This window comes from Indicator indicator, chromosome 4, assembly GCF_027791375.1.
Source record: "Indicator indicator isolate 239-I01 chromosome 4, UM_Iind_1.1, whole genome shotgun sequence".
Taxonomy (NCBI): domain Eukaryota; kingdom Metazoa; phylum Chordata; class Aves; order Piciformes; family Indicatoridae; genus Indicator; species Indicator indicator.
Window position 1 is genome coordinate 6,320,865 of NC_072013.1, and position 139,245 is coordinate 6,460,109.

The 139,245-nt window shown below is 41.9% G+C and overlaps 2 protein-coding genes across 2 annotated transcripts; both read right to left on the reverse strand.

Moving 5' to 3' along the window:
- Positions 1-7,624: 7,624 nt before the first annotated feature.
- On the reverse strand, positions 7,625-54,512 carry LOC128981694 (cytochrome c oxidase assembly protein COX16 homolog, mitochondrial). Its single transcript, XM_054400626.1, has 4 exons — positions 54,433-54,512; positions 39,154-39,231; positions 19,632-19,694; positions 7,625-7,992 (listed from the first exon to the last, which is right to left on the reverse strand). Exons 1-4 carry the CDS (start codon positions 54,490-54,492, stop codon positions 7,876-7,878), a joined length of 318 nt encoding a protein of 105 aa, XP_054256601.1. The 5' UTR covers positions 54,493-54,512; the 3' UTR covers positions 7,625-7,875.
- Positions 54,513-58,984: 4,472 nt separating this feature from the next.
- Positions 58,985-111,206, reverse strand: LOC128981429 (deubiquitinase DESI2-like). The gene is made up of 4 exons (XM_054400218.1): positions 111,168-111,206; positions 76,990-77,062; positions 74,366-74,505; positions 58,985-59,227 (listed from the first exon to the last, which is right to left on the reverse strand). Exons 1-4 carry the CDS (start codon positions 111,204-111,206, stop codon positions 58,985-58,987), a joined length of 495 nt encoding a protein of 164 aa, XP_054256193.1.
- Positions 111,207-139,245: the final 28,039 nt, after the last annotated feature.

Below are 139,245 nucleotides of genomic sequence, written 5' to 3' on the forward strand. Positions count from 1 at the left end.
CACATTCTGCGTTCGGCAGTGGGGGCAGTTGCTGGGCTGTCTGGCTGCTGCTTCTTCTTCTCTTCTGGCTGAAGATAACACACTGACCTTGGCGAGCTAAGTTAACAGTCTCTCTGCTTTTAACCAACTCTGCTTTCTGCCAGGAGGGTCTGGGGGAGGAGACCCCTGGGACAGAGGCCCCTTGGGAAAGGCCCCTTTGGGGGAAGCAAAGGGAGCTTGGTTGTGCTTTTCTGTTGATTGTACATATTTGTAAATGTTGTGAATTGTGTATATTTGTACATGTTCATTGCATTTCATCATAGGTTGTAGATTGGCTTGTAAATACAGCTTTCATTGGCTTCCAGACTGAGCTAGCCTGGTTATTGTCAGTGGGGGGATTTCAGCCCTCACACTGATACGACTGTAGTCACTTCAAATGGGCCTGGTTAGAGTCTGCTCAGCGATTTTACTTTCAGCTCAGTCTGTTCTAAGTGATGGCACTTTCTGAAGCCAGCGACACGTTTGTGCAGACATAGGTGGGTCAAACTCTCTTCTTCAATGGCTGGCACTGAAGGAAGTCTCTGTCCATTCTACCTTTGATCCTGAATCCAGTTTCAGAATCCAGCTCCTGAATCCGGTTCCCACCTGTTGCTGAGTCTGGGACTTCCCCAGTGCCTCCCCACAGCATCAGTGGTGACAGTGCCATCAGGAGGGTTGGGCTCAATATTTTGTATATGTTTGTATGTATTTCATTTTATTGTTACCCTTCTCAATAAAGCTGTTTAAGTTTTAATAATCCATCATCTCTCTTCCTTATTCCCCTTCTCTTCCCTTTGGGAAGGGAAAGGTGATAATAGAGAGCATGGGTTAGAATCACAGAATGTTAGGGGTTGGAAGGGACCTCGGAAGATCCACCACCCTCATGGTAAAGAACTTGTTGCTAACATCCAATCTAAACCTATTCTTCTCTAGTTTGAAGCCATTGTCCCTCATCCTATCACTACAGTCCTTTGTGAACTGTCTCCCTCTATCCTTCTTGTAGGTCCCTTTCAAGTACTGGAAGGTCGTTGTTAGGTCTCTCCGGAGCCTCCTCTTCTCCAGGTTGAGCAACCCCAGCTCCCTCAGCCTGTCCTTGTAGCAGAGTTGTTCTAACCCCCTGATCATTTTTGTGGCCCTCCTCTGGACCTGCTCCATCAGGTCCATGTCCTTACCTGCAGGGCTCCAGACCTGGATGCAGAACTCCAGGCAAGGTGTCAGAATCACCTCTCTGGACCTGCTAGCAATGCTTCTTTTGATGCAGCCCAGGATGTGATTTGCCTTCTGGGCTGCAAGCACACACTGTCTGCTTGCATCCAGATTCTCATCCATCATCACCCCCCAGTCTTTTTCCTCAGGGCTGCTTTCTATCACCTCATCTCTCAGTCTGTATCAATAGTGAGGATCATTCCAGCCCAGGTGCAGGACCCTGCACTTGCTCCTGTTGAATCTCATGAGGATCAGCTGGGCCTGGTCATTGCTTCAGATACCAGAATATTGGATGCAGTAAGGGTTAGGTCTTCTCTTAGGGGTTGTTGAGCAGCAAAATCCTGTTAAATTGCAAGTGTGCAACTTTCAGAGTGCAGGTGTGCACACCTGGGGGCAGCATGTTGGTGCACAGAGCCACAGAGCTGTGCAGTCACACACTCACCAGAGAGCAGGATCAGCACTCACCAGTTAATGAAGGAACTGACTGGTACCAATGGCAGAAGATTTTTGACTGTATCTTTTCTTTTCTTTCTTTCCAATCTGATTGATTGACATTTTGCAGCTTGTTCACTGGGAGTGATCTGCTTTGACAGAATGCTTCTTAGGAAGTTTCGGAAACTGTTGAAACACTTTGTGCTGACACTCTTTTAAGTGAAAAAACCCCACGCTTTTAAGATCAATGGTGAGTTTTCATTTCCAAAGTCAAGCTTACCTGAGGAAAAAGAATCAAGAACGGAAAAACTTGAAAATAAAACATTGCAGTTCACTCAAAAAAAAAAAAAAGGTATTTCTAAAACGACTAGCTTGCAAAATATTATACTTGAGTTTTCATTCTGACTTGAGTATTTTATGAGCTCAAAAGTTTTTTTCCTGATACAGAAACAATTTTCTTTCCTACTCTATCCAGAGGGACCAGTCAGAAAGAACACTGTTTTCTATTTTTGTCCCTAAGCTTTTTCCTTTCTACATTTCTTATTTCATTTCCCTTCCCCCCTCCCCCCCACCTTTTATTTTCTTTCCTTTTCTTTCTTAAAACGCCCTATCTACTGTAAAACAGAACAAACTTGAGCCTGGAACCCAAGATTCTTTGCTCTTTTCCTCTGTTTATTCAGAAAGAGTATGAAAAGAGCTGTATTAAGCTGAAATTTTATTCTGCTGTCCTCTGTTCAATAAAAGATAGTCCACTAAAGCCACTAAATCACAGATAACGCTTCTCTGGGCAACATTATTAGGAACTGACAGCTGGTGATGGATGAATATCTCATCTTTTAAAGAAAAAAAGTACATTTAATTTCCTTTGTACATAAAATACAGAGCACAGCATTGTGTATCTAAAGATAAAAAGAGACCCAGTATATGCTGGGTGCCATACCTATGGGAATATAATACTAGGTCTCTGCTTCTGAACTTATATTTTGCAGGACATCTTCAAATTAATTTAGAAACCACTACTTTCCAGTTCTTGGTAGACTTAAAAAGAGGGCAACATTTTTCAGCCAGCTCCATTAGAGAAAAGAAGCTCAGGGACTGAGATGTTACCTTTTTGGAGGAACACTGGAAGGCAGGACAGAAAGCCCAAGGAGAAGGCAGAGGGCTGACAGGTGGGTTGACCTCTGATCCTGCCTGAGATTAAGGCACACTCCTGGGAGCCACTAGACCTCCTTGAGGCTGATCCTGTAATGCATTTAGTACTGAACATGCACAATGGAGTTGGTACTGAACATCAAGCATCTTACCACCCACCTTGAAACAGACATGCTAAAAAAGTATGGTAATTTTCCCACTGACTGAAGCCTATCAAGCTAGACTCCAAGTAAGCCTGGTGAAAGTGCATCAATGTCTTCTACAGAGGCACTGGCAATACACAGAACCCCCTTACATCTGGATTTCAGCTTTTCTCTCGCTACTGGCCGGTAACTACAGCACAGAGACTATTTTCTTTTCACATTTGCAATGTATAACCATATTTTACACCTGCTTTCGGGGCACTACCAGCTGCTGCTTTGGTTGGATTTAATTTCAACACACCTCCCAAGCAGCACAGAGATGGTGAGGGCGAAACGTTAATTGCCTCTGTGTGTTGAGCAAGATGGTTGAACATGGGATTAGAGCACCTGCTCAACAACAAAAGATGGTTGGTTTGATTCGAGTGGTGTGAAAGTCTGATTTGGGCTCATGGGGTGAGGACAGGTTCAAGAAAAACTTCTCCATGGGGTTTTTGTTTCTAAGCATAGAGGCTGCTTGTGTATTGGCTGGGTCTGGCTGCAAGTCCCTGTAGTAAAAGAAGGCTGAACCGTGAGCAATTACTTTCCTTTGATGAAAGCCTTCTAGTTTGCTCATCTAAAATAGATTGGAAATTTTTTGGTGAGCCTTACTCCACTGAAGGATGAAAAAAGGTTTTCCACTGAAAACACCGACAGAAAGCAGCCCTTTTAACCATAAAAAGGGGTTATGGAAAACTTTTGGCCATCTTCACGTACAAATAGTTATTCTGCATTCCCTGAAGACTGTAGATCATTCTCTTCTTTTCCCCGTTTATGTATTCTTACTTTTTTTCTAGTGGACATAAAGCAGTTAGTAGCAAAGCATAACACTAGGCTTTCCCACTTCTTGCAAAAAGAAAAGCCTCTGGAAAGTACAAGATATAAAAATGAGATTTGCCCCGACTTGTGCTGGAAACTCAAACATAGCAACTCAGAGCTAATGGAAGATCATCCAGAAGTACAAGGGTCTGTGTAGTTACTTCAGAAGGTAAACCCTGCTGTTTTATGTTTCACCTATACACATGCACATACAGCTAAACAAAAATCTTAAAACATCCAGTGAACAGTGACCTTTAAAGCAATTGAAGTTGCTGCTGCTCTAAGAAGAAATGGATTTCTCCCTCTGCTTTTTGGGACTGGTCCCCAGCTGATGATGAGGTATGTTTAAGTTGTTTTTCAGAGTTTCTGCATTCTATATTCTGGTCTAAATTTCCCATCATCACTCATTTCCTATTACACCATAGCCTACCTTTATCTGGGTAGCTGGAGTAATTTTCAAGACCTTGGAGGATCACTATTGGCAGGACTGTTTCCTGCACCTTCATTCTAACAGTTTGTAACATCCAGCTGCTCATCCAGATGTATTTAGGAGCATTGAAATTCAACTGCTATGCTATTCAGCAAGTTTTGAAACCTTTTTTTGGAACACAGTAACTACAGCTTTTGCCATGCCTCTCCATCTGTGTTACAGTTCAATTAAGATATTGAGCATTTTCTCTTTTGGGTCATCCATGACTCTGCAAATTCAAAGTGCTATAGGAGAAACACACTCAGTAAGCAGGCTCCACAGGGCTGATCTCATACAAATATCTGGTTAGCATTTTGAGTTGCAGATAGCTGCTGGTGGGAACCATCCAGCTAGATATCCCTTACATTGAGCTCTCCCTGTTCCTGGAGACAGGTGTCCCAGATGCCCTCCACTTCTATGCCCTTCTGCTTTTTTTCTTTTTTTTTTTTGTTGGGGAAGATCCCAGAGACCAACCTTGCCACAGTTTCTTTGAGAGAGAAACACTTTCTCCTTTATTGTCAGAACAGGGGTTTTGAACCTGTTTTCTCAGTCCACACACAGGCAGACACCTAGCCAGACTTCCTTCTTTTATGTCTAATTTCCACAAGGCTGATTAGAAAAACTGGCTTCTTCAGTCCTCTCTGTTATCCCTTTCATACTTCACACCTCTAACTAAAGCCTTGCCTTCGTTTCCTTCAGACAGCTATTTGCCAGTTACTGAAGAGGATGCATAAACATCAAACAATGTCTCAGACTGACAATTGCATGTAATTACCTCTGACCACCCCCCTCAGCACCCACAGATGTTTAGAATAACAATTCAGGAATTCAGCAAAGCTGTCCCCAGGTGCCACAGAGATAACCAGAAGTACTGTAACATGGATTTCAAAAGGGTAGTTCAAATAGGCAGCCAAACTGAGTCCTGAACTAATTAAGTTTGTCTCTCTTGCTAGTTTTGTGAACCGTAATTTTCCACATTTCTGGAGTGCCTTCTACTTTGGGATGCATGACAACTTAAGAGACTTTAATTGACTCTATCTATACCTTCCCTAAGTACTATTTCCGATTCAATGGCTAAGAAAACCACAGCATAAAACTGAAAGCACATGGCAACAAAAAATTGCTGAAATAACATTTTATGAAAGGTACACAGCTTCTGTACCTCCCAAAAAGTTATTGTTCTGTTTGGGTTTTGTATTTTTTTTGGGGGGGGGGGGTGTTTGTTTGCTTTTTGGTGTTTGGGGTTTTTTGTTTGTTTGGGGGTTTTAATTCATAAGTGGGTCAACAGCATTCAAAAACAATCTTACTTTTGTTTTCATAGTGCACTGTCAACAGATATGGGCTGTCTCTTAAAAGGGAAGTTGAAGAGAGGGGCAAGATGAGAAGTTTTCCAACACCATGTCAGTATTTCTCAGAGATAAATCCATCACTTTCCAGAGATCCACTTCAAAGTTAGTTCCAATTACACCCTCAGAAGCTACAGGAAATTTAGTGTCTATGAAGCAGGGAAGGGTGGGGAGACCCCCACAACCAGCAAGCAACCAACTAAAACTGGGTCCTAAGCTACAACATAAAAAGTCTTCTGCGTGGAAGCAATGATTTACAACTACATGCCAGACCTGCTGAAATAAGATGATCGTTTCCAAAATAACTTTTGTGAATTACTAAAATTACAAAATTACAAATTACTAAAACCATACAGTGAGTGAAAATTGATAAGCCTAAGGTGTCCATGGAAGAGAAATGTCTTTGCTTCTTCCCAAGGGCAAAGGGTAGCTTTTCCTACACATGGTGTTCCTAAAACACCATGTGTGTATTTCAGGGGTAGCATTAGTCCATGTCATAAGCGCCATAACCTGAATTTAAGAGTTGAAAAAACGCTTAGCAATGTACACAGATTTACTTACACCTTATTTTGTCCTATTTTTTATCTTTTCTGCCTAAGAATATTGCTTTATTTTTTAAGTAAAACTAATGACAAAACAATTAAATCGATTTTTTTTTCTTGTCTAGGTCTAGCACAGCTTAATGCTACCACATTCTACTTTTTCAGTTGTGTGTACCTCACTCTTGTATTGCTCCTCTTGTGCCTCTTCTGGTTGGTTAAGTTGTTAGTACATTGATTTAGAACCCAAGATATCTATGATATTGAACAGGGAAACACACAAACACATGGCTCCAACCTTGCTCCAAGTAACATGCAACGCTTTCTGATGGTCTTTGCCACCCTACCAGAAGAACACATGCACAAATCATGGCTAAGACACTTCACGTAATGCTTTATGAATTGCCTTGCAACCTTCTCAAAATCAATGTTAATTCTTCTTTCTGAAAGAAAAACTGGACCTTATCACTGAGAGACTGAAGAAAATTAAGTGCTGAGGAAAGGTTTTCTTGAGGACAAGGAGGCTACCCTAAATCAAGCGTCCCAAAGGACATTTAGATTGTATTTGGCACTCTTGCAAAGAGGAATAAGACCATATATCTTCCACAGACATTTCCAAAAGGATTTACTCATAGGCATCACTGAATGCTTTGAAACTAGCATCTACTGTTAATCCGTGCCCTACTACTCAGTTCCTCTGAAGAGGAGTTTGACTAGTCTTTTGCAAACCTTATCAAAAGCTTCATTTCATTTGAAAAATTGACATGATGCTTCTTCACTGATTTGTCTCAGCAGACGGGTCCTGAATGCTTGCGTGGTGTGCTCTAACAGCAAGCACTTAACACACAAAAACAAACACAAAAAGATGAGGATTTCAGAAGAATTCATCAAAAGATAAAAAAATATCTCTGCACATGCACAAATATACATGCAATAATACATGTAAGAGGAGCTTGGCCACTATATAGTGGTTTGGGAGGATTCTGCTACAACACCTGCTCACAGAAAAAACAGCATAGCTCCGAGTGAGGAAAAATCCTCCCCATTTAAACCGTGCAAAGGACCTACCTGCACAAAGGTATCAATCAACTGATCACAAAAATAACCCCACAGCTACACAAATGTTATTTGACCAACTACCAGCTGACACTCTGTACAGTCAAGTTCCTGGAAATGAAACACATGAATATTATTTGGCCAAAAATGGACTCGCTGTTCCAAACAGCTCATATGCCTGTGGAGTCCCTTCCAAGCTTAAGAGCCTGAAGTCATGCAGAGGCTCCCTGAAGCAGCATTTACTGGGCCACGCACATCTAGATGACAGCACTGTTGCTCTCATTAGGGTGACAAATTCTGGCACCAACAAGTGACTCCTGAAATGTTATTCTTTGCTGTAGCATCTCAGTTTTGAATGATAGGGACTGAAAACCACTGGAATACTCTCGGTAGAATAATCAGCTATTCTTTAATTGAGAGCTCATATCTACAGCCTGTAGAGCTCTGTGCAAATGGACGCAAAAAACAAAGAGCTTCACATAACACAGTGCTTTTTGGGCAGATCTCGCAGTTACACACTGCTCAGTGCAGCCCCCCCCCCCCCATGACAAGTCTGTTCCTGACACCGGATTGAAAATTAGAAGTTCATCCTGAGGTTTTGTTGCTGTTGTTGTTGGGTTTTTCTGCAGGATGGGGGGCACCAAAGTAGTCTTGGTCAATCATTCTGCCTTGAGACGGAGAGCCTCTCGCTGCTGCTTCTGAACAGTCCTGGAGTCTTCCCCCAGACGGGGTCCTCTGATGTTCTGCCAGTTATCCAAGTCAGACTTTTTCAGCTTCTGCAGATAAACAGCAAAGTAACACTGTCAATTTGACAGTCCCATGATTTAAAGTATGTATTATTCTAAATTGTTTTATTTTTGCAGCTGAAACTCAGTGTCACTACTTAATTGATCAACTTTGATCTACCCTGCAGGAGTTCAATAATAAGGAAAAAAATTGAGGAGCTATCCATATAGCTACATAAATGACTAAGGTGGGCATCGTGGCATCTACTCATCAACAGATATAAATAAGATGCAGGACAGGAAGCACCACAGCATCTGAACACAACTGAAGAGATCTTGTATTCACTTTTTCTTTCTTCTCTCACCTTGTTTCCCAAATCTGTTCTACAACTGCCAGTCTGCCAAGCACTGAAGTAGGCATGATAAGCATTGATACAGCTCAAACAGAAGATTAATAATTAGTGACCTGAAGTATCCTGTCAGCACAGGTACAAAGCATACTGGAAAAGACGAATTATCTCGACAAAGAGAGACAGTAACAAGGCAATCCCTCTCAATTCATGTGGTTTTGAGAGAGGTAAGTGATGTTTTCTGTTGCCTAGTTTCTCATGGTACCAAACCACCACAGAGAGATCATTCACTAAGTCATACCTGAGATACACTGGCACAACTGTCAGATACTTTAAAATACCTAGATTGTAATTATCTCCTTGCCTGTTCCTATCATCCCTATTCAGAAATATCAATGACTGCAGTATTTATCCAGCTTTAAAGGCAGGCAAACATGAAGAACAGGTACCCTCCTGACATCACCTGCCAACCGCTGCAGTTGAAGAAGACAGATGTGCACTGCATCTTCACAGTCCTGCTGGCAGAGACACAGAAGTCCCTTCCCAGCAGACAGAGACCTCTAGTCCCACATACCAGCCTGCAGCATGGAACAGTACATCAGACATAGTGGGGCTCTGCCAACAGAAGACTGAGGAGGGGTCTGCACCACTGCCCAACACAGGGCTATCCTACATGCCCCAAAAAAGGGCCATGCTGCATAGCATTAATGATAGGTACTGCACTGGGATTTAAACCTCTGATCTGTGATCAGGGCCTCATCCCAGCAAATGCTGTAAAAATACACCAGAAAAGTGTTAGCCCTGCTCTGAGCCTGGTCTAATTTGCCTGCCATCAATCATCCAAAAAACAGGCAAATACTGAGGGACTTGAATAATAGTCACAGAATAATTCAGCAGCTATAACGGAACAGACCTGCTGCTATTAGTTCATGTTATGTAAAACTTTTCTGCCACTTCTACAGTTGAGGAAATTGCAATGAGTTTAGTCAGATATCAAAAGAAATTAGGCAACACACAACGGAAGATCTGTGAGAATGCATGCACAAACAGAGCAGGCTTTCACAACGTAGGAGCAACTGAATTTTTTATACAGTGGAGTTGGCAAAGGTCCTTCTAAAGAATTGTCTTCACTACTTTACCCATCTTATGATTAACTGGTACCTCATCTCATCTGGAAGGGATCTGAGCTGACACGGAAGCAGGGAGAAAGAGGGAAGGTACCCATGGTCCCATGACAGTAGTGACTATCCACTCTGATTGCAAATTCAGAATTTAACATCTGAATCCAATGGAAGCTTCAAGGAAAACTAGACTGCAAAGAGCCTTGTGCTTTAACAGAAGGGAAGCATGCTGATTTTATTAAACACAAAGGTACAGCCCAGTTGTGAGAATCTAAACTATTCCCAAAGGTGCTCCACTCCTAAAGTCTAAATAAGAATCAACATTTAAAATATGTACAACAAAACTCACGGTATCTAAAGAAAGGATACATGAAGAAGTCTATAAAAAGAGATATGCATACTTTTTATCTTTATTTTTTGATTTTTTTTTCATCTTTACTTTCTATCTTGTGCTGGGAGTGCACAAGAAGTTGGGAGGGTAGAGCTGGGACACCTGACCAAAGGGATATCCCATATGATATGATGCTGTGTTTGGGATATAAATTTGGGAGGCAGAAGAAGGAAAGGGGGGACGTTTGGAGTGATGGTCTTCCCAAGTAACCATTACATGTGACGGAGCCCTGCTTTCCTGGAGATGGCTGAACACCTGCCTGCCAATGGGAAACAGTGAATGAATTCCTTGTTTTGCTTTGCCTGCATGCACAGCTTTTGCTTTACCTATTAAGCTGTCTCTATCTCAAGCCATGAGTTTTTCTCCCTTTTACCTTTCTGATTTTGTTCCCGGCCTACTGGTGGGGAGTGAGAGAGTGGCTGCATGGGGCTCGGTTGCCAGCTGGGGTTAAACCATGACACTACTTCACATACAACTAACCAAAACCCAATCTTTTTTGTTTGGTCACTGACATGAAAATTCTTACAAAGTATCACCACCAAAAAAAAAAAAAAAAAAAAAAAAAGGCTGCACTAGATGTAGGCCAAAGATACAACTGTAGCTACATTTTCAATTTTCTTAGCGCTGAGAGGTAAGACCAAACTGAGAGTCCTTCTATCAATGACATACAGCATGAGCTGCAAAGTCACATAGTTCCTGCATATTGTCTGAGCTGGACAGTGAGAATTCAGGCAAGCAGCTAGTTCTGCTCTCAGATGAAACCCAGCTCTTTCACTCTAACTGGCTCCTTATTTTTTTATTTTTTTTTTAATTATTTTTAGCCACCTAGACTCTGCCCACCTAACTTAACGAAGATATCCCATAAATCACTTCCAGGTTTTAGTAAAATGAAATACATATGAACTGGCAGTCTGAAAACCAAAAAGCTTTTTCTCCTGATTCAAATGTACTAAATAAGTCAATCACTGGAGACTGCAATGAAATGTAATTAGATCAGACCAACACCACTTCTCCTGCTTGTCTAGAATAGCTAAAAGGATACTGAAAATTAGCTGTTTAAAGTAAGATCAGTGTAGTCCATTAAATCTACTGATTCACTTCCTAAATCAGCTAAACTATCTCTTAAAAAATACAGGATTGACAGAAGCTGCAAATGCTACAACAATAGAACGAACAAACAAACAAACAAAAAACAGCCATGCAGATAGGCAAAGCTAACAACCACCCCAAAAATGTTTAACTATATTTCACACATTTGACTTTTAAGACTCCTGTCAAACAGCTTGCCTGATGCAAAGGTACTGATAAGGATGCAAAGAGACCTTAGCTTCTTAATCACTGGTTCATGTGTCTGGCTGATAGTAAGGAAAAGCCACAGTTCTCTGTCAGCCTTAAAATAAACTATTTAAAACCAGTTTGAATCCTACTCTTGCTACTCCTCATGCCATAATAAACAAACTGAAATCTGCAGAAATTCATATAGAGCTATTGGTGCTCAGGCTCAGTCATTTCAAGGTGGTCACTTCTGAAAAATGTTTGACTTTAGTCTTTGTTTCCCACATGTGAAAAGCAGGATAAGAAAATCCTGTTTGCTTTACAGCTTGATATAATAAATTCTGTGATGAGCACCACAGAAAGAAATTGCTCCAAGTCAGAGAGACAAATATTTCCCATCATTATAGTAAGCAAACCCATCCACAGATAGAAGATGAGCCAGGAAGAATAGCCTCATGGCTGAAACATGCTGTGAAAGAAATGCATTAAACCAGTCAGTTTTTGCAAGCATGTCAGACCACAAATGGTACATTGAGGAACTCTATGATGATGCATAGCTGAAGAGATACAGAATTAACACTAATACTGAATCTGCTGTCTTGTGCCTGACTGAAAATCTTAACTTTATCATCACACTGATATGGCCTTACTGGTTTATTTACATCTCCCTCCTAGAGACAACTTTTGGACACCTTATTTTCTTATTACATGTTTGATGTTACTTAATTTGTTTAGGATGTGACGTAATTTAATACCTGAGATTAAGGATTTGATAATGTGAGTAGCAATTTAATTGTCAGATTAAAAAGAATATTTTTTCCAAGTAAAGAATGTTTGGTTATTAGTGTATAAGCAAGTCAGCAAGCAGCATGCTATGTCCACAATAAGGTACCTTTTGTTAATTAAGGGAAGAAATGGGGATATTTTTGCATGTAAGCATCCAGAGAGCTGCTTCTCTTTTTAGCTTTGCTGAAGACTGGCAAAAACCACGATGATGAAACTTTTGGAGGTTTTGTAGCTAACTTCAGTGGGATCCAAGACCTTTCATCTTTGGATCAATTAACTAACCAATGGTGAACTGGTTTAAGAGACTCTTTCCCCATAGGTAATCTTCCCTTTAGCTATGCCAAATCAAAACTGTGCCCCAGTCAGAAAAATGAAATAGGTGAAGAAAACAAATACATGCTGTTTATGAATTAATCCTATTTAAGAGTATGCAATGCTTGAACTGGCACAGACAAAGGAACCTCTGGGTGGAAAGAGACCAGAAACATTTCTAAGTGGCTACACTGTAAAAGAAGTGTATCAAGGAACTGCGCCAGCAGCCTGCTTGTGCATCGTTTTCCCAATCTGAAGAACAAGAACAGGATTTACTTCCACCTCAGAGGTGTCAGAGATTGTAATTAATGTTCACAGAATGCTCTCAGAGTTTTGAATGAAGATGCTATAGTGATACAAATTACTCAGTAAATCAAACACTTGTAGCACTCAGTTAAAACTACACAATTACACAGCCTGGAATTTTGAAAATAACAGAAAATAACATTGGGCAGATATACTTGCATCTAGGAGTTAGGGTTCACCATAATTTCCCTCTAATCAACATGCAGCTTCACTTCTAAAATGAAGTGGGTTCTTAAAACCCATATTAAACCTCAGAGGATAACCTGGTGCCATTTACACATTATACCTGCAGAAAACCCAAGATGGACTTCTTGGTTTTGAACTTGGTTCAAAAGTTCCATGGGGAAAAGTCAAGAGAATTTAATGAGTGGGTCATTTACTTTCAGCTTATCTTCTTTGCTTGAGTTAAAATGAAACTCTGAAACACCCAACATAACGAACAGCATGAGTGCAATACTACACTTTCAAGATCAAATCTCAAGAATTCAGCAAATTCCACTTTTAATTAAGTACTAAAGTGCACATAGGATAGTTTTCATTTCTCTTGTATATGGGAAGTTTTATCAAGCCATGATTAATGTGTCCTAGAAGGAGAAGTGCTCTTTATTAAAGTTTATCTCTGGAATTAGAGCTTGGGAGACCTAGCCAAGTTAACAGGACCAGGGAATTTCCCAACTTTGAGCACTTAATCTTGTCAGCTTTGTGTAATCTTTAACTTTGTACATGTATGTCCTAGTTACAGCAGCACAACCCTCTAAAAGAGAGCAGCCAAGGACAGACTGTGGGCATGCATGCAGAATTTTTGTTAACTATATAAAGGTGACCTTGGCTGAAGGGGTGACTTTTTACAGTGTGGGAGTGCAGTGAGAGAGGGGAAAAAAAAAAAAAAAAAAACAAAAAACCCTAAAAGTGATAGTTCTGTAGCTGGTAGGAAGAGCACATGGATTTCCACAGCATCTGGAGGACGCCTCCAAAAGTGTCCTGACACCACAGAGAAGGTTTATTTCAAACATCTTGCTAGAATTATGCATACTTGGAAGCATGGACAATTTTTTTACTTGGTGTATATAAAACTTGGCACAGTATGTCCTTCTAATAATGATTTAAAAATGCAGTCCTAATCAAAAAAGAAAGAGATGTACAAGGATCAAAATATACCAGACCCATGAGTCATACACAGTGGTTTTTTTTACTTCTGAAGAGGTCTGAAAAACAAGCTTGTACAGGTTGCTTATGTAAGAGGAAAAAGCTGTGATGAGTATCACAGTGAAGGGCTAAGAGATTACCACAAGAAATGACCAGTTGCCACTATGCAACTACTAACAGAAGTGTGTGGGCATAAAAGATACAACTGGAGAAGGTTTACAGCAATAATTTTCAATTAATCTTAAATCCAGGAAATTAAATAACTATTTTAAAGTAACTACATGCATACAAATCAGCCATTTTGAATTGGTGAGTTAAATCATGTGTCTCACACACTACTCCTCTACCCTGGCCTCACTTAGTTCAGCGAACATTCACTAACATTGGTTAGTGCAGTTTAGGACTTTTGTTTTTTATCTACACCTTCCTGCTGATTTTCCACTCAGCTCTCTTCCAGAAGTTGCTTGTCAATTTATATGCTGGAACAGAATGCATTTCTCTGTGTAGAAACTATGGTTTTGTCTAAATATTAAAAGAGCCATTTCAATCCTTTCAGCCATAAATAGCTTTCTTTTTCAGTGACATCAATGGCTACTGCTCGATTTGCGCTGTCGGGAAAATTTCCCATAGGAAAAAAGATAATCCTCCTCTTTCTTCTCTGTGGCATCCCCTGTCTGCTTGATGAGGATAGTAACGTGAGTGTTAGTCCCCTACTATATTGCCCATAACAGTATAGCTATTTCTCAGCAATACTGCTGAATGTACAGTACACAAAAACTGGATGAATCTTTCATTCTGTCAGAACCCATCAGGACTTCAAAATTAAATCAGAATGACTTCTATCTGAGAGGAATCAAGACATCCATCTAAATTCTTACAAGAATGAAGAGGAAATTTCAGAAGGTAAGGTCTGGGCTCTTTCTATGGTTGGAGAGTATTTTAGTTTTGAACTCCATCATGCTTAGACTATTTTCACATTGGAACTGTAAGATGGCACAGTGGGACAGTAGCTTTCCAGTGACTCGCTGGGAAGACACCATGAACAAGATGGAGTATTACATACTGAATCGCCAACAGTATTCTCCTCAGCCTCTGTATTTCTCAGTGATGTCTCCCAGTGGTACCTGGGCAAAACTCAAGTTTTACCAGATGTATGATGAAGTCTGGTATTGAAATAGGGACCTTTTCCGTTCCATTTTTTTTAAAAGTTTGATTATTTGGTTAAAAAGCACACAAACTCCATGGCCAGTCTGCAGTGTGTTCAATCAGTAAGCCTCTTAGGACAGACAGCGATCAACTCTCTGACTGTAACTTGCTAGTGCAGACTACAATTGTACAGTGTAAGCTTGAGCACTAAATACAGATGTGTAAAAATAAGGAAAGACCATGCAAGAACTGTATAACAATTTTTTAAAGTATTTAAAATTTAGAGTGAGTGTCCACGTGGGAAGCACCTGGAAGTATGCTGGCAATCAGAGAATATTCTGGATAGTGTTTATGAAATTGGTTCATCTCCATGAGACTTTGGCTGTGTCCCCAGCATACTTTAGAGCCACAGGCTGAAGGCCCTTACTAGTTCCCCATCCCACCAGCTCTGGTGTGTCATCCCACAGATTATCACATAAAAGCCTGATGCTATTATCGCCCTCCCCCTCTCACCTAATTTAAAGCCTTGTCAATCAGCCCTGCAATTTCCTGGGTGAAGATCCTCTTCAAATGGTGTTCCCATCTATCAATAACAGACCTTACTTCTAATTTTAGTACCTTTGCCAGAATTAAAATGAAAACCTCCAGTAACTAGCGTTTCTTCTTATGAAGGTATCCGTACATAACTAACATTCTTTTTGGTATCTTTTAAAAGATTTAATTTAAGCATTTTCTCGAGCCCCAAGTTGATATATTCGGCCTGTTCAGCAACCTGTTCCATTTTTAAAGCCTTGTTCAAAATGTGGACATGAGAAGTAGATCCATTATTTCAGTACTGGTCTCATCAGTATTACACTCAGAAGCAGAATCACCTCTTCTACCGTCTAGTATTCCTGTCTATATTCATAAAGACTGAATTAGCTCTTTGCACCACAGCAGATCAATCTGAATTACTTATACACCGACTCCTAAATCTTCCCCAGCATTACTGGAGTGCACTCTGGCCTGCATTTACAGTTTTTTAAACCAATAACTTTGGCTATTTTAAAAGGTTCTTTGCTCATTTAATGGAACCAGCTTCCCAAGTAGTACGACCAGCTCCCTGTCCCTGCCTTGCCATACTTTTACTGTTTCAATACTTTTGTGTCACTTGCACATCAGAAATCATTTTACAATTACTTCTATATCACTGAAAAAAAAGTATTCAATATAGCCCAGGTATGTCCCAAATTTCACTGAGCACTTCAAAATACCATTTTCCTGCCCAGTGATGATTCCCAGAGAATCATCATCCCCAGACTGATATTCTGAGCAGTTATTGAAGTCTTCCCAGCATTTCCTTGGAACTCGGCTATAAGCCATCAGAACCTGACAGATACTAAATAACATCTTGTCTGATTATTAAGAGTTTTGGAAGTATATCCCTTGTCTCTTCTCATGTGAATACATGGATTTTTTTTTTTCTCTAAAAGAAATATAAACATTTTTTGAAATGTTGCTACTCTGCCAGCGTGGTTACTCTTGATTTTACATTCTCATTATTGTATTTAGTTCGCTGCAACACCATCCTCTTACCTATATCCTTGTCAGCTTAACTTACCAGACAATTCTCTGATGTCTTTAGTGCCTTTTATCAATCTTCAGTGCTTTATAATCTCTCATGCACTGTTTCCATAGCAATCCTTCGCATTTTTTTCTCTATTGTGATATTTTTTCTTCTGCTTTCAATTGTCATTGATTCCCACTGGATATCATATATTTGATTCAAACTTAGCTGATGTTTTCATTGTAAAATGTTAATAAATTCCACTTAAAGATGTTTTCATTTGTTTGAAAACCCTAAGCAATGGTTCCTTATTTTAGGGCCTGATGCAACTAACTGAGGACAGATTTTTTAGTATGTACTAGACCATTAATTTGACAGATGTACAGAAACCAAGTGTTAGAAAAAGGAATGCTATCCTGAGATTGCATTTAGAGCACTGAAAAGGATTGTACTGTGGTGGTTAAGCATCTACAAGAATGTTTTTCACAGATCACATTAATCAGTTTTTTATCCCCCTCTTTCAAACAACACTTTTATGCTTTCAAGAAAAATACTCTAGGCTTTTGTCACAGGTCAAACACTTGACATTTTTTACAGTGTGTTCTACAAGGCCCAGCTCAGCAGCAGAACTACATTCACATCAGTACCAGTGTCACTAGTGGACAGAGCTGTGATTTATTAGGCAAAGGGGAGCAGCAAGGACTAATGAGGACATACGAGGACAGCAAAGTGTGTGTGAGGAATGCATAAATGGAAAAGGCATGCAAAGGTAGCTTGCTCCTCTGGCATGTCCCAAGGCAGAAGATAAATAGCATTATTAACAGATCTCAGATACAAGAAGTGCAGTACGTATTACACAAGCCAATTCCCCCTTCCTCAAAATAGTATCCTGGCCAGAAACACTCCCATGTGAAATAAAGCAATCTCTGTATAGTTTGAGAAGTTGTAAGTTAGTAAATTAGAAGGTGAGAAAATGTCTTTATGTTAATTTCCTCACAGTAAGTTGATTCAATCTGTGATTACAACCTTTTTCATCACCAGCACACTGGTGACAAAACACAGACTTCAACATGTTTTAAATAAAACAAAAAGTCTTTATCTTTTGCAATATGCCCATAAAGATGTATGCTTACTGAATAAATTGTGACATTCTAAAAGAACTCAGTAGGTAGTCAATATATGTAAGGACATTTCTGTAAGGACAAAAAGATATTTTTAAAAGTCGTTGAGAGGGCCGATGGACATTTACATGGATCAGGCAACCATGCTTCAAAAGAGCTGGCTTGGTATCCTCAGTAACAGCTGCAGATATAATGCTAATAATATTGGAAAATAAGGCTTTACATATGAAAAGAGCAACTTTTTTTTTTTTTTTAACTGCCCTTGATCTCTTCTCATACCATATTTAGTAACAGCCACCAGTGTAATCCTCCACTGTGACCTATATATAGAATTAGAAGATATTCTCAAGAGCTATATTTTGGACAAGCACAAAAATGAAGACGGGGGCTTTTAAAAAAACCCCTGGCCTAGAACACATGGGGTCTACAAAAAACTGCTCTCCTAAACATCAGCTGTAACTCAGTGACCAGTTAGATTTTGTCCAACAGGATATAGAGCTTACATTGACTACATTTGTCATACGCTCAGTGTTGAGCCTATGAAGTACATGACTGCTGGTAGTTCCATGAGTTTCAGTGAAGCAAGGAATGAATTTGCCTGGTCCTTGCAAGCTGGTACCCAGAGTAAAGTGTATATTGAGATTAGAGTTCAAAACATTAATCTGTTTTCATTATGTGGAAATGCAAATCCATTTGTTTTGTTGAACTGGTCTACCCCCTCTAACACCCAAATACTAATTTGGGAGAATTTCAGTCTGGGAACTCTGTAGTTTAGATGAAGAAAATAATAAGATTGCTCCTGTCATTTCTGTCCATCAGGAAGAAGCCTCATTACCCAGTAGGCTTGCAATATGTTGTTATGCCAGTTGTATTTTATTATCATTGATTTATCCATAAAGCTAATGCATTTATGGCCATTTAAATATTATCCTTCGACTATTTACTTCTGAAGAGAAAACAAAGCATATCTGAATACAGAGCAGTTGATTTTGAGGTTAGGTAGTGAGTTAGAGAGATGTGGTTTCTTTCATTGCTTAGGGCTCTTCCACATAAATAAATCAAAGCAGCCTTATAGTATATTTGCAAGAAAGTGAGACACAATTATCCCTGAGGCAATCAGAACTTAGTGGATTTGTACGTTTTCAGTTTCCACTGGAGCCTTCCATATGTACTTAGGGATCACATATCTTTATTCCCTACACTATAAAACATGGTTCATAGAAGGAAGATGTCCCAAACCTGTTGGCAATAATAGCAAAAACATTGTCACAAACCTGGCAGGTAGGCAGACATTCTGTGAAATTAAGTATACAGAAATAGAAAAAGTTTTGGTCTTACTTTAGACAAATCACAAAACAATAACATAACAGAAAAGTCTGATTAGCAAGAATGTGTGGTGCAATTTGGACATCTGACAGACATGGGGGCAGGAATGTAACAGGAATGTGGCACAGGAAGAAAAAGAAAACCTGTGTTCAGCATAATGCCACAGAGACAGATAAAATGGAAACTGGACATTCAAGTAATTTTAGAAGATTAGCGATTATCTTACAAAGCTTTATCCTTTGTTTCTGGATACAGGGAAGTTTTTCCCAATCTTCCTAACATTGCTTTTTGCAGGCCTGAAGATTTGTGAAATTGTGGATAGCAACCTGGCCTAAACTGCCATTTTGGACCTTAGTAACGTGTGAAGAAAATGCATGGTTGAGGAAAGAGTGAAACAGTTCTCTGTAAAATTTTCTGAAACAGTGAAAAAGGAGCAGCAGTTACTTGAAAGATACATGTAAGCTTCAGAAGCAAGAAACATCAGAAAGCACATCAAACACATTGTTCCCTAATTTGCTACACAAACCATCAAAACTCATACAGCAGAACTGTTGACATATACACATACACACATTCCATCTAAAGCAAACATCAGCTCTACATTTATAGACTGGTTAGCCACAGAAGTGGTGGAACTTATTTGTGCCACTGTACTTGGCACCTGGACATCAAAGTAAAACTTGTGTACAGAAAGCAGCACTGCATGTTCAGAAACCTTTCATAAAATCTTGGTTTTATTGGACATCAGTGAGTCAAAGGCAGATGGCTGATCTAATTTTAGTTAGGGACAGATACAACCCACCAGCAGCCAGGGTAATCAAGGGGAGCCAAGGTTATGAGCCACAAGCAACAAATTTATTTTACCTCATATTCAGATTCCAGTGTCACTGTGTTCTGTTTTAATTTTTCTTTCAAAGCTGGATCAACCTGCATGACAAAAACAAAACAAGTGTGTTTGCTCTTAAGAATTTCTCCTTAAAAAATCTTAACCTCTAAATGAAAACCCACTCCTAAATGAGTTCATGTGCTGTCTGTTCAGACACCAGGATGATGAACACAGTATAAGACTTGGGCTGAAAAGAGACAAGTCAACAGCCAAACTTTGCAAATCAAAAAAGGAAGCACATTTTTAACTGAAATTGTATTACCTTAGACACTGAAACCTGTAACTCTTTAGTTTAAAACCGTCAAGCAAAGCAATGCCTTTAAACAAATGAAACATGACCACGAAAGAGACAATTGTGATCACATTACATGTTTTACTGCTGAATGTTGTGTTCAGTGGGTTTTCAGTGTCTAAGCATGAGTCAAGCTTCCAATTTTCTGGTGAATACACAGCTGTTTCATAGTTCTGATTCTGTGCCAACAAAGCCAGTGATTCCTGACACCTTTCAGAGGAACCTGTTCAAAGAACAAATCTAAGAACAGACATGTCAGTGAACCATAGCAGATGCATTCCATGTTTTAACTTCTTCTGAGTCCAGAAGAAGCTATGTTCATCCTGCCCTTTGCTAAGCAGCATGTCTCCCACAGGCCTAAGTGTAAAAGCAAAGCAGAAAAAGATAATTAGCATTCTTCATGCTTAGAGAGAGTGTTTTATGTTCTCAAACAGACATCAGCCACATATGCAGTACTCAGACACAGTATTTAGGCTAATCAACTAAAGTGTCAAATAGATCTATGGTAAGAAAACATTCTCATTTTTAAAGCTTCGATACAACCAGCATTAAACAAAACAGATGTGTAAGGAGACTGGTAATGAGTTTAGTACTACATCCTTGGTACACTAGACCAACTATGACCAGTTCAGTGAAGAAAAGTTGCTATTCTTTTAATTTTCTGCTTCTTGATCTGAATGAAAAGGGCTCAGCTGTCCTAGTCACAACCAACTTCAAATGCCTATAAGCAGTCTAGGAGAGAAAAAGAAGGGAACCCGTCACAGAATTTATCTGGTTGATGAGAAGCTCCACTTTCAGATTCTGCCCCAACATAAGCTCCTGATCCTCAGAGGTACTTAAAATACATACCTACTACCTCTATTGATGGGAACTGCTCTAAAGATTTCCCCAGGCTGTAACATTCCCCTTGATTACAGACACTGCCTGCTAGTTAGTATGCAGGCTGTGAGACCTCAGTTCCTAAGGATGCTCAGACAGGCAAGCCTAACACCATCTGTGCATGGCCAGAGGTTTGATTTCCCTATCTGATCAGAGATCTGGCCATAGAAATAAATGCATTTGCAACCTCCAGATGTACTATACTTGGGAACCAAGCCAAGACTTCTACAATGGCTGAAGTTTGTGCAGGATACAGCTCCCACCTTCTTTGTAATATAAAAACAACTTGTAAAACAAGGTACTGTCTCTGCACTGGCCCTCTACATCAAATAAAAAAATGAAATGCTACATCTTTGTCTTGGCATTTGAGGCCTGCATACAACTGCCCCTCATTAAAGATGGATTACCACTCTCCTGTGACCATGACCTCCAACAACAGCCATCCTTCATTAGAACAACAAACTCATCCATCACATGTGCAGAAATGCTAACTCTTTGGAGCTTGCTTTCACTGAGATAAGAGTGATGATGGACCTCACGGTATTCAGAACTAAATGCAAACATTATTTGTTATGCTTGGTATTCTTGCAACACACATATGGACAAGGGGAAATAAATGTTCCAGCAAGTAAAGAAGCAAAAGAGTTTTTCTCCTCCTGTGCTTTCCATCCGTTTAATAAAGCACCAAAGATAACATGGTTGGAGCAGCGTTTTTACTTAATTAACCACAGCCAGAATTTATCTTACAAAGCTCAACAGCCCCGTTATCAAGTTTTGTTTTAGCAATTTTTAGTATGTTTTTTAAGTGTGGTGGTTGCATGGTCACATTTGTGCAAGATAAAGGGAAATAAGCAGTGAACTTACTGCTGCTTCTGCTCCCTTACAGGCCCTTCTGTTCTCAGACTTGTCTTGGCTCCTCTGCCTGCACAAAGGGAGAAGTCTAGCTAAAACTGAGACACAGTATCCAAACACTCATAACTGCTTGATGCTGTAGCTTTAGTATCGACACCAAAAAATGCAGAAATGAAGGAGGCTAGATAAAGTTTCTCAAAAAAAAAAAAAATTATCCTGTAAATGATAACTTAAGAGAAACTAGAAGCAGGAATTTTATCCAGCAAATTAACTTAGCAAAAAAGTAGTTAAACCCAGTATTGAGGATGAAATATACACCATCTTGACATGCTCTCAATACTCAAGTCAGGCACATGAAAGACTGAAGTTCACTCTGAAGAACATGTAATTTTGCTCAAAGATCCACCAGAAAAAAAAAGAAAAAAAAAAAAAAGGAGGGGGGGACAAGTTTGTATTTCCTCTTGTCTTTATTTTCCCTCTATATACTTACCCACATGGAATAATTTAAACATACTTGACTCCCCACAGAATTTGAGTCATCTGCACTTTCTAAAGAGTGATTGCAAAGCCCTGCTTTGCAGCTGCCAAATGGAGACAGATTGGTTACAAATTGTTTTCAGAACCAATATAGCAGTTGAGAAAGAGTCTTATCATAAAGTTCTGTTTCCACAGTGTTTGTATCATGATGAACTATCTTTACAACATCACAAGAACAAAAAACCTCAACAAAAACAGGAGAACAGAACGGTGCCATTTTCATTCTCAAAAGGCAGATAAACATAAATATGAGCCACAAGCACAGATCACAATTAGGGAGCACTTAAAATGTGGGCAGAGCCACGAAAAGTAGCTGTGCCAAAGCAGTAGCTCCTTTACGTTACACATCTGCCACAAGATCCAAATTTAAACACGTACATTCGCTTGCATGACGACTGCTATGCCAACGCAAATACTGCCAAAGGAGCTAAAATTATTCAGCTATGGACTGGCAAATGAATCATCAGCTAAATTATGAATACAAATCCCTATTAGTAAATACGATGCAGGAAGCAGACAAAGCCCAAATGCCCTAACAGCCTGGCAGTGTCCTCTGCACCATTATCTAGGAGGCAGGAAGGAGTAGAAGACAATATCCTTTTCACTAGAGGACTCCTTCTTGACAGGAAAAATCTCAGACTTAAGATCCATTTAACTGCAAGCATGGTCCCTAAATATAGAATTCCAAGATACATGGACTTCTAATTACAGCATAACATCACATTTTTACTTTTTAATTTTTACTGAAAAACTATGGAAACACGATGTGAGTAGTCAGTTTTCATCAGAGGCTGTTCGCAAGGCTTCAAAAGCAATACTGTAAATAAAATTTTTCAAGGCTTTACTAATTTTTTTATTCTGGCACAGTGGTGGCTTTTTCCTACTGCAGCATTTGAAGGGACAATGAATGAAGCATTCTGAGAGTCTTTTGCACTATACATTCTCATTTCATATTACATCAATTCAAAGTGCAAGGACAGAATTATACAGAAAGCTCAAAAAAGGTTTAAGAACAACATTTTCAAATTAGAATTTTGTCCCGTTTCATGCTTGCTGTTCCTTCAGATTTGCCCATACTAAACTTCAACAGGATGCCACAGATAAAGACTTCTAAAAAATATTCTTAGGTGGCTAAAAGTAATAGGGGTTAAGCACAAAATTATTCTTGGAAATCTTCGCAGGTTTGTGGCTGTAAGTACCTAAAATCCCTTTAATATCTGGCTGCCACTACTCATTTAGGGCTGACATTTCAGATTTTCAGTTACAACATGGACTGAATTTCAGTGTTGAAAAAACAGATCCACCTCAGGGTGCAAACAATGGGCATCACTTCAGAGCAAAGGAGGAATACATGGGGCTTGCAGGGACTGCCATTAACAGTTGGCCTCTCTTCAGCAAAGGGAAATCTTTGTGTGTGAACCAAATATTTCTGGTAGAGTTACTAACCTAAATGTTCTGCTACTAAAAAAATTCTCTAGCTAACAATTTTGCATTGATCCTCAGAGACCGCAGTGTATTTCAGTTCAAAAGCAAATAATACAGACAGAGAACAGCTGTGAAATTTGGAAATGCTACTAATTTAACCTGCAGGAAAGGGAAATCATAGCTGTTTCACAAAGGAGCCCAAAGCATGCCATCAGTACCCCCTTCTGATGCTCAGAGGGATAAAGCACCTCTCCTACGAGGACAAGATGAGGAAGTTGAGGTTGATTCAGCCTGGAGAAGAGAAGGCTCTGGGGAGACCTGGAGGCCTTCCAGTACTTAGAGAGGAGCTTACAAGAAAGATGGGGACAGCCTTTTAAGTAGGGCCTGTTGTGATGGGACAAGAGGCAATGGTTTTAAATTAAGAGAGGGTTGATTCAACTAGATATGACTAAGAAATTGTTTACAATGAGGGTGGCAAAACACTGGCACAGGTTGCTCAGAGAGGTGGCAGAAGCCCCATCCCTAGAAACATTCCAAGTCAGGTTCAACAGGGCTCTGTGCAACCTGATCTAGTTGAAGATGCCCCTGCTCACCATAGGGGGGGTTGGACTAGGTGACCTTTAACAGCCCCTCCCAACCCAAAATATTCTGTGATTCTATGAAACACAAGAATGCAAAGCAGATTAGCAGTGACAATTATACCCAGCATTCAGAGAGGAGGAGCATGTTGATTCACACACTAATTTTGAGGGTGGCATCCCAGTCATCAGCAATACACATATGCCTGGATCTGTAATTTAAATAGCCCACTTTTACAAGCAGTGTTTCTCTCAGTTGTAAGTATTATTATTTGCCCACTTACTATTTGTGGCCATGGGTTTTAGTGAAAAAACAAAGTTTGAATATATTACATCTTCTAAAATGAAGGGTTCAAGTACTACACAAGGAAACTGTGAGGAGAAAACCATGTCATGAGAGGAGAACTGTGCTTTTAACAATCTCCTTTCATAAGGCAGTGCAGTAAGCTGTATACTTGTGTCCAGAGACTGGCATGTACTGACCAAATATTTGTATGCCCAAGTCTCCTCACCCATATTTTTAAACAGAGTAAACCAGAACCACCAGTACTGGCTCTCCCAGTAGAATATCTTCTTTGAAATCATTTATCATATGCCTAAATCCCCTACATGGAAAAATCAGTGATCTTGCACAGATCAGTCAATCTTAATCTTCCTTAAGAAGAAAAGACTCCCATAAAACGTTGCAAAGGTCTGTGTCATAAATATTCCAAATTGTGGTATACGAGCAGAGCGAGAAGCTGTAGACAAGGGAGGATAAATTCCAGGACTTAGGAAGTGCACTGTAGACTACAGCCAAGCTGAGTGTCATTCTACTGAAGGAACAAAGCTTGTAAAGGTTGTAAAGTACAACAAAGGTTGTACTTATGCCAAACCATTTGGCATAGTCTTTGGTAACAGAGAAGGGCAGGGCAAAACATACCATTCTGTGCAACTTCATTCACAACATCCTAACATCCTGTAGCTACATTATTTATGCTATTTAATACATGAAAAATGCTTAGGTAAGCCTACTGCAAATGCTTGGACAGGAGCACTTCTGAACACTGGGGAGGCAGGAGAGATTAGATGCAGAACCTGGCTTTGTGTCCTCTGCCTCTTTCCTAAGATCTACATAGAATACAGACAGTTAAACAGAAAAATATTTCATCCAGCCTCTGACAGAAATCAATGCAGACATTTCCAAAAGAGCAATATCAAATCTTATTACAGCAGCAGTTCCCAGAGTTATAGTACGTTGTGTACCAGTGACCTCTCTAAATCCAAATCTTCTACTTGCTTCCAGATGGATCAAAAAACAGGACCTACAATCCCAAACTCTGGACCATACATTTTCACATGACAGTGCCATGGGAAATACAATTAAATTAAAGGCTAGTATAACATCCAAACCATCTCATACTTCAGCAAGCTCTTAGGCATAGATTTCTCATACATAAGGTCATTAAAACTAACATGGGTTCTACAGTTTTCAGTTCCAAGAAGCATGCAAATATTTAATCAATGATTTGTATGCTTTTGCATCCAGCTTGATTTGCAGGTACACAGTTATTTATTTGATTTATAAAGCACAAACCTTGGCTCTGAGTATGCTAGCATAAATTTCATTTCACAGCAAAATTCAGTGCAGTCTAAATTCCAACAGAGAAAATAAACATCCCTAAGTCCAGAACGAATGGCAAGACCCTTGGTGTTTTGGGAAGGTGCCTACAAGGAAAAGCAACCTTTGCTACATAAATAAAGATGAACCAATTCTAAACACAGACTCAATCACCTTAAAGTCAGAATGACAGACCTCTCTAGTACAGATCTCAAAGCTGGCATTCCTGGGCTTTGTTACAACTTGGTTTCCTTGCAACCCCAATATTACAAAGGGAGGAACTTGCAAGCATTCTCTGCAGTTTTTCCTAAATTTCCTTTTTACTTTCTTCCAAACAAGAAAAAAAGTGTAAGACCTCCTAGGTGAAAGGGATAGAGCATGCTGAAGATCCATGATGCAAACTATGCAAGAAAGGCAAGAGTGATTCAGCCTGACTTACTCTCAGAAGATTTAATGCCTTTATTCATCATCACAGAAAGGGGTGAAAGGTGAGATAATAGCACATTAGCACATTCTTCTCTGTGGACTACTAGTCACAAAGAAATTTCTTAACCTGAAACAAGAGTTGGAGAATTTGTTGAGTCAGCCATCACAAAACAGGGCAAACGACAAGAGGGATAAGTTGCCTATTTTAAAAACATTAAAAGACAATTTCTTAAGGTGCCTTTGTAAATTCTCTTTATTATGCTACACCTATCCTATTATAGCCATGTAAACATTGTGAAGTACAGGTCATAAACACCCTTAAGGTATCAGTTCAGAGAAAGGAAATGTTACATAAAGCAGTATTTTTAAAAAATCCTTTTTTTTTTTCTTCTTGATGTGTGGGTACAATTTATGAAAAATTAATGAAATCTACTAAAATATTTTAAGTTCTTAAATGTCACTTTCATTATACAGTAACTTACATGCAACCTCTTTGCAACTGTTTAACAAATCTCTCCAAGTTTCTTACAACACATCTGCTGGTAAATAGAACAGAATCACAGAACTGTCAGGGTTGGAGGGGACCTCAAAGATCATCTAGCTCCAAACCCTCACATTAGATCAGGTTGCTCAGAGCCTCATCCAGTCTGGCCTTAAAAATCTCCAGGGATAGGGCTTCCAACATATCCCTGGGCAACCTGTTCCAGTGTCTCACCACCCTCACGGTGAAGAACTTTTTCCTAACATCCAATCTGACATAATACAGTAAAAAGAATGCAGAAGCACACTTAGAGACTAGCAGTGTTTTCCTTCATGAAATTTCAGTATATATATTATGTACACTTTGTTTTCTAAATGTGTAAGTTAATGTCTAAGCCCTGTCTTGAGCCAAGTGAAAACGTACTTGTCATCCTCATACAAAAAGAGCAAGAAAATACATATTAACATTAACATTTTTGCTGACTCAAAATAATCAAGAATATAAAACAAACCCAGAAGTCTTCTGGGTGTTCCTACTTGAACAGCAATAATTTTCAGGATTCAATGTGAACTTATCAAAATTACTTTCACTGGTCTGAAGCTTCATTTCTACAAATAAATTTGAGGAGACATCCCCCCCGCTATCAAATTCATAATAAATGCCATCCTAAATCTGCATGTGCTAAAGGAATTAACACTTCTCATTGGACAGTTCACATAGCATTTAAGTTTAAAAACACCTTCCACACTGACATCTAGTGAAGTTCTGCAGTAAGGAGAAAAAAAAAACCCACTCCAACGCTTTGCACTTACAGAAAGCTTTTCATCTTCCAAATTACCTGTACTTTAGATCACTAGAATTTGCAACACATTTGTACATCATGCACCACTCTCTTTTGAAAGACATTTTGCCCCTGTTCTTAATAAATAACACGTTTGCCTGCCAAAGGTTCAGACATTCTGATGGGTACATTAGAAAAGTTGTAAGATCTGCTATAATTACATCTGAAACAGAAGCAGCAAAGTTACTGTTTCCCTATTATGCCAGGTGTATTTATAAAGGCTAAACACACAGCATTAACAAGCAATTCCACCTAATTCAGTGGGAATTATAAATACAAAAGATTTTGATTTGTACATTTTAGATATTAGAAAGTCAAGTCATCTCTCTTCTCCATGCAGTATTCAGAAAGAGCAAAGGATTTCCAATGCCCTTTAAATTCTGTAGTGATCTACAAGTCCAGAAGTGCAGAAAACCCTGACCTAGGGTCTGGGATCCCAGTACTTCTGTTTGATCTTCAATCTCCTGACACCATGGTTATTGGCTTCACAAGACAAGTTTGGAAAGCTAGATGTTTTCTGGTGCTTGATGGATGTGAGAGGAAAATCAGCTGGATATTAAATTATGCTTTGGCTATAAGCTGCCTGAAGCTGAATTACACACTTGTAATCACTTCAATTGCAAGGCAAAAATACTAGTAATTAATTGTGGCAATATGACAGGATTTAAAGCAACCATACAGAATTCTTTGTAGTATAGAAAATGGAAAAATCTGAAAGATATCAACATTTTATGTGCTGAAATTAGTTCCACTTGCAATGGCATCAGAATGAATTTCTCCGCTTAATAACCTTCTTTTCAGCTGCATCTAATCTTGACAACAAAAATGCCATCAAGAATTATGAAATTGAAAAATGGCTTCTGTTTAAAACAAGGAAGTCTTAATACTTGCACTCTATTTTGTATTTCATCACAGACAAGCTCAATAATCTGAGATAAAGCTGCCAGATGTCCAGGTTTCTCTGGACACAGCCCTTTTTTTCCAACACAATTTCTGTGCCCTGGAAAGAAAAGATTGAATTAAAAAAAAAAAAAAAAAAAGTAAAAACTTTTGGATATTTGCCTGGAATTTCCAGAACCTGGGGCACCATAATCAGGTAGTAGTTTTAATGTGGCTGCTTGATGCTTGGAAATCATGGACAATCTATACCCACCAGGAGTTTTGTGCATCTGAATAAAGAGATGCTTTGTGTGCAGGACACATCTATTATGCTCCCTTTACTAATAGTTCTGAGTAAGACATGCCAGGTATTTATGTCCAGAAAATTCAGGACATGCCTGTGAAAGTCCCCACATGAAGTACTTGCTCCAAGGCAATCTTCTAAGCGCTTCCTCAACTTGCACATGCATATAAGAAAGTTGGAAGACTGCATAGGGTCACTAAGGTACTTACACAAGATGGGTAAATAGCAATAAGCACAGAGATGTTAGTACACAGATTTGAAGATGCAGAACTAGATTTACAGGGACCTAGCACCTGTTTGTGTAGCAAAATCAACAGACCTCTGGAATCAAGGGCTAAGGGGGTGAAGGCAAGAGAAGATGCTTACAAAGGGGATAAGCTGCACTGGGCAGCGATTAGAGCAGCACTAACTACAGACAGACAAGAGTTTGTAAATACTGAAACAGCTTATCCTGAGATTTGAGAAGATATTTCCTTCCAGTTATGATTCATAGTCTCTAGTCATCTCAGGGTAAGGTGGACCAGTTTTTGTTTTAAAGAAAAAGATCAAATTCCTCATTTCAGAGAAAGAGCAATGCCCTGACAAAAGGTTGTCCAGCTTCAGGCTGTTTAATATTAAATACTCATTTGATAAAAATACAGAAATTCTAAACAGCATGGGAATTAAAAACCAGATTTCCCCTACTTCACATGTCTAACCACCAGGTCACATTTTCTCTCCTTCTTACAATTTTTTACTATTCCATACAGAGATGAGTTTTAAAAAGGAGAGCTGATAATGCCTGTAATCTATGAAGTTATGGTTACCGCACGCTTCCCAGAAAAAGACGTGTCTTGAAACTCTCACCCACATCCTGGGTACCTGCTCTCTGACTGAACCAGCAGGTCACAGGAAACAGCATCCCTACTTCAACAACCGTTTTTGTGAAGACTCACAAGTTGTACTCAATGGCTCACTTAGCAGCACTCACATCTCAGCCAACATGGATTGTGGAACATCCGTTTAACGGAGCATAAAGCATTTTCTGTACATTTAATAGATGCCAAGGTATGCAGCACCATGAAAACTATGGTACCAGAGAGCCTGCCCAGAAGCAGAATTTTAGGTACATAAAGGATCTTCAGTCCAGAGGCAACACCACCCAGGTAGTTGCAGAAAGGAAAATCTAAGAATCAAAATTTCAGATCTGGAGAGATACTAAGCCCATGAAACTTTAAGTCATTTTCCCAGTCTTTATAAAAGGCACAAGATCTCTCTGCCTCTCAAGAGACTTGCCATTTTTGATTCAATGATGTTTATTAATGCATCCTACACAGCATGTAGCACAATATTCCAGGATGGATGGCAGAAGAGGCCTGCAATTTCTACAACAGCAATAACCACTGCATACATGGAAACTGACAGATAAGAACTTTCCTTCATAAAAAAAAAAAAAAATCTTCTTTAAAAAGCTTGATAAAGGTTGTTTCGGTGAAACACTTTACCATGGAAACGGAGAATACTATTATTTAGGGTCTCTGGCCAAACTCAGTACCATTAACAACACAATTTCATATTCATTGCAAAAAAAATATGCTGGCACAATATAACAAGACAAATTAAAGATTCATTTAAAAAACAGGCATTTCAAATTAAAAAAAAATAGCACAGCTTTTGTTCTTCATCCGTGAACACACATATTACCAAAATAATCTCTGTATTACTATTATTAACATCACCACATCCAGATTAAATGGGACTGTCCCAACTTGTGGCAAATACACTGTGATTTTGAGAGCCTAAAGCTGTTTCAAGTTATTAATAGAAGTCTTCTGGTATTTACAAGTTTCCTGGTTTCATCAGAACAAGCTATATAGCCTTGATCTCTTTTTTTGTCAGCTTGCTACAATATGGTATGAAAAGGCAGCAATAGGCAACATCCAGACTGCCCTACAGTGCTTTAAGCTGTTTGTGATGACAACAGGCAGTAGAGGTCTAGGTGGATCCAGTCACTGGAAACCATTCAAAAGCATACACAAAGCGTCAGCCTCAGAATGGGGCAATAAAAATCTTACTGATTCCCAGATTGACTCCACATTTGCCTTTTACAGAAAAACAGTGATTAATATGCTGAACTGAAAGGATGTCTGACAAAGGAAAAAATACACATCTCTGTCTGGTGTAGCAAATTCAGTGAGCAGCTGTTAGAGACAAAGTGGGAAAGTAATCTGAATTCGAGCAAAATGGATAAGTTTTTGCTGGAATCAATGCAAAAACATATACCCAAGACTGGCATCTGAACCTCAAAATCTTCAAGAATAGCATGGGTAAAGAGCTCATTGCCATACAATCCTTTTGGACTGAAGACAAAAAGAAAAGAAAGAAATCTGTTGTCTGAACATCTGGTACCGCCACAACAGAGTATAAAAAGCTCTGCTACCCTTTCATTTCTGTGCCATATTACAGGACTGAAATTACTACCTTGGATGATTCCAAACCATGGTCAAAAGATGTAATAAGTTCCAAATTTTTCCCTGCCAACAGAAATAAAGACACTGTAAGGACACCTGCTTACCCATCAATCAGGAATCAGGCTGTCTCTCTTAACATCCAATTCTAAACCCTCCACTGGAAAGCAAGATCTGCTTCATTTAATAAAATGCACTTCCTCACATAAATGACTGACAACAATCTTTTTTCTTCACCTACAAGCAATCAAAAACTTATGCTTCTCACGTTCCCTAAAGCACCAAACAACATTGCAGTGCATTATTTTTTTAATTTCTGGAGGACCTAGGCCAAAGTTCATTAATAAATTAAGTCTTTGAAAATCAACTAAATCTACTTACACAAGTAAATTAGACAAAGTTTGTCTTCATTAGACTTGAGACTCAGGTCAATCTAACCTGCTTAAGTTAAAAAAAGAAGAGAACAATAATCACCAACATCAATCCCTTGCCACAATGTGCTTGTATAATTAGCTTACTGAAACCAATTAAACACACAAAGATGCATTTATAAATAAATAAATGCTAAAACACTAGATGAGAAGACTTAATTATTCTTCCAAGTTCTGCAACAGATGCTAAAATGATTCCCTTGCTGATGAGTTTAGAAAGGATACCTTTCCACCAGACACCAATTAAAGACATTCTGATTTTGTTCACACTCAAACCAAACAGGATGTTAACACAACCGCCTATGAAATCATGGAGAAAACTCTTTAGAACCATAGAATACCTCAGACAAACAATGGATTAAATAAGAGTTCCTCTACCTTCAAGCCATCTGCTAGTTTGCCAATGAAGCTCCAGAGAAAGAATACTTAGGGCAGGCTTCTTCTCATCTGATTTTATTCATCCAAATTTCTGACTTGAAATTCCTCCTATATTCAGTTGAATAGATGTGAGCATTTCTGGAGAAAATAAAATTCCACCTTCAGATATGTACCCAAAACCCTAACATGTCTGCACCTGAAGGTAGGCAGAGGCTTATCTCACCTACCATTCACAGGTCAAATTGACTTTAAATAGCTTCATATGCCAAGGATGGTGCTCACCTCACCGAAATGTGGTAATAATAAAGCATTGAGTCCAATCTCCCTCGTTTTACATTGCTTGAGGGAACAACATATTTCTCAAGCATTTATTTCATCATCGAATAAAGCATATTATGGGATTATTTTCTCTTCACATCCACACAACCTGCCTGGATAGCTACCTCAAACTGGGCATTCATTTAAGACAACAGAAACACAAGCAAGATGAATCCCTGACAGTGCACTGCACCGCAAACATAGTTTAGATTTAGTTGAGCAGACACTAAGTGTTGAGAGTTCATTTCCTGAACTCTAATAACACAAATAACTCATTTAGAGTATTGTGAGTACTAACATTGTTAATTTAAATTGACCTTAGCATTGGTAGGGGGTGTTGGCACACCAGGATGTAGAGGATGAGTATAAATCCCTTTGGAAAAAAATCAGGCAGAAAGCCTGCAGAAGACAGAAGACAACTGAGCGTACAGAACGACCTGGGCTGGCAGCAATGATGTTAAGTCCATGAGTTGTCATTAGAACAAAAACATCACCATGGGCTTTGCCAGGCCAGTCCAATCACAATGACCTGGCCTATACAGATTACTCCTTGAAATGGTGAAGTCAAGTCAAATTTTGGTCAAACTTATGATCTTTGGGAACACTGAGGTACCATATGATTTCAAGCATGGATGCTTATCCGTTAAGAACTGGAACAAAAACACTTTGCAAAAATACATTACTTAAAGAAAACTATGTGACTTGTTCAGAAATCATACTAACTTCACGATAACCTTTCACACTAAACTCTGTAATGCTTGCTTTTGCAGGGGGGAAAAAAAAACCCCAACAAACACAAACAAACAAACAAAACACACACACAAAAAATACCCCACAAAGCCAACAAAACCAAACAAACAAAACCAAAAACAAACCAATCATCTGCTGGGGCAAGCAAATCCTATCCAGGTGGAGTTCATAGGCAGGTAAAATAGAAGCAATAACCAACAATTCCAGTTGTAGTATTTCAGGGTGTGCCTATATGTGGACCTGCTGCAGACATACCTGAGCTGGTTTACATATGACAGCAACATGGACTTGCAGCCAGCAACACAGCATAGTCTTGTCCAGTCACTTGCAGCTTTATTCCCTGCTTTTGGTGGATGTTGTACCCTCATTTAAACACTGTGCTGCTGCAGTTGTCACCATCTCAACTCAATGGTTTGAAACAAATACCAGTCCGTGAAGCACAGTCATTTCTGACTGCAAGGCAAGAGCACTCTAATGGGCAGATACCATTTAGAATCACAAAGTTGTTTTGGTTGGAAAAGACCTTTAAGATCATGAAGTCCAACTATTATCTAAACTTTCAAGGAGTTATAGAGAGGAAGAAGGTCTCTCCTCAGCCTCAATTACCTCCTAACTATCCATTCACAGTAATAGAAAATGATTTCCTGGACCTTCCTAAGTCAAATGCCAGTTACGTTCTCCCCTGGTAAAAAGGTCTCATGGAAGCTGCTCAGTTCTCTGCTCCTGCTTACTCCTAAACTACTTCACCCTAACCCAAAACACCTGAATTGAGGGAACTCACCTGAGGAAATATTTTTTAAAATACTCACTTGAATTTAAATAACTCCTTCTATTTGGATTAATTAACTTTCCTGCTCCCCGTGTAAAGTAGAGCAGGATTAATTATCTCCCTTTAATTATCTTCCCAGACTAAGAAAGTGAAACACTAAAATTCAATAACTTCGTAGGCAGGGGGAACCTCCATGATAGAGGAAGAAATTGAAGCAAGAACCTGAACAAAATTGAAATAAAACTTCCAATGAGATTAGTGGAAGTTATGTAAATCATACGTTGCTGTGGGTCCCCTGACACCCATTCAAATACAACGTTAAAGGACAACATCAGGGGCCTTACTAACAGTATTTCAAAACTGTAATACTGACTATAAACACACAGTCAACACACTTAAATCACTATCAAGCTCAATTATGAGAACAGCTGTAAATGAGTAAAATGTCAGTATCATAAATGATTACATTAGCCTTCTTTTCTCTTCCACTCCTCATTCTTTTCTTTTTCAAGGGCAGCAAGGCTTCCAGGACAATCCTCTATGCACCATATGTGCTCTTCTTCCCACCTCCAAGGACTAGAATTATAAAATGAAAGCTAAGATCCTCAGAGTTATAATTATTTCATGACTTAGGACTTTAAGACACCAAGTAAATGAAATGAATGAGAACTGATAATGGCAAGACTTCTGTCTTGCAGATGACTTTAAGGATGTAATAACCAAGCAGTCAATGGGTCAAAACGATTAGCAAAGGAGCTCAAAACATTTCCAATCTTTTAACAGAAATTTTAAAGGCATCTACTCAGTCTGCACAGAGAAAGCCTTAAGCTCCTAGCACACTTACTAGTGAGTAAGCTTCATGCCACCACCATCACTTCTTTCATGCTCTTTCTGGGTTTTAGAGCTTTATTGCTCATAGAGGATAGTGTTCTGAAAGAATAGGTCAGGTATTTCCATTTTCACTTGGATTTTACCTCTTGGAGTAGCACACTATGTGCATTTTAATGCACAAGAGCTGATTGAAGGGCGAAACTCCTGTAGGAGAAAAGGTTGAACTTTGGTCATTTGGACTCTTCACTGCTTCCACTTTCTGCCTCAGTAAGACAGAAAACATTATTATCCTCATTTCTTAACATTTTATATTCAGGGTGCACTCACTCTGCATAGAGCAAAGGAAAAATGAACAGCAGCTACATTTTTGCAAGCATTAGAGAGATACGTATAGCAACACCATCATACATAGCAACACTGTCATACATATCCCACAGCAGAACTATTTACAGAGTTCAAAGGCTAACTGATGCTTTGTTTCCTGACAAAGTGACCCATAGATTCTAGTTTTCCTTGAAGTGCTTCTGCTGCATGTTACCCTGGAGGAACTTGTTCAGTCCTATCCCCTCCCCATACTCTGCAAACCTCCCTTGCAATAACACTTCTTCAGCAAAGCAGTTGTGGAGCTTATGAACTCTCTTTTGTTAGTCTAACTGGTTTGCTGATGGGCTGACAGTCTGGCCTTTCCCTGGTAGTTGGTATGTTGCTTCAACCCTCCACAGTAACCAACAGTACAGACCATTCCACATGTCTGACATCAAAGAATGTTAGGAGTTGGAAGGGACCCTGAAAGATCATCTAGTCCAACCCCCCCTGCCAGAGCAGTATCATCAAGAGCAGGTCACACAGGAACACATCCAGGTGGGTTTTGAATGTCTCCAAAGAAGGAGACTCCACAACCTCTTTGGGCAGTCTGTGCCAGTGCTCTATCACTCTCACAGTGAAAAAAAAAATTCCTTATGTTCATATGGAACCTCTTGTGCTCCAGCTTGCACCCATTGCCCCTTGTTCTGTCACTGAACAACACTGGGAAGAGCCTGGCTGCATCCTCCCAACACTCACCCTTCATGTATTTATAAACACTAATGAGGTCACCCCTTTGTCTCCTCTTCTCCAAGCTAGAGACCCAGCTCCCTCAACCTTTCCTCAGAAGGGAGATGTTCCACTCCCTTAATCATCTTTGTCACTCTGCACTGGACTCTTTCAAGCAGTTCCCTGTCCTTCTTGAACTGAGGGACTCAGAACTGGACACAACATTCCAGATGCAGCCTTACCAGGGCAGAGATTCTTACAGCCAAAATTCGATCTGCAGGTCTCTAACACACCTTGAATGACAACGATGGGCACACAGTAAATAAAAACAATTAATTATTACACAGAAGTCACATCTTCTATAAAAAACCTCCTTAAATAAGCATTTCTATTCCATTACATACAGAATGAGAGGTAAGACAGAGAAAGGGCTTAGTTTTCCACTTGAGAATAAAGGTGTTTGGAATGATGCCTACGCAAACCTACTCATTTCTTCTCCATTAATTCCAGTAATTTTCCTGTAAGCACACCTGGTTTTCTATATCCAATTTTGATTTGCATAAATTCTTCCCAGAAAAGAAACAATTACCTCTTACAGAACGATTTCTCCATTAATGGACATTTTGGCAACAATAGATAATGGAGGAATCCTTGATTAGTTGCAGGAGAATTCTGACCAGAATAAACAGCCATTTACGTCAAGAGTCTCAGCATAACTTTGCTTTAAAACCCAGAGCACTCAGTGTGTGTGATGGTTTAAAACCATCGCAGTGTGTTAAGGGAATATGACCAATCTATAGACATCCTGAGTAAATTAAGGTGTGCCTGAAACAGGTTTTTTGCATATACAAAACCCCAATAGCTAAAGATGCTATAATAAATGGATAAAGTATCTGTTCTTGAGCTGCTAATAGGCCCTTTCAACTGCAGCTCTAGGCTCTGTCTCTCCATCCTACCCATTGGCTGAGCATCAGCCCAGAATACCAAGCCATGACCCAAATCAACAAGAGGACAGAATTCTTTCGCAGCCCTTTCCCAGCCCCATTCCAGCTACAGCTCTAGGCTCTGCCCCTCTCCCACCCCTAACCCTAGCCCCATACTTCCTCAAATATCCAAACTACCATTTTCTCTTGAATTTCAATTCCTCTTCAAAAGCCAATTTGACATCAATAACACAGACATTGTCACTAATGCAGCTTCTGCTCATTAAGCCCCTGTGAAAGTGGCAGTTAACCCCTTAGTCACCGAAACACAGTGCTTGCTTTGAAATGTCAGAGTCAACTGAGGAGTTGTTGACTAATATGGTTTCCCTCTCAGCACAATGAGAATGGTTAGACTTGAAAAGTGGAAGAGAAGGCATTATAGTTTAGCATTTGAAATGTTTTAGAGATATACCACAAAAGTTCTGTCTAGCTAGCAGCTGAATTAGCAAGGAAACCAATTTAGGAGTCATGCTTACAAAAGGAGGCATACTGTAGTTTTCACATCCTTGAAATATGATCAGAAAGGACAGGCATGCAGGTATTATGAATCCTAGCCCACTTTTGGATGGGATGCTTAACTATTTTCAACTTCAATTTTTCCACAGGAAAATAGAAACGATAATAATCCTGCCTTTCCTGACAGTAAGGCTGTGAAACTTAATCCATTCAAATTCTATGAAAGCCTTTTGAGCTTCCTATAAGAAAACGGTTATTTAATTAAACATTGTTACTATTCCAAAGGAGCAACTGTAACAATAAAAATCCTATTTATTTTCCTGCCTATTGCAATATGCATAACTGCCCAACCTCCACCCCCAACTGAGTGCTTGTGTCTGCTCTGATAAGGACTTAGGCCAGTCAAAGTCTGTTATATGAGGAAAAGCATATTCTGCTCCAACACAAAAACATTTCAACTAGTGGTAAATTTAACAGCTGTTATGACCACTAGGATTTTTAATAGTGTTTTAAAATTAATTAGATTAATGTTATTTTCCTGTGTTTCATGTACTTTCTAAACTAGGTTTGCTTCTTTTTATCAGTTAAAATACATTCCAAATTCTTTTGCTGCCTTATTTAAAGAATTAGAATAGTTCTTAAGGACCTAGAAAAAGAAATTAATGGAACACACTGCTTTGACATTTCTGTCTACAAATGAGCCCAAGGTTGATGGTGTTATCTCTCAACCAGCACTGCACTGCTCTTTATTTATATTTCATCTATTCCTAAATGAAACTGTAGTGAAAATGGAAACACAAAAGAGATGCTGCAGCCTTAAGTAATACCAGTTAGAGCAGAATCCAGATGTCCTTTTTTTAGCTTTTCAGAGCTTAATAACTCCAGCTTCCCCTCAGAGCTTTCATGTACGACTGTCTAATTCAATGATGCTTCCCTTGATTATAAATGTTGGGACAAGGAGCCTCAGAGTTGAATGTACACAACTGTTACTGGGTTTCTACCCTGGGTTGAGGTCACAGTGCACATCATGGAGGCCAAATGTAATTCACCAAGTATGAATCTGACCAAAAAACTGACAGAAATACAACAGGCAAACTCTTGTCCCTGTTATGATCCCCATCTGATTGGAGAAAAACCTGGAGATTCCAACTGGTTCTAAAAGCTCAGGACTGATAGAAAATACCTAGAAGACAGCACTGGAGAAAAGATTTGTCTATAAGCTATGTGAAATACAGGACTGAGCAGAAGTGGGCTACATCTTGCTTCAAAAGCCACAGCCAGGTAGGCAGCACAAGGAACAGAGAGGAATGATGACAGTAAATTTTAATGGACCACAACAAGGGTCTAAAAGAAAAAAAAAAAAAAAAGAGAGGATCTCTAAGCTCTCAACAACTCAAGATCTCCAAAATTTGACCACAGTAGAAAGCCAGTTTTGAACTGATTTTACACTCAGAGATGTAAGCTGCACTATAAGCAAGCTACTTCCCTCATTCAGAAGGTTTCCAGTTTGTTTAAAGCACATTCAGATGTAACAACTCAAGACTAGCTCCTGTTTCCTTCACAGAATAGGACATAGCACAATCTTAAAGGTATCTGCTTATCTCAGCCAATGCAAAGCCAAGCCCTAAAAAACATCTCACTCAATGCCAAGTATTGATGAAAATCTTTCAAAATATCTGTTTTCTTAGTCCACATCAGGTACAATATCTTGGTAATAACCTCCTTCTAGATGTGCTAGAATTCCTTCTTTGGATTCAGAATTGCCACTTAGAATTAAACAAAGGTACAATTTTTTTTCTATTATTTATGTTGATCCATTTCAAGCAGTAAATGGACTCATCATCATGTCAAACCCTTTATTGGTACCTACACTACTTGCTGCCCAAGTGCCTTAGCTGTTAGCCCAGGGCCCAGTACTGAAAGACAAATTCCCAATACCAACAGTTTGCTTGAAGTCAGTACATGCACAAAATGAAATTAAATGAAAACTAAAGAAAACCATTTTGACTACCTTGCCATGTAGTTTGTGGACATCGTATCTTATTTGAGCAAATTCACGGAGCCCAAAAGATCCTCCAACAAGATACAACTGAAAAACAACAAAATGAAAATGGACATGTTAGAGGATTACTAGGGTCAAAAAACCTACTTTGTACACTGACCCAATTCATTTACCAAGGGACCCTACTATTTTTCCAACAGAAACACCAGGAAATGAAATCAAGGATCACTTGGAAGATATGTATAGGAGGAGTATATGTAAAGTCAAAGGCTTCTTCCACCCTCTAAAGCTTGGATTTAATGAATTTCCTCCTTTATACAAAGGCAACTACTTCATGACTCACATTTTCTATGCACTTCTCCTCTTAGCCCTTCTTTTCCCTCCCCTAACCCCTTCTTTTCCCGCCCCGTATGGCTTCTTGACATAACTGCAGCAAAGGAACCTTTACCTCACTGCCACAGGATTTATTCTTATCATTTGCAAACTCTATGGGGAAGTACCAATGCCACATTGACTTACTCTGATGTCTGTGGATAAGAGATCTAATAACCTTCTTAAAAGATTGAAGCTGTAATTCAATGATATATTATCACATAGGCTAAGAAATCATATCCAGCACACCTGCACTTTTATTACTGCCTCCTTAGATGTCTTGCAATTCCCCCCACATCTGTAAAGCGTATGAATGAGAATAATAAAGGGAGAAATGAGAGAGGGGAAAACCTTCATATTCACATAAAGAAGTTGTTAAATTGTTCTTTCTTATGACAGAGGGCTATCATAAAAGTGTCTACATATTTCTACTATTAAAAAAAATACAGACTAACCAAAAAAGATGAAGTATTGTTAACAAACACCATTAAAGACTTTAACATTAACTTAGAAAAGTAGTTATTTTCTGGAAGAATCAGACCTCTTGCTCCTGCTGTGACCTAACAGACTCTGCCTGCTGTTCATAGGCTCATGTGCATAGGCACAGGAGGCCCAAAGGCTTCACATCTAGAGATGCATATCTATGGAAGGTGGAAGCACAAGGAAGCTCTAAGGATCTGAGTGAAAAGAAAAACACCCAACTACCAAATGGAAAACAACCCCCAACACCACACTGTTTTATCATACCACATTGCTCATACAGTCCTTCATTACAGGCTGTTGCTGCACTGGTAACTGTTTTCTACACAATATTGACTGGTATCTTGCTACATACTCAGTTTGCAGCAATGGCTTGTGTCCAAGAATTGTTATAATTATGCTGCACATGTAGTTAAAATACTTTCCAAAAGGTATGCAATGCAAAGCTCACATCACTAAGGCCACAAAGTCATGTTCATTCAATTTAAATAACAAATAAACAAACAGACAAACAAACAAATCTTCTACATTTTTTTCTTCTAGAAGTTGCAGGACTACATGATTTCCCATCAAGCAGATTAAACCAGTCACAACCATGTGAATGCACCACACACACTTATATGCTGATAAATTACAGACTGGAACCTAGGAACTACTGTGCTCTTCTCAGAACAGAAAACCCTTCAATGACAGCCAGGATTTGAAGGCTCCACAATCTCTTTCTGACCTGGCCCTTTCAATAAGCCTACAAATTTAGCTAACAATTAGAAAGAAACAGACCAACATTTTGTGATATGAACATTCATCTATTAGGCCACAATCAGAAAACCTTGCACTAAGTTAACTTTCAGCGACTAGAAATCTGACCTACTATAAAACTGGATGGCACCATACTTCTATCATAACTGTTCAAAGAATGAATGATGTTATAAATAATGAATCACCAAAATACAAAACAGAAAAAAAACATATGAAACAAACAAAAAAAACCCCAAACACAAAAAAAAAAACCCTCATGTGCCAGTATTTTCTTGAAAAAGAGTAACAGGAAACAGAAAATGAAGTATTCAAAAGGCTTAAAAAGAACCTGAGCATTGTTCAAGCATTATTTGATTAAAGCAGGAAATCTGTCAGCTGAAGATATGGCAACACATAATGCTGAAAGTCTCAAGGATGAAACCATAATTGAATTTCAATACGGTTGACACCTCAGCATAAATCTTCATTAGCAGATCTTCTTTTTAACTCCTAGCAAGCCTTATGTTAATTAACAGCCAGTGAGTTAACAAACTTCAAGTCTTAATGAACAGAAATCAGAGGTGCTACAGACAAGTTTATGGCTGCTACAAAGCACAGGTTATTGCCTTTGTGTATATTAGTATGCTGTCAAAGAGTGGCTATGGCAGGGCAAAAGCAACTGTGTTAGAAATGGTTCAGTACACAGCTGTTAAACTAGGCAGAAAGCAGCAATTACTTGTGACATCAATTAGAAATTAGTTTGCCCAACAACAAACTTGTATGAACTCCATACCATTATGGGATGCAGTATAAACAAGTGGAAGACGTTACGACGAGGTCTGCTCCTCGTAACCCAACTAGGATTTAACAGATAAGCTGTGTCCATGGTCCAGGATAAAAAAAGAAATAAATAATAAAATAACAAAAAATAAAATAAAAAGTTCTGAGTCCCTTAGTTCAAGAAGGACAGGGAACTGCTTGAAAGAATCCAGTGCAGAGCCACAAAGATGATTAAGGGAGTGGAACATCTCCCTTCTGAGGAAAGGCTGAGGTTGCTGAGGCTCTTTAGCTTGGAGAAGAGGAGACTAAGGGGTGACCTCATTAATGTTCATAAATACATGAAGGGCAAGTGTTAGGAAGATGGAGCCAAGCTCTTCTCAGAGATGTCAAATAATAGGACAAGGGGCAATGGGTGCAAGCTGAAGCACAGGAGGTTCCACAAGAACATAAGAAAAAAACATTTTCACTGTGAGGGTGGCAAAGCACTGGCACAGACTGCCCAAAGAGGTTGTGGAGTCTCCTTCTTTGGAGACATTCAAAACCCACCTGGATACGTTCCCGTGTGACCTACTCTAGGTGATCCTTCACTGGCAGGGGGTTTGGACTGGATGATCTTTCAAGGTCCCTTCCAATTCCTAACGTTCTGTGGTTCTGTGATAATACATTCTTTAGCTTTGGTCATTTAAAACTATGTAATATACACTGTAACTAAGGGAAATCAAGTAGAAGGTTGTTGCACGAAATAAGTCATGTACTGCTCATTTCGTCTCATCTCATTTTATCACTTGTTTGACAGCAACCACCTATTTATTATACAATGCATTTTACATTTGCAGCTGTACACATGGTGATAAAGTTGATACACAAACATCTCTCAGTTCCTCTACACAGGTTTTGTCCTGAGACATCACCTTTATACTACTAAAGGGAAAAAAAAACCCTCTTCACACAGCACAAGCAGTGTAAGTGCTGTGGCAAACTGGCATATTTTGTTTATTGGGCTTTACCAGTATAGCTGCCTTTACACTTCCAGTATTGCAATGGTTGATGGAACATCAGTTAGGCTGCGTTAGAATCAGGGCACATTGATGCTGTAAGAAATTACAGTGAAATACTACATCATGTAATGCTGGAAGGTTAGAATTGGGATTACATCATTTTCAACAGCACAGAATACACACACACACACACAAAAAAAAGAGTATAAATAATTTGTTTACAAGTTTACTTGACCAGCATTCTAAAGAACCAAACATAACCATTGTAAAACCAGACTAGAATCAGTGTTATTCAGCACTTATTTAATCAATCAACAGTATGTCAATATATATAGCTGACAGCCCTGAGCATGAATTGCTTTGATCTACACAAGCCAGAGCAGCGATGATTAGTCAATTAGATTTTGGAAAAGTGTGCTAAAAAGCAAGTAAGAGAAGGCATAAATTAATTTATGCAACTGTAATAGCATTAAAGGTTATAAAGGACTTAGTGACTGACAATGCATTGAGTGGAAATGCTAGTCCTGATTTAGGTGTTTCCGTTCTCTTTTTCGCATTATGAGGGAAGATGCCTTCACGATCTTAATTTAACTATATCTAAAAGGAAGAATGCATACATAAAAACAACAATGAAGCAGCAAGAATCACCAGCCAAAATGATTAAAAGTGAGACAAGACTCAAATTAAAAAATTCCAGCATCATTATCAGCTTGTTGGCTTTACATATTCTATAGGTCTCACATACATTTCTAGTTTCCCATCTTTAAAACAGAGATAATCTCCACATTCCTTGCAAAGCTACTCCTCAGTTCAAAAAGTACTACCAGGGACAAATTTTCCTAGTGTAAGCCAAGGGCAACAGTAAAATTCAGTATGTTCCATCCACTAGTCCAGGCATAAATGACACAGTAGAAGTTATTCAGGATGCAATATAAATAAAGCAGTTAGAATGGCAACGTTCTAATGAAGTCAGGCTCAAGTTCACCCTCCAGTTTACTGAAAGGGGAAAAGTAATGCAAAATATAAAGAAAATTAAGGTATACTTTTCTTCATGCCAATTTCAGGGTCATACAGATACATTACTTACAACATAAAACGTTAAGGCACTGGCATCTGAAGAGCTCTGAAGATGAAAAAAATCAAATAGACCTGCATTGTTTGATTGTGAGAGAATTACTTATTTTATATGCTTCAGAATGTGGACCAAACCCCATTGTTATGTAGTGAACATCATCTGTCTAGTTACTTGAATGCATTCAGTGGATTGATGAAATTATAACAATTTCTCACTGTTTCCTTTTCATCTGAAGTTTCCCTTAATTAGGCAAAAATTATACCAGTCAGACAGCACCTAACAGCAAAGCAAAGAGCATAGCAGCACTGCTAGCACAACCTCCCCTAAAGATCTCACATTGGGTTATTCCTTTATGTTTTAGTGACCACACACACAAAAAAACCCCAGCACCCTACTCCCCCCCCCCCAAAAAAAAAAAAAAAAACAACACAAAAAAAAACCAAAAAACCCAACAAACCTGCAATGTTGTAATGCAATTATGCATGCATGGAAGACTTGCATGTTCCAAAACAAAATGAAAGATAGGATGTGACATAAGAGCACCATCTGTCACATACACTCAGCAACCTCAATAAATGTTTTATGTAAAAAAATGACATAAAACTCTCTTTAATAACATTCCTTTAAAAAATTCTATTTGTTCACTTCTCCATTGGGAAGTATGTTATGTAATCAGTTATAGATGGCAGCAGTCTGATCTCTTGAATCACATCTTAGGATGGGAAATGTTTGTATTTGTCACCAACTACAGAGAGGTAGTCACTCTGTTCTCATAACAGCAGAATTTGGGACTTAGAGCCAATCCCTATTTTTTTTCAGTTTCCTGCATAATCTAAAGCAGCCATCTCCAGTTCAATGGGTTAAAGTAACAAAAAAATATTTCTCTGGCAGCACCCAGCAATTTACTGTATTACAGGCATCTCTGTTGTTTGAGAAATCTGTTCCTGCTACAGTACTAATTGTGAAAGCCAGATTACAAAATTACATAAATCCCTAAATTAACCAAATCACAGTATTAAGGGTTGGCAACACAGATTATGCAGTGGTGGAAACTGTTATGATATATATCACTGAGAAGGTATATGATAATTTTCTAACCTCAAGATTGCTGCTGTAAAACCCTCCAGCTATTCATCAGGATATTCAAATTTAGAACAGTCATGTGAATGACTTTATTTTAGCTTGCAGGGATCATGGTAAGAAGGGTTTGGGGTTTCCTTTTTAAAAAACTGTCTTATGTGCAGTGCAAGACTGGTGAAAGATGGCAATCTGACAGCCCAGAAGACTGAAGTCTCTTTTCTGTTCCCTAAATAAAGTAGCAGGGTAAACTGCCAGTCCCAGAAAAGACTCAGGCAAGTCATCTTAACCTGAGGCGCCCCCCTCTGCCAGCTCTAACTCTCAGGAGTTTTCCTACAGCCATTCCAGCACTTGGCTCTTAGGTTGAAACTACTCAGAAGAGAGAATGGTGCAAAGTCTCCTCAGAAACTTATTAAATCCTCTCCCTACCCTCGATGGGCACAGAAGAGAGTCCAACTTTTCTTCTTGTCTACAACAAATGGAAATAATTTTTAGTTTGGATCAGAGGCCTCCTTTGGGGAAAACCAAAATCTAAAACTATCCATATCCCTTAGTAGTCATTTTATTCAAAAGACAGCAGACTGCACTGACTTAATGCATACACCAGAATTCACAAACTGCAGAAAGACTGACTTGCATTACATTCAAAATGGTTTAAATATGCCAGTAGATGACTGCCTGGCTACCATGTTGGCACCCTGGGACAGCAGCTGGTATAAACTGCAGCCAGTTGTAACTGACTGATAAAGCAGAGGAGTATAGTTTTCACAGCATGCCAAAATCTGTATCGAGTTTTAAACTTGACCCAAGGTCTTGGGTTAATTGGTTTCATATAGAGTGTATTCAAAGCAGTGACTGAAGATTGCAAATATGAATTGCTACAGGCCAAAGTAAAACAAACCAAAAACTGTCCATATCCTTCCAATGCTACTGGTCTATGTAGTTTATCAAAATGTCCTTTCTGTAACACGTTGGAAAGCACAGAAAATGCATTTAATAGAAACCAATCTAAGAACAACACAAAACAGACAGAAACTTATATATGTGTTCCTCAGCATGGGAATTGGCACAACAGGTCATTTTCAGACACAGCATTGTCAGTTTGCATTACACACATTGCTTGGGCTGGTCAGGTGGCAAGGGAATTTCACTCTGCAGCTGTTTGAAAACCCAAGTGTGCCCTGGTGGTCAAGCTGCACTTTCTGAGTGCCACCTTCTCTTTCTTCACAAGCTTCTGAATGCCAGCACCTTGATTCCTTATTAACATTATCATTCCCTTTAATCAGAAGTTCAAACCTAGCCAACGTACATTACAATGAGAGATGTTTACATATCATGGCAAGCTGGTGTTCTTCTGGTATGTTAGGCCCAGCTCAAAACATCAATAAACTGAAACCTGCAGTAAAGAACAAAAAACATTACTACTCAGGTAAAACTTCCCTACTAACAACACTGGACAGAGGATGCAGATTAAATGCACTATAGTGTGCATCAATCCTGTACCCTTACCATCATTGTCCCTTGAAGAAGATGGAGACTTGGAGCAGGACTAAACACACAAAGTGAAAACAGAAAAGTCTGTACTTATGTTCCTCTTCTGAGTCTCAATATAGAACCTCAGTTCCCCCGAGTGCCAAGTTAGCCATTTTAACAGCACTCAACAAGGCAAACATGTTCTTTATGCTTTGAAGTGAAACATAGCAGAAATATGGACTACTGAAGAGTATATAACATTTACCTGGAAAATAGTACTCAAACATTAAGAATCAAAACAAAAGGTTAAGGCATTGATTCAAAAGATGAGCTCAGAAATGTTAAGGCCTGATGGTCAACTGAAAGAATGAAGTCAGCTAATTCAGACTGCACAAACCGGAGTCCGCAGAAGCTCACAGAATCACAGAATCAACAAGGTTGGAAAAGACCTCAAGGATCATGACAGTCCAACCTGTCACCCAAGACCTCATGACTACTAAACCATGTCACCAAGTGCCATGTCCAATCCCCTCTTGAACACCTCCAGGGATGGTGACTCCACCACCTCCCTGGGCAGCACATTCCAACGTCTAACAACTCTCTCCATGAAGAACTTTCTCCTCACCTTGAGCCTAAACCTCCCCTGGTGCAGCTTGAGACTCTGTCCTCTCGTTCTGGTGCTGGCTGCCTGGGAGAAGAGACCAAACCCCTCCTGGCTACAACCTTCCTTCAGGTAGCTGTAGACAGCAATGAGGTACCCCTGAGCCTCCTCTTCTCCAGGCTAAACAGTCCCAGCTCCCTCAGCCTCTCCTCATAGGGCCTGTGTTCGAGGCCTCTCACCAGCTTCACTGCCCTTCTCTGGACATTCAGCTTGAACACACTGGCTTCCACTGCAGCACAAACAGTTCCAGGGGTTTTGTCTGAAACAGCTCCACACTCCACTGTGGGTTCAAATCCAAACAGATGAATAGGAGATGCAAAGCAGAAGTGCAGCAGAAGTCAAAGATGTATCTCATCATAAGCTTAGAGACCCAGTATTTATAATACCAGTCACTGAAGCATAAAAGCAACTCTCTGCTTCGATAATTGGGAGTAACCAGTTTAAAATTTCAAGAACAGTTTTGTATTTATTGCTTTCCCAAGCTACAAACGTAACACTTGCGACTTTTGCAGGCAATCACAACTTATCTGCAAATATTATAAGTCAGAATTCTCTTCCTGTGGGTAAATGTTAATTTCTGTTCATCCCTCCAAAGCATATTAGCATTTAAATCAACTGCTATGCATACGTCACACTTTATTGTAAAGTTAGATGAAGTAATAGATACCAATAGAAGTCCTGCAGTTCAACCTTATGATTTGATCAAGGTGATAATGTGACTGATGTTAACAATAACACTGACATATCTAAAAGTGAAAAATGCTGATTGTAGTAATCCTTTTTCAAACAATATCAGAAGATAATGTAATAACAGTTTCTACACATAGACACTGATGGCAGCCATAGATCTCAGAAATGTGATTACTCCTCAGAAGAATTTTCCATGTTTCTGATTGTTTATATCATCTTTTATGGGCAGATCTTCCAGAATCCATGGGAAAAAGTGTGCCTTGTATTCAGCACACCCCAGGACTCAGAATTCAGTGGCTTTTTATGAAATTAATTAGGAATGCTGTATTTAAAGAAGTCTGGGAAATTTAGTTATTTAAATGATAAGAACACAGTTTCCCAATCCATTAGCCCTGTAAAACTTTTACTTTCAGTGACTTGCAGCACAATAAATTAACATTTCACAGTATTTGCAAAACGTTCCTGGGCATCATCATCATAGCTTTCAGATGATCCTGACTTCACTAGTGAACGAAACTAATGCACAGAAAAATAATTTAATGTCCTGATGTCTGGGAAAGGAGGGGGAGATGTGCTTTGCTTTATTTTGTTTGTCAAAAAGGCTGAGAGACAACTGGTTCATTAACAAGGACTTAAGATGCCACTGACCTTCTCTAACAGTGCCTGGAAGCACTGATCTCATTGTCAGGGACTCTCCCTAATCTGATCTTCGTGTCCCATGTGAGATGTGCATTCCTGGCATCTCTAGACAAAGTGTTTCTCCAAGTAAACCTGTACTTCTGAAGGCAGCGAAGTAGATGGCATTGTCGTACAGTCTGTGTGCAGAAACACAGATGGACACAGATTTTAGAAACATGTTGATTAACTGAAAAATCTCACACTCTTCCAAGCTACCTCCATCTTCTCTTTTGGCAACACTTGGCACAGCACATGAAACAAAGACAAGATCCAAAAGGAGAAGCACAGTACTTTTAAAAGTACAGCCACTATAGAGAGAAGAATAAAAGCCAGAAAAATGAAAATATGTCAAAATCTACTCCTACAGATATGAAGAATTTTGCAACATACTGCAAATTTGAAATTTGCAACACTACATCTATAAAGCAATATACTTATTTTAGGTGAGCAATTAAAAAAACACCAAACGAGCCACAGACTATTTAGTATCTGCCAAGACACCAGTTTGGGTCCTCAGAATTTAATTTTTTTCCTGTAACATGTTGACAACAGAACTGGAGCTACATCTATACACTCATCTTTCAACTTAGGGAGTATGAAATATCTTTGTTTCGAATCAGAGAAAGACAGAACCACAAAGGCAAGTTTTGGGAAGTGGTGGGAACCTATGAAATAACGTCCTTTTTTTAAACAGCTTTTAAACTTTTACAAATACTGTTACTGCTTTGTAGTTTTGAAATCTAATCACATTTCCTCAATGACCTAGAATCACCATTTGTACTTGTCTAAAAAAATTAGTTCCAGCAGTAGAGAAGCAACCTTACATGCTCAGTGTCTCATAAGAAAGGTAGGACACTGGATCCTCTAGCTGTAATACTATAGGGCCTTGCTCTCTCAAGATCTTACAGAAGCAACACAGCAGCAATAGGACATTGACAGACACATTCCTTTTGGCCAGGTAGAGTTCATTGTGGAATAAAAAGCAGTAGTGACTGAAGCTCATCTTCTGTAACAGAACCAAGTACCCAGAAGACATGAAAGTTAAGCTTCATGCAATGATGAAAAGACTCCCATGATTTTGATAGGAAATGGAGATATCAATATAGCTGACAAAAATGTTTAAGTTGCCACAGAAGGGCAGAGGCCTTCATCATAACTGCAAATTTTACAGACACATCTGTCAGGTCGCTGGAGTTCATCCCAACATCTACACAGATGTTACCATCTTCACCAGTGCTTTAAGACTACTCACCCTGTAGCACTCAAGCTGTTAAAATATTCCACAGCAGGTTACATCACTCTTTCCTGCATGCTTACTGTTTCATGCCATGCAGAGATATCACATCTGTGAAGTTCACAGAGCTAAAGGAAACAATCACAAATCAGAGTTTCCTGAAGGTTTAATTCCTGCCCCCTACAGTCTTGTCTGTGCTCACAAGGAAACATTCTTATCTTCTGAGAAAGTATGACTGAAAACTGTGATTTACAGTTTACTCTGAAAGCTGTCATCAGTTTGAGGTTTAAAGATCAACCAAGAAAATTCACTGAAATCTAACAGCCCCGAGCCCAAAGGAACAAAGAATCAATATAACTTACACTAAAAAGTAAGAAAAATTTATAATATATATTTATGTGTGCATCTGTATAATGAGACACTCATCTCTTTTTGGATTATGACTTCTTTAACCTTGGAGGATTTAAAAAAAGGGGGACAGGGATTTTTTTAATACAAAAAGCAAATATGACACTGATGAAAGTCTAGTAGTATTGAAGGACAAAGTCCGATACCTGACTAACAAAAAAATTATGTGTGGGATGTAAGAATGTAACAGAAATGTTTGGGTTTAGTATTATCAACAATTTCAGCAGAATGCAAAGGGTTACAAAGGCATGATCCTTCTGATTCTGTGTATGGATTCAGCATCCTTTTTTTGCTGTAATTGATCTTTTAGCACAATTCAGCTTCAAAGATACTTTCAGCGTTCAATAGACAGCTGGGGAACTGACAAGAATTGCATGAATTTTCCATTTTCTTACTCCTTGGGAAGCCTGTGGGCAGCAACACAGAAATATTCTGGAGTATTCATGGGATTTCAGAATTTTAAGGCAGGGAGATGTGAAACCCTGGAAAGAAATATAATAGAGTATTTCTCTGTATAATATTGCCTCTGGAAGAAATAGCTCTGCAGTTAACAGGAATGGAATAAAATTAGGCAGTACAAAGAAACCAGTCTCAAAAATTTCTGCTATGACCTATGGCAAGTCATGCAAAAACACTAGGAGGGCCAAAAGAATAACCACAGGTCTACCTTGCCCTGGGAAGCTGAAGTCTTACTTCCAGCACTGAAGCAGAACTGAGCAAATCTAAGCCACCACTGCCAGGCAGTTGTTTAACCTCCCCTTAAAAACCCTACAGTGTAGACAGCTGCTCTATCCTGACAGCGAGTGGTATTTTCCTCACATCTGATCTAAAGGGCATTTATTTTTGTACCTTTTTCCCAAGCCATGACAAGCAATTATCACTCTTAATATATGATGCATGGAAGTTCTCAGATTTCTCTAAAATAATCCAAATCAGTCCCTTCAAGCACTCCTTGATGGTAGAATATCTGCTCCATCTTTCATGTCACTCTTCTTTAGCCTTCAGAGTTTGTCTTCATCATTTCTACAATGCCACCACAAAGGTAGAAAACTTCTCCAACTGAGGACTTTAAGTAGACTGAAGATCTGTTCCATGCTTTACTTTTGACAAGTTTCTGTATCCTATGATGACATTTCTGGTTTTTCAAATACTATAGCCCACATTACTTCTTCAGGACCCACCCCACCTAAGATACCTTCCAAATAGAAGTAGAAAACTTCTCCAACTGAGGACTTTGAGTAGACTGAAGAGTTCTGTTCCATGCTTTACTTTTGACCAGTTTCTGTATCCTATGATGACATTTCTGGTTTTTCAAATACTACAGCCTACATTACTTCTTCAGGACCCACCCCACCTAAGATACCCTCCAATTAGGAAGGCATCTAACTACACTTTATAATATTTTTTCAATCATCTGAGAACACAAGTGGTAAGTACACCCTTGCCATACTTCCTGTAATCTCCAATTCTCACACAGTAGGTCATGTAGAAAACTTAATCAAAGTCAAGATCTTGTGCATCAGTTTCATCTCCTCACCTACTATACCAGTTAAACCATCTGTTCTGGTTTAACAAGCAGACAGGTTGCTCTATTGCTCCCAAAGGGGCAAAAGAATAACGCTCACACACAATGGATTGGACAGTAATGGAAAGTTTAAATGGAAAGGCTATTCACAAACTACAATGCTACAGTTACAGAGTGGTGAACATAGCAAAGCATATAAAATACAAAGAAATCCACAGTCTAGGCTTAACACGCAAGCTCATTAAGCCAAAACTTAACACAAAACTCCCTTTACACCAGGCTAACCAATTCATACCAAAACCCCAGGGCCCTTCCTTCTTTCACCTGGGGTTTGCCATAAGCCCCAGGGCTCTTTCTTCCCCCCACTGCTAGGCTGGGTCAAGCTCACCATACCTGAACTGCTCCTCCTCATTTCTCCTTCCCAAGGCCCATCAGGCCCTGTGATGGTTTGAAACTCTCTTTTTAATTTTTCCTTGCAAAGTTCAGAACAGAGAAAGTGAAAGAGTGTAAATAAGTCACTATTGGGTGTAAGAAAGCAAAATAACGATTGTTCTAAACACTTCCATTGGATAGATAGAAATGTTTAAGAACTATTACCCAAAACAAAAGTAGGCACTCTGCACATTCTGCATTCTGCAGTGGGGGCAGTTGCTGGGCTGTCTGGCTGCTGTTTTCTTCTTCTCTTCTGGCAGAAGATAACACACTGACCTTGGCAGCTAAATTAACAACTTTCTGCTTTAGCTAACTCTGCTTTCTGTCCAAGGGGAGTCTGGGGGGGAAGCTCCTGGGAGAGAGGCCCCTTTGGGAAAGGTCCCCTTTGGGGGGAAGCAAAGGGAGCTTGGTTGTGCTTCTCTGTTGATTGTATACATTTGTAAATGTTGTAAATTTTGTATATTTGTACATATTCATTGCATTTCATCATAGATTGTAGATTGGCTTGTAAATACAGCTTTCATTGGCTTCCAGACTGAGCTAGCCTGGTTATTGTCAGTGTGGGGGGAATTTCAGCTCACACTGACACAGGCCCCCACTACACTCCCCATGCCCTAATCACAAAGTAAAAATACCAGAAGATAAGAGAGGTGCCTCCTACAGGAGCAGAGAGGGAAGAAATAGGAAAATAACTTCACAGCCAGATTTATAGGGACGCAGGATTTAGGGGAAGAAATAAAGGAAGAAATAAACATATTTCCTGTGTCCATCCACTGGGCTGGACACTCTGGAGACTGGAGGTCTCAATTCTGTGGCCCTCCTGAAGGCAACCAGCCTAAACAGCCACACCATCAAATATGAAACCTGATATACTTATTATTGAAAAGCTATGGCAGCTTTTGTTCTCCAGCAGGTTATCACTTCTAAATATCTGTAATTTAATCATGTAACATCTTCCCCAAACCTTTTATGGGGTTAAAATTGAGCTGAAGAGTACTAGTCTGCCTGGGTTCCCATCACCTTCAAAGAGAAATGGCAAACCTCAAATAATGATATAAACAACATGGCTGTGACCTAAAAATATATCCAACCTTAAACATCTAAGAAAAGTAGTGTTCAGCTAAGGATTAATGTCAGAGGCTCAAAAACTGACATGAAAAAATAGCAAGCAGAATAAATTCAGTCTAGGCATGAAAGCAGCAAAGTTACAGATGGCTTTTTAGATATACATGCAGGCAGCAGTGTATCTAACCAGCTCTAATGCTATGCTTCATCACTCTATGCCAGGTGTTACATGAAGAGGTTGTCTGCAGTATCTGGGAGTGGAGTTACTGATGCGAACGATTTATACAGTTCTGGTACTACCACACTAGTTTGTTGGTTTCGTCAGGGGTTTTCAAACTCTGTTTTCATTCCTTACAAATGTCTTCATCAGTATTTTGAGAAAAGACACTTCAGTGTATTCAACCACAAGGATATTTCCACTTCAAGCCCTTACTCTAGAACCTCTTTACAGTCATTTTAAAATGGATGGCCTTAAACTTAAAATTTTAAGTCTAACAAGTGTCATTCTCCTTCTTTGGACCACTCCATTCTTCTGAGGCATGCTGCTGGAGGCACAAGAATGATGATACCCATATCTCTAGCACTAATATAAAAATGTTGGACTTATACTTTGCCCTACTCTTTATCCACCAAGAAATTTGCTAACTTTTTGTAAACTGATTGTATACATGGAAAATGAGGCAGGAATTGCACAAACTAAACCCACACTGTCCTGGCTTCTGATTTGCTCTCCCTTCCTTCATCTTTATCCATAAATGCATCAGAGTTATTTAATTTTTCCTCTAATGTGCACAGGTAGTTAGGATAGGCAAGAGCAATATACTACGCTATCCATCCTACAATTTTCTTTTACTCCTTTGGCTTTATTGCTATTTTCTAATCTCAACCGTTCTTCACAGCTATGTCTCATCACTTTGAGCTCAATCACTACTAACTTATCAAATCATATAACTCACAATTTGTCCATTTCTTCAGATGTACAAATTATCAGACCAACACATCCACTATGGTTTAAAATTCGCTGAAAAGCTAAAGGAAGCTGGACAAATGCTTAAAACAAACACTAAGCTGCGTTCTCCTCACCTTTTAGTGAGAAACATCTGTACGACTATGCTCTCTAACCCCTTCCCTAACCACCAAATGCCATCACTGAACCTGCGAGCAGAGCGGAGCAAACGGCTCACGCCCTCCCTTCGCCTTCTCTCCGGGCACACACCGGCCCCCTGCAGGTCCCAAGAACTGTGGAAGCCAGAAGCACCGTCCTGCCGCGAGCACAACCCTCACTCTCCATCCTGCCAGCAAAAATCCAATCGCCGGCCTCCCCTAGACCTCAACAGAGAGGTCCCCGCGCTGTGCCCCTCTCTTGCCGCTCCCTGCCCCGCAGCACACGGCAGCCAGACCCCGCGGGCACACACGGCATGGGCCTGGGCCGAGCCCTCAAAGCTCCAGACCCTCCGACCGTAGGGCAGAAGCGGAACAGGAGCACTCCCTTCACCCTCTCGCCCCTCCGGCGTGCCGCCGAGCCGGGACCCGGCGTCGCACCGACCCGCCGCCAGGCCGCTCCTCCCTCCCGGTGCCAGTGCCCCTCCCCGCGGCGCTCACCAACAGGGGGACCCCGAAAGTCATCGTGCGACCTCTCCACAGCTTCTGCAGCCGCTCCATCCCGCGCCCTTCCCATAGGCCCCGGGAGCGCTCTCCCGCCTCTGGCCCGGCCGCGGCGCTTCCGGCGGGGCGTGGGTCCACCTTCCACAGCGGCCCCCTCCGCCGCTGCAACGCGGTGCGAACACTGCGTTCCGCCGTGGTGCCTGCGCCCTGCCGCCTCACCGCTGAGTCCTCTCGGTGCGTTCGGCAGGAGCTGGACTTGGGCACAGCGGACCTCGGCGTCCAAGGGAGATGGATGGAGCAAAGTGGAGCACCTCTCATGTGAGGAGAGGCTCAGAGTGTTGGGCTGTTCAGCCTGGAGAGGAGAAGGCTCCTGGGAGACTTTATTGCAGCCTTCAAGTACTTGAAGGGCGCCTACCGGAAATATGGGGACAGCCTATTGCAGTCAGGCAAGGGTTAAGGTTTTATACCAAAAGAGGGGAGATTTAGACTAGATATCAGGCAGAAATTGCTCACAATGTGGGTGGTGAAACACTGGAACAGGTTGCCTAGAGGAGTAGTAGGTGTCCTGTCCCTGGAATGATTCAAGGCCAGATTGGATGGGGCTATGGAGAACCTGATCTAGTTGATCTCCCTGCTTATTGCAGGGGGGTTGGACTGGATGACCCTTAAAGGCCCCTCCCAATATTCATTTATCTATGATCCAGCCAACCTGTGTGGCACAGCCCGGATCAGCAAGCTCCTGCCCACGTTTCTGCAGGCATGGCTGATCACTTGTGGAAGTTACCCACAGTGGTTCAGTGCGCATGCGGTCCCCACTAGCTTTGGTAGGTGAACACTCATGTTTACTGAAGACTGCCTTCTGTAATTTTGAACTTTGCCTCAAAGCTCATTGATTAAAGCAATGGTGAAGGCCTGGTCACTCACCATGTTTTTCATTCTGGATGGTTTCCTGTGGAAAGAAGTTTGCCGTGGCCATACTGTCTGTTTTCCTGCATTGTTATCCCTAATTGCAGTCTCATTGGACCCAAAAAAAAGTTTTATAGCCTTTTCAAAATAAAGCTGGCTACAGAAACAGTAATGGTCAGTCCTACTCTGAAATTTAGAGCTACTAGTCTTGCATTCCTGCTAGTATTTAAATGTGCTGTGCCACCATCTGCTCAAACACTTTTCAGCTATAGCCACATGCACAACACCTAGAGTGCTGACATGTTAGAGATAAGAGCACATATTAACGAAGCATAGATTGCAGTGTTTTCATATATTACTGTAGCCAAAGGTTCTACCATGTTTTGGTAGCCTGTGGCAATGGCAGAGTGGAGCTGGGAGAAGGAAAGCATTAGTCTAACCTCACCTTCAGTCTTAATGCCCCACCTGTCTCTTTGCTAGAGACAGAACCCACAGCTACTGATGCCTAAATACAGAGTTGGTGCCCTCTCATTCCACCTTTTAAAAAGGCACCAAAAGTCCTGGCAGGAAGAAGGATTAGGAGTTTGTGACAGTGTCATGGGATACTCCTGTTAAGATTCACAAGCTGCTCTTTTGCTTTGATTGATAACTGCTGGTATCTAAAATTTTCCTGTGGTGTTATGCTCTAAACCATCAAGGGAACACAAATATGAAACTAAATACAAATATTATATTATTCTATAACAACAGTAATTTTCTAATCATTGGAAGGATAAGAAGGGTTTCTAGAACAAACACACTGAGCCAGAGATGAATAGTAAATTAGACTTTTAAAATGTCTTCATGTTTAATAACCTAAAATGCTGTTAAATTACAGAGGTAAAGCTATCATCAATACATATTTTATTTCCACAGTGTCCCTTTGTTCTTGTCGTTGTTGGCTGGTCACCTTGAACACAGAGGCATGGGGAGAAATGCTTTTGAAGGTTGGAATCTATTCTGGTTTTGATTTACAACAGAGGTTTTATACCTCCTTGGTGTGACCCCTACTGTCATAAACAGAAAGACAAACATAAAATATATATATAAACATCTGAGTTTTGTGACATTGACAGCTCACTCTAAGTGTTGTTCCCAATACTTCAAGCACATATTCATGTCCCTAGGGAGGCTGAATGTGGCTTTCTTGACCAGGTTGCCATACAGCCAGTTAATAATTTTTTCACTTTGTGAAATACTATGAGAGGGGTTTCTGTGTGGAGTGTTTCTCTGGAGGCCTAGTTATCTCCTAGACATATACATGGTGCTGTATCTGTAGCCCAGATGCAGAGCAGAAACACAACAATGATGACTCACTGGCTTTTGCCACATCAGGAACTAGGTATTTCTGACTACAGTTTCCGTGGCCTAGACAAAAGCTCTAGGAAGGCCTCTTCTCACTTTCCTCCAGAGAAGGACCTAAAAAGAGATTCTAAAATTCCCTGCACATAATGTGCTGCTGGCTGTTGGCAGACACCCTGGGAACTTCAGACAAATGAAGCTAGCACTGCTGGTTTAGGCTGCAGTCACCATGACTGCAGAGGAATAGAGAGTGCAAAGTACATTGTGTAACACGGTTTCTGGACAGCTGGAAGGAGAACAGGATCAAAATCTTACTAGACGTCCCTGGACAAGCCAGGATAATCAGGATGGGTGCTGGACTGGATACCAGGAGCTGCAGAATTGCTCACAATGGAGTATTGGCTGTGGGTACCCAAGATTAATAAGGAACATGACTTTAGTTCAGTACAGAATTTGTAGCAATTTGTTTGGAGGATGAAAATGAGACATGTTGTAAAGGTTGCCCAAACATGCATCACTTCAGGAGGCAGTGGAATGAGGCCATCCTATGAAATGTCTTTCCATTCAATAGATCTCTCCAAAGCCTCTTGCTTCACTAAGAGCATGCACATGTAACAAACCATTAAGCATTGCCTGTGCAGACATGATGTACATTATAGCCAAGACCTTCAGCCCTGAAAAGCACACACTTCTGTATACCTGAGCAAAAGAAACAGCTGTTTGGACCTAGCATGCTGTTGCAACCAATAAAAGGAAACAACCAACCATTTTAGGGGCTTGTAGTTCTGAGTGGAGAGTGTAAGTCCTGACTTGGTAGTAGCTGTTGAGAACAGCATTTCTAAAATGGCAACTCTATCTACAACACTGTGCCTGCTACTTTTTCATCCTCCTTTTTGTAGCCAAGAGGAGTTGCAAGGAGAGAGGGGGCCTGGATTTCCCCTGTAATTCTTTCCTGCACCTTCTGACTAAAAATCCTAGTGAGGTAATTGGAAGAGTTGGGGTACTTGTCCTTTCCTCATCCTCTGCTTTCTCATCAGCTGTCAAAATGAGTACAAATACATCCAAGGACCAGATTCTTGTCAAGAGCCAGCCTGGAAAGGCCAGTGAGCCACCTATGCCCATTTTTCATGCCACTGAAGTAGTGCACACAATGGAAAGTGTTACAGTGGCCCATGCATCGGAAGGGTCATCCGTGATTTACAGATGTGGCCCCCTCCACCTCCAAAAAGCAAGGAGAAGGAAACACATTGATATTCTTTGGGTTCACCACTTATTTTTTAAACAGGCTGGGGAGTGATGTATCTAGAGTCACCTTTAGGTTTGCGAGTACAAGAGGAAAAGCTGAAGGAAGTAACTTCCCAGCAGATTCTCTTTTCTTCTCCTTCTGCTCAGGATGGCCATTCCCCCAAAGACAGCCAGCAAATTTTAGGTAGGAGAGATTCCTCAGGGAACCCATGAGAAAAAAAAAAAAAAGAAAAAGAAAAAAACCAACAACCCAACAACAAACAAACAACAAAAAACCAAACCACAACACAAAATCAAAAAGCACCAATATGATCAACAGTCATCTCTGCATCTACTTAGCTGCCTCTAAGCACTAGCCCCATCCTCTTTTTGACCCCAAAGAAAAGCCACAGTAACACATTCATTTTCTATGTTCTTTGTTATTATTTTCAAGAGCAGGGTGATCATTCTAGCTCTTAAATTTGAGTACTGAAAACTGGTGGTTGTAGAACAGCAGCACCTTTCATTTGTCCTTCACATGAGTTAGAAACCTGGTAATTACAAAAGGGATGGGGCTGTTGCTGGTCTAAGAGATGAGAACGTTGAGTTCTGGCTCTGCTTCCTTCACTGGATGTGGGCAGATTTGTCATAGGGGAAGGGCAAACCCAGCGAAACAGAGAAGAGGCTGCTGGGCTCACATGAGTAGGGGAATAGATAAAAAGATAAAACAGTTCCAGAGAAGGAACATCACAGTATATTACCCCCCTGCCCAAACACATGCTCTCATGCCTGAGAGAGCTAGCAGTTCTCTGTAGATCGAGGAGCATGGGGGCCCTGGGAGGAGAATCCAGTTTAGTTGCCACACTCCTCAGTTCAGTGTTGGGATTCATAGTCATTTTGCCAAGCAACTGTAGTGGTGGCTCATGGAAAGAGGTTGAAGTTTCACCTCAGTAGAATGGCTCTTCCCTCCACTGAGTTGTCTGTTGAAGAAGAGACAAACCATGGCGTGTGAAAGGGTGTGAGAAAGAAATAGTACAAGAGAGAAGGGTTTGTTAGTTGAGGGCATACTGGGCACAGTTTAGACCCGGGTATGTCTACAGGTTCGAGATGAGCCTGAGGCTGAGGGGGTTGCCGACGTGGAGGGGGACTCCTCATCCGTTGTGTCCCCCTGCTCTTCCTTGTGGAGGCCCAGGCTGATGTGGCTTTGCAGGGCTGCTGGGGTCAGCCACTCCTTGGGAAGGCAGCTCTGGAGGAAGGGGATGCACGAGCTGAAGTAGGCCAAGCGGTTCACCCAGCGCGGGATCTCTTTCCCACACAGTATCTGTGGAGCAAACCAACAAGGAGCATGGTTAATATTACCCAAAAATGTGCATGGTGGCAAGGTCATTCCCATCTGCACCACCACCTCAGCAGAGTGAACTCCTTGTAGCTCAGAAGGGAGCTGTCTGAAATGTAGGGAGTGCCTTCGGTGGTCAGCAACAGCTATAAATGCAAGTGACTACATAACTGCTCAACATACACAGAGCCCTGCCAGCCATAGTCCTTGTTAGCATCATAGCAGAGACTGGGGAAAATAATGCATGACCCTCAACAGCTTTGGGCACTCTGTTCTCCAGGCAGTCATGGGTAAAGGGAGAGACCTGCTGCTGCTTCTCAACCACAACAATGACACTCATTTTACAAGAAGCTCAGAAGTTTTGGAAAAATATTTAGGCTGTTGCAGGCCTGTGTTATTGACAATAGAAATGCAGTGTTTAGAGGTTTCAGGAAATTTTCAGGGAGCATAACTGAAGTAGTTTCTGGAGGGTGAGCTATGCCTCAACATAGTTGTTATGGCTGATGACCAGCTGGTCCTTCATGAACTTGGCCTGGGCAGAACAGTTTAAGCCCTGCTCCAGCGGTCACTTTGAGGATAAGGGAATTAGCTTGCTCCTACAGCATGGAGTTTCCAAAGCAGTGTGGAGAAGGTGGCAAACCTCTGACTGATAATTTGACTACTGAATTCACTTTATTTTGACATGCATTGTTTAAAAATCAATGTGTGAAATTGAAGACATTATCACTAGGTATCAGAGAATGAGCAGAGCCGTATTTAGCTGCTAAAATTACTTGTGAGCATAGACTGTTCTTTACCTAATAGGCTGCAAGGACTTCTGTTTCAGTTCCTACCAGTGCCACATTCTACATAACCTCAGATGCAGCTATATGAATCTACTTTTTATTATTATTTTTTTATCTGGGAGCAATTACTTTATTAGCAATTCTTTATCTCCATCCCTGGTTTCAATGGCTAGAGTTAATACCTATGCCTGTAAGCAAATGACCTCTCCACCTGCATTTAAGACTGACTCACAAAAATGTGCTGATCTCTTTGATTTTTCCCTCACAAGATGTATCTGGCCATTTTCACAAGAATACTGCAGGAGTTTTTAAATTACATTTAATATGTTATACTCAAATACTGAACCTGAGCCAAAGCCAAATAATGCAGCACAATTGCTGCTAGATTTTGTAGCATTTCTCTTTCTTCCTCCTTAGGAACTTTGGCAACGTATTGAAAGTGACTCAGTTTAGGCTTCTTGTGATGTTATGTGTGCATTTGAGTTTAGTTCTCTAGCAATCATAAGCCTTAATAAAGATTTACCCCCAGGTAATAATAGTAACAAAACTAGTAATAATAGTAATAATAATAACAAAACCATGGTATGACTGTTTGGAAAATTAGCTGAAACAACAGAACAGCACAATGTAAGTCTGCCTTAAATGGAAAGACTCTTTTTAAGTGTTGTCTTTCTTTCCTAAGCAGATTCACTAGCAAATGAAATAGCACTTCCCATTGTGGAAGCAAAGCTTAGATGCTTGCTTTTTGTTTATGGGAGCTCCTTCAGCCAGAATGAATCAATGAGGCAAGGAAGAGACAGAAGAAGAACGGAGATGTGTGGGCATCAGTCCATCCATCAGCAAAGGGCCATTGGTGGAGCTTAAGGATAATGATGAAGTCAAAGCAGTTTCCCTTTCCTCAGTCATGCTTGTCCTCATCTCTTGTCACTGAAGCCTCTTTACTATTCTGCATAAAACACAACACTCAACAGGAGCAAAAGGGCAACGGCAGGGAGTGCCACTATCACTACAGCCTGCTCCTGTGTTTATCACTCCTTGCCATGAAGCATATTGTGCTGGAACATCCAGCAGTACTCAGCTAGTGGAGGAACATCAAATAAACCTGACTGCAATGGGATTAAGCCAACTGAGTATAAACAAAATAGTGCAAGCAAGATGAACTGGGTCTTTTCCAATTGTGTATGAACCCACAGAAAAATCTACCCACTGCAGCTTTTCAGGGCAATTCTCAGCTGAAAACCACACACTGGAACAATAAACTCACAGAACCATGTTACTCTCCATTGTTTCCATCAGCAGAATTCTCTTCCTCAGATGTTTCTAGAGTTTAGGATGTTACAGTGGGTTGGGTTTTTTTTCTTCATTGCCAAGCAAGTAAGGTTTTCTCTTTTGAAGGGGGTAAAATTAGCTGAGATGGGACATTTGTTCATCATGTCAGTTCATAAATAAATAAAAAGCTGTTATGGATCAGAAATTGTTGCTTCTGACCATCATACCAAATTGTCTTCTACTGTCCCTTCAGGAAACTTCATATACCTGTAGTAGAGTCTGAGTTTGACACTGAACAAGAAAATAGCTGAGGCTTTTGATATGCAGCTGACTGTAGAAGGAACTTCAAAGAGAAGGCTAAGTTTGTGTGAGATACAAGCCTGAAATATCAGCTCAGGGGCTAGTTATAGATTATCTGAGGCACAAAAGCATTTGGGATGGGAAATGCTTCAGGGTACATTAGAGGCTGGACTTCTGGCAGCGAAGCCTGGAACACCACAGCCAACGCAGGCTTTGCAAACCTAGGCTTTGCAAACCTCCTGTGAATGGTGTCTGGCTATCATTGCCATTTGTCTTTTTCTCCCTGTCAGGTCTCTGAAGGTGTGAATTGTTCTCAACCCACAGAGGCAGCCAGTACTTGTCACAGACTGGGACCGCGAGCACAGCTTCTGATAGCCCACCGAGAGACCAGCCCCTGTTTCAGGCAGAAACTTCAACAACGGCTGCAGGTACTTGCAGCTTCCACTGAGCGGCACCTCGTGATAGAAAGCCAAGTCCCACAGCCGCAGCTTCTTCTAGGAACGCTGTGTAAGAACTGCGAATATCCCAGCTGGCATCTGCAGAGTCAAGTGGAAACAGCAGTTCAGACATCCATGGCTGAAGCCAAACGCGTGGGAGAAATGGGACCTGACAGTTTGTGTGCTATTTCTAGGCAACTGTCAAATCCACACCAGGATTTCAACTCATCAAGAAACAACTAATTTAGGATGCAAGAAGTTCCTCTGAGCATCTTAAGTTGCATCGTTTTGCACTAAACAATCACTTGTTAAAATGTACAAAGTGCCTCAGGAGTAAGGACTGCACCCCCGTCACTCTTCCCTCCCCTAACTGTCCTAAGAACTAGACACTACTGCTCAGCTGTAAAGCTTTACTGTGGGCAGGGTAACAGCCTGGCAGCTGGGAAACATGGGTTTAAATGTTGTCCAACAATGGAAGAAGCTGTATCCTGCCTTCTAGAGGACAGTGTTATCAATGTGCTGCATTTTATGGGGACTTGAGCACACGCTGGACACTGAGATAGTCTAACAGGCTGAGCCCCATTCATAATGAACTGAAAAGCTGATTAGTTGCAGATCCTAACAGAAAGCCCTCAAATGCAACAGGTTCTGTGCTCTTCTGGATGGCACAACTGGGGCAACTCAGGCCATGCACAGAACTCAAGGCACTTAGAAATTTTTAAGTGAGTCTTCCCAACAGCACCATGTGGTGCTCCAAGCCATGAAAATTACAATGCACAGAGGCAACATTACACTCCTCAAACAATACAAGATATTTACTGCAGTTCTTGCCTTTAAAATGAGGCTTAGAGAGTTCAGCACTGAACACCTGCTGAGCCACACCCACTGCCACTTCCACTTAGCAGCCTTGCTAAAAATGATGTGGTGTCCACATGGGGCCTGTATCCATTTGAGCTCCTGTACAGTATTCCCCTTGGTGCGTCTTAGCGAATGCAAAGGGCTTTTATCAGCACCTGACACATACCCCAGAGCACTTTAAGAGCAAAGCCTTTAGAACCCAAGGGAAATCTTGCCAGTCTGTGCATGAGTTGGCTCCTACAAGGCCTAGGCAATATAGCATAGAGAATGCTTATCAGCATTTCAGAATAAGGCCATTAGACACGAACCAGCCTTCAGCCCAGGCAAAGCTTGCAGGCTGAGCTAGTGTAGCCAAAAGCCATCTGTAGAAATAGAAGCATGGCAACAGAATGAATTAAGTGCTTAGACACATCTGGAACGAACCATTAACTCAATCCACAGGGATATCTTTTTTATCACCTTACAAAAACTAAACTGGTAGCTTAACTGCCCAGTGCTGGCAGAGATAACGGAGCCTGAATGCATCTCTGAGGAACGTTCCTCTAGGCATCAGCTGATGCACATGGCATATATGCAGGAAATAACATTCCTGAATGAGAACAGACTTGCAGCTTTTGCCACACACCTGAAAGCACAGTCTCAGCTTGGTGGAGTTGGCATGCTAGGATCAATTCCTTGAAGCAGATTTATTGCATGGTTACTGTGTAAAAACAATGGTTTATGCTCTAAGGAATATAACTAGCTTGTGGGGATCACTGAATAGAGGCAGGGGACTGCTTCACTGGGCCATGAAGCCAGGAATGGGCTGCATCTTGCTGGGAAAAGAGTACAGCTGAGAAGCTGTAGATGAGGCTGAATGAGCTCAGTAATGAGGCTGCATTCTGGGAGGTAGCATCTCGAGTAAAAAGCAGGAATGGAAAAATCTTTTAAATACATTTAAGCAACCTCCTAAAATACCCCCCATTCTCCTATGTAATCCCTTTTTTTTTGGACTGCAGCAGGCAGGGCACTGCCACTCCTACAGGTCCTCCCCAAGAGTGCAGCTGTTTCTGCCATGTAAAGCAGAAGCATCTGCACCATTTACACAGATTCATAGAATTTCCCTAAGTCCAGTCAGGAGCGAGGAAAAGGAAAGGAATAGAAAGAAGGAACTAATACCTATGATCTTGCTCCCTTTGCTAGAAGAAACATGTCAGTCACCTCTGCAGTCCTATGGCAGAAGGACGAAACTGCCTCTATGCAGAAGTCTACATAGAGAGTTGCCAGAACAGAGGAGGTGGAGTAAATACTGGGTCAAACAGGACAGCTGGCTTAGACCACCTGAGCACTCAAGAGCACTCTTTCAGCTTCACCAGCCAGGCCACCAGTGCAGAAGCACAGTGGCTGCAAATGTGACATCCCAGTGAACCACATTCAGAGATTAATTCTGAGCTGCATCACTGATTAGTTCTGTACCAGCACTGGATTATGGCAATACCCTCTTTGATCATGAAGTTCCTTGTAACCAGCGCCTCTAGATACAGCCAGCAGCTGCAGGATGACAAGACAGGCAGCAAGTGGCCTCTTAGCAGATGACGATTTGGGGAATACTAAGTAAAATTAAGTCTGGCCTTGTTAGTGACATTTAAAATAATGTCTCTCCCACCAAACAAATGTGCAACTGCAATTCATTCATATTTATCATGAGAGCATCAAGAGGAACAGCCTTCTCCTAGCAGGTGCTGTTTTGAGGCCAGTGGCTAGAACAGCTGTTGCCTAATAGGGTCATGCTTTCCAGTGTTTATGAACATGCTGAATGGGACCAGGCCAGCCCACACGCATAGAGGGAGAGGCATTGAGAGTATCTGTTTTTTCCTGAATAAATACCCAAGAAAAACCTGTGTTTCAGCTCTTGTTTCCTAAGTGAGCAGCAGATTACTGCAGAGAGAGATAAAATGAGAACAAAGAATACAGGAACTCATAGGAACAGGGAGAGAGACCTGCTGTCTAGCAGTGCTGGCAGGACTCCTGAGCAAAAAGGTTCCAGTCTCTAAAGCCTACCAACACACTTGGACAGTTGATTTACACTCCTGACACTTTCCATTTATCAACAGACAGATGGTGAAAAGGACTGAGATTTTGCTTGCCATCTTCATTCATGAGAGGGTGGCATCTGTTCCCAGGCATTTGCACACACAAAAGCTTCATGATGGTGCAACTAGAAATTAATTCCCCACACAGTACAAACTAACTTAGCTCTGAGGTATTATGCTTATTTATAACAGATAAGGACACCTGTTAGGAAGACACACAAAAAACAGATAAAGTACTTAGTTCTGAGGTATTATGCTTATTTATAACAGATAAGGACACCTGTTAGGAAGACACACAAAAAACAGATAAAGTAAAACAGATAGTGCCAAACACCCATATTTACACAAGCTATAAAGAGCTTGAGATGGGTTGTTTGTTGGGGATTTTTTTAATTCACTCTTAAAATATCTTCACATCTAATCTTTTTTTTTTTTTTTTGGCTAGATGGATCACTTTAAAGGGAAAGTCTGAAATAACTGCAGGAGCACATGTGGCCATCCAGGCCATTTTCAAAAATTTGAAATGATATCTTCAAAACTTGCTGGGATTCTCTGTGTGTGTGTGATGCCTGTTTCTTATTACTTACACCTCATACTATTCCCTTGCACAAATTGATAGATAAGGAAAACAGGATGGACTGAGAGTGCCAAAAGATCCCTTAATAAAAGGATATTCCATAAATTGTTCTTACTAGGCTAGAAGACTCATCCAGGACAGCAAGGCTAGAAAAGTTAATGATGGAGAAAGATGTTTATATTTGTATAGCAGCCTTTGCTCAAAGGACTTCACAAATACTTCATAAATTTTAACTAATGCACAAACCACCTAGGGATCTGTTTGCCACAGAAGAGAAGCCACATCTGCAATTCAGTACAGCAGTTTATTAACTCTAGGCAGTCAAGGTTGTGCATGCTTACAGGCCGAAACAAGAGGGAAAATTACATTCATTTGAAACCGTGACAATAATTTATGGGTGCAGGATGTCTTTATTAGTAAGCTTCTAAAGGTAAGCGGCAGATTAAAAAAAACAGAAGACAAACACAGCCTGGCCCCATAGAGCTAAGAGCATTCAAAGGCTGCTGCAGTGAAACAGTCCTTCAGTGAGGACCGTGTAATAAAGCTTTTCTAACATTCTTTAATGCCCTGTGATTGTTTGTTTGTTCGTTTGTTAATTTCTTTCTATCTGCTGAGAGCATCGTGTCCCCTGACATTAACAGAACCGCATGTAGGCTTTTATGCAGAAAAACACCTCTCCTCTCCTTCAATGGAGGCAATTGAAAAGCAGTTGTTGACTAAGGAAAACATGGGGATTACTTGTCTGCTTAGGAGCTGCTGAAGACCGGTTTGTAAAAGCTTCTGCTGCTTTTTGACTGTGACTCAAATGCCACCCGAAGCTCTCTTCTCTGGTGTTTAATCTTGTCTCCCTGATAGATTTCAGGCCAAGGGGAGCTACCTAGTTTTTAACAACACTGACGAGAACTCGTGTGGGGGTGGACCCAAAAAGCTTTCGGCTTAACTTATTCACTGATGATTAAAAAAATGCCTTTGTTTGGCCCTTGATTCAGCAAACTGCCTTTTTCAGAACATTTACTGCAAGTCAAGTTCCTCTAAGACAAGCAGAATTCTGATGCAAGTTTGTTATATGCTATGAGCATTGCCTTGACTGAAAAAAAAGGACAGGTAAATAGCCAAAGAGAAGAGAATATGCATTGGTTACCATCTCCTGTCACTTCAGCACAGCCCCATGCCCTCCACCAGTAAAGTAAGATCCCTTTGTTCTACCAAAGCTCTAACGGTATTGACAAAGGACAAACAAGACAGTCATGCCATCAGGGAAGCATACATCAGATGTAGCTCTAAAGCCAATCACAGAGATCTCACCCCCACTTCAGTTAGAAGTTCCTGCTATCATGCTGATCTACAATGACAAAGCTTCTCTCTGCTACTATCAATAGAACAGATCTTTACCAATAATATAAATAAAAAGGAAAAGAAGCCCTAGCATGCAGCCTAGATGTGATCTGCGTGCAAGTAAGCCTGACTGCACCCTTCCTTCCAAGGAAATTCAGATTGTGTAGCTTCACCAAGCCCCATCTGACATTATAGATATAATAACATCACTGTGCTGTCAGCATCAATAGTGTGTATGCTAGATGCCTGCTTCGGTCCTTTCTAACCATTATTTTGCAGGATCCACTGTTTGGATCCATTCATCTTCAAGGTATTTTCTATTGGAGACCATCCTTTTACACCAATGTGAGAGAGTCCTGCTGACTTTGTCAGACTGGGAGCTGTTAACCTCTGAGGTTGAGCATTTCAGTGCTGCAACTGACTGGCAGACATGCATTTGGCTGTGACAAGGTCCATAGTCTTTGCCCTGTAGGAACCAGCCTCATTTAGGATACTGAAGAATTTTCCAAGGCTGATGTAAGCCACCTCACACACTTAGGAGACTCCTCCTGTGTCAACAACGAATGAGCCAAGCTCACTTCATTAACCCCCAAGCCTATTTTCCAAGGCCCCTTCAGCCCAAGAACAAGAGTTCCAGTTTCCCAAAGTAGCTTCCTCTCTCTGGAAATTTCTGCAAGTCTTGCAACTTCCGAATAAGCTTCCAAACCCACAAGCATATGAATTCTGCTCTTCTCCTGCTGAAATATGTTCTCAGTTGATGTAAATAATTAAAGTAGGACAGTTCCCATGGGGAAGGCTGAGGGAGTCCCTGCTCCAGAATATCTTCTGGCTGATATTCAAGAGAAATTTTGCTAAAATGCAAGATAAAAGGTAAATAAATCTTGAGCCCAACTTGTTCTCCCACACCCTAGCAAGCTTCTCTCTATCCAGGAAGCTCTCAGTTATTTGAGGATGATCACATCTCACCAGCTAGGTCTGTCTGAACACACAAAAAGTCCTAGTAAAAGTTTATTAAAACTGCCAAATACCTCTAAAAGGCTCTGCTTTGGATGACTTGGTTTACTCTGAAAAAAAAACCCTAGTTCAGGTCTAATAATTAGTTCACATTTTAGCTATTTGCCCAGGTGGCATCTCTGAGCACTGTGCCCTGGATCCAATCCTTTGAATCAAGAAACGCTGAACAATAAGGAAGCAGAACCTTTAATATTTGAAGGAATGAAGTGGTGAAAAGGATCAGTGGGTGCAAGAGGAAGCTGAATAATGAGATACCAATCTGTTTTCCTGGAGAGTTTTTTATCCCTCAAATCCACATGACCTTACAAAGCCTTCTGAAGAATGATCACACATGGATGCAAATGATGTGCACTAACTTTCAGCTTAGTTCTAGTCTTTCTTTCTTCTTCTTTTTTTTTTTTTTTAATAGATTTCTCTGGGTATAAGAAAAAGTCATGATAATTTAGGAATCAGTTAAGGATGTTGAACTGTGCTTCACCATCTGAGTCATGTGGCCAAATCATTCTTTCATTAACTCTAGAGGAATTTGTACCAGATCACTCAGGTGTTTCTGAGCCAGAGAGAAAGAGAAAAAAGAAGGGAAGGGAGGGAAGGGCACAGACTTGGAGACAAAAAGCATGTAAAACTGCATGTTTATCCTGGCAAATCCTTGTTCCCAACTGCTACAGTGACGAATGCTCCTGCAAAGCAGTGGCATGGCTGAGACCTCAAAGCTGTGGGTCCTTGCAGGGGAATTTCGAGCCCAGGGCTTACTTCAAGGTTGGCCTTTTCCTGAAAGCATGAATATATTCCTCTCCCTTTATATGTCTGCTTTACAGCAATTTGTAACTTCTGTCCTTTTGCTATCTCACCTCTGGAAAAACAGAAAATTCAACAATTCATGGAATGGAAAAAAAAATTACTTTAGCCTTTTTAGTTTTAAAAAGGTTTTTTTCCTAATGTTCCACAGTTTTTGTTTTTTTTTTTTCCTTTTCTTTTCTAACCTCTGGTAGAGTTTAAATAGCCTTTTTCATCCTCCAGGATGACTCATAAAGAAAATTAGTATTTTGCAACTCCTCAAATGGCCATTTGAGTATATATGTGGAGTTGTTATGAATATAGTGACTTAACAACAGGTGATCAAAGAGAAGGGCTTTACTCAATACTTACATGGTTCTTCCCCAAACATGTATTGCCTGGTTAGAATGCTAGAACCCCTGCTGTGTGCCAGCAGCATTGCCTGTCTGGAGTACTGATACAGAGAAAGACACGTAAACTCAGAACAGGATGGGAAGTTTGGGCTCTGATGCTGGCCTGATTTTTCTTTGCAGAAATTGCAAGTATCCCAAAAGGATTGTCCATCCTCTTGCACAGTTTCTTCAGAGACCATGGTATTGATACTACTTGATCCTAGGGAGTGTCAACATAAGCACCATGAAAGGAGTAAGCTTCTAGTAGGCAAATTGCTAATTCCCGTTTGATGACCTTCTTCATTTGAACCCACTAGCAATTTGCTTAAGTGATTTATAAATATATGTACAATGGGGCTATGTTGCAGGAGTAAAAGTGGCTGAGGCAACCCTAACTAGATTTTCACTGCTTAGATCAAGCTGCCATCACCTTCCCACACCGACATAGAGAGAATCATTTCAATTGGAAAAGACCCTTTAGTAAGTCCACCAAGTCCAACCATTATCTAACTCTGCTGGTGAGGTTAAAGGGAGATTGCAAACAGGGTATTAAGTGGCGTTGGTACCAGTGACCTTAAATTGAAGCTGGGCAAATGCACAGGGAATACATCCAATTTCTTTCTCATGACTGTCCACTAAAAATTCTGTGCTGCTTTGTATCAGAGCTTCCTTCCCTGGAAACTAATTAAGATGATATGTGGCACTTACTAGGCAGACTTTTGCTTTCTCATAGTTCTTCGCTTCTTAAATAACTCTGAGTTCCATGATGAGGAAGAATTTCTCAGGAAATCCACAGGAAGTAACTCCCAATCATGCAGCATGTTCACTGTGTCACTTACTGAGGAGTCTGCCATGAAGTGGCATTGAAGAATACGAAGTCTGAACTGCTGCTGCTGCTGAAACCAGGGCATTCTCTTTTCTTTCTCTGCTTTGTGAGGAGACCCAGCCATGCCTCTTTGATCCAGTAGCTGCTCATTAGAAGTCCATAGGGAACTGGCAAAGTGGGGAGAGATCTAAGCCTTGAGCACGTATGAATATGCTCAACAGTCTGCAGTAGAGAGTAAGGAAAATTCTGAGCTAAATATGCCCACGCAGGAGTAACAAAGCCCCTTGCAGCTTGCACTTGAATGTGGACAGGAAGATCAGAACAGTCGGAAGACGTTCATTGCATCATAGGGAGAGGCTCACAGCAGCATGCAATTATGCTGCAATCACACTGGAAAGTGAGTTTCTCTGGAGTTAAACAGCAGGTCGAAGCCATGCCCAGTGGTTAAGTAAAGCTTATCTGCCTGTGCTGGACTTGCCAACTGACAGAGTCACGAACATAGGTCTAGGCATGCCCCTAACCATTAGCAGTCAGTCTGCATATAACTGCTAAAGAGTACAGTTACCAGTTGTCACACTGGAACCTGAGGCATCATTGTATAAAGCAGAAATTTGACAGAAAAATCATTCATAAACAGGTGTAGGTGGAATATTTCTGAAGGGATGTTCTATTTGCTGAGAAAGCACTGGTAAAAGACAAGAAAACCACGTTTGATAATAAAGCCTGACTTAGCTTCAGCAGTCCTTCTGAGGGTGGGCAACCTGACTTACAGGTCCTGGCAATTGGACATGTGGCCATTGCCTCATGGTGTTATCCTGAGAAAGCTGGTCAGAAGAAGGGAGCCAACCTTATACTTCCTTCTCATTCCCTCTGCAGAAACATGACCTCAGCCAGCAGGACTCACGGCTGCATCTGCCCTCAGTCCATAAGACCAAATGGTGTCCTCCCAGCCTGCGGCCCAGCCACTGGACCAACATCTGTATGGATGACAATTAGCAAGCCCACAGCCAGATGAGGAAATTAAGGCAGCCAAACACAGCTACCTAGCATATGGTCAGCCAGCCAGCCAGGTCTGGGTAAACGCACAGTAACTCATACGTCGCCACAGATAAAGCTCTAGCTCTGGCTTTGTGTGCTGCAGAACAAGACAAGCCATAAACCAGCTAATTAACCTTGGCAGATAAGAAAGCTGTCACTGGAAGTTTTCAGAGCCCTTTTTGTAGGAAGGGGATTACTCAGTATGCAAGGAGGGCTGCTTAATCAGAAAGCAGGAATGTGACTTGCCTGGCATTACTCAGACAAGTTTCCTGAACTCATTACAACTGCTTATGCCCATGAACAGAAGGCCTAAAAGTTTACAGGAAGAAATGCTGGTCACCCTCTCTTTCAAGCTAAAATCTAAGCCTCAACCCCCACCCCTCTCTGTCATGAAAAAGCATTGCAGCATTGATAGCATCAGCTTTCAGCTGCGCCACAGCAACAGAAAGACCAAGAATTTATATCCACTTAAAATCCTTGGCTGCTTTTTGTGTGGCTGGAGTTAAATCTCAGCTCCAGTAAAAAATTCTATTCTGCTGAAAAAAAATTTCTACATCTTTTAATTATTTGGCTATTTTTCCCCAGTTTCCTGCCTTTAAATACCATATAATACAGCCACAGAGGAATATTATTATCATTGGTTTTGTTGTTGTTATTATTATTATTACTGCTTCAAAGGTGAAACCTCTGAAGGAGAGGACAATGCAAACACTAAACAGACTCATCTCAGAATTAATTTTAGAGCACAAATACAAGTTCTGTTTTCTGCCCACTATGGTAAAACATATCTCTGCAGTCCTGACAGCCACTTTTTACAACGCTGACACCCATCACAGTCATCATGTTCTCTGCACTATAAGGCTGTGCCTTATAGCTCAATATGGTAGGACCTGGAGCTTCCTAATGTGCAATTTTCATTTTGTTTAGTTTTAATGGGAACTACAGCAAGAAAAAAACAAAACAAGAAACCAGAAAGAAAACAAAACAAACCCCACCAAAACAAACAAACCAGCTAAGGTTGTAAAGTCAAGCAAGCACTCAGGAAATGAGAATAGAAATTTAATTGCTTTCAGTTCATGCAAGTTCTGTCTCAACAGACACCAAGCAGTCTTTCCTCCAAGAGGTCAGAAGTATCCCCAGATGAGCTGTGCTACTTCTCACCCAGCTACAAAATACAGAGATCACCAGACTGCTGTGTTTACTAGAAAAGGTGGAGACATTTGTCATAAGACAGCCACATAACATTTCTCATGTTGCTGACTGAGGCATGTCGAATGGCTAGGACTTTGGCTTAGTGTCTTAAAAGCAGCTATTTCTTTAAGAATGTCAGCTCCTATTTTTTTTGTCTTGATGCTACAGACCATCCATGGCCTTCTCTTCCTGAGCCCGAAGCGGTCCAGGTACTGCTCTGGTTGTGCATTTTTAGTACCTTAGAGAGGGGCAATAAATGCAGGCTTATGTGAAGAGCAACAGCAACAACAAAAAAATCCTGCTTGCCTGTGGAGGGTTTCTTTAAAACTGACCTAAATCCTGAACAAATTCTGCTCCTGGGAGGAGAAGTGTCAGAACAAGCCATTTACGTTTTTGTTTTATTATCTGGACAGGTTAGAGGGCAGTGAATGAGCGCATAGGATCCATCAAGAAAGCTCCTGCAGGAAAACTTAACCCTAAACTCCACTCCTGTGAAGATGTTCACTGAAGTCATATTGAAAGCACAACTGAAAGCACCCTAGTTGTTTTTTATTAATACCTCTTATCTGACCTGTGTTTGAAAGGTTGGGTAAGGAAGGGGCAGTGAGGGGCTCACTGATGTGTAGTAGCAGAATCGAGGAAGCATAGCTTTGTGCTTATGGCTTGGACATGAGATAGAAATTTTTCATATCAAAATACATAATAAACAATGACCTTATTTCACTGCTGCAGATAAAGAGGGATTTTTAGCTTTCAGTAATAATCACACAGCTCTCTCCCTTCAGAATTTTATAAGTTCCCATTTTCTGTTGTATTAATTTGGTTATTTGACTCCAAAACAGCAGTGTGGCTAACAGTGATTTGATCGCTACAGAGTGAAACTTCGGTCTCTGTACCAAAAGAATATCTTCCTATTTTTATTTGCTAACATTTACAGAGAGGACTCAGTCATTTCGTCTTTCTGTAATTAGCAAGGACGAAACCAGTGGAGAATTGGTTTTCCCAAGAGCCCAAGGAGGTCCCTTGTGAATGAATTGCTGCTTCTTGAATCCACCAGAGATTTTCTTAGAAAACCATAGAGTGGGTGGTTTGGTTTTTTTACAAAAGCTCATCTCACTCTGAATCCCTGATTGGGCCTGTTTGGGGATGAATGACACTTGTGGGTAGAGAAGTTACTAGCAGAGGCCTGTTGCCCCATATGATAAAGAAAGATGAGAGATGTGCAATGAATGAGGATGGGGACCTCAGAATGAGAAATGAAAGTTTCACTGTTAAAGCAATTGAACTCTGTTGTAAGGAATGATATTCTCTCCTTGTGTTTGCCATGAATCACCTATGGAAAGCACAGAAACAGGTTTTATGGAACCTCACTTTCATTTTGTGCATTTCTCATCTTTTTTCTGGCACTGAGCGAAGGTCCTGAATTCAGATTTACACAAGTGCTGAATCCTCACACCTTTAATGAAATGCACTTTAAACATGTCATCCAAGGGGTGAGGAGGAAAGCATCTTCCCCCAAAATAATCAGATCTTCAGGGATTAAAAAAAAAAATAACACCCCCCCCAAAAAAAAAAACCAAACAAAACCAAACAACCAAAAACACCCACAAAACCCCAATATCCTGAATAAGCAGGTATTTGGGATAAATTTGTGCTTCTCTGTGCTTCAATTCTGAGAAGAAATAACAGCTCTGATATAATTCACAGTGTTTGTGTGAACATGAAAATGATTAAGTACCAAAGACGTCTGTAAGACAGATCAATACTTCTTTTTAATGGGTTTTGGATGACACATATTAAATAAGAAAAAGGGACACCCACTTCCTGAATACTGCAAAGCTTTGTTTGCAGAGCAGTGGTAAGTCATTTTTATTCCTTTGCAGATCACATCAGGTTGTTTGTGTTTGCTATAGAAATGATGCACATTTGCATGCTAGCTAGGTCCGCCCTTCCGATTCCTGCTCAGGACCTACCCAGTGAACCAACAACTCAGGCACTCCTCACTCCCCACGCAGTTTAGACCAAATGTGATAAACATGCTTCATCTCCATCTCCTGACCTCATCCCTTTTAACAGCTAAGAGCTTCCAAAATTGTGAAGATTGTGAAGGGCAGAGACAGGAGATGTGGCAATGGACGCTGGTGGGGCAGGCAGTGCTGACCCCAGTTCTCTTTTTGTGGGCACTACTACAGATCTGAAGCAGCAAAACATTTTTAAAGTTAGTAATAATTTAAAAAAACAGCTGTGCTCACCTCAGCCAGAGCAGCAGAGAAGTGATTACAGTTCTTGTGCATCAGGTGGTACGCATTTCCTTTATACTCCTTCCCCAGCTCTTCCATAATTTTATCCACGTCCTCCTCTGTGAAGTCTGTGGTGCCCAAGGCGATGGATTCTCTAGTGAAAAACAAAACACACAACAGGAAACATGGAAAGATACAGTGAAGAGAGTGATACCTACCCAAGGAGAAGGAGATCATTGAGCATTGACAAGAAGGACAGGCTTAAAGCATGGACACACATAGCTGGGGCTATTGGAGGCTCTCACTAAAAAAACAACACAGATAATCTCCACATTATCCACAAAGCAGGGTGCAACACAAACAGCTTCAAGAGCTTCCTGATCACCACCAGGAAAGTCTCAGCTCTGCTCCCACTCTGCCTACCATCCCACAACATAAATTTTGTAGGACAGAGGAGATGCTTTTTCCATGAGGGTAGTGGAACACTGGAACAGGTTGCACAGGGAGGTAGTTGAGGCCCCACCTTGGAGATATTCAAGGGGAGGCTCGACAGGGCTCTGAATAGCCTGATCTAACTGAGGATGCCCCTGCTTACTGCAGAGGGGGTTGGACTAGGTGACCTTTGGAGGTCCCTTCCAACCCAAACCATTCTATGATTCTGTGATTCACAATTGAAAGAGCTTCCATGGGGTAGGCCAAAGAGGAGTAGACTGAACACTTTATGCAAAAAACTATTGCTTCTCCCAGTATTCATTCAATAGTGCTTGTTGTAAATCTTCAGTGACCCTCAACTTAAACTGTCAGTCTGAAAATGTCAAGCCTCACCTGCCAACAGCCCCACAGTCTGAGCACATTGAACAACACATGAATGCAGCACCCTCTCAGCCTCCTCTGTCAGTTTGCCTGTCACTTGTAACAAAGAAGGAATAAAAATGGGAGAGGACTTCTGATACTCATCCACAGATCGGTGATACTCATTAAAAGACAAAGTTTTCTTTTTTCCCCTGTGCAACACACAGTTACTCCCATTCTTGCTGACAGGTGGAACTGGGAGCACAGAAAACAAAGAAAATGGGAAAAAAAAGAACTGCATTGATTTGTAAGTAGGCTTTTAAACCCTGACAAACACAGTTCAGCACTGTTTCCTCTTTGGTGTACATGCCCTTCTATCCACCTGCAGGGCTGGCCTGAAACCAGGATCAAGTAAAGGATGCAGGGAGGGTATTTATGAGGAAAAGGAAGTGGGGACCCAGAGATTAGGGCTTCCTTGCTCCACGTCAACCACACTGATGGCTACTGGGGGCAGAGGAAAAGAGGTAGAAAAGGGCCCTTACTTGAATTTAAAGGTCTCGCCAAGTTCTACTGCACTGCCAGGTGTGATCTCGAAAATCCCACTGAAAGGATAAGGATGCCCTCCATAGGCAAACTCTGACAAGGAAGGAAACAGACTGTGAGTAATTATATGAATGCAATGTCAGGAAAAAGTCTATGGCAGCTGTCTGCAGGGCTTAGCATCAGCACCGGGGGCTGGGCTATTGCCAAAATCCGTTTCATCCAGACTCTGAAAGATATTTTTTCTGTTTGGTTACCTACTGGCCTGAGGATGCTCTCACAGCCTCCCTCCATGATAACACTACTGCTTTGCCACAGTGCCAGGAGAACTCTAATTCTGTCTCTGTGCCCATCCAGGTGGCTTCCTTTCAGTCTCTCTATGAGAGACTGTCAGCGGTGGTACCGAGGTGGTAAGAAATCTTTCCTAGAGTAGGGACAAATCAAATCTTCCAGAGGGACTGACAGGCAGCAAGTGGAGATTCTGTGCAGAACGCCAAGCTGATTGCACTCTGCTGCCTCTGCATGCAGGTCAAGCCAGAAAGTCCCTCCACATCATACAGGCCATCTTGCAGGGGTTATGTTCACTGCATGGTGCTGGCTAAAAATACCATGGGAGTAGCCAGAGTCATTGACATTTAATGCTGAAGGAAGTCTGTGATGCTGGTCTGTCCTTCACTACTCTGCAGCCATTTTCCCAGATCCCTTGACTATGCCTTTTGCAATGGGTGCTTTAATCAGCTTCAACCCAATGCAGACCACTTCCAAAGTCTTACTAGACATTTTCATTTTCCTTATAATTTGGCTGTTTCAAAAGAACAGCTTTGAAGACCTGGAAATCTAGATTCCAAGGTTTCTAGACTGCACACCTTCATAAAGAATTAATGCAAAATGGATTCATCCAAACAGAGAATTAGTACAAACACATATAAGCAGGTCTCAAGACAACCACTGATCCACCTGTCCTCTGTCTTCTCCATCTCTCCCATTCTCTCTCCCTCTTCTTCACTGAAGAACTGTCTTCCAACATTGCTGGGTCCCTCATCTCTGCCATCCTGCCACACACTTCCACATACCATAGAGTCTTCAATTACATGCTAAAAATAAGGAGGACTACACGGTTCATGACAAAACTGCATAAGTTCCTGCTGGACTCCACAAGGGACTCCAAAAAGTGGTTTGGCTGACTTTTTATTCCTCAAAACACTCCTGGCCAAAAGCTGTATGTTTGGAGTGCTTTTCTGTATCAGACTAGCCATACAGTTGTCCCCATGTTCTGCAGGTAGTGAAAAGGAAGTGCTTCATACCTCTGCCGTAGATCTCGATGCCAGAGTGGAAGACACCAATCCCCAAGGTGGAGGTGTATTCATTTATCCAGTACTACAGTAAGAGAAAAGCCACATTTGGAAGCATTAGTGGAAAAGAAACACATGATCCTGGCTTTAGGGTATATCCCCCATCGCTTGTCCTCAGGGCAGCTTCTCTTAAGGACAAGAGTGATTTTGAAATTATTTTGAAATAAACAAATTGCGACTCCTTACAGACCGACAGAAGTAGGCTGTGTTTATACAGCTGGTTGAGACTGGGTTTCCAAAAATCATTCATCTAATCCTTTCCACCTAAAGCATTAACCTGCATTAAGATCTAGCTGGTCCTGAACCTGCATAAAACCAGCTGCTACAGGATATGTGATTATTTATCTCTCTTGCCACTTAAGTAACTGACACTGAGCCAGTTTTACTAATTCACTTGTCTTACCTGATCTGCAAAATCTTGAGCTAGAGAATCCCCAAATATTTTCCACACTTTCTAACATCTACTTTTTATTAAGTTGGATTTAGGCAATGAAATCATAGAAACAGAGGTGTGTTTCCCTTGTAGGTCAGAGGAGCACCTTTTAGTAATTAAATGACATTGGTAACACCTTTATAGAATTTTAAAAAAAAAATTTGCTTGGAGCATGCTAGTCAACATTTTGCTCAGAGGCACCATATACTTATCAAGCACAGTTTTCAGAATGCCAGTTCTGCTTCAGAATGGCAAACAGTCCAGGATGACCACAACTTCATCCAAGTCAAACCCAAATCTTCAAGAGGAGCTGTTAAGTGACTTCATTCCTCCAGAGTCTAGCACTTCCCCAGCACATTAAGAGCAGAGTAACACGGCAGTCTGATGCAGGCACGCGATGCTCCTCCACCAAGCACTGCTCAAGGCCTGTTTCCATCATACCGTGAAGGACAGCGCAGATATCCAAACAAGTCCCAGCTATGTTAATTCTGGAGTGGGAAGCTACACAGCCATGCCAGGGCAGTGCTGCATTGGAGATAATTTGCCCTGCTCAGCACTAGCATTTATTAGGTTAGCTGCAGAGCTGTGCTGCTACAGAAACTATGTTTTCAGGCACTGGGTGGAAACTGTTCATGTCTGGTACACTTCCAGCTTGTTTACAGCTTCTGTGCAGTGAAGATGCATCTCCAGTAACTCAGAGGAACTAAATTCTGATTTTTAATCAAGCACTACAAGGAAAGCGAGTGTTCTTCACTTGTCCCTGTACAAAGACACATTCATTCAGCTAAAATTCTCTTTTGGATCTGGTAGCTGCTTCTGTTGGAGACAGAATAAGCTGCACATTCCCTGGTTTCTGGTGTCACTGGGCTGACATAGTATCACAGAAACATTCAGGTTGGAAAAGACCCTCAGGATCACCAAATCCAATCCATAACCCTACTCTACAAAGGTCACCCCTAAGCCATATCCACAAGGATAACATCCAAACGACCTTTAAATACATCCAGGGTTGGTGACTCAACCACCTCCCTGGGCAGCACATGCCAGTGCCTGACCACTCTTGCTGTGAAAAACTTCTTCCTAATTGCCAGTCTAAACCTACCCAGTCATAGCTTAAGGCCATTCCCTCTTGAGTGAGAACCCCTCTGCTGTCAGGTAACCAGAGGTCTAGCATACTCCATCTGCTTTCCTCACACTGCTTGCTTACATATTTTTGATGACTGCAGTAGGTCTGTAAATTGCCTGGAAATGATTTCTGTGAGACCACTGCTGCTGTGGAAGGCCACAGTAGCTTTGCTATGGAAGTGCAGTCCCAAGTCTGACTTAATGTATGGCCAGTCCTGATACCTCAAACCACATTGCCAGAAACGCTCACCTCTGGCAGTAAAGCAGTTCCCTATGCCTGCAGGAAATGTTGCCATGCTTGTTCTTTCTGAGTTTTGGTGCCATGACTGATTTGTTACTGCAGGAGGGCAGCAAACCATCTGACCCCACCTGGGCCCCTGCCCACTGCTCTCTTCAGACTTTATATAACCTCCATTTACCCCTTCACCTGAATTATGCAAACTCTTGTTTTTTTTTAGAATACATCAGAACGTTGGACTGGAGCTAGGTCAGGTAGCTCTTGACCTTTGCCAGCTAATACAGTGCATCAGCAGTGAACCCTCCATTGAACACCATGTTTGCTATTTAGGGATAAGACACACCCTTGCCTTCTGCTGCCCTTCTCCACAGTTCTGTTGCCCTGTCCTCTGAAACAGGAATATCCCTGCTCTGACTGGGAATGAAAATGCAGAGGTGGAGGCTGCATACAGGAGCCCACATGGCATGGACCACATCTGCTGAAGGAACCAAAGCCTGTGTCCCATGGACCCATAGTTCAGTTCTTTGATCTTCCAGATCTGATGGGTTAACTCATCAGATTGTCTCAGTAAGCTTCAGATAAACACTGATTTCTAGAGTTCCACCGTAACAGCTCCCAGAGGATACGATAAGTAGGTTGTCTTCTTCCTTCAGGCTGAACTGTTGTCTCACAGAAACAATGTCCAGGTCTCACCAGCTGCTTTGCTTAGAGGAATAACTAATAGGAAGAGAAGGGAGACTTTTTAAATTAGAAATGCTTTTGCCAGTTATCAAAATCAGGGCTATCTGCAGAGGCTGCTCTGCACCAGGCTTTGTATTTCAAACAAGAAAGTTAAACTGAAAACCACTTCCAGCTATAGCTTTTCTTTCTTCCATTTTAAAGTTTATGTTGGATTCAAACAACAAATAAGCAAATAAGCACAAAAAAACCCAAAACCACTCCTTGATTAACTTGTTAGAATAATGCACTGAGACATGATCACCTCATATGTGCAGAGCTCTGTCAGATCACAATCCCACCCTGTCCCCCAGCCACTCTTGTTCCCAGCATGGAGTCACAGTCCCTGAAGCCTACCCAGACAAACTCCAGGCTGAGAACAGCCCTGGAAGCACAAGTGGTGAAGAAGCTCCAACAGACATAAAGATTCAAGGAGCAAATATGTTTTTCTATCTGATGCTAGATATTGGGGGTTACAACTATCACACGGACAGTTCTGTATTTAAAGGGTGTTATTTTTCAGTATGAATTCCTTTAATGAGCTGTTATGGACTGAACTGTTATGGACTGAACTGCAACAGCCTCAGCCATACCTGGATTTCAACTGAACAGAAGCTGTACTGATCTAGTACCTTCAGTACTTTCTTTCAAATGATTGCAATAACACAAGGGTGTTATTGAAGCAGGATCTGATCTGTATCTTGGTTCACTGTAAATAAAATTTTTCAGTACAATCTATTAGCAAGACCAAAATGCAAAGCAGCTCTGAATCATGGCTGCTGCTGTCCTCATCTCACCCCTGTCTCCAGGGTGCTGCAGAATCTGCCTCCAGTGTGTGACTGAACAGGCAGCGAACTCCTCATGGCACTTTGGCACAGCCCACAGCTTGTCTTAGGAGGAAGCTCTGCTAAAGTGAACATGTCAGTCACTTGCTGGAAGAAAGAATCCAAGCCAGATTTGAAACCAGGTTTGTACATATATGCACGAGCTGGCTTTGTTTTCCAAGGGGTTTGCAATTCTGAGCGTAAGAACAGCAGCTACAGTCAGCAAATACTCATCTCTGGAGTAAATTGGCTACAGCCTAGATTAAAAACAAAAATCTGCAGCCTGTTCTGAGTCAGATGAAAGACCCAGGGAATCCAATACAGAAGTGTCTTAAAGGGAGTTGTGATTCATGCTTACATTACCATCCTGCCTGCAAAATCATGCTGTAAACCCTCCACGGAGGGACTTGAAGCATGCTGTCTCATTTCCACCTTCAACAGAGAACAGCTCATAAGCTAAGAAAGGCAAGGAGGAAAGCCAACCAGACTGTAGCTGCTTCACAGAAGTAGCAGATACCCAGGACTCAAAATTCAAACCCAAAGAGTAACCTCTCTGCATTTAGTTTGTACTGTATCTGTTAGGAGCTTTTAATGCAGGTCCCTGGTGAAGTAGAATTTGGAATTTTCCAGTTTTTATTCAAGGCCAGGTTGGTTTGGTTCAGAGACCAGAATATCTGGTGAGATAGTTCAGATTCTAGAAGATACTCTGAGTCAGATGTTGTGTTACTCAATTTATCCATCTTTCACACAGAGATGGAAGTGATAGTCTCACTGGAACAGTGAGCCAGGCCCTAACTTTCCAGAAAGAAAAGAAATTTAAAAGCTTCACTATATTGATATGCTTCCAGTAAGTCTAGAATGGAGAAGCAGATGGCCTGATAGTAGCAGGTGATGTCAACCCTGGTGACTTTTCACAGCAGCAGCTCGTGAGAAGTCCTACCAGAAACAGGAGTTCCATCCATCCATCCAACCACTGACTTCTACCTTCAGTTAATATCATACTGTAACATTGAAGTTTCTATCACTAACTTTGTCTTTATCTCCCTACTTCTGACTATTATTTTCCATGGTGTGTCACCAAAATCCTACATCACTGTGCTGAGCAGCTTAACAAACCAGCTCCCTAGAGGCTGGAGATAAGACCACTTCTGTGAGTATCTCAGCACAGACTGGATACTCCACTCCACCAGATCCATCCACTACTGAACAGACACTGAACCATCTTTTCTCATTATAGGGATGAACACAGAAAAGAAATCTGCTGGGAGCTGCTAAATAATTCTGGTTTCAGCAAATAGTTCCAAACTCTGAGTACTCAGTGTCCTAGATCCTTGCCATGTTCTTGTACTCTTCACTAGATACCACATGCAATCACCTGAACCAGGATACCAGGTTAGACAGAACTTTGCTCTGACCTAGTCTGGTTGCTTTCATGTCCATGTACAACCACACACTACTTTGAACAAGATATATGTCCCAAGGATGGATGGGACAGATGATGAACCAGAACCAGTAGCTAACTTAATCATATCTCCCCTCAAAACACTACCTGCATATAATTCAGTAGGATTATTTCCTTTTCCCAAATATTTGCTTCTAGGAGGAAGGAGGAGACAAAATGACAAGAAACATGGAGAATGCTGATAATTGCTAGTAAGCAAGGAGCATGTTAAGGGACTGAAGGAAATGGCCAAATCACCTCACCCTCTGCTAGTCTTCATGGATCCTGTCCTCACATGTCCAACAACAGACTGCTGGTCTTGATCTTAGTGCTTTCCTCTTTGAGGGCCAAGTTACATATCATAACACCAAGCAATTCTTTGCAAAGATATCTCCTCTCTGTAGGATGGAGGAGCTGGCCCACTTCAGAGACTCTTGGCTCAACAAATCCAAGTGGACAAAAACCCAGGGTTCCAGCTGCTAACTAGAGTGCTTCATGAAAAGAGTCAGACTGGCAAAGAACACTTCTTCACACCTCTGCCTTTACACACTATAGAGTCAAGGGAAGTGATTTTGCTCCTCTACTCCGTTCTGGTGAGACCCCACCTGGAATACTGTGTCCAGCTCTAGAACCCTCAGCACAAGAAAGACAGATACACTTTTTAGCAAGGCCTGTGGTAACAGGACAAGGGGTTATGGTTTTAAACTAAAAGAGGGTAGTTCCAGGCTAGGTGAAAGGAACACATTTTTACACTGAGGGTGATGAAACACTGGGCACAGCTTGCCCAGAGAGGGATGGATGGCTCATCCCTGGAAACATTCAAGGTCAGGTTGGACAGGGCTTTAAGCAACCTGATCTGGTTGAAGATGTACCTGCACATTGCAGGGAAGTTGGGCTAGATGACCTTTAAAGGTCCTTTCCAACCCAAAGCATGCTATGATTCTATGAAAGTCTTCCCAAAGGCTTTGTCCTGGGCTTAGCAGTGTTTGGCCCCTGAAGTCAACCTAGGCAGCCTCATGAAAACATGCAGAAAATTGTGTGTACTAAGACGTGCACCAAATAGCCATTCTCAAATGCCAGGAAAATCCTTTGCAGTGTTAAAGCTCAACATAAAAGCCAGCATTAAAAAGGCAGCATCTAACTGATGCAGGAGACAAGCCAGGAAGCATCAAAGTAATATCTCAGCATTATTTTCTGAGCTGAATTGATCTAGGTATGAAATATGAGAGCACCAAAGACAAAACTAGAAGGGAAAGCTAGAAAACATCTCTTCAGGAAACCAGTGAGTAAAATCCCAGTCCTATACAGTCAGCAACTTCAGAAGAGTTTCAGTTTCCTGCAATACGTTTTTCTAACCCACAATCCATAATTCAGCCAATAGAAGTGGGAGAAGAGAGTCCAAAACTAGATCACAGACTGTATTCCCTGAGTAATGCTCGCAGGGGTGAAGGAAGCATTACCTCAGCTACAAACATGCAGGACAGGGGGCTTCCCATAGACCTTTGCCAAGGCACTTCAGTCATATTGCAGTATGTTCCACAGCCCTAGGCACACACACAGTTCTGCCAATATGGCTCAGACCTTCTGCTGATCACTTCTTCTGGCCTGGAGCTCTAGAAATAAAAACTCACTATCATGTGGGATGAGATCAAATTATACAGCATGGCTGCTATTGGTAAGTTTTCTTTAGCAACTAGATGAGGCTCAGGGTCATTTCAGTGTGACCTGTGCCTCTTATGCTCAGTTCTCCAAAGGTCCAAGGCTTGTATATGTACATATTCACCACACTTAAAATGCTATTGCCTTGATATAATGCAAATACAGATTAAGCAGGAAAAGATATTAACGCATGTGGGCAGACCAGCAACTGAAAAAGAAGCTTAACAGAATATTGAGAAGAGGAACAATGACACAGAGTTGCTACTTCAAACCTGGGAAAAGATATCTGGGTGAGTCCTCACACCAGCACATGCAGAATGTGACTCTTCTTGGCTGGAGGATAACTTCCTATATCAGGTCCTCTTTGCTGCTGACAAAAGCTATCAATCTGCAAGTCATAGACCAGGGTGTGCAGCCTGTCAGGTCACTCCAATTTGCCAAAAGCACCTGCTTTAGTCAGGTAGGTTAACTTCCACTCAAAGTACTGGACAGTGTCAAAGAAACAAAATCCTGCATCCTAAGCAGGTCCCTGTGTACAAATATGCTCAGCTTCCAGTGGCGATTGGCAAGAAAAACAGTTCCCAGACTGCGGGCATGGCCTGTTTGCAAACAACCCAACTGGCAGAGCGGAGTGAAGATTTAGGAACTATGGATTTCCTTCCAGGAGAGCATTCAAGTACTGAGAAGGCAGCAGTGTCAGTGCAGCCAGCGAGCTTGAAGTAGCCCTGAAGCAGGGATACAGGGTTATACAAGGACCTCACTCAAGGACTCCACTTCAGACATGGACCAGGACAGGAGAACTGGCTGGAGAATAGACATATGAGAAGCAGAGTCACATTACAGAAAGAAGAAAAAGAAAAGGCATCTCTTGGCATACAGCTGACTCCACTCTGATGAGCGAAAGAAACTTCTGCTGAGGACAGTTGTCCACCCTTCACAGTTTAACACACGCTCCAAAAGACCAGGAAATTCCTAGGAAATGGCAGCCCAAAATTTACAAATTATCCTGATAAACATATTCCCTCCTGCAAACCCAAAATGCTAAGAGACACAGGACGCTCAGCTGCACCCTGGAGAGGGACAACAGGTCACAGGTCCATAGGACTGCGGCAGCCAACTCGATCGCAGCAGCTCTTCTGTTTCAGCCAGGCTCTGCTCTGCTTCCTCTCAGGCTGGGCTAAATACATTTCTTAGCTGTCTGCTGAGGAGGAATTTCTTTGGAGGTTGCCATGACTTTTCAGACATTATAATGTGCTTCTGAATTGCCTGAGCCAACACTGAAGTCTTTGCAATCACAAAGCATAAAGAGCTTATTTCAGTGGCTTCTAAAACACTGTGTGGATTAAAGACTGCTGCTGCTGCTGCTGAGGGAGAGGTGGAAATCTGCTTACGCTTCAGTGTGGTGACGCAATGCGATTTTACTGGAAGAATAGCAGGGCAGAAGGAAATATTAATCATGCTATGGAAAGGAGGCAACATGCATTTAAGAAGTTAACTTTTGGTTCTATTTAAAATATTCTTAATAAAAATTCATTACCAGGATTTAGCTGTGAGAATGGGATACCTTCAGCGTTTCCACTGACAGCCTCATACCTACAAAAGGGCAGGCACAGTCCTGGCTCAATGCACAGGTATTATGTGAAATCTCTTAGAATTTTCTACTTTCTCCATTACTGTTCAACTGCCTACCTCTTGCACTGACAGCAGGCATTGTCCTAAGCAGAGCTTCTTTCCTGCAGCAACAACTGGGAGAGGTTTACCACTGGGTAGCTTTTGCCTCAAGCCATACATGTTTGTAGCCTGATGTTCAGAAAGGAGCTAAATCCAGCGTGATCTGCACTAAATACAGTTGGCTCTTGCAGGGGACAGTGAACACTCCTCCAACCTGTGCTTCAGAGCTTGAGCAGAAACCTGCCTCTCCAATGGAGAGGTAGGGCAACTAGCTGGCTAAATTAAGCAACTATTTTCGGTCACAGCAAAATGAACATCCTTGTTTCTTCTGTTTGCAAGAGCACACAGAAGCTGGCAGAAGTTAAGCCACCAAAGGTTTGTCACACCAGTCATGACACTAAAGGCCCATCTTAGGTGTTTGTGCACACGACAGGCCATTTGTAGTAGATTGGTTGTGCCATATGAGAAGCAATGTACCATTTTCCCAACCTGAGGGGGCTGGGGTGGGACTGAAGGCATCAAACAGAAAACACTGAGCTGCTGGAAATGAGTGCAGCATGTGCCAGTGCCAAGAACTGGTCCCAGACAGTGTTCCCATAAACAGCCCCGTAGAAGGGCTAATGAACACCCCTTCACATGCTATATCTTCTTGGTTTTGACAGCTTTGATGTACCATCTTAATCTCAGTTATACAAAGCTAGGGGGAAAAAAAGCATTCATTTGCAGGATTCCACTGAAGTGCATTTACTCAAGGAATGTGCTTGAGAAATTTGGATGTGTTATAAATTTAGCAAAGTGATAAAGCCTTTGCCTTAGATGCATTCACAGTGACAAGTCGAGAGGTATTCAAAAAGAACAGCAGCAAAATGATCAGGGAAATGGTGAGACTGACTTATAAGAGAATTAATTCAGAGGAGTTAATAGCTTGGCAAAGCACTGCCTGCAGATGACAAATTTGCAAACATTTGAAGGGCTGACATGAATTATGGGAGAAGACTTCTTCAGAACAATATGAAAGGATTCAAGTGGACTAACATACTCAGCTTCAAATGAGAGACTTTAGCTAAGTGTTTAGAAGTTTCCTGGCAGCAAGAAAGCACAAGGAAACGTTTGTACAACTCAAAGCCAGCTATCAAGAAAGCCTTAGTGTGCCTGTGCAGGACAGAATGGGCTGTTTTTCTCTGCTAGTATCTAGGAGGCTGTTAACATCCTTGGTTGATCATGTTTGAGACTCTGTGAAGCATTGTGAACCTTCAGCTTGGTCTTCAGAGCATGTCAGGAAGTAGGCTTCCTGTCAAAGAGGATTCAGGTGACTTGTAAAAACCCACAACAACAAACCTACCAACCAACCAACCACCAACATAAAGAGATAAATACCCTAACACCTTGGTTCACCCAGAGATATCTGCAGCACAATACAGATGCTTTGGCTCCAGAGCTATCTTGGCGCCTGACATGCCTGGTAGGGTCATCGGTATAGCCTAAGGGCTCTCTTTCCATCATCTTGCAGGAAAGATGTAACTTAGAACTGCGACAATAGATAAGGCTGTTAAACAGTTTCTCAGATGTGGAGTAATGCTGTAAGCAAGGCTCTGCTCAGATCAAGAAATATTTAGACTTTCTCCTTGTTGGTAAGGATCTTCACTATCTTCTGTGGACCACTACCAGTCTTTCTCTCTAAAGAAGGGACTACCCCGTCCCAGTGTCCAACATTACAGAGGGCAAACAGACATTTAGTGCACCCTTTGAAAATGCATTCCACTCTACATATCAATCTCACCTAGGCCAAAGCATCTGTCACTGACCAGAGACTTGAGCTGCGGGCAGCATGCACCTCAAGCCCTTCTCAGAATGGCTGATTGCCTAAGAGCTGTACCATGGCCCTGAAGTGCTGAAAAGCACAGCTAACCTCCCTGCTTCAGCAGATTGGTAGCAGGGATTTGAACTTCAGCCTTTCATATTCAAGATGAACACTCTAATCACCAAGTATAGCTTCTCCATCAAAGAGACACATGCCCATGTAAACAGCTCTAACAGAAGAGACTGAGAGATCCATGCCACCAAATAAACTGGAAGTGAAGACTTCTCTATTAAGGGCTTATCTAGGTCCTTGCTTAGGTTCCTGCATTTCTCTCCCATAATAGCAAAATGCTAACATGACACTGGTTCTTCCTCATTGGCTTACTCTTGAAGTGCTCCTGCATGGCTAAACAAGTAACTGCTCTTTGGCTACCTCAGGCACACCAGCAGCCTGTGTCTGACCACATAAGGCAGATTCCTTGGGGCCTTTTTCTTGGGTTTCTAATGAGAACGTCCAAACCACTACAGCATAGCATGAAACATGCTCCACTGTGCTGCCTCCATTCAGGAATGAAGTATTGCTCTGTAGGATCCAATTCATAGGTACAGCCTCCTTTTGGGGAGAAAATTAATACCTATGACAAAAAAAAAAAAAAAAAAAAAAGTCTGTCTGCTCATCCTGTTAACAAGGAGCAGAGCTCCATGACTTGGGGTACTGAAGCATCTGCACTTATTCCTGAATGGCATTTCTTTCAGTTACCCTTTGATAGTTACTCAGACCTGCCAGGTGTCCAAACATGCTCAATCATCATAAGATTTGCTTATCTGCCAAACCATATCTAGTCAGTAGATAGGGGAAGGGAGAATCATCTCCAAAAATGCCAGGCTGTGACCATCCTGAAGAGATGAGATGCAACAGACTAAATAAAGCCCTTATTGCCAGACACATGACTTGAAAACTTTTATTAGCTGCGTGCAGACCACTTACAATTTCATTTTGGCAAGAACATTCCCTTCTGTGCTGCTATCTGAAGACATACTGTGCCAAGGTAGAACAGGAGTGGGGAGAAAAACTCCGAGAGATTACTATTAAGTGGAAGAAATTAGAAATCAAGCTTAACTTAGAACTAGAAGTTTGTTGTGAAGATGAAAGGATTAAAAACCAAAAAAGAAAGAGAGCAAAGCAGAGCAGCATTTGAGAACAAGCGAGCATGCAGGTTCATCATCATCTGGCTCCTGATCTTTCCCTGAAGAAATAGACCTTTCTGATGTCATACTAGAAGGGAAAGTCACTCAGGAACTGCAATTCTGGAAACTGTGAGGCTGAAGATTGCTCCTACGCATGGCAAAGGTGGCAGCTGTGGGGGTATAGGCTTTGCTACACATTTAAAGATGCACTCAAAGATTTCCTTGCCTTTTTATGGTCTCAGGTCAGGTGGCTCAATGACACTCTGCTTCTCTACTTCACAATCCTCCCTAGGCTTTCAATACTTTATAAGCATTAAATCATTAAGCCTCATAACGCTTGTGTGAAGCAGGAAGATAATCTTTGTTTTAGAAGCAGAGGAAGAAAATACAAGCAGGTAGCTTGTGCTATGACTACAAAGGCACAGCAGACTGGGAGCAGAGATAAGCTCAACATCCGGGCTCAAAGGTTAACAATTCAACCACGCTTCCATGCTGGATTGTTAACCACCAAAAAGAAGCAATCTAGAGGATTGTCATACAGTTTGTTGAAGTGGAAAGGACTGATGCTGATCGACCAGAGCTCCTCTTCTGAAATTGGATATCACAGAGGCTTTCTTTGCCAAAGACACTATAATCTATTGAAAAATAAGCATCCTATTTGACAAAACAGGATTAGAGAAAAGTATGGAAGAGTTAGAAGTTTCAGCTGTGATTTTTCAACTTCTACTATCTCCTGAGAACTTACAGCCTTAAAAGTCAAAAGTCTCATTGGCAACACTGTATACCTATATGCACTGCAATCCCATTCATTAATGTTTTGATCAAGGATGGCAGCATCCTAGATACACAAGGCAGGAACATCTCTTTATATGAAGAAAGTGTAAGCAACTAGTTAAAACAACTTCTGACTTCTGCCAAGTTCCTATATGGATAACCACTTGTAGAAGACTGAGCTAACACTGAGGTCTTTGTATCACAGCCGTCACAAAGGGATTAGAAGTCCCTTTATGATGTCACAGAAGGACCAAGGATGCCACAGACAATGAAATAAGTCAATAGCTCCTTTTGTTCCATCCCATTAATGCAGAGCACAGTAACACTGTTTTCAACCTGTTGTGCACAGATCCAAAAGAGACAGTAAAGTACTTCAAAGGAATCTACAGGCTGGCAGGCTTACATTTACTAAACAAAAGCTGACATCTTCAGTAGGAAAAAAAATAAATTGAAAATGAGAGGCACACAGATGTTAAAGGAGAGAAAATTATTGCCCAAAGGAAAGCAGAGAAAACATCCTTGGTTCAAACAGGATGTGGAAGGCATGTTCAAACATCCATAGACAAACTTGTGAAGGATAGTCCCATAACCAGCATGTCAAACAAGGACTTGAGAGCTTCACATTCCCTGCTTTGCTATGGACAGAAAAGGTCAAAAAGGTCAAAACTAAAATTTGATCAACACAATACTGCTTTCAAATTCAAAACTGTAATCCTCCAAACTCCTTGTCAAATTCCCATTTACCCTGAAGTGTTTAACACCATTAGCATCAATAATCTGAATGGAAGACCTTCCCACTCCACTACAGCCAGAACAGGTGGGCTCCACACTCAGATGATAAGAAACCCCAGTAGAGATGGGCTCCCAGCTCTCCTTTTCAACACTGATTCTTTGCTGCTGATAATCCACAGACACAGGCCTCACCCTGGGGTTCTTAATGGTGGCAATAGAACATCATAGCCAGGAGTTAAACCACGAGGGAATCTACATACCTACAGAAAATAACACTCCCAGAGCTGCTCACCAGGCAAGTGCTACATAAATCCAAAATTCAGTCCAGCACTTACATGCCATACAGACATGTAAATTCTTTCTGTCTGTCTCATTCCTGCTCACTTGCCAAAATCAGTGGTGATTGTCCTTCAGCCAACAGCAGTAGCTTCAGAAAAGAGTACAGTGCAGGCTGTTGCCCCTAAGGAAAGTATTCTTCATGCTGGCTTTGGTGGCACCTGTTCAAAATACCTTGTAGTACCCTTGGCAGAAATTGACTGCATGCCATTAATATTAGTTCACTATGGAGGGGGGGGGGAGGAAGAAGAAGAAAGAACAAAAAAAAATTTTAAATCAATATTAATCTCCAAGCTTCTGAGATGGGAATCTCTTATCCAACATAGATGAGGGAAACCCTTTATAAGCTGTGATGTTTTTCCTGGAGATGTTCCAGGGGCCAGGCCTGGCTGGCAGTGTGCCTAACCAGCTTAGCTTAGAAAAATACTGGGAAATACAGATTCCCACAGCTAGTGACTTGTGCTTTTCCCCTACAGTGTTTGGTCCTGTCTTAGATAAAACTCTTCAGGTACAGTGCCAATTTCATGCAGCATCTTATTACTCTGTTTTCTCTTTTCCTCCAAGAGAAAGGATATGGGTGCAGTTGATTGTTATGCTATATTATTATGCATATGGTCATACACACTTTCTCTGCTGTTCCAGCACAATTACTAAAGAATCACATTGCAGTGATGCCTCCAGGTTAGAATTTAAGGCACAAAATAGAAAGCAAGGAACCTGAATGTAGCAATGATAAAATGCTGTTGTTCCATGGAGATTCAAATACACCACTACCCCTAAAACCCAGCGTCTGGTGGTCTGAAAAAAAAAAAAAAAAAGGTAGAGCAAGGAGTATTTCCTTGAGAGGGAAACTGTCTCGGGAAGAGGTAGCTGTACAACCCAGCCCAATGCCAAATTGGGTTGTTGGAAAAAATTGTCAACAACAAAGCACAAAACCACTATAAAAAGAGTGGCTGGGGACTTTCAGAAACTTGTTTCGAAGGCATGACCCAAGGGCTTGCATGTCAAGTGGCTTTAGCACTGTTGAAAAATACTAAGCACTCAGTTTTGAAAATGACTCATCTTTTCTCATTGCTGGCATTTAGCTATTGGATGCTGACAAACTGCTTTAAGGACACTTTTACACACACCACACACACCCCCCATAGAGAGATGCAACAGAGTGATTAATATGTGCAGCGTGCCAGGACAGCTGGGAAAAGATAAAAACCTGTAGGAGTGTCTTAACAACTCTGATGCAATGTGCTCTGCTCCGGTTTGTCTGGGGACTACAAGGGGGGTGGGGTTTTCTGGTTTGTCTTTGCTGTGGTGGGTTTGCTGGTTGGTTGGGTTTTTCTGGAGGTGAGGGGTGGGTGTTTTTCCCTAAGGATTCCCACTCTTCCTTTGGTGAGCAGGACTTGACATGCAACTCTGCAATACCATTTCCTAGCCCTCCCTCGCTGAAAGGCAGAAATGACAGCAGCAGTGCTTGGCAACAATCCACCAGCATTTAGTATTATGAAGATACTGTTTTGGGTGAAAACCATTTCAGAATAAAAAGTAGATGTTTGCCCCTTGAAAGGGAGAGGCCCTGTGCTTACTTTTCACACACACCCTTGCACACAGAGAGAGGCACAAACGTGCCAGTACTGTTGGAAAATACTCTTATCCTTGCTCCCACCTCCTAAACAGTACAGCATGCATGAGACTGGTGCTGGACTAGCATCCAGGCTGCACTAGGTATTGCCCTTCTGCTGAGCACAGTAATCATTTCACAGTTGTGCTAAAGCAAATCTTCTGTTCTAGCTTATTGTGCATTGCATACATCTAGAAACAGACCTGGAATGACCTAGTGATTCAGCCAACTGGTTTCGTCATGGACACGGATCTTAAGGTATCTCCACACCTGAAATGGACCCAGGGATTGAAGAGGATGAGAGAAGATAAGGAAATACTTTGGTGAGATCAAGAATGGGAATTTACCTTATGTAGGAAGTTTCACTGGGACTATTTCCCCACCTTCCTCTCTGTCATTTGTATTTATTTCTATAAAAATCCATAATATACTACACCTCCACCTTGGTTCCTATTTATTTTAGTGAAAAGAGAAATGACTGTGTATTTATACCATGGCATGCAAATGGTATTGTCTGCCAGATCTTTCAGAGACCTGCCAAAAAATTCTCCTGCATGCAGAGCAGACATCTAACCTGAACTGTGGCCAGGCTAATGTAGGGGAAAGAGGTAAGCACAGTAAATGTCTCATCTGGCTCACAATATCCTCTAATACCAAAGACATCTGCTCTCAGATTAAACTGTCTCACTCATTTGGCCCTTTTATGAACCTTCTAGATGCCCAGATATCTAGTGTAGGAAAACAAAGCTTTATTCAGCCCTAACTGACAATGACCCACCACTTTTCTCAAAAGCAGATAGTAACTCATTTCTAGGAGTGAAGAAGCACACTCCAAGCATAACTGCATTTTGATTAGCAACAAGAAGACGAGCCCATGCTTCTAATAAGACATTACACCTGGCCAAAAGGAGACTGAGGGAAGACTTTCTTGCTCTCTACAACTACCTGAAAGGAGGTTGTAGCAATGCGAAGGGAGGTTGTAGCAAGGCATTACTCTCCTCCCTAGTAACAAGTGATAGGACAAGAGGAAATGGCCTCTATGGAGGCTTAGATTGGATATTAGAAGAAAATTCTCCACTGAAAGGGTTCTCAAACACTGGAATACGCTCCCCAGGGAGGTGGTTGAATCTCCATCCCTGGAGGTATTTAACAGAATCAGAGATGTGGTGCTGGGGGACATACTTTAGCCCCAGACTTGGTAGAGTTAGATAATGGTTGGACTCAATGATCTTTAAGATCTTTTTCAACCAAAGCAATTTTATGATTCTGCACACAAGTCATACACCATAGCCACAAAGAAGAAAAAAAAAAAAAAAAGTTCTTCCCAGAGAACCAGAGACTTAAAAAAAATCATCACACTCTTTCCAGAATGATGCATAGGGCAGGAGAACAAGAACACAACTCTCTATCTCAGTTCTCCAGGGTTGCTTTTGTTTAAGTTCACTCACATAAGATAGGGGATACAAATGTTATAAATCTATAAATTAAGGTAATTATCCTGCAGACCAAGAGAAAAAAATAAATATTTCTATTCTTGTATAAGAAAAGGGAATATCTGGACACTCTATCAATGAAAGTCATATAAGTGATGCATCATGCAAGTGACAAATGGATAGGTCTGAGAACATTCAGTTCACACTCCATATATCTGCCTTCTCCTGAGTTAGATGGATACATGCAAGAGGTAAACAGATTTATCAAACAAATGAGATCAGCAGCTCAGCCTCATATATTTCATCTTATGTGAAACTTTTTTGTTTGCTTTATGAAGTATGAGTTGGTAGCATTTACACAATTCATTTCACTTTAACACCCCTAAAATCTTGCTCAGCCTTACGGGAAGAGAGCAAAAAAGGATAAAAATATTAATATAAAACTTGATAGAGGGAACAAAGTTGTATTTACCTGGGCATTACAACCAAAGGAAAGTTTGCATCCATGGGAAATCTGATCTTGGAAGAGGTTAGGTTTATCAGATGAAGTTGTTAAACCAATTGCTGTTTACATGCATCCTATCAGACCTAGACAAAAAGTAGCTCATAATCTCTCTGGAGCCAGAGCTCTCTCTCTGGTTCCCATTTATACAATGTCTTCATGAAATATGGTGGAATCTCAGTTCATGGCTAGGGCTCACAGTTGGTATCACAAATAATTCATTAACAGCAGGACAAGACAAACACCAGCATGTTGTAAGCAGCAGAGCATTGCTCCATCCCACAGGAGAGCACAGACAGGACTTGCACCAGCAAGCAAGATAGATTTGCTCACACATCACATGTGCAAACACAAATACAGTCTGCATGTGTACTACAAAGTCCTAGAGAACAGCCCATTTTAGCTCTCTGGTTCACATGAGGTGTCCTGCAAAACACGGCAGCAAACAAACCTGAGCATGTACATAGCCAACCATGGACAGATTGACAATCCACCTCCCCTCACATACAGCATGGTGGTAATCAAGCCTAGAAGCAAGCCCAGTATTGCACCAAAAGTGCTGCACTACAGATGTGTCCTTGCAAGTCTCCTTATGGGAACTCCCAACCATCCCCTTCTATGGCCACTTGCATAGGAGTGCTGGTGAATCCCTAGAAGTGCCTCTGCTTTCTGTGGCAACAGTTAGCCCTGCTCAGAGGACAGGCTTCTTCAACAAGAAAAGTGCAGAAGATGCAAATTTTTTAACACTCTCCCTGCTTACATTATCCTCCAGGGTGCATTTTACATTGTGAACAGCAAGAATAAATACACAGCTTGGTTTGCTACCTTCAGCAGCAGCAAATTCCAGGTAACCAAGCATGAAAACAATCTGGGTAGATAAATACTACCCACCAATGTACCTTTTTCCCCTCTCTTTGTAAAAAAAGACCATGACACACTGATGTGGGCTGCATTCCTGTTTCATGTACTCATGTAGCCATGGTTTCTACCTCACTTGAACACCAATACCGTTGGGGTCTGTGTACCCATTCTTGCAAACACCTTCTTTGCTTTCCCTTCTAACTCAGCAAGGCACAGGCTCTTTTTCATCTGTTTGACCAGATGACAGTACACAACTGATGTGAGCAAGACCAGCCTGATGTTGAACTGCTGTGTTGCTTGCAGTTTCAAAGAAAAAATACTGTCTGCAAGAGAAAGGTTACCAACTAGGTTCATCAGAAAGCTGGGAGAGAGAACAACCTACTTCTTTGGATGATGTAAACAGGAATCAGTCTTGAGTTTTAAACTCTTAAGAGTACATAAAGCCTTTGCAAGAACCCAGATGCTCTGTTTCTTCACAGCATGGAACTGCTTGGCATTGTAACACTCCAACCTTAGTTCAAGCACAGTCACACAAAAAAATGTAGATAATATGAACCCACAAATTAGGGTGGGAAAACCCCAAGGCATCCAGCAGAGAGCACTGCAGACAGAGAGCACTCTTACTGGTGGTCAATTCCTCTTCCAAATTACTTTTAGCTCCCAGGTAGACCTTAAAAGGAAAACAACAACATAAAAAGACAAGGATAGCCTCTCCAGTAACATGAAGCTATTTCTTCAATCCTTGCCCTATCAGAAAAGTCTGTAGGGTCAATTGATACTCAACATGACACAGACGTTTCAGAGAAAATATATCTTTGCATCACAGCTTTCCTGTTTCCATCAAAATAAAACTGGTGAGATTCCCATGCCCAAACTTCCCACTATTATTTTTTTTAGAAAGAGTAGGAAGAATGAGGAAATCAGGAAAGGCTCTGTTTGAAGCTGACATGGGTAAGTGCAGGATAGAGACAGACAGAATTAGTCCTGGAGAATCCTAGGTGTGGAATGCCACTTACTCAAGAGTAACAAAGGAACCACGGGGACAGAATATCTGAATTACTAATGATCATGGGCAGCCACTCATGTAAAATGCCTGGCACCTAAGCACCAGAAGGTAGCAACTGTAATGCTAATCTTCAAACAAAGGTCTACATGAGATACAGGGAATTACAAGTCTGCAAACCTGGCATCTAGACCAGATTAAATTACAGAAGAGATAAAAGAGCATTAACAGACAATAGATATTATCTTTTGGGTAAAGGTCAACATGACTTCCACAAGGGGATGCCCTGTGACACCCAGCTCTTGCTATTCATTGGAGAAATCAGTGATTTCATTAACATAGTTAACTTATTTCAAAAATGCTTTTGATTACATACTTCAGCAAATGTCTTTAAGTATCATGAGACAAAGAGATGTGGTGGAGTTTTGCAAGTGGCATGGGAAAAGTAGATGGGAATTGACTACAGTCAGATATAAAGCCTATCAAAAAGAAGTCATTTAAAAAAAAAAAGTAGAAGAAAAAGAAAAAAATTACTTGGCTTTTCACCAGTAGGTAGTAGACCTGTAAGCTCCCTGGCAAGGGATGTTGATACAACAGGTTACAGTTCAGGAGAACTGAATCAAAGAAAGAGCCATCAAGGATTAGTAATGAGAGAGAGGTCAAGCCCAGAGAAGCCCCAGAGCTGAATATGTTTGGATGCTGTGAAAGTGCTAGAAGGAAATGTCACATACATTCGTGCTGCTCTGTCTCTCATAATGGCCACAAGCAGGTACTGAGGAGAGAATAATAATATTGGATGACATGGCCCTTGGTCTGAGCCAGTCTGGTCATTCTTATGCTTGTGTGTTCTTCTGCACAAAGAAAAATGAAAACAATGAAAGGAAGCATTGAAATGAGTTCCCTCATCATAGCCCAGTGATATTTTAAAAACCACAAAATTAACAGAGAGGTTTTAATTTCCCAGAAGAGACAGAAAGATAAAGAGGGGAGCTATTTCAAACACTCATCTGAAATACTCTGGGCAAGCCTTATGAACCACTGGAAGAGAATCTGCCTCACACTTTGACAGTCAGGATACAGATTAAGGAAAGGTTTTGAGATTACATTGTAATGACCCAATTAGCTCTTGCATGCAAAAGGAATTCTCTTGCACGTATTCATATCCAGCAGGGCAGAAATCCAAAGCTTTCTGCCTGCTGTGGATTTGCTCTTCCAATTCATTAGGATTAATTTCTTCGCCACCCACACCATTCTCTGAATCTCTTCCTCCCCTCCTGCCCCATTGCCACCTGTCAAAGTTATAAAGATGATTGGTGCTTCTTAAAAGCAGAACAGAGCATCTTTATCCATTTACTGACAGATGCTTTTCTCCCCCCCTCCCTTGCTAGACTAGTTCTTTCCAAAAGCCTGCAGCCTGTCAAGCTGTCCCCACAGCACATATGTGCATGCAGTGTTTAACCACATCTCCTCCTGTAACCCTAGTGTGTGAGGTGGCTGTGTTTCTATCATCCCCCAAACTCTAGGTAGGATGTTATTTTGACAAGTCCTGAGTAAAAGACAAGAAAATTTTCAAATCTATTTGCCATCAAATTAAATCATAACCCACCAAACCTGGCCAGCATAAAGGCTTTGGGCTAGCCCAGAGCAATGTTTTTTATTTCTAAAGCAGGGGATAAATTCTCGTAGATTAACGGGCACGCAATCCTCTTGTCGAGTCATTGGGCAGAACTAGGACTGACAGTTTCTCCTTACCTCTCCCTACCTCTGTCCAAAGCTTGTACAGAGTCATGGGAAACAGGGAAGGGAGGGGTTGGCATTAATCTTTCATGCTCTGGCTCATTTATCTCTGTTTACTAAATGACATCTTTTCAGAAAGCCTCTTGAGCTTTATTACCAGAGCTGCTCTGTAAATTAATTTAGGAAGAGCCAGATCTGGTCCTGATGGCATCACAGTACAATGTGAAATCCTAGGAGTTTTCTTTCAAGCTGGAAATTATGACAGCAACAGAAAACCTGCACTTTCATTTTAAAAAGACTGAGTGCTGAAAGAGTTCATTCCAGTGCTGGAAGTCACCTGAACTCCATCAAAGGGGAGCACAGGTAAACTGCAAAATCTCAATAAAAGACTTTGATACATCTATCACAGTACTTAAAAAGGAATTGGGGCATTTCCAGCAGACACAGGTGAAGGAGGGCAAGAACCATCTCACAAACATAACTCCACATCAAACCCCAAGAGATAGTACAGCAACAAGGCAACTAATCATAGAATACCACAAGTTGGAGGGGCCCATAAGGATCATTGAGGCTAATTTGGTGCAGGACTAAATGAAATCATAATGACTAAGAACATTCTCCAGATGCTCTTTGAACTATGACAGGCTTGGTGCCATGACTACTTCTCTGGGGACCCTTTTCCAGTGACTAATCATCCCCTTGGTGAAGAGCCTTTTTTTAATGTCCAATCTGAGACTTCCCTTGATGCAGCTTCACCCCATTTCCTCATGCCCTAGAATCAGACAGATCAGCCTTCCTGCATGCCAGTACCTTAGCTGCAGAGTGGGAATAACAATCTTTTCCTTCTCCAAAGAAACTCTGGGAAGTGCACTAGAGAAAGGATCATGTGCATGAGTGAAGGTTAAGCAGGTCTCTTGAGTATCCTCCTCTTCCAGTACCTGCAATGGCAGCACATCATGGAGAAACTCACACTTGCTTTAAGCTGCAAGTGCCACCAGCAAGCTCCAAAGCACAGAACTGGTCAGTGGAAGCTAATGTATCCTGGCAAGAAGTATGCCACACATTCCCCTCACGCTGTGTTGTTTTCTTACCCACTGTTTTTGTATCCTCAGTCCCCTGAACAATATTCACCATGCCACAACATGCACATCATCATGTCTGCAACCTGCACATCATCATCTTGAGTGGCTTGGGCTTTCCCAACAGAATTAAATGAATACCAAAATGAGTACTGCCTTTCCCTCCCCCTTCCTTCGCTCTTCCCTTGCTTTTGTACACGCTGAAGTAAAAAGCTTTCTCTGAATCAGATTTCAGCTGTCACAAAGCCAGCAGTTTTCTTCTAGGAAGTCTGGGTGCTAATGACAAATAGCAGCAATATCTGAATGCTTCATCTGCTGTATGTGGTCAAAAGGCAGAAAAAGCCAAGGCCAGGAGCAGATGTCAGGGCTGGCTGCTTGCAGCAACTCCCCACCCTCCCCAGACAGGCTCTGGTGGGGAACGGAGAGGCACCACCACCTCCTGATTAACAGGAAGGCCAGGGACAGCTGCTAAGCCAGCCTGAGTGAGGCTGCAACAGAGCAGAGGCCTGGGCATAAGTTGAGTGGGTTGCTCAGCCCAGCACTCAGAAACCATGGTGCTGCCTCCCATTCCTATGGGAGTCACATCAGTCCAGGTAGTTACCTCTTAGATGCCCAAAAGCAGTTAGGATTTTGACCTCGCAAGTATCTCCCACTCTGCAAGAACTCTCTTTCCCTTCTTGCATGTGAGGCAACCCAAGGCAAAGAGATTGAAGTGACTTGCTAGAAGTGTGATCAAGGTGGGAGCTAGGACTAGAGCTTTGGTATTTCTTTCTCAGCATCCAGTGCTTTACTCAAAACAAAGGTTTGGTTGTTCTTGGCTAGGGTCCAAGGACATGTTTTGTTGGCAGCATGACACAGTCTGTCAAGAGCTTTTTGATTCCCACATGTTCAAAGCACTTGTACTTTTCACAAAACATTGTGGTATCATTGAACAAAATACTGTGTTTGAACTGAAAGGAGGGGGGGGAAAAAATCTCCAGCTATTATTGCATTTAAATAAGAGTTGGTCTCCTACAATCGTGCTATCCTAGTAGAGAATAAGTAAGAGTGAGCCTGACCCTAGATATGCTAATTAGCAACAATCTGTTATCAATTTACTGAGACAAAATAGCATTCTGTCAGGTCCACCATCATTTCTTTCACTCTGGATCCTGGGATAGACGGAAGGGTGGAGGAGAACACAGAACCTAATTGTGTCATAGAGACACTACAGAGCACATTTTAAGCAGCATCCCAAAGAGAGGCACAACAGACAGCCAGTCAACAGTCACAGGAAAGTAGTTGTGCCCCAAGGATTTAAGAGCTCCCAGGTATCTCCCAAGGAAGCTAAATACTTAAGTGATTTTCCTAGCAGGTGCTCCTAACGGGCAATATACTTGTGCTGCAGTAGCATCACAGTTCTAAACAGATCCCAAGGTACAGCACCAGCTCTCTTGCAGGATCCATGGTACAACCTCAACTTTCCCTACTGGTTTCCCACTTTGCACCTTTAGTGCCCCTCCTGGCACCAGGTCATCTGGTGCCAGGCTCACATGAGGTAACTGTCACTACTGGATGCTGAGGTTCTTTGACAGAAAAACTTTACAAATAAAGAGCGGCAGGGCACTAAAACCATTCTGACTACTGATAAAACAATTCTCCATGCTTCACAGGCAGCTGAGATGCTTGACATAAGAGATATTGTGATGATTAATAATTGAGTGGCTGGAGAGACACCGTGAGCCCAAGGACAGATGCCTTCCCTCTGCAAGCTCAGGGAGCTGAGCCTGCACTTTGTTGGAGGGAGGGAGGGAGGGGAGGTGGTAGGATGAGAAGGTGACAAGGTTGGTGTGACCCTGGATGTCAGTAGCCTTTTCAAGACTCTTTGCCTTTTGTCTCCCAGCACAGAAGGGGGTATTATCCTCCACTTCTCCAGGTGGCTTTCACTATCCATGCTATTGAGGGACCACAACAGAAAGGATCCCTGCCAATTCCTGGTGACAACTCACCTAAATGAGATGCATTGTTAGAAGCTACATTCACGTATTTAATAGGCTTTAACATCAGCTTTAATGAGACACCTCTGAGATCTCAGGAGAGGTAACAGACAGCTGGAATCATACTTCAAGATCCTGTGGGTATGACAAAGTAGAATTCAAGTTCAGAGGTATCAAGTGCAGGATTTTTAAGCACCTGATCTCTGTGTTAGAGACTATTAAATTGTTCTTTACACTAACTTTAATATCTCCATCTGCATAAATACATCTGATCCAACAAACAGCTTTAACTGTATGAAGATTATTCCAAACAGCAGCTGCGACAAGTGCTGAGCTGCAGCATAATTACACATGACAAAGGGAATCCTTGAAGCATTTCAATAACATGCCATACTACAAACAGCACTTGAAAAGCCACAGAGGGACACGTGAGCCTCCCAGCACAACTTCGTTGCAGAGATGGATTTGGAAGCTAGGATGTCACTTTGACTTCATCTTGCTTCCTGCTTCCTTGCTTTTCTCTCAAAAGTAGACATTGAAGAAGACTGTGAAAGGGAAAAGTATAAGGAGTCTCTCTCTCTCTCCCTCTCCCTCTCCATTCCTTTTTCTTGTCTCCCGTTTCAGCACTTGGATGAAGTGGTTCCATCCTATTAGCTCCGCCTGAATACAAGGGACAAGAGTACACCCAGCAGTCAGGGGGAAAAGGTATGACCAATCCAATTAACAGGGTGCTGGGACAAATGCCTTTCTATCCTCCCTTTCTCCTCAAGGGATGTCCTGTCTGCTAGCCTGGATTGCCAAAGCCTCTGGCTACTATGATACAGAGCATCTCCTGCCAGCAGCACTCTGCCCAAGGGAGGAGACAGAATTCGACTCAGACAACAAAACCAACTGAAATCTTCACAGATCCATGTGGTTTGCATTTGGTTATCCTTCCAGAGTTTTTGCTCAGCAGAAGTCACAGCTCTTTTGCTTATATTATGAGACCTATAGGGGGGAAAAAAGGATTTGTAGTACCCTCTATTCTGGTCCCAAGAACATGTGAGCTTGAAATGGACCCATTTATTTTGCCCCCATGTTTTCTTGGCCTACACTGGAATTAATCTGTTCTGTTTCAGTTCAGTACAACCCATTCCTCAATGTACTGGCTCCCAGTATTCTCACAGCAGCAAGCACACAAGGCACAATGCTCCAGCAGCAGAAAATAGAAGAGGTCTATTCCACATCCTGAAGAACTGCCAATGAGAAGACAGCCAGCTGTCTTGGATAATGAGCAGCTATAAAAATTAGACTGAACAAGGGCACAGCAAATGGCACTGCAATCAAGAACAATGAATGTTAGAACTGGAGACAGATGGTGGGTGGATTTCAGCTGGGACATGCATTTTTAAGATCTGGCCTCCACAGATTTGGAAACCCCCAGCACTGTCTTCCCAGCTTTTCCACAAGCGCCTCCATCACAGACTCTAAAGATGTACTAGCTTGTGTGCTGGGACAGACTCAGAAAAACTGGCTGCTAATCTGACTCTCCAAGTTAGGTACCCAGTTCGGAAGGAAAGGGCAGAAGAGATCCTCTTAGAGCAACAAAGCCTGACATCTGCCTAACACTGGTCAGAATGGTAACAAAGCATGAAGGGAAGAGAAAGGTTGGCCTCTACTTGCTCTTCTACAAGAGCAGCAAGTGCTTTCTGCTTGTACCTGATAACCAGGAGTCCTCAATCGTCCAGGAGGGTACAAACCAACTTTCTAACCACCTCAACCTGCCAGAGGGGATTTTACTGTCTCCCTGACTCAGAAAGAAACAACCTGGTTATAGTATATCTGAGTCAGGCTTTCTTAATCCTTCATAGAGAAGCAGTTTTCTTTCATAAAAAGATTTCTTTCATATAAAATACGTGTTCAGGGGGCCAGAGAACAAGTGTGACTAACATTATTACCTGGCTTCAGGCTGGACACCCTCCTGGAACACCTACAATCCACTGGAAACATCCAGTCTTCTGGTGAGTATTTCGAACAAAACCTAAAAGTTTTGACACAAGGGACCCAGAACAACCAAATCTGGAGTTTCCTGCTGTCTGCTTCTATGGCAGACCTGCATGGAAGGGAAAGTTGTGTTTGAGTCCCTCAGGGATTTTAACCAGGTCACTGTCACTCCGTATGCATCAGCAAACTAGATGGTAGAAGTCAAATGCAGAACTGCTACTGAACCTCCCCCAGCACATAAGCAGCATTCATGTCAGAACCTCTGGGCATATCATGCCATCTCAAGTACCCTAAAATATTCAAGACATCTCTACAAAGTTGATAGCAATGAAACAGGATCCATGAGGGAAGAGACCTAGACCTTTCCTGAGAGGAAGCTAGATGGCCCTTAATGTCTGTGCTTAGGAAGCTGAACGGAGCCTTTCATTTCTACATAAATGATTTGCTAAGAAAGCCTCTCAGCCCTGCCTGGAAATAACAATAACCTAGACCTCTACTTATGCAGCTAGAAGAAGCCTGCTGAGGCTCTTGCCACATGTACTGCCCAAGAGTGCAGGATAATGACAGAGGTAATGACTTATTAAACTAGTTCTGTACTTAACCTCTTGGTCCTCTCTGTCATTTCTCACATTCACCAGGCTAATTCAGAGCTGGGGGAAATGACAAATACAGAGCAATTATAAGACCATCTCCTCCATGTATCCCCAACAGAGCAAAACATACAGATAAGCCACGGACAGACATGTAGAAGATCATGTACCTAGGGAAAGCTAATCTATGGCAAAACCTAGAAGGCAACACTGGACTCCTCATGCACTTTAAACCCTGAGTCAGCCATCAGCATCTAGGAGGCTTTTTGCCTTGCATCAGTATCCAGTATAAATCAATCAACAGATATGCTGAAGAGAACAGCACAGGAGTTGATAGATTCTTGTGGATTTAAGTAAGACTTCATGTAAAGCACAGTAACAGATCCATAGTTGAAGGTTCAGCAAACTGTGAACCTTCAAACCATTCTCTGAGATGTGGATCTGTCAGTCACCACATGGCATTTGACCCATGTGTTGACTCACACAATGAAGACACTTACTGAACAGGCTGAAATGCTTTTACCATTTCTGTTCCTGCTGTAGATCAGCATTCCTACCTATCAGAGATCATTTGTAACCCACAGCATTTCTTCTTCCCTTATCATTGCTGTTCCAGACACTTTAGGATTCATTGCTGAGAAACTAAATTAGCAATTAAGACCATTTTCCACTCTTAGGACATAGCCTCATATTTTGCTCCCAGATGAGAAGTCTCAGAGATTCACAGGCTGATTAGATAGAGCTCTGAGGCAGAGACATCTATTTTCACTCCTCTAGATCCTGCATACTGAAGAACACCCAGTGTTCATACAGAACGGTATAAAACATCTTTTCTTCCTCAAACAGTTGGAGCCCTTTTCCTAGACAAAGAATCACCAGACTTGTAAATTTTGCTTCTGTTCTTCCCCAGCAGAAATATAGATTTTAAGTATTGACTGATCTCTGCCTTCCTGCCCAGCTTCCGCTACGCCATCTTGGCACCATGACAGAAACAAGAGAGACTGAAACAAACAGGTCACTACCATAGCTTTCAGCCCTAGGACACCCATTTAAATCCAGCTCATTGCACTAATGCACAACTATATACCTGCCCATTACCACACTTAGAAACGGTCTGACAGCTGTTCCAACTTAGTATCTCTGTTCCTACCACTAATGCTCAGCTCTCTCCAGCAGAAGTTCCCACCACGTGCATAACTGGTCCCTGTGGGCTGCCTCAGGGGAAGTTGGGTGACCAGCTGAGCCATGACGCCAGAGCAGCTCAATCTATAAACCAGGAATGAGGTACAAAAGGCACAAGGATCTGCTTTGCTACTGCCAACACGGATTTATTTGCTAGGAGAGTGACAGCCTCCAGGACTGTCAACACATCAGCTTTCATCAATACTAAGAGGGGTTTGTTTGTTTATTCTAATGAATAGCCAAGTGACATTAGGAACCTTGTCAGCCTAAAGAGCCAGAGGCTAAATCTTGCTCACAGAAGTGTCATGTTTTCAAAGGAGTCTGCCTTTCTGTTTAGGGAACCCCCAAAAAGCAAGAGAGAAAATTCACTGGAAACCAGCTTCCATATGGTTTCAAAGGGAAACAATAATTTGTCTCAAAGATGCTCAGAGACAGGCTGAGGGACTGTGAATTTGCCTGTAGATGGATAAATGGACAACTTACAGTAACAACAGCAGTTTTCTTTATGTCTAGGTTAGAGCTGACCTTACCTTAAGCCTCTGGGCTTACAGATGAAATCTGGCACATAAGAATTCTGACTCCACAAGAGTTCAGGCTTCCTTGAAATGAGTATTTTAGAGACAGTAAGTCAGTCATCTGCAGGAGCAGATGTGGGAACTGAGCACTGATGTGGGAACTGAGCTAATGACAGGATCTGTGAAGCTTTGCTCCAGAAGCAGAGTTCACATAATTTTTTTATGCTATGCTAGCTTCCCTAGGTTCTGCTCACTCGTAAGAGTCTCTTATGTTTGCAGATGTAAAGGAGAGCATGTTGTGGTGCAGTGGTAGTGCATGCAGGACTAGCAGAAGTGAGAACTCCCACATGGCCCTGCGAGTCAGTTTAAGTCAGTCCACAGGGCAACAGAGCACTGGTTCAGTGAGCTTGCTGATGGGATGAATGCAGCAGCTGGAGAAGGCAAGGCTCTGTGTGCAGTCAGGAGATAGCTCTTGAGACTTCTCATGCATAAGCATAGAGTAGTCAGCTAAGGAACTGCAGTGCTGGAGAAGATCAGCAGTAACATGGACAGGTAGTCAGCTCGTCACCCTGACAACATCAAAACAGACTGTTCCCTGATGGATAACACATCATCAGTTGCTCAGACAACTGAAATCCATTTACTATGCATAAATGGGCACATTTATCACTGCACTTATTAACCCAGGCCATGCCACTTACTGTTTAGCTTCTTAATTAGTTTAGATCAGATGCATGTTTGGATTCCTTCAGGAAGGAACGGACTCAGCTGCAGCTAAGCATATTCGGTTTTCTCTCCTTTCTTCCTCCAATTGATTTCCTCTCTCCAAAGGTTCAAGAGAGGGATAGCTAGCTGCATTTTATCATTTTCTCAGAGGCTTGAGTCAGGCAACAAGTAGGGAACAGTGCTCTGCATCACCAAACTGCTTCCATTTTCCTTCTGCTGCTGAGTTCAGGAGGGCAAAGCAACAATCCCATTCTATGACTAGCCTGCCTGAGGTCAGCCTATTATCACACAGATTAAACTGATGCAGTAGCCTAGGAGGAAAAGAGCAGCAGAGGCGAAGGCTCACCTGCACATAGTGCCAGGCTGCTCAGCCTGATTTATTTGGAAACTCTCATGTACTGCCACTGGATTTGCCAAAACTTTTTATCATTATTATTTTCAAATTCAAGACATCCAAGAAAAGTGAAGCAGTCTGGATAACCGACTCAGATCTTGGGCTCAGGACTCTGCTGACATACAGTGAGAGCAGCTTTCTCTGCCTCCTGTCTCATTCACAGCATTGGTCCTATCTAATCTTCCTGGCCTCTCAACTAAGAGTCTTGTCCAAGGAGTTCTTGGGCCCATTAATAACAAGTATGACATCACTGTACCAGATTTTGCAGTGGGTCCACTACTCTACCTGAGTGATTATAAACCCCAGACCTGTTACGTGATGTAAGCATAGTTTAACAGTCTAAGCTCAGTTCTACCCCAAAAAAAATCCAACCCAAACAGAGCAGCACAGAAGGCCAGCTAAAAGCTCTAGGAAGGCACAGAAAACAAGCATGTGAGATCTATCTGATCCCTCGTACTATGCTCAACTACTCTTAGAAGCAAAGGCTGTTTAGTTTATGTAGGACATGTTACAGCACTACGGGGAACCTATTACTAGACACCAGGCAGCTGCTGTCTCACCATTCTGTTTTGTTATACAGTATGCTGTACTTGATAATGGTTTGAAAACAGCACAACGAATAAGGCTCTGGGTAAATGAAGTGTCAGTGACAAAGGAAAGCTCCAAGGCCAAAACTTTTCCCTTTTCATTCAGGAATTTTAGGATTTGCCTTTTACCTTACTCCCACAATAAGCCTGTGAAGAAGATAAAACACCCAAGATATTCCTTAGTTCTTATTCATGCAAGAGGGAATTCTTATGAGCTCTGAGAGTGGCTACAGAATAAATAGGAATATGATACACCTACCAAACCCTTCCAAGAATACAGCAAACTTTTGAGTGGAGAGTGTGAAATGATTCACATTTGACAAATAAGTTTGTCCAGAGATGATTGGCAAATATTTTAAGGAAGAGCCAAAACATTTCACTTAATGTGTTTTAAAACATGATGATTTTGTTTCAGAACAATTTTATATACATGTGTTAGGACTTGCCAGAATTTAATTAAAATCTCCCCAAGGCAATATTTTGCAGTTTGCTCTCTATTTGTTAAATACATTCAGTTTGGCCAACATATGAAAATGGAAAAAGAAAGAAGAGATCCTAGTGACCCTCTGTCACTGAGAGCATCTCTACAGCTCACCACAGCAAGAAATTCCACAGCTGTCAAACTACCTGACAAAAACATTCCCTCACTTTCCATATGGCTTCCTGGAATACCAGAGTCAGGCAATGCTGCACACCTCCACACAGAGCAGCTCACAAACAACTAATGAGTAGCCCAGAGGTGGGACCACCACTTGCTATAGGATTTCTCACTCTTCTGATTAAGTGAACCAAGAGAATCCAAGATCACCACTAAGAGTACTCACAAACATACTGACATTTTTGTGAATAAATAGAATTGTTCTTTCCCCCAGAGAAATAAGAACATGTTCCATGATCCAGCCAGTGCTTAAAACAATCACTTCACAGAACAAAGTGCTCTTCTTGCAATCCTGTTGCTGCTTCTAAAGCAGACTGAAAGGTTCTTCCTGTACCAAAGCTAGAGGTACTAAGCACCTCTATTCCTTCAGTCCCAGAGCATTTAATTATAGCAGCCACTCACTCTCTTCTCCACTCACACAAGAAGCCAAAAAGGATGCTAGAATGCTAAGACTGTGATGAGAGGTCATCAGCTCCAAATCATGTGCAAGCAATGGCTGTCAAAGCAAAATGTTGAAAATGACAACTTGAAAGAGAAAAAGGAAAATTCCCACCTCCATAATACTATTTTGTATCAGAGGTTGGCTTAAAGCACTCATTTTATGCATTTATTCTGTGGCCATACAGACCCTCTAGCTTTATACCTTTCCTCATGAAGAACTGGTGGGAGGACCATTATAAAGAATTACATTGTGGCTACCTCTGTGAAATTGGAAGTCATGGGGGAAAAAAAAAATCTCAGAGCCAGTGTGTCTACAATGACTTGAATTTTGTTTCCCTCTCACTCACTCCAGAGGGGAAGACAAGTAATGCCTGTGGAATCAATGGAAGAACAGTGGGCAAGGCTTAGAGATTCACCTCTCTCATCCATACAGACCCTACCTACATCATTGCTCCCTGTTGACCAGGGGCCCAATTCTCCTCTGCAAAACACCTCAGGGGCTCATTTTTTTCCAGCACAAAGAGTAAGCAAAAATACTAGCAGATCAAAATGACAGCTTTGCATGTTATCAGCTGTAAAGACAGTGGAAATCCAGGACAACCATATCTGCAATAAAAGAGGGATAGCAGTGATAAGAATATCTTTGCTTTTAATTTGATAGCATGAACACGCAGTGCAACAAGATGAAAATATGATGAGAGCCCCCAGCTTGAAACTCTGCCAAGTGAACTATTTTTAGCAGAATATGTTTAGCTTTTTTGTTCAAGATTTAAACCCAGGCAATCATTTCAGTTACTCTTCTGTCTGATTTAAGTAGGCAACATTTATTAACGTATAGTGACTGTGGCAACTATTCCAATTAAGCCACAAAGACTTGAAGTGATGAGGAAGCAGGATGATATCCTGGATGAAGGAAGTCAACCGTGTGATCTAAGTAAGACCTGATCCACAAAAAACACCTTATTAAGGCAGTGCAAAGGGAAGAGAGTTGCAAGTTATGAAGGGGAATTTGATGTATCCCTCTGAAGGTAAAGCGGTAACTGACTGATGAGAGCAAGTTCCATCACAGATTTTATAGACCAAATTATTTCATGCAGGCTTCCAAACAGCTGTTGGTTTAGAGCAAGATCTGGATTCAGATTGGGAAAGAGATTCATCACACACCTGATCCATGTTTTCATTTAGTATTCACACTTAGACCTTAAAACAGAGTTCAATATCCACATATTCACTCTTTGAAACGTCCTGGTTGAGAAGCAAAGTTCTTCTGCCCTGTCTGTTTTGTACGAGTGCAGGTGTGTACAATCTCTTTAGCAACAGATTGAGCAGGATATAATCACTCTGCATGGTGAAGGTGAGGGAGGTTTCTTTTAATGATGATATTTTGAACATTTGGAAAAGGCAGTATTTTTTGTTCAACTCCTTTTTGCCGAAGAAAATAAGTCTGCAAATAGATCTACCTGCTTCAGCTATTGGTGCAAAACACCTCATTAAATAAAAGCACTTTTTTTCCTAAAGAAGCCTGGAACATATCCAGTGGATAAAAGGATAAATTACTATAATTTTTGAATACACAGGGCTACGCAGAATGGGTATTTCGTAGTTGCACAAAGCTCATAATTGAACTTCTGCCCTAGGGGTAAGTTTTCCTGCAGCATAAGTGCTTCCAGATGCCATGCAGGGGTCGTGTTCCTTATCAGGAAAGCAAAGTTTTACATCCAGTTAATCGTTATGCCCAGCTGTCCTTCCTCCTCCCCCCCCATTAAGGCTAGTTTTCCAACAGTCATTCAAGCAAATGTGCTCATTTCCCAGTTCCCCCGCAATTCGCAGCATATCAAAGTGCAGATTTTGCATGGCTACATTCCAAACTCCATGGTGCTAAAATCATAGCAGCAATGGAAAAGCATGCAGCCTCAATAATCATAAATGTAGGACTTGAACGAGGCGTGACTCAGTGGTAGTCAAACAGGTGCTATATGAAAATAGAACAGTTTCTATGTACAGAGTGGTTAACTCATGGAGTCAGTACTCACATAAAGGTTTTCATGGCTTGCTAAGCATCAAAAATTCCTCAACCTGAAGTAAACTGATGACCTCAATGCAGTTCACTGTGCCTGGTTACCCATCTCAGAACACAGGGGCCGTTAACAACAAGTCCCTTCTCCAATAACTTGTTTGGGCTTCATCTTTGGTGTCAATCACAGGAAAAAAGACAAAGAGCATGTCCACCCAGTATGTGGATCTCTTCAACTCAATAGCAAAATATTCACTGATCTGGAGCAGCTCAACAGTGGCTGAGAGAGAAGAGTTCAGACCACAGCCTGCTGCTGAACAAGCTAAAGAAATTGCAGGGAAGACAGTAGATAAAATAAAAGGGCAGCACAATGTCTGTATCCTCCTCAAAGCATTAATAAGAAACTTTTGTGTGCGCATTGGCAGCGCCAGTCTCTTGCTGCCAAACACTAGCTACCACCTGCTTGGGTGTCCAGACCTTTTGCTTGAAGAACAGCTTCAGGGAGTTGACAGTTCAGGCTGTCAAGCAACTGACCATTGAACACTCAAAACCAAAGTCTAAGAGAAGGATTTGACACCAACTTTCTCAATGTTATCAATACCAGCTCTAGAAGAGGCAGTTTCAAGTCACTGTAGTTGTGCTTTTCAGACAGTCCTACCTAGATGCCCCTTACCACTCACTCTTCCCTTAGAGAGCAACCCAACATTTTTAGTCAACAAAATATCACTTAATCTTTGTTGTAAAAAGAGGTTTGACATTTACAGAAAACCAACTCATAATCTCTTTGGTGTCTATTCTCTGGATTCCCCCAACAGTGAAACCCACACTAAACTGTGGGCTTCCTGTTGAAACTCATCACTGCCTGATAACAAGAAGCAAATGTATGCCATAATCTTAGAGGTCTTGAACTAGATATTTAGAACTCAGGCAGCACCTGGGGTTTAGAAGGTTGTATTTTCCCCAGCAAAGTTCACTAAATTTTCAGAAGATCTGGAAGCTTTTTTTTTTTCTTTTTTTTCTAAATCATTAGCTCATAAAAAAAAAACCCAGAGGTGAAGTACATCATAATCAAAGTGTTCCTCATCTGAGCATGCCTCTCCTAAACTTCTGTCAGACCAGAAAGCAGACAGGTTGTGCCAAGGCTTTCTTCTCTCTGGGGATTTGTGCCAAAGCATTTATATCTTCTGATGTGTTAGCACAGACAATTGACGTTCACATTCCTCATTCCAAGAGGAGGGCAAGGAAAGCCACTTGGTACACTATGAACTATCAGGAAACATTGCTGAGGAGCATGTCCCTGTGCTCCTCCCTGTGCTGAAACTTCACTAGTTCAAACAATATCTTACTCCTATTGTTGCAGTTAACCTTCAGAGAAAATTAACTACAATATTTATGCTTGTGAGGGACTGGTCCATATTATTACCCTAGAAACTATGTCTTCACTGCAATTCTACAGTTGTTTCTCCTCCCTGGATGAAATCCTGACCCCTTCCCCACATCCTGGCAGTGCTTGCTGTAATTGTCTCTCACAAAGAGGGAGGTGATCATATCTCCTTCCTTAACTGGGACACTGGAAATTAAAAAGTTCTCCCCTCACCCTGCTCCTGAAAGTGCTGCTCCTGAAAGACCCTGCAGAAAATCAGGCACAGTTTTACCTGTAATCTGGCCCAATATTACTAAACATTCCAAAGAAAAAAAGCAGGGTCAGCATCATCTCTGACAGCCAGAACATGATACGCTTGGTTGAGGAGTTCAGTAGGATGGGAATCAGCCTCTCTGGGAACCTGTGCTTGGCTCTTCTTCATACACTTGCCTGACTCAAGCACAGATTCCCAGCTGGCCCCACTGACCTCTGCCTCCCCCCCCCCTCCCCAGTCAGTACTCTTTCATACTCACCATGTCATAAACATTCAGAATCACTGGTTCATTTGCCATGGTTGATTGCAGTAGAAGCTGGAATAATTTCAGTCCGGGCCAGATATGTGCTGCTGCCTTCAGGGTAAGCCTTTACCCTGAGCTGGGTAGAAGGAGATGCCTCATCCTACAGTCTCTGAAGGAAAGAGCATGGAGGGAGGAGGAAAGGAGGGAATTCTTGTGGTTAGGGGGGTGGTAAAGTTGGTTGCAGGGAGGCAGGAAAGCTCAGGCTGAGTTTGATGATTGTATATGGTTTATGTTACTCCTCCACAGTACGACAGATGTGAGGTTTCTTTCCAACTCTGTAGCAGCACACCTCAGGGTTTGTAGACACCAGAGTAACCGGGCACCGTCCAAGCTCGTAAATCCCGATCCACTGAAGATAAGCAGCCTCTGATCCCAGAGAGAAGCTCTCTCCCGGCACCACGAGAAAGGCGGCTGGTGGCGTGTGTGGGGGTTTCTCGGCGTCCTTCCCGGCGGAGCAGAGGGATGCTGCTACGGCGCAGGGCTGCCGGCACCGAGGCACGGAGCAGGTTCGGGGCCGGCCACCGATGGCCCTCGGCGGGTAGAGCCCAACGGCAAGGCCCACTCCGGTCCGCCGGTAACCGGGTGCTGTCCGCGGTGCTGGAGCTCGGCTCCCGGCAGCTGCCCGAGGCGCTGGCGTTCGGCGAGGCGGGAGGCGTCTGCAGTGCTGGGGCTCGTGGGGAGCCGTCCGCGGTGACAGACCTCGACCCGTCGGGAGCCGGGAGTTGTGCGGGGCGCTGGAGCCTGACTCGCCGGGAGCCGTCCGCGGTGCCGGAGCTGGGCCCGCGCTCAAGCGCTCCGGGGAGGGCTCTCAGCCCCTGGCAGGTCATCGCGGAGAGGCTGTGCCAGAGAAGCTCCAGCGCGGGGCTCGGCGGAGGGAGGAGGAAGAGGAAGGGGCTGGCTGCCCCCGGGGCAGAGGGGGGATGCCACAGCCCCCATCCTGCCCGCAGCCGCGCAGGAAGAGCTGGCGTCGGAGCCCAAGCTAGTGGGCAGCTCTCGGCGGGAGGTAGCGCGGGATTACCCTGCGCCGGGGCTGGAGAGAGGACGATGCCGAGCGGGAGATGCTTCCACGCAGGGTGCGGGGCCGGGCACCTCCAGCTCCGCCTGCTCTCCGCCGGAGCCAGTCCTTATTTCGGGATCAGCTAGTCCCGAGCCGAGGAGAGCCTGCTGACTGACAGCCACGGAGACCTGCCCCGTCCTCTGCTGGCTGGACGCATCCCTGCACAGCACACGGTGGGAGGGCGGGGAACGGACCGAGTGACTGGGCAGGGAGAGTAGTTTCACTTCTGACAGCTGCAGGGTCTGGAGTTTCCTCTGTCCTGGAGCCGCTTTACAGCTGTGTGAGGCCCGGGCAGCTCTGCAATACCCCGCCAGCAAACGTTCACCTCCGACCTGGATGCGAGAGTCAATTATCAAATCTGCTGCGGTGAATTTCTCTTCCTTTTGCTCCTCCTCTTTAAGGGGAGAGCAGGCTCTGTGATCGTGCTGGGAATGGAAGAAGCTTGGGGAAGGGAGGTGGGGGAGGAAGGAGGGAGGGGTTACGAGGGATAGAAGGGGATTCCTGTACCCAGAGAATTGCAGTGGTATGGGAATTACCACGCTGACCTTAAACGTTTGTTCAGGCACCGCAGACTCCTTCTGAAGCAGGGAGAAGGGGGGGGGGGGGGGGGGGGCCGGGGGGGGGGAAGGCAGGGATGACCTCATCTGATTTGGAGGCGTATCCGAGTCTCTCTGCCAGCTCATAGCCAACCAGAGCTGAATGAAAATTGCAAGAGCCCGTTACATCAGCAAAACCCAGCGTGCCCCAGCCATTTCCGATACTGTCTTTAACCGCATGGGAACAATCCCGTCCGGCGAAGGGCTCAGGAGCTGAAAGATAAGATCATAGAGCTGCAGCCTTATACATGACTTGTTACCCAGCCTGCAGGAAGATTTGCGGGGAAGGCAGGCAGCACGAAAGAGAGGTGAGTTCACGTCCTGCATAGCAAAGTGCCAGCCCGATAGAGTCAGACAGAAAACTTTGCCTCCAGACAATGCCAGAGCCCAGTAGGCTTCCTTGCTCTAACAGTGTGCATTTGCATTTCGAAAGAGCAAAGCCACTGCTCAGCCCTGGGAGTGCAAGATGACAGGGACTCCAGCAAAGTAATTTCGTGTGGGCTAATCATTCCATGCGTAGGCAAGGCAATTCCACACGCCAGCCCTCCAACCCACCAGCTTCCCTGTTAGGTGCCATCAACCATCTGGATTCACAGGAGCAGCTTGTGCAGGTGGGAAAAGGTACTTCCTACCATCTCAGAGCCCGGATGCTGCTCAGGGGACCAGCTGAGGCCCCATCATCATTTTAAAGACTGTGAAGCAACGAAAATCTCCCTCTGCAAGGGGCTAAGCACTATCATTCATACCCTAAATAGCAAACCAAACCTCCTACTGAATCACACAGGATTTCTGCTAAACTGTCAAAGATACCCTGAGATCATCAGTTTGGGTGTGCCCCACTCTGGTGATGTTTAAGGTGACTTGAAAGGGGAGGGAATAGCTGTTATTGTACTGACAGATGTAAGTGGGGGAAAAAAAGCAGCACACATGAGCTCTTCCCACATTTGTCCACTTGCTAAATTAACTCCAATGTCTGCTGTGCTCAGAGTTCACTAAAATAAATTGAGAGACTTAAAATCTTCACACTCCAGGGGCACTTAAGATCCACATTCCAGGGGCAGGCATCTATAAATAACTAGGATTTGGGAGAGGTGACAGGCAGCCACAAGCTTAGACATTTTGTCCTGTAACCATTTCTAAAACAATCACTGAGGAGAGTGGGGGAAGCTATACATTAAGACCAGAATGCCACTTCTGAATTTTAGACATGAGAAAAAAATTAAAACCCAAACCTTGTCTTTAAAGTCATCTCCTTGCCTTAAGAGATGAAAGTCAGTCTAAATGTGCATTTGTTATTCAGAAGACTTTTGCCATAGGAAAGACAGTAAATATCACTTGCACATTAAGACCTGGATTCACCCTCCTAACTTGAAACATAACTGCAAGAGCTACATTACCAATATTGTTGGTCTAGGCTCCTTTTTCTTCCCCTTCATGAAAATAAGTTGTTCCACATTGCGACTTACTCTCACCAGTGTTTCAGAGATCTTTTTAAAGTTCCTTTTTCTACCCTATTGTATCCCAGATGACCTACTGAAAGGAGGTTGTAGTGAGGTGGAGGTTGTTCTCTTCTCCCTATTATCAAGTGACAGAACAAGAGGAAATGGCCTGAAACTGTGACTGGGGGGGTTTAGATTGGATATTAGGAAAACATTTCTTTACTGAAAGAGTGGTCAGGCATTACAATAGGTTGCCCAGGGAAGCGGTGAAGTCACAGTCCCTGAGTGTTCAAAAAACATGTAGACCAAAATAATTCTATGAGTCTAACTCCAGATAGAAAGGACCAGTCTGAATACAAATGTCCTAACACGAATATAAGCTGTTCAACAGTCAGATGAACTCTTTACGAGGCTCGGTTTGCTTTGAGCAGTGTTGAAGTGTTTCAACAATAGCTCAGGTTGATACCAGCCAAGAAATGGAGGCATTCTATTTCAAGTGCTCGACTCTAATCCTGCAGATATCCCCACTGGTGCCAGCAGTGGGGATATCTACAGTCTTGCTGTGTAAAAGCATTCAATTTTAAATTAATTGTAGGTACAGAGGAAGAGGGAGATTCTTCTTACTACTGGCTACAGCAGCTGGAGTAATAGCTGTGGGATCTGTTCTGAAACAGCAGAAACACACACTTTCCTCATACATATGTCTAAAGCTAGACAACACTTTCATTCACATTTAGGCAGCCTGCTGCAAGGCCTGATTTTCTCAGATTCCTCACTCCCTTTAAAGTGACTGATGAATTCAACTGTGGTCAACCACACTTAACTATTCAGGGCATAAATAATTGTGCATCTTCAATGCCCACTGTCTAATGCAGACAATGTGGCCTCATGCGTGTTCTTAGATTGAGAAAGAGGCAAAAAGGGTTAAAAGGAAAATAATGCCATCATCCAACACTTACTAGAAACCCAAGAATCAGGTACAAGCTTTGGTAATTATCTGGTGCCTTAAACAAGGCAGGAACTGAGAGCTTCAGTCACCTCCTCCAGCACCCCAGTTACAAAAAGTGCAGTGCCAGGCACTGTGAACAATGCTGCAGCATTCCACTGGGGACAAGAACGAAACAACAGGAGTGCAGTAGAGGACTAATGGATGTATTAGAGGCAATGGTCATATCTGAGGGTCTACTTGTATTGCTATTCAGAAATTCTAGTTTAAATTTACACTTTTCCTTAACTTACCCTCATGCACTTTCAAAGGCTCCTTAGCAGCTCAGGAGACAATGGGGCTTTCAAGCACATTTCACAGCAGGGCTGCCCAGTTTAAACTTCAAGACACGTCATAGTCTTGTCTCCACATCAGGTACACCACCCCTGGCTGTCCATTATGCTTTTTGACAACTTGTCATTTTGGATTGTACCTAGTGCTTTTGCCCATGTCAAGCTGTCATTATGCTCGCATTCCGAGTGCATTAGCTAAGACTATCCTTTTTAAAGAAAGTATAAAAAGGCCTTTTAAACACTAGAGACTGTATTTTTTTCAAGTCCCTGAAAACAAACCATACCTCTAAGCATCACATGTGCTTTTGAATATTTTCAAGGATGGTGACTCCAGCACTTCCCTGGGCAACCTTTTCCATGTTTGATGACCCTTTGGGTGATAAAATTTTTCCTAAAGTTTCATCTAAATCTCCCGTGGTGCAACTTGAGGCCATTTCCTCTTGTCCTGTCACTTGTTACTTGAGAGAAGAGACTGATCCCCAGCTAGCTATGACTCTTTCCAGGTAAACGTAGAGAGTGATAAGCTCTCCCCTGAGCACCCAAGCCATGTACATAGAGATTTTCAACCTGGAAACTGGTACGAAAATGCTGAACGTTTATGTTTGTTCTGATGCTGAAGAATAGGCAAGTAGTGGTTGTTGTTATTATTACAAATTCACAGCACAAACAATTCAAGAGCAGCCAATGCACGTTGGGTTAAAAGAGCTAGTAACCCAGTGACAGGAATTTGTGTTGTATACCTGAGGATCTAAGCAGGTTTAGTTTCAGAGGTTTTTTCCATCAGCAGCATCTTCAGATTATTTATTTGCATTACTTTCTGATATGCTTAGAAGCTGCAGCAGGGAGCAGGGGTCCACGTTATTGGACACTATATAAAAACACAGGAGACAAGTGCAACTACTCAGTGAAAGATGGTTAATTCAAAGAGATGGTGCAGGTGAAAGGCAAAGTAAAAAAAAAAAAAACAAAAAACATCATCAACCCTGTGTCATAGAGGTATGAGGAACCAAAGTGACCAGACCTCAGCCAAACAACAAATCTACTCTACAGTCAGGACCAAAGAGAACTGAAGGTGCAATGCCACATTTGTAAAGGAGACAGGAATTGACACGACAAGCTGCGGTCCAAAAGGAGAGATGCTGCATAATTTTCAGTGTGGCTAAGCTGCCTCTCTCTTGCACCAGGATAATCTTTGTCCCCTGCTGAGCATGTTCCAAACTACCCCAACTAAGGCACCATGATTCTGTACTCCTGTTCCAGTCTGACAGAGACACAGAAAAATCATCATTCCAACACATAATAACCCCAGATAATTTGGTCTGCCTGATGTGCTCTGATCCCTCCTATCATGTGTTGGCAGCCAAACACAGAATCTTAAAGAAAAAGCCAAGCTTCTTCAAAAAAATACACTGCTGGGGTCACTGGCTGCTTTTTGCATAATCACCTTTTAGATCACAGAACTGGAAACTTGGGCTCCCTTAGCCCTGCAGATTTAAAGCTCAGCCCATCAAGAAAAGCACCCAGACCTTCAGAGTACAGAGCTGGTGTAGGCACCTTGCATCTTTCATACCCACCACACAGAAAAGGAGCTTTAGGCTCCATTCCCAAAGCAAGATATGTATTTAACATTGGGTGAACATAGAAAAGAGGATGGCACCTCTAGCACTTGCTCCTAGACCTGTTGCCTATCTACCAAGCTACATTGTTCTGGCACTCTCAAGCTGCCTATTGATTGGTGTCCAAGCACCAATCAAATGCCCAGATGTCTGATTTCAGTCAAGCTGAGTATCATATTCTGCAGCTGCATCATAGCTGCATTCCAGTCATTCTAGAAAAACTCTCAAAGCCAGTGGTACAGGATATTGGGTAAAGAGATGCATGTACACATCACAACTTATTCACTGAATTCAGGTAGCTAAGCCTCCTTCTGTAGTCCTTCATAGAACTTCAACCAAAAAATTAAGAAATCACAAAAAATATTGAAATGGGTCTCAAAACTGCTCCTATTTTTTTAACTTTTCCATTGACTATTTTAATTGCATGTGCAAAGTAAAATGTAGCACCACTGTCTTTACTTTGATTGCATTATGAACCACTAGGGTCGGCTATTGGGGTTTTTGTGTTGTGGTTTGGTTTGTTTTTTCCCCAAATACTACAACTTAATTCCCTTTTCTTATTTCACTTTCCATTCATGTTGGATGATGCAATTCTCTGGGGCTTTTATAGCACTCAGACAACCTAAGGAACCTTTTAGCTTCTAGAGTAACACACTAAATACCACATCTGATGGCAGAGTGCCTTCTGATAGGTTCAAGACTATTCTCTAACTGAGGAGCACCACTATAGGTACTGTCATGTCAGCTTCAGTTGGGTCATTTTCAAACTAGTTTTAACCCTTGTCACTCAAAAACCTCTGTTAATTTTAAATAGTGAGATATTGATCTATGCCTGAGCAAAGATGGCAGCTGCCTCCCCAGGAGTACCTCATCCCTTGTTTGGTTAGACACAGTGTAGGCAGATCACTCTCTCAAAACAAGGGCACGTTAGATCCTGTGTTTGATTCCTGGATCCCTGTAGATAGCATTTTTACAGCTTTTCAAGGCTTAGTGATGGGTTTTGTTTAATCCAATACATTCTGTAAGACATACCCAGAGACTCTAAGATGCCCTTGCAGATGATCTGTATGAGCAGACAGTCTGTGGCTAACCATTACGAAAGCCTGACCAAGGCTCTGAGCAACCTGATCTAGTGGAGGATGTCCCTGCTCACTGCAGAGGTTTGACTAGATGACCTTTGGAGGTCCCTTCCAATCCAAACCATTCTGTGATTCTACGTGTACACTGCTCAGATGATTTGTAATTGAGGGAAGCCAAAACCCACCATGGTGCCTTCTCAAACAAAACTGTTCATATGTAAAAAGACCAACAAACAATGAAGGAATGCCTGCTGATAAAGAAGAAAATCTAGCAGGATTTGGAGATGCAACTCAATCGATTTTTTTTTTTTTCTCCTCTTGCTCTTCCCACCTCCAAATTTTCCTAAGCCTGCTGTGGTACACCTGGCTACGACGTTTTTGACTACTGCTAATGTAATACAAACTGAAATCCATACCAAAGAAAGCCAGTAATGGTGTGCTATCCCACTCACATTCATTGAGCTTAGTTTGAGATCTTACTTGGTAATGGCAAACTAATTGAAAGACCTCACTGCACAAAGGCAGCCTGTGACAACTCACCTTTTCTATTTTCTGCCTATTTCTGTTGGTCCCATGAGAGTGGTCCCAGGTTTAGTTATCATTTGCAGTCTTTCCCAAAGCACCTATGTGCTAATCTATCCCAAGTCTAAAGGCAGGGAGATTCTGGTGCCAAAGCAAAAAGCTGCGTGTTTGTTTCTACAGAGCTACTGAAACCCAAAGCTTCAGATAAAATACGTTTGCTATTTAGAAAGGCAGAAGCTATCACAGATGTCTTGGAAGTGTATCAGACAGAAATAGATTATATCAATTAATTTTCCCCATCACTTAATAACAATCCTGTAACACAGAAGTCAGATCATCATCTGAACAGCAGGCAAAAAATGCGAACCCAGCCACCCAAAGTCTGAATAATAAAAAAAAAAAAAAAATCTGCTTTGCAACAGCAATGGACTGGCAGGTAGGACAGAGAGGCTGGGAGAAGCACAAAGTGTCTTGCAAGGTTGGTGGATGTAAGGATGTGTTTCCTACCCTTCACTAAACTCCTGCATCTAACTTGATTTGGGGCTGCTGCTCCCCCCTTGCCTCCTTGCTAATGCCTCAAGCATTTCCCCAATTCCAGGACCATGCCTCCCCGTGAAACACAGCCAAACTGCTGTCTAGCTGTTGCTACTCTCCAAACACAAGTTTATCAACTTCCTTCCACCCAGTAAAGAATCAGGGAAGGAGGAGGAACAGGAAAGCAGCAACTCTGGCTCTCCAAGGCATGCAGAGGCAGGGTAGGCAGCAGAGCATTGGTTTACCTTTCCTAGGGCTGTTTTTCCCCTCAGCGAACTGCTCTGAGACCCATCCACTGATGGAAGCCAATACTGCATGGCTTCTTCAGGTAGCAGAGGTGCCAATCTCAGCATCTCGGCAGAACTCCATTTCCTGCCTTCATTTTCCCACATACTTTAAACTCATGAATGCTATGAAATGCCACAAAGCACCAGTAGTATGTCACTAATGGCTCCAGCTTCACCACAGAGATGGCAGCTGCCTGATAGGACTACCAACAATAGTCTCTGAATCACTTTGGGGTGAATCAGATTGTTAAAATATTTAATACTCATGCACCAGCTTGGCTGCTTCCTTACCAATTATGAGTAATACTTGGACTGAACAAGGAAATAGCGTTCTGAAGAAAAATAATCTCCATTTTCCCCAGTTTTAACTCCACAGGGCAATGATTTTCTGATAAAAATGTACCGATGAGATTGAATTACTGTACAAACAAAAGGGGAGGAGGAGAGCATGACATGAATGTTTCCCATATAGCTTTTAATCTTTCTAAATATTCACACCATACTTCCTGCTGTCCCAGGGATGAGGAGGCTAGGTGGCACTGCAGGATAATGGACCAACTCATTGTTAAAGGAGTTAATTAAGCAAATTTGGTGAGCTTATCAACAAGCTCCATAGCTAATACAGATTTATTCAATCCTCAGTCACTGAAAAAACTGACAGCAACAGTCCTAAGTATGTCATTTTGCTGCATCAGTGGTGGAACAACTAGCCAGTAGGAGCCCACTTTTCCTGAAGAACTGCTTATCCTCATAACTTTGCTTGAAGTAACAAAGTACAGAAAAATGTCAATACTGCTTCAGACAGAGTTTGCCTGTTCTGAGAGTTCCTCGCCACAGGTGTCAAACACTAAAGCACATGCACTACTCCCACACAGTCACAACCTAGCCTAACAGAGACAGTGAAATCTGCTGCTTTCTGGTTAAAGCACTGAAATAAAGTTAAAAATAAAATAATATAAATAATAATGTAGAAAACCAAAGCAAAACCACTCCCAACCAACCAAAGCAAAACCACTCCCAACCAACCAAAGCAAAACCACTCCCAACCAACCAAAGCAAAACCACTCCCAACCAACCAAAGCAAAACCACTCCCAACCAACCAAAGCAAAACCACTCCCAACCAACCAAAGCAAAACCACTCCCAACCAACCAAAGCAAAACCAAAATAAAATTTAAAAATAAATAAAAATAAAACAAAAATTAAAATTAAATAGCATTATTCTTCCTGTGCTGCCTACTCTGCCTAAGCAGTATGCCACTACTGGAGGGCTATCTAGGTTTCTATTAGGAAAAAAATCATGACACCAGCAAAAGTGTTATGCAGGTACAGTCTTATTGCTCATAAGGTTCTACTTCTACCAACAGAGTGAAAACCCATAGTAGCCTTGCTTCTCCCAGGGAACTATGAGCATCTTGACATCATCTCTCACAGTCTCATACCTCTACACACACGTGCATCTTTGATTGCATTTTCAAACTTTCCCACACCACCTGCTTTAGCCATGCTCAGGATGCCTGCCTGATGATCACTCCCACTGCCTCTGGTTATTTTATTCTATAAAATAATGCTGTTTCTCTTTCTGCATGCCTTAGAAAAATACATAGTGCCTGCCTTTCCTTTACTTTACAAAGACTACTGTGTCTTTGCACAGCAGTAATCAAAATCACTTACAGCAATGATAATTCTCATGTATACAATTGCAAGAAAGGCCCTCCAGCTCTAAATTAGGGTGAAGATGTTATTTGAAGAACAGGAATTTCTAGAATAATTCTAGTGTGATTATCTAGAAAATGACTCCTTCTTGAAAATCAAAATACACCCTTAGCAGTTTTCTAACAGAATTGTTACCCTTGCATTAGGGCTCCAAAGATCCCAGTTGCAGACTGCACTCATGTACTTCACATAGGCTGTGGAATTTAATGGGGCAGAAGGGTCTTAACCCCATCTCAGCCCTCTCCCTTTCACCTGCCAGGGGTCTGTGAATTCCCAGACCAGCACCTCTCTTCCTTTCTAACTCCAAATCTCACCCCACAGCTATGGGGAATGATGGGGGGGGGGGAGGGATGTGGGAAGTGGCAGTGCTGCTGCAGCAGCAAAGGAGATTAGTAAAACCCTTTTCTTGGGCAAAACTTGCTGAGTGGGAGACAGGCTGATGTGGCTCACACAGGATCTGTAAGAGTCCCTGGGTGAGAAGCTTGCAGGAATAGCCTCTACAATCCAACCTTACCTTCCAGCCAGCGCCGCTTTCCTTTCCCACCAACAGGACAAGACAATAGCCTTCTGCCCGGCTCTTTCCTAGTTTTATCCATTTTCTTCCAAGATTCTTACTGACATAGAAGTTGTCTTTGAGTCCAAGAGGAAATCCTGTTCAGGGAGCTCAAGCTGACATGGGACAGGTATCAGCAGCTTCTCTGCAAGAACAGAGGGCAGCACTTCTGTCATCTGGAACAGGCAGAAGGAGGACATGATTTATAGAGAAGCTGATGGGAAAAGTGAAACAGGAAGCAGCAGCTATCTTTTTAAACCTTTCTTATCAGAGTGTTGCCACACCTGTGTCTCACCACACCTGAGTCCCAGATTTTCAGAGGTGAGAAGAGATCAGGCTTAGGTTCTGTTCTGTTCCCAACCTCTCTTGTGATTTCCACTAAGAACTCCATACTCCATTAGTTCTTCTTAACTATTATTTGATAAGGGGCAGGGAACTGATCTGGATTCTGGCAGAATTTCTCTTCATCTTCAGATGTTATTACAAAAAAATTGGTGGGAAAACAAATCAACTGGATTAAAAAATAGTTAAGTTGAACAGACAGTCCTTGCTGATCTAGAAACCAAGACATGTCAAAGTAGCTGTGGAAATGGCAACTGCTCCTGGTGTTCTTGAACAGCTGAAAAGCTCAGCTGCAGCACTGCAGCAACGTCATCTTGTATTCTTCATGAAAACAAAGCCTGATAGGATACAGAGACCCAAACAGTGTGTCCTGTGTGACTTCCTGCTCACCACTAAGTAAGAGAGATGAAAATGGCTGGCAGGGAGTAACAGACCAGGAAAAACCTTTTTTGGCTACAATGTGCCAAAGCAGCAGATGAGAACTATGCCACCTTAGCAGAGGGCCCTGGCTCACACACACCTCAGCCTGCTAGTGCCTGGGACACAACTCTTCAAGTGGGAACCAGTGAAGCCTGCAATCAATGTATTTATGCCAAGGGGAAACATTGCTGTGTAAGTGAGAAAGCAGAGACAGCTCTCACAGTGACAAAACTGAAGCCATGCAAGTGTCTAAGCCAAGGGTGCAGCCTAAACTATCAAAAAAAAAAAAAAAAAGAAAAGTATTTTTTTAAAGACACAATGAGAAGAGCTGCTGTATTAAACCAGGTGGGTGGAGGGAAATGAAGGAGAAGCACATGATTTGAATGCATCAGGCCTCCCCATCCTGCCCTGGAATTACCATCTGTAATGCTCTGGACACTCCTCTGGGGATACTGGAGTCTGTAGCAATTTTAGCACACAAGGATGCAGAGGCTACAAGCCAAACACATCATCAGAGAATAGCAGGGGAAGGGAGGGGAGAGGTGGACTAGACAATGAATGGGTTTGATCCAACGTAGAGACTGAAGCAACTGAATGGTGAAGTCACAGGTATAGATTTTGACCATTCCCAAAGGAACCTGGGCTAGTAGACTTGAAAAGGAAAGTCTGATGAAACTGACAAGATTGGCATGGACATTTTTGCCCAAAGGTGTTGAGGGTTTCATTAAATGCATATTCGTATGTACACAGAGATTTGCATACATATAAACCCCTCTACTTTTGAAAAGAGTTCAATGCATTATTTCCCTCACTTTGCTAAAATCCTTTTGCCCACTCCCCAGATATCTTCATGGACAACAGAGAAGAGAGAAATTTGCTTTGTTTGGTAAATCTCACTGAGACTGAGCAGGAAATCGATGTTTCCTGGGGGGGGGGGGGGGAAACCTCAGCCTTTTGGATGAAAAAGCCATTTTTTACCAAAAGAACACTGCAGCAGAATAACTCTTGTCATTACATAAAAAAAACCAAACTGCTTGCAAAATGGAATCCCAGCAGGCATTCAATCCTTCTTCTCCAGCTTAAAAGCATCCCAGGCTCATCAAGCATCAAAACCTCAAGGAATTCATCCTTAGAAATTTAAGCAGCACAACTCCACCTTTAGCCACCGAATCACACAGATACACATCCTCTTTCTCCCACTCACAGAGCTGTCATGCTAACCAATGCAAGGAGGTGAGCTCTAGTTTGTATTCTGGGCATATTCCAAAGGGGCTCCTGAGATCTTGCTATGCTGATGGAATTCAGCTTGGCCTCATTTGCAGCTGTTACTGAGATCCCAAATGGAATCAGATACAGGTCAGGTGTTTTTCATGATATTGAACTGCATTGCTTTTGAAATCTCTCTGCTAATCACATCTCTTGTATGGGAAGAGAGAGACTCAGGTGACAGATTAAAAAAAAAAATGTTGGTTTAAATGAAATTACTTTAACTCTGCTTAGTGGCATCCCCTGTCCCTGCCACTCAGTTCAACTCACCCAAGACAGAAATGTGTCCTGACCCCAGCAGCTGAGGAACAGTTAACAATGTGCTTTGCATCAGCTCAGCTATGTTTCTGCCATGATATGCCTGTAACAACTCAGAACACCTGATTCTTCCACCTATGAAACTCACTGACAGCAGTGAGGAGACTTTCACATGAGGTCTTTTTAGATATGCATAGGGTGTGCAACAGCACACAAATAACCCTACCTGCCACTCCAGCAAGGATTTAATCAGGGCTAAATCCCTGTGTCCCTTGTACCCACTCCACTCCTCACCACTAGACAAAAATGAGCCCATCTCCCCTGAGACTAAAATGGAAGAGGGGATCTACAGAAACTAAATCATCCACAACAGAACATAATTTGAAGAGTTCCCTATAAACTGCCTTGTGTTGCCTCATCTCAGGGAGGATCTGTGAGGGAGGTAGCATCCAGAAGGAAGAAAGCAGAATAGTTAAAAAACACCATCCAACAGAGTGCCCAAGTTTACAGAGATGGGCTCAGGGCCACAATTAATTTTTTTTTGCAGCACACAGCAGCAGAGAAGTGGCAATCAGTGGCTGTAAGCAGAGCAGATAGGCAAGAGGTGAGGATCTAGGAACAAGAGACAGAATAAGGAGCTACAGAAATCTAGGTGCAGCCATCAGAGGCATGTTTCACATGTGCACAATGGCATCCACTCAAGACTAGTAGGAACACACCTTTGTACTCACACTTGGCTCATCTTGAAGCACCACTTTTCCTTAATGTGTGTTCTACTTGGAAGAGAGTCAAAATCCTTCGGTAATCTCATCTTTAGATGTACTCAGCGAGGATCACACTTTATACGTTATCTGATTTCCTGAGGCCAAGCTATAAGGAAAACAGTATCTTCACTCTCATTGATATCAATCCTGTCCTACCATCGTGCCTGGCCCAAAGCACACTATGTTCTTTCATACAGAGTCAGTAAAATACCAGCAACATGCAGGTTTCTGAGTTACAAGGGTCCACATACCTGGAGTCTCTCAATCACACTGAGTTACACCAGCTTCTCAGGTCAAGGGAGAAAATGCAAAGGCTCACCAGGAAATGGTCTGTGCTGTGTTTCTGGTGGATAATAGCATATTCTCTGGAGAGTGTTGTACTGGCAGTGCTGCAAGCATGATGCCATTTTCCACGGTCTTCCCATTTGCCCTTTGCCAGGCTCATGTTCACACAGACACTGCTCGACAAGGGCAGCACTTACTTTTGAGCAAAGCTTGCAGACTGCAAGTCTCACTGCCCAAAAGGAGAGGGGGAAACTTCTCTCTGCTCCTCTCTCAAACAGCAAGCACCAGGACTGTTTGATACATCCCTGGACTAAGTCTGTGTTGGTAACAGTGAGAAGCTAAAAGAAACCAAGAGATGTGAAAATTCTCCAGGGAACCATTTCAGAACCAGGTCCTCTAGGAAAACTTTCACCTCTCTCAGACAATCGCTGGAAGGTCAGGAGATAAAAGCTTCGTGTCAGGTATCCTTTGGTCAGCCTCAATGTCTGAAACCTCATCTCTTTGCTGGAAAAAGGCCAGGCCAGAGCTCTAAGCACTGACAGGAGAAACACACTCGCGCTCTTATAGGAAGTCAAAGTCAGCAAGAGCAGAGGACACAGCCGCAAACATTTTGCCTTCTGGCACCTCAGTTCTAACTCACCTCACGCTGTGTGTCTCTGAACCGCACAGGTGACAGATGTGTTCTGCTTATTGCTTACTAGAGGAATGCCAAAGAGAAAGGATTCTCTGCTCATGCCCTCTCCCTTCTCCACTACCAAAGGAAATGCTATTTAACTAAATGAGGAGGTATTCAAGCACAGAATACAGCTACAGGGTGGGTGCTCAAAGAAGCAATACACTCAATTGAGCAACACAGAATGTGTATGTATAAACCAGAAGCCTATTTCCTGAGTAAGCCATACCTGCCAAGCTAAATATCTTGTTCTAACACATGGTGTCTTTGACATTTACCTTCAGCCGTGAGGAGACTTACAATTCACAAGTGCCATAACCATGTATGATTCAACAGCTGTCTCCACAGGACTGAAAAAAATAAATCAGACTGAAATCACCATCTACTTTATGGATGCTTATTAACATGTTATTCAGTGTGCCAAGTTTGGTTTGCTTTGTATAGCTGAAGGATTTTTTTAGCATCTTTGTTTATTTTATATACACCTTGAAAGTACTTTGCCATAAAATGAATTACATCTTGAAAGTGCTTTCTTGCTCAGAATTCAGAGTTTGCTTTGTTTTTTAAAAACAACATCCCCCTCCTAACATACTGAAACTATATACAGGAGCCCCACTGAATTCAGAAGCAAAAGCAGACCCAAAAGACACAGGGAGCAGATTGTAGTGCTAAGGAACAGCAGCAGTCTCAGAGGGTTGGGAATCACGGCATGAGGGAAAGAAGTCTCCCACCAGAGAGCAATACAAGATGCAGGGGAAGAAGGAAGAGCCCTGTGCCTGTTTAATGTGGTTGATGAGATGTGGTCCAATTCTGAAGGGTGTTGAGGGCCTCTCAGACAGCAATGAGGACTTCTTGCAGTGCCAAGTCTTTGGTCTCTGAAGCCTAAGTGCCCCTGTAATATAATGCTCTTTAAAAGGAGTTGCAGATGATTCACCACAGCAAAGAAGAATGCACCTGTTCTCCCCTGTTCTCACAGTTTTCAGCATGTGCCCACTGGCTGATGCCCACATCAGAGCCTGGCTGAACTCAGCATGCTGTTCATAGGCAGTAGCTAAAGTTGGATGTGGCCACGATTCTGAGGGGCAGCGCAGAACAGGCTCTGGGCAGCAGCCTGTGTGCCACCCACCACAGACTGCACAGGAGGCGAGCCTTGACAGCCCCAAACTGCAAACGTGCTTTCCATCCAGCTCTGACTCACAGCCTGGAAGTGAGCAGCACTACTACACTTGTTAGATGAGCTTGTAAAGACTGTAAAAGTTCCTTTTCATGTCCTGAAAACTGGAGCTCAGTGGCAGCTTGCTCTGAGCACTGCAGAAAGTTCATTCAGTAAAATTTCTCTGGCACACAGATTCAGACCACCCCAGTCCTACCTTCTCCTGCCCTTCCAACATGCAAAGGCTCCACTTCCTTCTGCTCTGCTTCTAGGTGGCTGGGTACGCAGGGGCATCACATGTCATCCACAGGACTGGCATTGCATGGCCAGTCCATCACAGGGGAGGACTAAGAGATCCTGGGAGCAGAAGCTAACAAGAGACAAAGTAAATCCCTTGGCATCTCAGTGCAGGCAGCAGTACTCTGGGATGCCCCAGTACTAAAAAGAGTGGTGACTGTAGAAGAGCTGTTTTGTTGACACATGCCACCCTACAACTTGACACTCATTGAGCTGGCCTTACCCACTGCTGTTTGCAACAGTTGTGCTTTAGGATTAAAGTCAACATCTTGTCACCAAACGCAGACACAGACTCTCATCTTGGACATCTAAAAAACTGACATCTGAATAGTTCTCAGACAAATGGATTTTGCAGGTAGTCCACATAAAATAGAAGCACATAGAAGTCCATATATTTAAGCTGTATCTTTGCAGGGGATGCTTACAGACATGAAGCTGAATGCATGAAAATGGAGATGAAGTAGTTATCAGCCATAACTGACACCCTTCAAATCTGATCACTGCTGTTTTAACCTATATTAAAAGTGACAGGCTAAAATGGCTCTCACACAACTGTAGCACTATGAGAAAGAATCACTTCCAGTGCAGGCATCTCCTAATAGGCAGCAATGTTCTAAAGATAAGCTCCCTCCTTCCTGATCCTCCCCACCCTTGAAATTCAAATTTGAACCACTATGAAGCATGGAGATTGTTTCAACTCCAGATTAATTTCAAACCAGTAGGCAGATAAAGCCAAGCAATGGAGTTTAAATTAAACCAATCAAAACCTCTTTAAAGTTCATGAGAGTAGGACTAAGATCTGAAATTTGGAGTATTCACCTCCCTTTACAGATAACTAAGAACAAAGTCAGCCTTTCAATGCCTTTCAATCACATCAAGAATTAACCTGCCCCATTAGACTTGGTAGATCTGGACAATTTAAATCTGGGGCCAAATAACAGTTAACAGCTACCAAACATTTTCACCTTACAGGCACGTCAACTGTAAAATATCTTTTTCTTAATCCTATAGCTAGGAGCAGTCTGAGCTATGGAAACTCTCAGAAGACCAGAAGAAAGAAATGGACCAAAACTGAACAGTCTATTCAGTTCATACCTATATGGACTGAAGCTTAATATAGGTAAGTCATAAAACCTGTCTGCAGAGTGAGGGTCCAACACACCACCAGCAGGAGGGATTAGATACAAGTATATTGGAAATCAAACACCTGAACATTATTATTGAACTCCATTGTTGTCACACCTACCTTTTCCTCTCCCTCATTCTGATCTCTGATCTCTTTTGCTAGGCTAAAAGAAGGGCACTACATTCAAGCCAGATAAGAGAGGCAACCACAATATCCCTTCTTGAAGTAATCCAGAATCAGCAATTTAGCAGCTCTTTCAGTCCCAGCTTTGCAACCTAGTCCATCTTTTGTTCTGGAAAATAACTAAATAACTAAGCAAATAAATAAGGAAAGCCGTTTTAAAACCTCGGACAACACTTTCTGCATTTGTATGCATCAGGTTCAGCTCTGCTAGCAGATTTAGCATGAGCAGTACCTCACCTCATTAAACCCAGCTACCCTGCGAGCACAAAATGCAATCTGTGCCACTGTTAGCATCACTACTGCGATTCTACCACTGTGCTGCTCAATTCAGGAGAGCTTCCAGCCTGTGATTCTGCCCATTAGGAAGACTGCCAGCTGCTTATTTGCCTCCAGTCTTCCTGATGCCATTACTGTTGATGTTTGAAAGAAGGAAAGATAAAGACAAGGAAAGGAGATAGCACTTTGTGGATAAAAGAACCTTATCTACCAATATTCTTAAGTGATCTCTAATTCTGACCAAGAGTGGAATAGCCTGGAAATTAAAAGAGCTGTTAGAACACCACTAATTACTTGGTTCTCCCCAGAAGATAACTACCTCTAAGGGCTGCATGTATTACTGTGCCAACACTACAGGGTCACAATAGTTCTATTAAATTGTCCCATAAGACAAAGAACTACCTGTTGGCAGCTCTTCCACTTGCATCACTGAAGTATTATTAGACCACTCCTTCCTGAATGTTTCTGGGTGCTGCCATCTGTAAAAGGGTTGGCTTTGACTGCTACATAATTTCAGAACTTGTGGGAGTACAAAAACCCAGTCGCTGACTTTTTGATGAGCTGAGCACCAACAGTTGCCTAGAAGAGTCCCTTGAAAGGAAACATTGTGTTCTAGGTGGAGCCTTTTGGATTGGCACTCTTCTGACCTGTCGATGCACATGCTATGGGATATAGCCAAGTCTCTTTGCACTTGAGAACAGATCTCCATCATTGCAGGGCATCTGTAGCTTTCCCTGAGCTCCTCTAAGCATCTGAGGCACCTTTTGCAACAGCTGACCACGGGCAAAGTTATCTGTGTGAAGGCCCTTTCCTTTCAGAGACAGGGCAGGACTTCAACAGAAGCTCTGCAAACCAAAAACTGCAGTTATTTGGATAAAGACCAGTCCTAGAATATAGTCAGTGCCTATAATCTATTGCTTAGAGAACTGTAGCACTGTCCACTTAGACAAGCTTTTCAAAGTCTCTATTCTGAACAAATAGTCAAGCTGTGCCTATTAGAATTTGTGTGAGGTTTGGATCTAGTCTGGAGTTGCCCCTTCTATGGGGAAGTTCCTTACTGTCATCATGAAAGAAGCACAATCAATGCAGCCACTGCTAAAAGGGAGGAACTACAGCTCAGACAGTGAAAGACATGAAAGGTGGCAAGAACACTCCCTCTCTTAGACATAGGTAACTCCACTGGCAGGCATATTCTCCTCCTGGTGTGTGTAACTAGATGCTTCCAGCATGCCATTTATCCTGGTTTGCAAAGCTGAAGATGTGCTAGGTAAAATACTAAAGGTCTTCACTCTTCTACCCTCTTCCTGCTCTTTTCAGGTTATTTCAATAATCGACATTCATCCTCTCAGCTAAGACAAAACAATACAGCCAGTCACAGATTCTGGCACACATCATTTTGTGGGAGACTGTCTGCATGCAGCCACATGTGCAAGCAGCTGTGAACAAGTGGCTAGGAGTGTCAGCTCTTGAACAGTCTGTGTTGTTAAAGCCTGGGGATAAACACACAGGCCCACAAATGATAAGCTTAAACCACATTAATAACTGTTTGAGAAAGAGTTCCTTCATCAATAACAGCTATCAGCACATCCCAGTCTGACTCATCTCTTTCACCATCTGTGACAACATGTCATTAGCATTGATCCCTCATTTTCCTTGCTCCACATCCTTCTTAGCATTCATGCTTCCCAGTTTGCAAGAACATTTGTCTGACCCTTCCCCATAAAACAGCCACCATCAACACATATTTTTAGACAAGCCACTGATCATAACCAAGAACACTGCGCTGATTTGATATTGCCATCCTGGGAACCAATTGAGAATTGCAAAAGGATCACCAATGCTCAGGGATTGTACCTTCACCAGGCAGTGATTTGACTGGACAGACAGGTCATCTCTGTGTCTATGCAGTATCACTACTTCTTTTCTGCTTTCAACATCTTTGATTTAATCCATAAGGCAGGTGTAAAATATACCTTTAGAAAGCAAGTCAAGCGATTTGAATCCATCTCCAAATCAGACTTTCAAGAGGATAGCTTTGGGGCACACTAGGGTTTTCCTCCTGCTAACCATCCCTGTCCCATAGGTGATAATTACCTCTCTCTGCCTTTCACAGTAAGGGCAAAGAGATCGCTTCTCCACAGGGAAAAAAAAACATTCTTCGCTCTCAAGTTCTTTATCTGATTAACATAATAAAGTTAAGTTCAGAGGAAATGCATCAGCCTGTACTTAGCTTCAAGTCTGTGGTTTGAAAACCACAGGCTTGAAATAGCTCATGTCCCTCCAGCGCATGGAAGAGCTGGTGACAGGCAACAAACTTTCAGAATTAGGTGGAGGAAGGTCACATATGTTTTGTGACAGGCCAAAAATAAAGCAATATATTTCAGGCACAGAAAAATCATTAGAAAGCTGTAGCAACGCAAAGTTTTAGAGAACAGTTTCCAGTTTGGTGCTCTTAAAAATAGATCAGCATTTGACAAGCAAGACAGACAACTCTATGCCATCACCCTTCTCCTCCCACTGGTTCCCACCGTCAGGAGAAGCGTGGTGGGAATGAGCCTAACGTTGCTTTTCTTTTCTCAGCGCACGACATTCATCCTCTGTAAGCCCTGTTGTAAAGCTCTGAACCAGAAATGGTTGACCCTGTTCAGGGGCAGCCTGCAATCTCACCTCTAAAATGTTAAATATCACCACTGTCAGAACCTATTTCAGTCAGTTGAAACCACTAAGAGGAAATCCCTTTTAACTTTAACCACTTTAAAATCAAGGGCATCTTGGCTTTGTGCAAAAGGTAAACTTGCATTTTGGAAAAGCAGGGCCTGCTTCTCAAAGAATCAGCACAAATACGGGCAAGACCTTGACTGAGGCACATGCAAATAGTGCCAGAAGGTGGCCCAAACCTTGTCTTTCAGCAACAACTCTGAAGTCCTCAGGGTTATCCAAATCCTTCTCCCTCTCCAGGCAATCTTTTATAATCAGCGTCTTTCACATACAGCCATCTCCATACTGTGGTGTTCACCTTGAGCAACAGCACACATGTTCTGATGCTAGCACTTAGAGAGGGCAGTAGCAAAGTGGTTTCCCTGAAGGAGTATTTTGACTGCACTTTTTTTTTTTTTTTTTTTTTTTTTTTTTTTTTGGTTTGGTTTTGTTTTTAACCACAGAAGTCCATGTGCTGCATTGTGCTTGGTTTTATTTCCCAGCTTCATACCACGGCTTTAGAAGCACATTCAGCTGTTCAATGCTCTTACATCCTCCACACTACAAACAAATTCAGCAGCCAAAACGGGACATACCAGAAGCTCAAGGAAAGATTAATTAAAGCTTGCCAAGCAGGGAGAACTTGAATATGGAATAGGGAAGGCTTCTTCCTCCTCATCCCAGTGTGTCTAAATGTTCACGCAGGAACATCTGAAGTCCTGTTTCAGCCTCTGAGCAAAATGCTGTGGAGCCCATAAAACACCATGCTGTATAATTTCAGTACAGATTCAAACACTCCCTTGTAACTACCATTAGAGGAAAGTTAACAGTTTGATCAGATACCTTGATGATACCTACACACCACTTCCTTAGTGGTTTATAGTTAACTGGCAAAGCTGGTACAGCTGCTATGAAAAAAAAAGGACAATTTAAGAAAAAAGTCTCAAGACTGCAATTTTTTTGCAGAACTGTAATCTTCAAATGCCAGGCTGGCACACAAAAGGGTTTTCTGTGCCATTCTTGCTGCAGTTTAGCCATGTAGCATGTGACAAATTCAGATGGGACTCAGAAGCCCCACACTGCTGCAGGGATTTGGATGAGGAGGCTGAGTAGCTTGGTTTCTGCAAGGGCAAGCTTCCAGCAGACGAAAACTGCTGTGCCATGCAGACCATATCTCTGGCCTTGTGTCCTGCTGCTATCCACCCTGCTTCTGCAAGACCTCTGTGCCACTTCTGGCCTTACTTCCTACCTTATTTCTGCTTCCTATTCCCATGAGACCCCCACATGGCCAAACCAAGAACACATCCCTTCTACAAAAGCACTTCATAGCCAAAGGTATAATTTTTGCCATTAGAGTGCATGACCAGCATGCCTTTTTGTGCATCAGTTGATAACAGTCTGTGGAGGAGTGTAATCAGAGCTCCATAAAGTCTTCTCTAAATTCACTGTAAACCCTTCTGAAGAGTATTATTTACACAAAGAAAGAAGAAGGAAGAAAATAGTCCACATAGTCATGGTTTACTACTCACCTTTTGAAAATAAATTTCTAAACTCCATTTCTAAACTTTGTATTATACTTACTATATTTAGAAATAAGAAAGTGAAAGAAGCCCTAAATATTACAATTCTTTTATCTCCTTTCCTTCCATGTGCTATTGTTTCAGTGATCCAGCAGTTTATTAAAACATTCTGAGGAGCAATGAATGCAAAAGAACTTTTGGGGTAACTATGACCCCACTATTTCAGGTGTCACATTCAGACTCCCATACAACCTAGCTACTTAAGTGAGACAGCAAATATGTCACCAATTAAGCAAATAATTTCTTTCGTACAATTCTCCAGTTCCACCTGGGAATCTCTATCCTAACAACTTTTCACACCATATTGCTAGTATCTCAGTCATTCTAGATTTAAAAAGCACCTTGAAGAACCCAAGCATTTTCCTGCAGTGATGCTACGAACGTTAATAACCTCAGAGCCATCCAACTTAGACTGCTTCCCATTTCACAGCTGGATGTCCTTCATTAATGTCAGCAATCTACCTTGAAAACTATCTATGAACTCTAAATTTTAAGTGATTCAGGGAAACTGAACTTCTAGTCTATTTGCATGAACGTTAATAGCATCCAGAGTAGCTCTAATGGTTCATCAAGTGCTTATTACTAATTAGAGTAAAGTAGCTGAGGCAGGTGGCTGTGTCAGAGAGGAAAAACCAGCACAGCTTCAAACTTATTCTGCTAGTTCTCCATTTCCTGGAAACACTGTGGCAAAACCAGCAGACTTCCGCTGTGCTCCCTGCCCTCCTCCCCTGCCCAACTCAAGCAGACCTAGTCAACCAGGTTCAGCTGTCATTTCATTTCAATCTCATTTCCTATTCTTTAGGAGCATGCTTCCCTCACACACTCACTATGAATACGAACAAACAGGTTTTCTTTAGCCCTTCTCATGCCCTTCAAGTCTCTCCCACAGACATGCAGACAACCCTGTTCTCCTGCACAAGTACAGGTGTCTTTCTAAAACTCTGCTTGCCTTTGCTAAACTCTTCTCTTTTTCTCCCTACTCTAGAAATACTCTGTCCCAGCAGAATGACACACTTGGCATAAAGTGTGCTTCTGCTGCATTTTCCCAAGTTGTGGACACGTAGTCATCTGGCTGGTGAGCCCATGTTGAGGATGGGACCCTGCCCATCCAGCCCACAGCAGGAAACAGGTACACGTCCAAGTTGGACAGCCACAGCCTAACAACTGGAAACATCTTTTCTCTCAGAATCACCACAATCAGGAACTTGGAAAGGTGAGACAGACACGTTGTAAGGGCAAAAAGAGCAGGTATGGAGCTAGAGATTGTCATGACATCAACAGAGGTCTTCAGAGGCATTCACAAAACTGGAATCCAGCCCTTACTGCTGTAGAGACCTGCTGCTGTAGGACCATCCAGCTTTAAATACTGACATTCAGCAAGAGCTTCTGGTGTCCATATAACCACACATTGAAGTTCTTAGGGCTTCTCTGGGCTCATTTCAGAGCTGATGATTAGTCTCCTGCTGCTTCAACTGCACAGCCTCCGCTACCTCAGAGGTGATCTGTTTCAACAATGTACAAAGAAGCCAGAATGAGAGCAGTCACAGAACTCAGTGGTAGCATCCATTTCCAAAGAGAATAGAAAAGGAGAAAGTAACACCAAGTCGGATAGCTAGTTCTGAGCAACTGAGGGAACACAAATGAATTAACAAATATCAGCAGCTGCTGACACAGAGAAAAAGCAGCATTTTTGTGACAGTTGCTTCTGGGTCACAGCTAAAAATGCAAGGCAGGCACAAACGCTAGGCTGCTGAGTGGTGAACAGGAATGAGAGGGAAGAGAACTTTACCACAGGGAAACACAGCTGGAAGACTTGGACACAAACACAAGCATGAAAGCATGGTGAATGATCTCCAATCATTTACATGCCACTTTGAATAATTACCCTGCACACTTAGCACAGTTACTCTTCCTTCCTAAGAGTGCCAACTTAGGAAGCTTGGTTTGGTTGGTTTTGGCAGCCAGTTAAGAGATCTACAGCACACTCTATGCTGGAGTTTGCCTTTGATCACTTACAGCTGCAGCAACAAGGACAAAAGCTTTTAGATTTGACAAGGAAACTCATTTTGAACCTGCACAACATTGCTCTTCATTTAAACCAGTGTATGTGCTCATCATATGTGGATCCCCTTTCAAGGAAGCTTTGAAAGGCCTGGAGTCCTCCCTCAGCTGCACATGGGGAGAAACAGAACAAAGCTCCAGAGAAGACACATAGCATAGATGCAGCATGAGTCTGCTGAAAGCCAGTCACGAGGAAGAATCCTGAGGACAAGGATATAGCTAAGGCCCTTCTTCAGACTTCTCCAGGTAAGCCTTCCCTTGGGCCCCCACCTGTGATATACTGTCGCATTAGTAAATGATCTGCTCTTTCCCGCCACCCAAGTAAAGTGGCTTTCAAAGGTAAAACCCACACCAGTAAGTTAGAAAAGAGGATGGGAGGAAGACTGGCTTCTAAAGCTCACCCGAGTGACTTATTACCCTTGTATCAGCTTCTGCCAGCAAGAGCAGATAAAATTTCCTGACCACGCAGATGTAATCTGCTTAGTACCGTGCAGCACGCTGATATCCATACGCTTAGGAAAATCAATGCTATGCACTATCAAAATAAATCTGTTTAACAGACAAAGAATCCAATAATCAGGAGACAGCAACAGTTAATGAAAAATCATCATGGGAGAAGTCGCCCCTGTGCCAAGCTCCATTTGGTATTTTCACCAACAATCTGGCAGAAGACAAAACCAGTACCGCTGAAGGTAGTGGGATGCGGACAAGTCAGAGAGAGTAATCTGGGCCTGTCAGCAAGCACAGGTGATGCTGTTGTTCAACAAAATGCAAAGTCAGACACCTTGAAGAATTCAGACACCTTGAAGCACACCATGCAGGTCACATCAGGTACAGACAAGGACTTCCAAGCCAGAATATACAAGTGCTCAACGCTTGTTTCTAGCATCCCACTATGAATAAAAGGACTTGGGTCTTTTGATCTACAAACTGGAATGAAGAGAATTCACCTCTCATGCAGCAATGGTGTTTATTCTGTGATTTACAGATTCCTTACAGCACTTCAGAAAGCAAACAAAGAAGGGCAGGCTGTATTATACCACTTCCAAGAGATTTGTAAAAGTTACTGAAGAAAAGCCAGCTCTTAGGAGTTGGCTTAAATTTGCTTTGCACATGTCTGCACCTTCACCAAAAAAAACCCCACATGTTCAGTGTTTACAGACAAAAAATGATAAAGAAAACTCCTAGAACAGGGCACTGGCATGCTCAGTAGTGAGACTGCACACAGCTGGGATGTCTGCATTTCACAGAGCAATACAGGAGCACTGGAAAGGGTGCAGAAAGGCACAGGAACTACTCCAAGAAAGTATCTTACACTGAGAATCTTCAAGGGCTCATTTGGCTTCTCTTCCTAAAAACAATGAGAGGTAAGCAATTACAACATAGAAAACTTCTCACAGGGAGGGACTATCAGTTATTAGAGGCCTAGCACAGAACAACCTAACAAACCAGTGGTTGGAACCTAAAGGTAATTGGAGAGCAAGGCACCTTTCCCTCCCACACACTCCTTTCTAGTTTAATTAAAAAGTGCCAGAAGCAGTGCGTCTTCCTATCTTCAGATCAAGTCTGGCTGTCATGCCTAAGTTAAACACATATTATTAGCATACACAATTCAGGAGACTACAAGAAACACAAATGCCTAGAATACACAGGAATTCCAACCAGATGCATTTGTCTTTAAACTATGAATATGAAAATCCAGGCCTCAGCAGGTCAGTAAGTTCACATTAAGGTTGAGGGAACAGATGAGAATGAGAGAAAAACATGGAGATTTGAGTTTCAACTGCCCTGAGTATTAATAGCAAAGGAGTTCTTAAACAAACAAACAAACATAAATTAGAGTTAGGATGTTTTTTTATATTTGTCTTTGTGATTTCATTTTTTTTTTCAAAACCCTGAGATTGAAGTTGTTACAAAAGCTAAAGTTTTCTCTCATCACTTATAAGCTGTCCTCACTAGGTTTTTTTAAAAATTCACTTATTCTGCAACAACAGAAAATGTACATACAGCATTTAGTATAAAGATGAAACTCAAGGCTACAGGAACCACATGGAAGGAAAAAAGCCTTTGTAAAGCACATAAAGTTTAGATGAGACTGTCCAGCTGCTGAAAGGAAGTAATATGAGCCACAGCTCACAGGAGAGTTTGAGGCTGAGGTGTACTTTCCACAAGGATTTTGTCAATAAATGGGACTAGAGGTGGCTGGGGATTGGAAAAGGGATTGCTTGGTACTCCTCAGGCACTGGTTTGAAGACAGCAGCAGACACCGAAAGTTGCTCCTGAAGGTTAGACTGGATCGTTTAAATTCTGAGTTAAAGCTTCAGACTTCTAGAAAAGCCAGAATAATACCATGCTGTGGTAATTATGAAAAGAATATTGTGTGCAACAGAGGGTAATCATGTCCGAACAGTAATAAAATTCCAAAGCTAAAAGGTTAAAAAACCCCAAAAACTCATACAAAAAAACCCAAACAAAACAGAAAACAAATTGGAAAAAAAAAATTAAAAAAACAAAAAAACCCCAAAAGCAAACAACCGTAAAGGCTTTGCTTTCTCTGCTTACCTCAATGGGAAATGTGTAAAACTACCCATTCCCTCACACAAATCCTCTCCTCCTAGCCTGGTCCCTCTCACAGAAACTTGGCTCAGGCAAGGCCTAACATGGGGTTTGCCCCAGACAGACCTTTTCGTTACCAACGGCATCTTTATCCTGATGGCTGCAATACAATGGCATCAACTTCTAATCATCTGTTTCAGTGCACACCTGTCCTCTATGTGGACACCACAGCCAAATATTCAGAGCAGGTCACAGACAAGCAAGCTGGTTCATGCTGCACCTGCAAAGGTCTGTCCCAACAGTAGCCTTTCTGTTATCAGGCATAACTGGTTTGCAGACCAAGGCATGCATTGGCCCAGGCCATCCAACACCAATATACGTTCACCAAATACTACATCTGTTCCCCAAGTCCCCTGAGAACATGGAGCAAAATTCCTGCTCTTTCCTTTTCCCCTTACACTAGAGCAGTTCATTGGCCAAAGCAAGATTTCCTGTAGCCTTAGTGCTCTGGAATTTCCATGTACATGGAATCACGTACAACAGCGTACCATTTGTATTTCCAGCAGACAGCAGGAATACAGCCCTGAGCAAACACAATGATTTCAAATACATGGGCAATGTTCTGCTAGAATAATACACAACAGAGGTAAGTAAAGCACTAAAACAGCATTTTTTCTTTGTTTAAAAACATATATGGCATATGTGATTGGGGTTTTTTTTTTGGCATCATACAGAGCAGACCGCACGTTTTGCTTTTCCTTTTACAAATACAACAGAAGACTTTGATTTCTTGGAGATAAGAAAAACAGGTCTTACCCACAGAGCTCACATCAGCTGGGGCATTTAAAACCATTGAAATCACAGTGAGGAAATGAGACCCTGCAGGTAAATTCAGCAACATGCTTTCCTGAGCAAGAGCCTCTCCCTTTTATTTTACTCACTGAACATCACATCAGTCTTCACAAACAATCAATAGCCAGGATGATCCCAGCCTGCTCTCAGCTTTTCCCTTTTAATAACCCTAAGATTTTCTGACTGTAGAAAACATGTTAGCTTCTGCAGGAAACTTTATTCAAAGTACCCCCCATGCAAAAAATAACCCCCAAACCAGAGGTTTAACCTGAGAGATGCAGACTTCAACTCGCTTGACAGGTGGAGGGACTTTTGCTTCATTATTAATATAAAGACTTTTCCATAGCTTCAGCAAGCCCCAATCTCTTGCCACTGCTTATCCTTGTGATTCAATTTTCTGCCTGTCTCTCTCCAGTATACTAGCATTTTGTGGAAAGCTTTCTCTTACAACTCGGACCCAAGAATGAGCAGTCAGTCTGACAATCAAAGTCTTTTTCTAGCAGCAGCAGGCTACCTTCCATCTTTCCAGAACTGTTAAATGCATGTTACTGTTAAATCACCAGCTATG

Coding starts and splice junctions, on each gene's coding strand:
- LOC128981694 (XM_054400626.1), bottom strand. CDS start 54,492: ATGGAGCGGCTGCAGAAGCTGTGGAGAGGTCGCACGATGACTTTCGGG. Junction 39,232..54,432: donor CTTTCGGGGTCCCCCTGTTG/GTGAGCGCCGCG, acceptor GTTGTTTTTCAG/TTGTATCTTGTTGGAGGATC. Junction 7,993..19,631: donor CACTGGAATCTGAATATGAG/GTAAAATAAATT, acceptor GTTTATCTGCAG/AAGCTGAAAAAGTCTGACTT.
- LOC128981429 (XM_054400218.1), bottom strand. CDS start 111,206: ATGGCAAATGAACCAGTGATTCTGAATGTTTATGACATG. Junction 74,506..76,989: donor CATCGAGATCTACGGCAGAG/GTATGAAGCACT, acceptor TTTTCACTAGAG/AATCCATCGCCTTGGGCACC. Junction 59,228..74,365: donor TCTCTGCTGCTCTGGCTGAG/GTGAGCACAGCT, acceptor TTTGCTCCACAG/ATACTGTGTGGGAAAGAGAT.